We start from the raw sequence: 136,427 nt of genomic DNA, 5'->3' as shown, positions 1-136,427 counted from the left end.
TTTACATGGAATGCCTTAAACCAGTCCTGGAGTCGGCGCCAATAGCCTAGTGGTTAAGTGCGCCGATATATAGCACCATGGTGCTCGCGGTGACCCAAGTTCGATTCCCGGCTCGAGGTCTTTTGCCACCCCTTCCCCTCTCTCTGCTCCCAATACTTTCCTGTCTGCAACCTCTACTGTCCTTTCCAATTAAAGGTGAAATCACCCCAAAAAATAAAAATAAAAACCAAAGTCCTGGAGGTCTGGTGTCCTGTAGATTTTAGCTCTAACTTGCCTGCATGGATGTGTTTAGAAAGCCTAATTAGAGCTTAATTAACTAGCCTAGGTGTGTCTGATTGTGGTTGGAACTAAACTTTGCAGGAAAACGGCTATCCAAGACCGAGGCTGTTTCTCAATATGCGCTCTTCAGCGGTCTTGCATCCTCGTGTTCTCATGCAACGTCATCATCAGCTGCCCAAGTTCAGTTCCAATACGCAAGACCGCAAGTACGGAGGACGCGTGAAACTTCCCGGATGTGATCTTGATATCGAGGACGCAACGATGCAGACTTGAGCACCGAACTCGCTCTGGAAGTCCCAGAAGTCATTGCGACTGGAGGTGGGAAGTTCTGCATTTTATTTAGATTTATTATTAAAGTTCAGAGATATTGTTTATTTACCTCAGGAGTTTCCCTAAATAAAACGGTGAAAGTAAACATTACCATGGACATCTTAATAAAGGAATAAACACATTAAGGGTGTTTGTTTGCTGAAATTCGTATTAAAATCTGTTTTATTCATATTGTGCAACATAGATTTATAATGTTTTTATGCAAAATATAAATTTTGAAAAGGGGAAAAACAGTAAATCGTTGTATGAAGGCTGAAATGTTTAAATAATTTACCATTTAAAAGACTTGAAGGTCATGTGACCATCAGGAAGAACGCAGCATCTCAATTCTCAAAGAACACATTCTCTGCCCTCGCGGTCTCCTGAGTTCGTTCTTCCGAGGACACCTGGCAAGACCGCTCTCCAGAAGAACACAAGTCCATTCTCTGCGTTCTTGGAATTGAGAAGCAACCCGAGTTTGGGCAACCCTGGCCTAGTTAATGCTTGATTGGCTACGTGTGTCTGATTGAGATTAGAGCTAAAATCTGCAGGACACAGGACCTCCAAGACCAAGATTGAGAACCCCTGCCCTAAACCCTTGAGCACTTGGGAAATACACTGTTGTGACGTCACAATCACATTGCATTTTTGGACATATAGGTGTTGGAGTAGACAAATGAATCAGACCTGCTCCTTTTGTCAAAATCTAGGCATCAAGGGTATGTCCATGTGAGCTTACCTTGTTCATTTAATAGAGTGGAATGAACTTCAAAATGGCATTGGAGATTCCCTGAGGAAACAAGGGAAGAGAAGTTTGCGAGTGGGCTGAACACAGACTGGGTATACTTGAAACTTTAGGCAGGTTTGTAATACTGGTGATACACAAGGCAATTTTTTGGGCAATATTGCTTGGCTGTTTTTCTAATAAGAATGGGCGACAGTAATGTATCTGTAGCTAATTTGCCTAAGTAGTCATCTGGTTGCTCATTTATGGCATTATTTTGCAAAGTTTCCCAGCAACATCGTTTAAAAAGTTGCCTTGTGTATTATCAACATTAAGGAGCTAAATGTTGTTGAACTAATCTCTGCAGGGAACCCAGCCATCTAGGACCAAACTTGGTGACCCTTGATTTAGGCATATCATCACTGTTACCAAATTTAAATTGAGTATATTTAACAAGAAAATACTACTTTGGACTTTATCTGCTTCAACCTTCCACAAAGAAGTCAACAGAGAAGTTCACATGCATGTTTAATCAGACATTACAGATACAGTGCATTTGTCACTAGAGGCCGCCAATGGACTGTATTATCAGTCATTGTTGTAGGGCTTGTTTTTGTCAAATCTCGCTGTTTTAGCCTAGTCTTAGCACCAACCTGAACTGATCTGTGGTTTTTAAGGGCGGTGCAGAGTGAAACAGGCATATAATGGCACATGGGGGCTTCAGAGTCAGCACTGGGTATTTTTGATGGAATTGGTTTGATATTTTTGGAGTCTTATGCACACAAACACATTTGAATAGTTTGTTGTGTTGTAAAATAAATGTAAAAGTCCATATAGAACCATAGAAAGTAACAAGTAAATGGGAACTCAATGCATTAACAATGTAAGGAAAGTAGGTAATATCTCATGATCCAGCAGAAAGTGATGTGGAGTGTGTTGAGTGAGGAATACAAAAACGGGTAGTCACAAGAAACACATTGAATCTCATATTAATGTTGAGTAATGCTGCTAAATTGCATCATATGTAGCTGACGCTAGTATTTTACTGAATGTAATACGCTGCTGACTCAAACTGATTTACTGAATTATCCACTGCAGCACTGTCCCCTGTGTAACCTTTTTTTAGAGAAATGAAACCCTTGAGTTCAGTTGGACAAAAACTGCTAAACTAACATAGACTTGTCATAGCATCTCTATATTACTGCTCTCTGGGGATCAGAAGTGCTTATTTTATCCATATTTGTAAGTCGTTTTGGATTAAATTGTCTGCTAAATGAATACAAGTAAACAATTTCAAGATCTTTATATATTATTAGTGGCAACCTGGTGCGTCCAAATTCTAAGGTGGTGTGCTGTGGTCACAGTGGCGTGAGGCCCCCCTGCAGGGATCGCTGACGGGGCCCCCTGATGAGGGGGGGAGGGTAATACGTCATACGTCAATTTGCATATCACTGACGTCATTATGTTCTACCGTTTCTGTTTAACAGCCTATGGTTAATAAAGGGGTATTTATAATTGCACTACACTTTATATAAGCATGTTTATTTAACTAAATTTATTGCTGTTTGAATACAGTATGTCATTATAGATATGTAGTGAATGTGCAGTAATCTCTCATATGAAATAAACTCAGACAAGTTCAGAAACTGTCACTAAAATATCTGTGATTGTGAACAAGAAAAGAAAAAACAGTCCAATTAAAATGTTAAAATAAAGTAGAAGCAGATCGGTTTGACTGTACAAGGGAAATACCTTCACACTGCCTGTGCTAAATCATTTGTCGTCGGTACGCAGAGGGGTGATCTGCTCTCGGGCTGCAGGTGGGAGAGGCTGCTGTACGAGGACTGACTGGGCCGCCTGTCAGTGCTGTGAGGCGGGGGAGGGGCCGGCGGCATCACACGCAGCTCGTTGAGAAGAGTAGGGACGGTACAGTATGGACAAATGACAGTCTAAAAAAAATCTCCAATAACACACAAAAAAGTCGCTAGATTTGTCGCTAGGGGGGTCTGAAAAGTTGCTAAATGTAGTGACAAAGTCGCTAAGTTGGCAACATTGGCGGCAAGCAATCAGAATGAAGTAGTCCACCGCTTGAGAGGTGTTCAGAGAACACAGACCTGTGAACTTTGGTTCCGACCACAGTTGTTCCCTAGAGTTTATTAAAAATCGCGACGACGCGGGGCCCCCTAATCACGCGGGGCCCCGCCCGCGGTGCGTGCCCTGCGGGCCCGTCCGCTACGCCACTGTGTGGTCACAAATTCATAGATTGCGAATTGTGTATTATTTAGATTTTAGAGAATGCATCGTGATTCTCTTTGGAATCAATTTTAATATTTGGAATTTGATATTTTGAATTAGCTAATCAGCAGATAGCGTTCTAGACTGGTTTTAAACAGCAGACTATGCTCTAGGCTAGTTTTAAACAGCAGAGGGCGCTCTTGGCTTGTTTTAGACAGCAGGCAGCTCACTAGGCTAGTTTTAAATAGCAGATGATGCTCTAGGCTAGTCTTAAACAACAGATGTCACTCTAGGCTAGTTTTAAACAGCAGAGGGCGCTCTTGGCTAGTTTCAAACAGCAGCCGTTCCTCTAGGCTAGTTTTAAACCTCAGATGTCACTCTAGGCTAGTTTTAAACAGCAGAGGGCGCTCTTGGCTAGTTTCAAACAGCAGCCGTTCCTCTACGCTAGTTTTAAACAGTAGATGGTGCTCTAGGCTAGTTTTAAATAGCAGACTGCGCTCTAGGCTAGTTTTTAACAGCAAATCGAGCTCTAGGATTGTTTTAACAGCAGAAGACGATCTAGGCTTGTTTTAGCAGCAGATGGCCCTCTAGGCCAGGGGTTCGAAGGGCGTACTCGCACTATGTTTAGTTGCCATAAACTGGACCAAAGCACTCTTGTCCACCCTCCCGTCTTTTGGTTTGCTGAAGGTGCAGCTGTCGTGCAGTAAGGGGTTTGCGTCTTTAATAAACTAACATAGTTTATTTATTTATTGATAAATCCATATTAAACAGTCCCTTAAAAGTCACATATCCCTTTTAGTTTCGGACTCAGGCACGTTTTGCACTTACACACAAGCCTACTGCGCCAAAGCCCAAGTGAAACGCGCTCTGGCACACCTCTTCCAACCGAGCCTGGGCTGGCTAAGTGAACCGTGCCTGAGCCCGAGCACTCGCACTTCTCAAACGATCCGGGAAACAGGCCTGGGCATGGTTTGGATAGCATAGTGTGAGTACGCCCTCAATCTCTGTCCTAGTTTTCTGGTGTCCTGCAGATTTTAAACAGAGAAGTTCATTCACAGGCGCGCGCCCACCCTCTCTGTGGTCAGCTCACAGTCAGCAGCTCACGTCAGAGATATCGCGGCCGCGAAGACATCATTACATAAAGACAGAAATGGCATTTTTGCATGAATTATACCTGATAAATACAGTATGTGACTCTTTCAACACCATTGGTGTTCACGTTGCTAAACAAGACATGTAAAACAATGTGAAGACTTGTGCAGTTGCCTTTTCTTCTCTCCTGAACTTAAAAATTTGATTGGCAGAATCGTAGAAATGCTGGATTAAAATCATCTAGGGTGTCGAATCGAGATCAGTTTTTTTGCAGCTCTAAATGAGAATGCATCTCGACTTTCCAAGATGCGTCTTCTTGAATATTGTATATTATTTGCAGTCACACAGGGAGCCAGTAGCCCCTTTCACACATACAGACCTTTCCGGAAAATTACCGGCAATTTCCGGAAAGGTTGTATGTGTGAAAAGGCCCTTTTTGAAAATACCGGTAAAATCGTTCCGGCTATTTTCCAGAAAGAGAAGTTGTAACATTACCAGTAAATTGCCGGAATGCTGCCCTGTGTGAATGCAGAAAGAAGAAAAGAGCGGAAAGAGCGCGTGCACATCTAGAACTTCCTGACGTGAGACGTCTACTCTAGCCAATCAGAACAGTTAGACGCATTCACGTCCGCGCGGTTTATGAAAATAAAAGTCTTTAAATGTTTTTCCAGACACCTTAAGCTGCTAGACGTTAGTCAGAGGACATTTATATGTTTCTTCTTAATGCCAACTGTGTAAATAATTATTGATAAGATGCTTATGATAAGCCGTTGTTTGTTTACCTTCAAGCTCCGCTTCCTTCAGTGGCTTGACGCAGTGCTTCAGCTGGTGAGCGCCAGCTCAGCACACACACATACCATGCAACTTACATCTCGACGTGCGAAAGTGTTTCTCTATATGTTTTCATCGAAGTTGTTCACAATACTTTTCCATCCACAGAATTTGTAATGTAGTCAAATGTTTACAAATACAAGCGCTGCCGTTCAGAGCTTATTTCTGGTTAATGTTGTCATAATTTACCGGTATTTTGGAATGGATGTGTGAATGGAATTTTCCGGAAAAATTCCGTAACGTCCTCGCCTGTGTGAATAGCTTTTTTTTAAATTACCGCTTAAGTCGTTCTGGAAATTTTCCGGATATTTACCAGTATCACTGTGTGAAAGGGGCTATTGTTAACTTGCAGGAGATTCCTGTGATTATTTTTTTATTTTTATTTTTTCAGGAGAAGTGGGATATTTCTAAAAGTGCCATAGTAGTAACTTATTTATACTCTCTTCCCTGTATAGGTGTGGCAGCCGTCCCTCCCTAATGCCTGTTTCTCCAGGCTATGCTCGCCTTAAACAAAATGAGCCTATGAACTCTCTGCGCATCTCTGTTGGCGGGCTCCCGATGCTGGCCTCCATGACCAACACCACAGACTCCCGCTTCCGGATCAAATGGAAGGCTATTGTGGTGGTGGCGTCAGCGCTATTCCTCGTCCTCCTCATCTACATGCAGCTTCTGCCCTTTCACCCTCAGCCAGGCAGCAGGTACAACTTGAGCTTGAAACATCGGAAGATGAGCGATGAGGAGGGCTACAATTACACTTACCCGCTCAGTCCACCAGAGCGGACGGCCCAAGGCATACGCTACAGAATAGGGGTCATTGCTGACCTGGACACAAACTCGCTCAGTGACAAGAAGCTGACCTGGTTCAGCTACATGCTGAAGGGTCACCTCCTGGTGTCGGAAAGTGGAGATACAGTGGCGGTCGAATGGGATCAGGAAAGAGTGGTCTTGGAAAGCCACCTAGCAGAGAAAGGCCGGGGCATGGAGCTCTCGGAATTAGTAGTGTTTAATGGCAAACTGTACAGCGTGGATGATCGTACAGGTGTAGTATATAACATTAAAGGACTTAATGCGGTGCCCTGGGTCATACTGCCAGATGGTGATGGCTCCGTTTCAAAAGGTGGGTGTTGCTCTATTATCCTCAAGGACCCTGATATACTTCAAACTAAATTGAAGAGTGAACAGATATTATGGAATTACCTTTGAGCTACCATTGATCTATGCGATTGCTTAATTGGTAGATGGATTGGTAGATTTTTTTTGAGCATGATTTACATACAGCAATAAAATTTGGGAGATTGCCAAAAAGGCCATAAGGGTACAGCATGGTTGGGTATGATGCCGTTTTGGGGGCTTTCTACTGCGTTCTATACCTAGTACTTTTTTAGTACCACCTTGAGAGATGTTCCAAGCGAACCATACCATTACCTAAACAGGACGTATACACACTGATTCATCTAAAAGAATCATCTCTACCCATTTATTCTACCATCTGTTATTAGATTACTGAAACAAGACACCAAACCCTCTATATTTAGGTAGTCACTGCTCAAGAACACCATTTCAGCAACGATATCAATAATCTTACCCACTTTAAGCAGTACTTAACTGCAGTGGAAATGGTAATGCTAACTAGGCTAATTTAACATAGTAGTTCTCAATCCTTCCCACCCCCTATGCAAAACATGCAATGTTGGGGGGGCCCAGAAATGTTGTTGAGAACCACTGGTTTATAGGAAATACACTTGCACAAGTGTAGTTTATTTATAAGCTAATTTGGAGAGGATCATATGCTTATGATTGAACACAGCTGGTACCGCATCAACTCTCTATATTGCACTAATCAGACGAATGCAGACACACTATAAATAACCAGAGCTTTCCACTCCAGTCATCTTCGTGTTGAAGAAATTCCCCCTTCCACCCCTTCTCCCCTTCTCTGATAGGGCAGCACGGAGACCAGTGGTTAGCACGGTTGCCTCGCAGCAAGAACGCCACTGGTTCTGCCCTCACCAGGCCAGTTGGCGTTTCTGTGCAGAGTTTGCATGCTCTCCCCGTGTTTGTGTGGGTTTTCCCCGGGTTTCCTGGTTTCCTCCCACCATCCAAAGACATACACCAGAATTAAATTGACTACTCCAAAACAGCATCTTAAGACAACTCTTAGCCAGATTTATCTCAGCACGTTCACAAGCAGGGGAGTTCTCGAGACCCACCTGAGCTCAAACTCCCCTCTTGCCCTTCAAACCAGAGGGAGCCTCGGGCTCAAGTATATTCTGAGCTCAGGGCTCTCTCCTGGGACGGCATGCCAAATACACTTTATTATCAATCATCAGTTAAGTGTGAGCTCTTGAAAACACATATTTACAACGGGTGTCACGATTTAGATTTTAAATCAAAATCGATCGAAATTTATGCTCAATTTCGATTATCGAATCAAAAAATAGAATTGTCGATGCTGCCACGCCCCCATGTCACGTCAGCTTGGCTTGCCAAGCGGGAAAAAAACACGCTTGTTGAAGTGCTGCAGAAGCAGGAGACCCGTCGACAGAGCTTAAACCCTCTCCTCTTTCAATGAAGTCGCCGGTGTGGAAGTATTTTGGATTTCCAGTGAGTTATGTTGACAACGTTCGTGTTGTCGGCAAAAAAACACAGTTTGCAAGATCTGCTATGTACGTATTAGGGTTGGGCCGATAGACAATGGGCGCATTGTGATTCTCCGCCCCGCCCCCGTTGCAAATCCGCTCGCGAAAAATACACACTCAGTCCCTGTTTACGCTAATATGTCTTTGTTTTTAAATGGCATTTTAGAAAGACAACGATCCACATCCACAGTGGCATTTAGCATTTCTGAGCAGTCCTCAGTGCTCTAAAACAGTAAATGTTACTCGACCTTTTTAAATATCTATTTTGCCCCTAACCCAAGAAGGAGAGCTTGGTTTGAAGTATATCAGGACCTTTGTCCACCAAAATGGTAGCCTGTAGCATTGCCTCTCTCTTAACCATCTGGAGGTTTCACTGGTTTAATTCAGTTTTGCTTGTTCACCACTCTCCTACACAGGGTTTAAGGCAGAGTGGCTTGCAGTGAAGGACGAGCATCTATATGTGGGGGGTCTGGGCAAGGAGTGGACCACCACCAGTGGAGAAGTGCTCAACAACAATCCTGAGTGGGTGAAAGTGGTGGGATTTCATGGAGATGTGGAGCACCATAACTGGGTTCCCACGTACAACTCTCTCCGCAGCGCCGCAGGCATCAGTCCACCCGGTAAGCAACATCCTCTGTGTCTGTAGGTAATTGTGAGTGAAAATTTAAGTGAAAGTTTTTGTGATCAGTGGTTTAAAAGTGATACTGATGATGATGATGATGATGATGATAACGTCTAGATATATTTAATGTTCCATGATACACTTTGTAGGCGACGCAGTGGCGCAGTGGGTAGCACGTTCGCCTCCCAGCAAGAAGGTCGCTGGGTCGATCCTCGGCTCAGTTGGCGTTTCTGTGTGGAGTTTGCATGTTCTCCCTGCGTTCGCGTGGGTTTCCTCCGGGTACTCCGGTTTCCCCCACAGTCCAAACACATGCGGTACAGGTGAATTGGGTAGGCTAAATTGTCCGTAGTGTGTATGTGTGGATGTTTCCTAGAGATGGGTTGCAGCTGGAAGGGCATCCGCTGCGTAAAAACTTGCTGGATAAGTTGGCGGTTCATTCCGCTGTGGCGACCCCAGAATAATAAAGGGACTAAGCCGACAAGAGAATGAATGAATGAATGATACACTTTGTCTAGCTTATAAGGCATTGATGTAGAGCACATAAGGCATTAATTCACTCTTTTTTTTTTCAGCTTAGTCCCTTTATTATCGCCAACTTATCCAGCATATGTTCTACGCAGTGGATGCCCTTCCAGCTGCAACCCATCACTGGGAAACATCCATACACACTCATTCATACACATACTCTACGGCCAATTTAGCGTACCCAATTCACCTGTACCCCATGTCTTTGGACTCGTGGAGGAAACCGGAGTACCTGGAGGAAACGCACGCAAACGCAGGGAGAACATGCAAACTCTACACAGAAATGCCAACTGACCCAGCCGAGGCTCGAACCAGCGATCTTCTTGCTGTGAGGCGAAAGCGCTATCATGCATTCAAAGTGGTATTAAGTCAGACTTAACAATTTTGCAGTTCTGTGTTTATATCTCTAATTGTGAGTTTCTATCTCTCAACTTGCGCTTCGCAATACTCGTTTCACTTGTCCGACAAGCTTTCAGTATCAGCAATGGTGGTCCCCTATCAATTAGTGCACTCTCCAGGGAAATAGTAAATAATTTTCCTGGAGTTAAAAGTGTTCAACTACAAACACGGGGGACACACCAGACTAGGGGGTGGTCAGCCCTGTTCCTGGAGATCTACCTTGATACAAAGTTCAGCTCCAACCCTGATCAAACACACCTGAACCCATTAATCAGGAGGACCTGAACAGCACTTGTTAATTATAGACAGGTGTGTTTGATTTAGATTGCAACTGAAATCTGCAGGAAAGGTAGATCTCCAGAAACAGGGTTGATCACCCTGCACTAGACCAACAGATAGGTGATTAAGGGGTTTTGGTAAAGACTGTGGGGCTTTTCTTATTTAACTACATAAGGAGGCATGAGATGCAGTTTGGGAGTCCAGATGCTCAAGATAGTTATGGAGATAATAATACTGGACCACTTTGATGATGGACTTTGGCTGAGGGATTTTTGAAAGACTAACATGTGCAACGTGCTCTATATATATATATTAGCAAAAATTGGTACAATTGAACAGCATTATTGGACAAAACAGCAGACCGACCACGTTGCACAAATTCTTGAATGTTGTTTTGGTCTTTCATAAATCCCTCAGCCAAAGTCCATCATCAAAGTGGTCCAGTATTATTATCTCCATTACAGTCTTGAGCATCTGGACTCCCAAACTGCATCTCATGCCTCTGTATGTAGTTAAATATAGGAGCTGCTCCAACAAAATCACACAACTTTTTTGATGTGCATGATGGGATTTATTCAGTAAATGTGTTTCTATCATAGTTTATGCAAGTTTTTCTTACTGTATTAAAAATTCGTTCTACTCAGTTGCAAGAATTTTCTAAATTTGCGCACTTATAGGTGTTTCTATTAAGCATTGCAAAATGCAAAATGTGTTGGTGGAAATATTGCTAATGGTTATCATAGTTCCCAATATGCTTCAAAATATGAGTTCAACAAAAAAAATAAGAGCATTATAAGTCTGAAACCCTTTTAGGGTGAGTAAACTAGAATTGTTTAGGGTAAACTCGCTTTTAAAGAGTGCTTCTCAACCATGTTCCTGAAGGGCCACCAACACTGCATGTTTTGAATGTCTCCTTTGTCTGTCACAACCATTACGCCCCATTCACATGGGGCTTCAGCATCAACGCTTGACTGAAGGCGTGTCTGAAGTTGGGGCTGAAACGATAGTCATAGAAGCGTCAGCCAATGAAATTAGTCAGCAATAGGCCACTGTCTAGCTGGTGTATTTGCATACAGTGATCTGATTGGCTGGCGCTTCCATCGGCGCTTGAAAAGTTGAGCTAGTCCCAACTTTTACAGCGAGCAACGCCTCTGAAGTGTCGCCAACGGATCCACAATGCAGTTCGGCAACGCCTGACGTCATCCATTCAAAGTGAATGGGAAGCGTTGGGGCTGACGGCCCGTGTGAATGGGGAGTTACAGGTATTTCAGTTTGTGCTAATGGGCTGATAATCTGAATCAGGTGTGTTTGGTTAAGGAGACATAGGCTGCATCCAAAATCGCATTCTTGCATACTATATTGTATGCTATAAACAGCATACGAGCCGAGTAGTATGTCAGAATTCATAGAATTTGACAAATAATATGCGAGAAGTACCCGGATGACTTACTACTTCCGGCGAGATTCTGAAGTGGGCATCCGATGCACTCTACACTATCCCATGATGCCCCACGAGAGAATTTACGGATGGGAGTGAAGCAATGCAAACGATGCGGGTAGGTCACATGATCATGACAAAATGGTTAATGTAGTACTGTCGAGTTCTACTCGTACTACTCACATTCATATTGTAAAGAATGTACTTTTGTACTTTTGTAACAGTCGAGTAGTAAATTTAAATTCAAATGCAGTACCAACTGTTTAGTTGGCGATTTTGAACGCAGCCATAGACAATGGTGGTCCTCAAGGGGCTTTGGTAAAGACTGTGGGGCTTTTCTTATTTAACTACATACGGAGGCATGAGAGGCTGTTTGGGAGTCCAGATGCTCTAAGCAGTTATGGAGATAAAAATACTGGAGCACTTTGATGATGGACTTTGGCTGAGGGATTGTAGTGGTTGAGAAACACTGCTTTAAAAGACATGTGAGATTCATTGATATTCAATTCTCTGTGTGTTCTGCCCAGGATACCTCATCCATGAATCTGCAGCCTGGAGCGACACTCTGCAGCGCTGGTTCTTCCTGCCGCGTCGTGCTAGCAGCGAGCGATACGATGAGACGGCCGACGAGCGACGCGGCACCAACATAATGCTCAGCTGCTCGCCAGACTTCCAAGACATTAAAGTGAGGAACGTCGGGCCCCTAAACCCTACACACGGCTTTTCGTCCTTTAAGTTTGTGCCCAACACAGACGACCAGATTATTGTTGCTCTGAAGTCAGAGGAGGACGCTGGGAAAATCGCCACCTACATTGTGGCGTTTACCCAAGATGGCCGAATTCTGCTACCTGAAACTAAGATCGGGGATGTGAAGTATGAGGGACTTGAGTTCATTTAGTGTCTGGACGTATTTTCATGCCAAGGATTGGTAAATGCCTTCTTCTAGGTGATGTACATCTAGATTTGGGCATTGTAAGGTTAAGAATAATGCCAAGTGTCTGATGGCAGCCAAAATGTGGTTGTAAATATCGACTCTTAAAATTAAAGTTGACTCTTTAATTATTTTAAATCACCTGTCGGAGCCTTCATCAAAAGTTTTTTTTATTGTTTGCTTCTCTGTCTTTTTCGAGGTTTAGCGTTTCACGCCAGCACTGTACTTACAGTGTAATGAATGTAACAGATTGGATGAAGTGACAGACTCGAATAGTTTACCCTACAAACATCACTGCAGTTGCCATGTGGTTTTGACGAATGTCTTTTTTTTTTTTTTACTGTGAATTGTTTTGTTTTTTACTTTATTGACAAGTGTCTTAAACAGATCAGTTACTTTTTAAAAAAAATCTATAAATCTGAACTGTCACAAAATGAACATCATGTTTCATCGATTCACCAGAGCTATTTATTTGTTGTTGCTGTATTTTGTTTCTGAAGATTGAAGGTTCATAAGAACGGCACTTGTGTACTCTGGTTATTTCATCCAGTTGTTTGATTCACTCAGTTTTGTTAAATCAAATATCACATTAAGCTAAATACACAGGACAGACTGCACCCACAGTGTGGATGTACACAGAGTTCATGAATTTATTACTCTTAATCAGTGTCTTTATTGGGTACACCTTACTAGTAGCGAGTTGAACCCCCCTTTGCCTTCAGAACTGCCTTAATTCTCCGTGGCATAAATATTCCTCAGAGACTTTGGTCCATATTGACATTATAGCATCATGCATTTGCTGCAGATTTGTTGGCTGCACATCCATGATGTGAATCTCCCGTTCCACCACATCCCAAAGGTGCTCTATTGGATTGAGCTCTGGTGACTGTGGAGACCATTTGAGTACCGTGAACTCATTGTCATGTTCAAGAAACCAGTCTGAGATGATTCGGAGATGGTTATCCTGCTGGAAGTAGATATCAGAAGATGGGTACACAGTGGTCATAAAGGGATGGACATTGTCGGCAACAATACTCAGGTAGGCTGTGGCGTTGTCATGATGCTCAGTTGGTACTAATGGGCCCAAAGTGTGCCAAGACAATATCCCCATACCATTACACCACCACCACAAGCCTGAACCGTTGATACAAGGCTGGATGGATCCATGCTTTTATGTTGTTGATGCCAAATTCTGACCCTACCATTCGAAAATCGCAGCAGAAGTCGAGACTCATCAGACCAGGCAACGTTTGTCCAATCTTCTATTGTCCAATTTTGCTGAGCCTGTGTGAATTGTAGCCTCAGTTTCCTGTTCTTAGCGGACAGGATTGGCACCCATTGTGGTCTTCTGCTGCTGTAGCCCATCCGCCTCAAGGTTGGATGTGTTGTGTGTTCAGAGATGCTTTTCTGCAGACCTCGGTTGTAGCGAGTGCATATTTGAGTTACTGTTGCCTTTCTGTCAGCTCAACCCAGTCTGGCCATTCTCCTCTGACCTCTTGTATTAACAAGGCATTTGCATCCACAGAACTGCCGCACCAACAACCCTGCCACAATCAAAGTTGCTGCCATGTGATTGGCTGATTAGAAATTTGCATTGAGCATTTTGACAGGTGTGCCTAATAAAGTGGCTAGGGAGTGTATATATAAACACAAACAAAGACAAAATTATTAGCCCTCCTTGGAAATCATAAATCCTTTTTTAAATATGTCCTAAGAGATGTTTAACAGAGCCGTTACATTTTTATGATATTTTCTATTATATGATTATTCTTTAGAAAGTCATATTTCTTTTGGTTTGTCTTAAATAATAGAATAAAAACAAAAAGAGTAAAAAATAAAGGCTGTGTTTGAACACGCCTACTACTCAGTGGGTACTACATTTGAATTTGAATTTACTACCTGACCATTAGAAAAGTAAGATCTATACAGTATAAATGTGAATAGTATGAATGGTACTTGGACGTACAACAGCCGTCATTTTCTGACCTACCCACATCAGTTGGTCGCTTCACTCCCGTTCATGAATTCTCTCACTGTGCATTATGGGATAGCGTAGCGTCCATCTGATGTGCACTTCAAAATCTAGTCAGAAGTAGTAGGTCATCCGGGTACTTCTCGCATACAGTTTTTTATGAATTCTGTGAATGAATTCGGACATACTACTTGACTCGCATACTGTTTTTAACTTACTATAAAGTATGGAAGTATGCGATTTCGGACGCAGCTAAAGTCAATAAAAATTAGCCCCTCTTTTTTCAAATTGGAATAAAAAAATTGATTGCCTACAGAACAATCCACTGTTGTCCAATGACTTACCTAGTTGACCTAATTAACCTAGTTAAGTCTTCAAATTGCACTTTTAGCTGAATATTATTGTCACACAATATTGTGTACATCATGGCAAAGACGAAAGAAATTGGTTATTAGAAATCAGTTATTAAAATCTGTATGTTTAAAAATATGGCCACCACCTGGTTTTTACCCATGCTGTCCTCCAACCCCACAAACATTATTATGGTTTAACAGAAGGGTCCCAGAAACATACTGTCCCTGGTAGAGATGGGTCTTCAAAGTGCCTTGAAGCTGACCAGAGAAGAAAGGAAACAACCCCATGAGTAAATGATGACAGAATTTTCAAGTTTTAAGTAAACTATCCCTGAACTATTGGGTGAAGACAGCTTGTAACTTTTTGAACTCAGTTACCAAAATGTAGATCGGGTTTACTTTAATCTGAAAAGTAAGTAAAAGTTGTAATATGTTGCCAAGTATGGTGACCTATACTAATAATTTCTGCTCTGCTTTTAACCCATCCAAGTACAAACACACAGGAGTAAACACAAACACCTGGGAAACAATTGCCTAAACAGCCACTATGTTAAGAACTAATTACACCAGATCAATCAATGCCTTACTCAAGGGAATCACCTCAGCCATGTCATTGAGGGTGGTAAGTTACCACCTACAACCCTGACAGGACTCAAACCTGCAACCTTCTTATCATAAGTCCAACACTAACCCTTAGATGGTGTAAGTGTTGTAGGTGGTGGGAGAGATCAATCGGTCCCTTGCTCAAGGAACTCACCTCAGCCATGGCATTGAGGGTGGTGAGTTACCACCTACAACCCTGACAGAACTTGAGCCTCTGCCTTTCGATCACAAGTCCAATTCTTTAACCATTAGGCCACAGCTGCCCCTTGTATGGTGTAAGGGTTGTAGCTGGTGGGAGAGATCAATGGGTCCCTTGCTCAAGGAACTCATCTCAGCCATGGTATTGAGGGTGGTGAGTTACCACCTACAACCCTGACAGAACTTGAGCCTCTGCCTTTCGATCACAAGTACAATTCTTTAACCATTAGGCCACAGCTGCCCCTTGGATGGTGTAAGGGTTAAAGGTGGTGGGAGAGATCAATCAGTGCCTAGCTCAAGAAACTCACCTCAGCCAGGGTATTGAGAGTGGTGAGTCCCTTAAGCAAGGCACCGATTGATCTAGTGTAACTAGTACTTCACATAGTGGCTGTTAATGAAACCAGACACAGATGAGACTGACTGGAAACAAATGATCAGGAGCAGCCTCTGGGAAAACAGGCTCTACAGACCCCAGGAAAGCAGACCTAACCCCTATTCTGGCAATTCACTTGCCAGCAAAGAGATTCATAAGTTATTATGGGTTATCAATAGGGCAAGTGACTGGTGATTGTTTTGGGGAACACTGTATTGTGGGATTTTAGTTTGACTAACACCTCATGTGGCTAAACTTAACCCAGACTTTGCTGACAAACAGTTCTTATCGAAACTTCCCAAATTGTACATTTTCATGAAACGAAACTTTTGGTGTCCTAGAAATGTGATTGCGCAGCGTTTCGTTAAAGTTTCACAATTGCAAACTTGATTTGGCCGTTATTTAAAGGAAAGCCAAGATGCTTTGTAAGTCATTCAGTTGTGAATTGCATCCTTGTCGTTGCTGTTTCTGACATCATGTTGCTCCTGTGGCCTCTACTGTTTCTTCAGGTTTCTGCACTGCGCCGGACCTTGTTTGGTATGTAAACCGTTGGATTATAAGTTTAACATACACTGTTGTTTGCATTAATTTAGCAGGATTTCACAGGTTTAACACTATCATTATTTAACCTAAATATTTTAAAATCTGGCTGAAGACCGACCAAAGCAGCTAATGCAGGAGGGAAGAGTGAGACTGGTTGGAGTTATTCCCTCGTCTGGCCGTGTGGAGGTCTACCATGATGGACAGTGGGGTACGGTCTGTGATGACGGATGGGATCTGGCCGAAGCGCAGGTGGTGTGTCGTCAGCTGGGTTTTCCTGGAGCCGTATCAGTTGCTACTGGAGGACAATATGGTGAAGGTACAAACTCCACTGTGCAGTTTGATTGCCACCTTTAAAACTTTAAGACCATATCTAATTCTGGCCAAAATGCTGTTGATGTGTTCAGGATCTGGTCGAGTCTGGCTGGATGATATGAACTGTAAAGGCTCAGAGAGCTTATTGTCTGAATGCAGCTTCAAAGGCTGGGGTGTTTCTGACTGCACGCATAAAGAGGATGCAGGAGTGATCTGCGCGCCTGGTAAGTTCAGAAGAGAGTTACCTTTTTGTCCACTCATGTTTCTTTTATTTATGCTATCCTGATCTGTTTGGTTGCATTTTCTTTCAAGGTAAAAACACAACCAGCATTCGACAGATGTCTGTGGACAACAGTCTGGGATTGTCAGATGATCTCGGTCTTCTGTTTGACAGTGAAGACGGTTGCGATTTCACCATTGCTGTTCGAGATCTCAGTGAAGAGGCTGAATTGACTTTTTGTGTGCACCGTGTGATCCTCATGATCTATCCAGAGCTAAACTTAACACATGACACCAGAAACATCACGGTGGACATCAGCCAGACTTGCCATACTCATGTGCCGAGATTTCTTAGGTATATTTCTTTCACTTCAGAACTCAATGAAACTTTAAGAAGTGCTATTTTGACTGTACAATCAGTGTTAAATACCGATGTTGTCTGAACTGTTTTACCTCAGGTATTTGTACACCCGTCAGATTGATGTCTCTACAACATCCGCTCAGTGTCTCCATCAGCTGGCGTTCATCTTTGGAGTGCAGAAGCTCATGGAGGATGTTGGCAGGGTCTTCACTGCACTCATTCCTGAAGACATCACCTTCCAGACGCAGGTGTCAATGTACGAGTATGGCGTGCGCACGGGTGACCTTGTCCTCCAGGAGAACGTTCTCCAGTATCTTTCCTGGAACTGCGAGTTCCTCATAAGCTCTCCAGTGTGGAGCACCGTCTCCTTTGACATGATGGATGCTCTGCTTCAGCGCTCAGACCTGATTGTGAAGGATGAAGCTGTTCTTCTTGAAGCTCTGGAGAGATGGATCCAAGACAAAGGTGACAAGATTAGTTCAGATAAACAGGTCAGCCTCCTGAATCACATCCGCTTCCTCTTAATCCCGGTAGATAAACTCTATGACATCCAATTCTCCTCAAGTGCTCTCCGGCAGAGTAATGAGAAACTGTATCTGACTGGACTGCTCAGAGGTTTTCAGTTCAATGCTCTTCCCTTCTCTAAGATCAGAGATCAAGTTGTTAAATTGAGCGGTAATTATATCCCCAGAATCTACATTGGAGATGAGTGGAGTCTCGGTTTGAATGTGAGCACTGTCAATAACCCACATTACAACCCTTATCAGTATGGATATGACCAAAGGTATGGCCAAAGTAACAGAATAGAAAAATACTTATCCACTCCTGCACACCCTAGTGCTGTGTACAGAGGGCAAATGATCCAGTGGCAAGCCCAAGTTTTCCGTAGTGTTCAGGACTGCCGAAATAGTGGCATTTCATGCAATTCGGTGCCTCTTGTAAGATTCCTCGCAACTAGCAGTCAGTACAGTTACTCCAGCACCATTCGCTACAACAACCGGTTGGTTCTTACCTGTAAAAATCAGAACAATGTCTTCCATGTGCAAGACTTCAAAAACAACATGGCAGTGATTCCAACTAACAGCAGCATGGGTCTGCCGAACCCCTGTCCAGATGACTACAGCTTCAGATTTGTCGTGCGCCCACAGTACATCTGAATGCTCAGCGATTTGACCTTTGAGTTTCAGTTGAATCAATTCTGCTAAATTAAATCGAGTCTCTTTGTATTAAAAATCGTTTTCATTCTTGAGTGATTTCTGTGATTTGTTTTAGTTGATTTTAAACCTTTCATTACTGTTAATTAAAAATAAATATGCTTAATTTTCATGCTTAGTGTGCGCATCAAAGACAAAATAAAAAGGTTCTTTCATTATCTCTGTGAGTTTGAGTCTTCTTTCTAATATGTCTAATCAGTGTTAATTGTTAAGAAACATTTAGAATTTATTGCATAGCCTTTGACAGCAGTGGTGTTGTCTTGTTTTGAAAAAAAAAAGAAGAAATACTCATTGAACAATTGATATTGGGTGCGTTATATTTGACTAAAAATTCCCAATGCACCTATTTGTTGCAATAAGCCTTCTGTTGGCAGTCATAAGCACCCTCCATTTGTAGACGTTGTCCAATCACAAGGCATTGTGTACACGATTATAATATAACTGTTATGTATGCCCATATTTTGTTCAAGATACCCAGAGTATAAAACCAGGAAACTCCTGATTTACTCAAATAGTAAAACCTGATTGTGGCAACGCAGTGGCGCAGTAGGTAGTGCTGTCGCCTCACAGCAAGAAGGTCGCTGGTTTAAGCCTCGGATGGGTCAGTTGACGTTTCTGTGTGGAGTTTGCATGTTCTCCCCGCATTCGCGTGGGTTTCCCCCGGGTGCTCAGGTTTCCCCCACCGTCCAAAGACATGCGGTACAGGTGAATTAGGTAGGCTAAATTGTCCATAGTGTATGAGTGTGAATGAGTGTGTGGATGTTTCCTAGAGATGAGTTGTGGCTGGAAGGGCATCCGTGCTGGATAAGTTGGTGGTTCATTCCGCTGTGGCGACCCCTGATTAATAAAGGGACTAAGTCTAAAAGAAAATTAATGAATTAATAATTGTTTGATCAGAAACTAAATCCAAAACATACTAAATGTAAAGAAGTAAAAATGATTTAAAACAGAGACAATGGTTTTCAGGCGAGGCAGTGGCGCAGTAGGTAGTGCTGTCGCCTCACAGCAAGAAGGTTGCTGGGTCGCTGGTTCGAACCTCGGCTCAGTTGGTGTTTCTGTGTGGAGTTTGCATGTTCTCCCTGCCTTCGCGTGGGTTTTCTCCGGGTGCTCCGGTTTCCCCCACAGTCCAAAGACATGCGGTACAGGTTAATTGGGTAGGCTAATTTGTCTGTAGTGTATGAGTGTGTGTGTGGATGTTTCCCAGAGATGGGTTGCGGCTGGAAGGGCATGCACTGCATAAAACTTGTTGGATAAGTTGGTGGTTCATTCCGCTGTGGCGACCCCGGATTAATAAAGGGACTAAGCTGACAAGAAAATGAATGAATGAATGAACAATGGTTTTCAAAGACAATACCTTCATACAATTTTTAAAGACAATACCTTCATACAATAAAACATAACTAGTTTACATTTCTTGATTGAACACTTTATGTTCCGTTTGAAAATATTTTTGTATACAAACATGTTTATGACTGTTGTGTTTGGCTGAAAAAACACTGGAAAAAAAAAAAAAAAAAAAGCCAGTAATTTTTCAGTGACTGTTGTTGGTTTATTTAGTTTTATTTTTTTATTGATTCTGAATTCTTAACTTTATTTCTGTTTACAAAAAATTTTTATTCTATTTATTTTTGAGTCAAAGTTTTAGGTTTCGTTTACTAGAATAGCCTTGCTCCACAGTTTCAACTTCATGCCTCCTTTCTGCTTTCTGTTTCCTTTCTTGCATCCCTGACCTGAATGTCCTTAGTTCTAAAACAAAAGTCAACTGCACGATCTTGAGTTACATGTAAACTTTCCATATTTAATTCATCTTCATTTTACTTTTCTTGTTTCCATGTTTAATTCACATTTAATTCCATATTCAGTATTTAGTTTAAGATATTTTGTTAAACATTTTACAATTTAATTTATTATCTGTATGTGTGTTTTTAAATGAAATGCCAATTAGGTTTTGCTTCTTTTTTTTTTTTTTTTTTACAGATTTATCTATTGATTTATTTGGAAATCCATAATAATGTGTGATATTTTAAATAACAGAAACAACACAAACTGGCACAAACGAAGCACAAACGAACAAGACTATTTTGGTTAAATTTGGAGCATGTTGCGGGGATGGTGAAGTCATCGCCCATAATTAAAAGTGTAATATTTTAATAACTGAAACAGCACAAACAGAAATTTCACTGGAACAAACGAACGAGACTATCTTGGTTAAATTTGAAGCATGTTGGGGGGGCTGATGACATCATCGCCCATATTTAAAAATGTAATATTTTAATAACTGAAACAGCACAAACGGAACTTTTACTGGCACGAACAAACGAAACTATCTTGGTTAAATTTGGAGCATGTTGCGGGGCTGTTGATGTCATCGCCCATAATTAAAAGTGTAATATTTTAATAACTGAAACAGCACAAACGAAACTTTTATCAGCACGAACAATACACAAACGAACGAGACTGTTTTGGTTCAATTTGGAGCATGTTGCGGGGATGGTGAAGTCATCGCCCATAATTAAAAGTGTAATATTTTAATAACTGAAACAGCACAAACCAAAGCACAATCGAACGAGATTATTTTGGTTAAATTTGCAGCATGTTGGAGCCTGGTGGCATCATCGCCCATAATTAAATGTGTATTTTAAAAACTGAAACAGCACAAACGGAACTTTCACTGGCACGAACGAAGCACAAACGAACAAGACTATTTTGGGTAAATTTGGAGCATGTTGCGGGGCTGTTGATGTCATCGCCCATAATTAAAAGTGTGATATTTTAATAACTGAAACAGCACAAACAGAAATTTCACTGGAACAAACGAACGAGACTATCTTGGTTAAATTTGAAGCATGTTGGGGGGGCTGATGACATCATCGCCCATATTTAAAAATGTAATATTTTAATAACTGAAACAGCACAAACGGAACTTTTACTGGCACGAACAAACGAAACTATCTTGGTTAAATTTGGAGCATGTTGCGGGGCTGTTGATGTCATCGCCCATAATTAAAAGTGTAATATTTTAATAACTGAAACAGCACAAACGGAACTTTCACTGGCACTAATGAAGCACAAACAAACAAGACTATTTTGGGTAAATTTGGAGCATGTTGCAGGCCGGTTGTTGATGTCATCGCCCATAATTAAAAGTGTGATATTTTAATAACTGAAACAGCACAAACAGAACTTTCACCAGCACGAACGAAGCACAAACGAACGAGACTATTTTGGTTCAATTTGGAGCATGTTGCAGGGATGGTGAAGTCATCGCCCATAATTAAAAGTGTAATATTTTAATAACTGAAACAGCACAAACCAAAGCACAATCGAACGAGATTATTTTGGTTAAATTTGGAGCATGTTGGAGCCTGGTGGCATCATCGCCCATAATTAAATGTGTATTTTAAAAATTGAAACAGCACAAACGGAACTTTCACTGGCACAAACGAAGCACAAACGAACTAGACTATTTTGGTTAAATTTGGAGCATGTTGCGGGGATGGTGACGTCATCGCCCATAATTAAAAGTGTGATATTTTAATAACTGAAACAGCACAAACAGAACTTTCACCAGTACGAACGAAGCACAAACGAACGAGACTATTTTGGGTCAATTTGGAGCATGTTGGGGGTCTGCGTGGCCGATGAATGACTTACAATTATTATTTTAATCTCTCAAAAACCCAAACAGCAAAAAACCAAACATTTTTGCAGCACAAACCATTAAAAATGGAGCCCAAAGGAATGAGACTATTTTGCTGACATTTTGTGTTGTGTGGGGGCCCAAAACCTCACCTTTTAAAAAGTTTGTAGCCCAGTTAGAGACTTTGTATCTTTATTTCTAAACGTTTATGAAGATGTATTATATAAGATTATATATATATATATATATATATATATATATATATATATATATATATATATATATATATATATATATATATATATATATATATATATAATAAAGCAAACAGTCAGGCTTGTTCCAACAGATGTTGGGAATTGAGAACGTCCTCTTTGCTCTTTGTGCATTTTTGTTTCTTTTATAGACTTCAAGCCACTGAAATGGGCTTTGTTTGCACATGTAAGTCAGGTTATCTGATTTTGTTTACACATATTTGATTGGACGGAGCTAGACCATGTGTTCTGTATTGCACAATGCTTGACCCAAATTTCTAGATATTTTCATCAACGAGAATTTGTTGACCTGTTTCGAAGAGTCTCAAGCAAATATGATCAAGTATATTATATGGACTTTTCTGCTTATTCATGTGTCGGCCCAGCGTTGGACTCTGTTTGGTTAGTATACAGAATAAACTTGCAACTGCTTTAAAATTGAATGAATTTCCAATATTGGAACTTTTTGCATGCCTTAAAAGTTGCTAGTCAAACCTTAATTTCACTTGGTTTTGTTTGTTGCTGTTTGAGCACTCTTTCATGAGTCCCTTAAATAAGTTTATGGCATATATGGCAGATGAGCAATCAAAGCCTAAGGGTGTTTTGAGACTGGTTGGAGGTCTTTCCTCGTCTGGCCGTGTGGAGGTCTACCATGATGGACAGTGGGGTACGGTCTGTGATGATGGATGGGATCTGGCCGAAGCGCAGGTGGTGTGTCGTCAGCTGGGTTTTCCTGGAGCCGTATCAGTTGTCTCTGGAGGGCAATATGGTGAAGGTACAAGCACAGCCTGAGGAAGAGAATTTAAATGTTATATGTTGATGTTTCACACTGTTAAACTGCAATGTCATTTTAAATACTGCTTGGACTCTGGGTTAAAAAAAGCATTCAATTTAGAAGTGGGGTTAGTGCTGTTTTTTAAGAAAAACCTGGATATTAAAGGGTCACGAAACACCAAAACACATATTTTGAGCTGTTGACGGTCATATACTGCTGAAGTCAGAATTATTAGCCCCCTTTTGATTTTATTTTATTTTATTTTTTTAATTCCTAAATGATGTTTAACAGAGCAAGGAAATTTTCACAGTATGTCTGATAATATTTTTTTTTTTCTGGAGAAAGTCTTTTTTGCTTTATTTCAGCAAGAATAAAAGCAGTTATTAATTTTTTAAAAAACATTTTTGGGACAAAATTATTTGCCCCTTTAAGCTAATTTTTTTTCGATAATCTACAGAACAAATCATCATTATACATTGACTTGCCTAATTACCCTAACCTGCCTAGTTCACCTTATTAATCTAGTTAAGCCTTTAAATGTCACTCTAAGCTGTATAGAAGTGTCTTGAAAAATACCAAGTAAAATATTATTTACTGTCATCATGTCAAAGATAAAATAAATCTGTTATTAGAAATAAGTTTTTAAAACTATTATGTTTAGAAATGTGCTAAAACAATCTTCCCTCCATTAAACAGAAATTGGTGAAAAAAATAAACATTGGCGTTAATAATTCAGGGGGGCTAATAATTCAACTGTATGTGTCCCACACTGTTAAAAAGACTATTGAGACACATATATATCACCAAAAAGTGAAAGTTGGTTGTTTTTGCGTTATTTAAAGCAAATTTGTTCTTCCGGTTTGAAACGAATTTTTGAAGCTGCGTCACGCCGATTAGATCCTTGTGTGTAATCCAGCGTCTAGACTGGATGTCTGTACTGGCGAGTACAACGTGACATGTTTAGGTCATCAGTGGTCTTTGTTTGTTGATTCAGATGGCAAAGTTAGTTCGTATTATCAGCAGTACTCTTTCAGTTTTTAAAGACAGACCTTAGTCAAAATTATTGAGTTTACAGTACGTTAATATTATAAGATTTTCATTTTGTGACAGGATAGTCTATACACACTAGGTATGGCTCAATAATGTTTTTTTTTTAACGGTTTTACATAATGTATCAACAGGACAACACACAAAGAGGAAGAAATAAGAAGAAAAAAAAATAATAAAATAAATTGGACACCCACCCCCCCACGCCCAAAAAATAAATAAATAAATAAATAAAATAAAAAATTACATAAATAAATGAATAAGTGAGGGACATTTAACATAGTCAACACAATATTATGAATTAACAACAGAGTAAATTCAGTCATTACTATGAGAGTAGTAGTGCACTATTCAGTTTTGAGGAAATCCAGAAAGGGTTGCCAGGCAGTTTGAAATTGCAGATGACATTTGGGCTCCAGGGAACGTATCTTCTCCAGTTGTATGACGTGAGACAATTCATCCAACCAAGCTTTAAAACATGGGGAGTCTAGGGATTTCCAGTTTAATAAAATAGTTTGTTTTTTTTGCAAGAATCCACGATAATCGTTTTTAAGGTATACCGCAGTTTGGAAAAGTCAAGGATTTAAAACCGTCAACATTTTTTGCAATACCGTTCCTAAGGTGTGTGTACGATTTTTTTATTTACATTTTTTTACAGTATCTCCAGCAGAAAAGATATCCAAAGATGCCATTTTTAAATTGTAAAATGTCTGTTTTTTAAACAAATTAAGAGAGCGGAAGTCAATAATTAGTTTAGCTTGACATGTTTACTGTTCCAAAATAATTTAAATGTTTCTCAAAATAAAATCTACTGTGTTTAAAATGAAAAAAGTTTATGTTTTTTACTCAGATATTTTAAAAGAATATATATTAGAGCAGTAATCACAATACCGTGAAACCGTGATATTTTTATCCAAGGTTATCATACCATCAGAATCTTATCCCGGCCCATGTCTAATACACACACATGAGTCTGACGCTACCTACAGAGTGATGAAGTTATCAGGTTTTTTTTCTCCCATACACCGTGTGGTATCAAACATTCCATTAAAACTACACTCTTCCAGCAGTTCCTTGCATTCAATATTTCATTTGTCTCGGGAAGCATGCAGAAATGTTCCTAATTGAAAGTGAAAGTGCCAAACTGCAGTTAAAGTTGACAAACTGATCATTAAGATGGGGCGTTCATGGCCATTTAAGACTTGTAATGGTTTAATATAACATAAATTGAGTCTCACACTGAAATATGTTGTTGAAAATCAATAGAAGATTTATGTTATTTAAAAACATACGCATCTATTGGACAACATATGTTGACATGCAATGCACTCGGTGGTGTCAGTAAGCCACTGCCCGTTTGGCAGTAAATAACAAGTACCAAGTAAGTACAGAAAAAAAAACAATAATACATAAGAATAAATAAAATATTTCTCTGTTTTAATTTGCATTTGAACAAAAAGTGTTCAGTGGCCCACCAGCACAGAGTTTGGGCACCCCTGTAATTGATGATTAGTTGTAAATCTTGGAAAAATAACGAGCAATGTGAAAGAAAACATTATTAAATTGCCTAGGCCTCAGAATTGTGATGATAAGATGTTGTCCTGTTCTATTTTGTTCTGCTCATGCTCTGTTGTACTTTTTAGGCTCCGGTCCAATCTGGCTGGATGATATGATGTGCAAAGGCTCAGAGAGCATATTGTCTGAATGCAGCTTTAAAGGCTGGGGCGTCAATGACTGCACACATAAAGAGGATGCAGGAGTGATCTGCAAGATTGGTAAGACAATGGATCATCAAGAAATAATGTTTGATTGTGTAAATGGATTTGGCCTTTTACTGTTTTCATGTTTTGTGTTGTTAGGATTATTGTATTGCACGATTTATTTAGAGCATATGTAATACTTCTGAATCTCAGAAAAGTGAATATGGGTGCCCTTTAAATGGCTACATCGCATCTCTGCCACTAGATGGGGATGTTTTTGCATGCCCTTTCATAAGTACATTTTTCTAATGATTTATTGTAGTCTCCTGAATTTATTTATAGAAACAGCCATTTTATAATTTTGGTGAAATATTTACATTTATATTTAGTCATTTAGCAGACTCTTTTGTCCATTAAATAAGCTAACAGATGAGGAAAGCATTCAATGATTCAATATGAAGAGGCTATTGGCAAAAAGTGCTACAGAAACAAAGGTTATAATAGTTTTTAGGGTAAAAACAAGAAGTAAGGTAGGTACAAAAACTGGAAAAGGACTTTTTTTTTTTTTAGATGTGCTCAAGTGCCAGCAGAAGTGATAAGTTTTAAGTAGCCAATTGAATGTTACCATTGAATTAGTCATTTAAAGTAAATGAGATGGAACGATTGTGCCACCAGCGAAGAACAGTGACTAAAAAGGTTTCGGAAAGTGACTTAGAGCCTCTCTGTGATAGTGTCACGAGATGGCGCTCACTTAGCAACTGGAGACCCCTGAAGGGAATTTAAGCCTGTTTTATACTTCTGCGTCAAATGATCGGCGTGATCCACGGCGCATGAAACGTGCGTGGCCGTGCATTTATACTTATGCACGCTGTTTCTGTTGCTCTGCAATAACACTTCCGAAACACTAGTTGGCAGTGAGGTGTTTAGTTTCCTCTGTGTCGAGTTTCTTTGCTGCGACGCAGACAGCCACAGCGTAGGGCTGTGCATCAACGTAAAAAAATCAACCTTTAGACTTCAAGAATCAAATAAAGGTAAGAGGGTACAGAGCCAGTGTCTTCTGTAAGCCAGCATCAATGATTTGAACTTGGTGCAAGCTTAAAATGGTAAACAGTGTAAGGAGATGAAGAAAGGCGTGGCATGGGCTCTCTTGGGCATGTTGCAGACCAGAAGAGCTGCAGCCTTCTGGATCATTTGTAAAGCTGTATGGGCACAAGATAGGAGTTTGGCCAGAAAAACATTGCAGTAGTCTCGCTATTTAAACAGAAAAGAAGAAATTTGTGCAGCATGACCATTCAGAAAGGGTCTGATTTTTTGAATGTTGTAAAGTGCAAACCTGCTTGATCATGCTGTGATAATAGTCAATGATCCCAGCTACTATAGGAGTAATAGTCAATGATCCCAGCTACTATAGGAGTAATAGTCAATGATCCCCGCTTCTATAGGAGTAATAGTCAATGATCCCAGCTATTATAGGAGTAATAGTCAATGATCTCAGCTACTATAGGAGTAATAGTCAATGATCCCAGCTACTATAGGAGTAATAGTCAATAGTCAATGATCCCAGCTACTATAGGAGTAATAGTCAATGATCCCAGCTACTATAGGAGTAATAGTCAATGATCCCAGCTACTATAGGAGTGATATTCAATGATCCCAGCTACTATAAGAGTGATAGTCAATGATCCCCGCTACTATAGGAGTGATAGTCAATGATCTCAGCTACTATAGGAGTAATAGTCAATGATCCCAGCTACTATAGGAGTGATAGTCAATGATCCCAGCTACTATAGGAGTGATAGTGAATGATCTCAGGCACTATAGGAGTAATAGTCCATGATCCCAGCTACTATAGGAGTAATAGTCAATGATTCCCGCTTCTATAGGAGTAATAGTCAATGATCCCAGCTATTATAGGAGTAATAGTCAATGATCCCCGCTTCTATAGGAGTAATAGTCAATGATCCCAGCTACTATAGGAGTAATAGTCAATGATCTCAGCTACTATAGGAGTAATAGTCAATGATCTCAGCTACTATAGGAGTAATAGTCAATGATCCCAGCTACTATAGGAGTAATAGTCAATGATCTCAGCTACTATAGGAGTAACAGTCAATGATCTCAGCTATTATAGGAGTAATAGTCAATGATCTCAGCTACTATAGGAGTAATAGTCAATGATCCCAGCTACTATAGGAGTAATAGTCAATGATCCCAGCTACTATAGGAGTAATAGTCAATGATCCCAGCTACTATAGGAGTAATAGTCAATGATCCCAGCTACTATAGGAGTAATAGTCAATGATCCCAGCTACTATAGGAGTAATAGTCAATAATCCCAGCTACTATAGTAGTAACAGTCATGGATCCCAGTTACCATGGGAGTAATAGTCAATGATCCCAGCTACTATAGGAGTAATAGTCAATGATCCCAGCTACTATAGGAGTAATAGTCAATGATCCCAGCTACCATAGGAGTAGTTGTCAATGATCCCAGCTACCATAGGAGTAATAGTCAATGATCCCAGCTGGATGGAGAAATTTGTTGTTTAGCTGAAGTTGCAGGAAAGACCAGAAGGTTTGTTTTGCCAGACTAAGATGATGATCTTTTAAAGATATCAAGCTATCTTCCAGGGAGTGCGAGATTTATGAGAATCCACAGCCACTGAATCTTCTTGTTGAAAGTAGAGTTATGTGTCTATGACATAACAGTGATAAGAAAGACAGTGATTGAATGATGGGTCCCACTGATGTGGTGCAACCAGCTAATCTCTCCTCTCCAGGTTACCCTGTAAGATCTGCAGGTGAGGTAAGACTCAGACCATCATAGTGGGGTTCCTGTGATATCCACTGAGAGAGAGTGGACGGTAGAATCTGAAGATTTACCCCAGGGGTCACCAAACCTGTTCCTGGGGGGCTGGTGTCCTACAGATTTTTGGCCCCAACCCTAATCAAACACACATGAGCAAGCTAATCAAAGTCTTACTAGGTATATTTCATCCAGGCAGGTGTGTTGAAGCAAGTTGAAGTTTAACCCTGCAGGTACACTGGCCCTTCAGGACAGAGATTGGTGACCCCTGATTTACCCTATCAAAAGCAGGAGACAGGTCCAGTAAATCAGAATTGATCATTTGGAACCCATTTCAACAATCTGCAGGGGTTCAGGGGCTGATAGTAGCGCTGTCTCAGGAGAATAGATACTTTTGAAGCATGATTGGTTGGTGTACAGAAGGTTATTCCGAGCAAGAAGTTGTAAACCTGTTCGATAACAAACCTCTTCAAGTGTTTTGGCTATGGAAAGGAGGACAACCAGTCTAAGGTTTCCTAGGCATTGGGGTTACCTGATAAAATTAATTTCTTATATGTGTTTTCCTCAATGGACTATAATCATTCATTTGATGCAGGTGTGCACATTGACTTCACACTATTCAACACTATTATGCTGTGTTAACACCAGACACGGAACGCGTGGATAAATTGCGCTATTCATGCATAGCCGCGTGAACATAGGAATTTACTCACTTCATTCGCGCGTCAAACCCCGCTTCATTCGCAGAACAGACGCGGATTCGTGTGATGAGCAGAGCTTCTGTCTGCCCGGTGACTCTAGCTTCATTGCTAAATGGCTAACATGGATTTTATTAAGAAAATATCAGTGTTTATTTACTTTATAAAGGCTGAAAAACCACGTCGATACATTTAGGGCTGTGTCTGAGTCCACTAGATCCTTTCAGAGGTGCATCCAGCTCTATGAGCTCATAAACTCCTCCAGAAACTTAACTTGGATGATGGAGGCTTTCACCGGTGCTTCTGACTGAGCCGAGCCCAGTTAGATGAACTTTCTGTCGGTGTCGGCTGGAGGATTTCCCCCGGGAAACCAACAACAGGTGTATATCACAATCACGCCCCCACAAGAGCAAGCTCCTGATTGGTAAATGCGGTGCGAATGTCCACAGAAGTTCCGATTTTCAATTTCGAGCGATTCACGCGAAACGTGTGTTAAGCACTTCAAACGTTCAAAACGCTCAATCCGCGCTGCACCATTTGCACGTATCGCACCATTCGCACCGCGTAATTCGCGTCATTCACGCCGCACCATTCACACGTATTCTATTAGCGCCATTCTATTAGCGCGTTTGCATTGACTTAACATGTAAATCACTTGAGGCAGTGGCGCAGTGGGTAGCACATTCGCCTCACAGCAAGAAGGTCGCTGGGCTGCTGGTTCTAACCTCGGCTCAGTTGGTGTTTCTGTGTGGAGTTTGCATGTCTGCAAGTTTCCTCTGAGTGCTCCGGTTTCCCCCACAGTCCAAAGACATGCGGTACAGGTGAATTGGGTAGGCTAAATTGTCTGTAGTGTATGTATGTATGTGCATGTGTGGATGTTTCCCAGAGATGGGTTGCGTCTGGAAGGGCATCCGCTGTGTAAAAACTTGCTGGATAAGTTGGCGGTTCATTCCGCTGTGGCGAACCTGGATTAATAAAGGGACTAAGCTGACAAGAAAATAAATGAATGTAAATCACTTGATGTGTGTTCTGTGAAGTTTGTTATGGACTCCCTGTGTCATGTTTACCTCTAGTTTATTGTAGACATGCAAAAGACTAATTGGTCAGACGCCAAATATAAATATGCACAGAAGTTCCCGTATAACCTGCATTTCTGTTAATTATGTCTATTTGCATTTTCTTTTCAGGTACAAACACAACCAGCAATCGTCAGATCTCTGTGGATAACAGTCTGGGATTGTCAGATGATCTCGGTCTTCTGTTTGACAGTGAAGATGGTTGTGATTTCACCATTACTGTACGAGATCTCAGTGAAGAGGCTGAATTGAATTTTTGTGTACACCGTGTGATCCTCATGATTTATCCAGAGCTAAACATAACAAGCAACTCTAGAAACCTCACAGTGGACATCAACCTGACATGCCACTCTCATGCCTCTGCTTTCGTCAGGTAACTCGAAAGTCTGTTATTAATAGGATGAACTGAAATCTAATGTTATGGATCTAGTTTAAAATTAAACAAAAGACTCTTTCGTTTATTCGAACAAGTTTGCAATGTTAAGAGAAAAGTTTCATTTTGTATTAAATGATCAGTGAGAGCAACCCCTTTGCATATCTTAAAATTGAAGATTCAAACACAAAAACATCCATTGTTTATGGCACAATGACTGAATTTTCTCAATCTTTAAAAATGTATAAAGTTTAGCTGTTAAAATGAGCATGAATTGATTCAAATCATTTCACACACAGATGCAAAAGTGTATATTTCACAAATTATTGGCAACACTGGTTCTCAATCATCCAGCCATATGGCTATAAGATGTTGAGCTACTGGATTATTTGCTAGAGACACCTTTAATTACACCTCAAAGGCCAGTGATGCATGCTGATGTACCCACAGAAACGAAATTATATTGTATGTATATTACCATTACCATTATTCCGCAGCTCTTCACCACTCCTTTGAAACACTACCTTGCTAAATTGACAAAAAAAAAAAATATATTTCAATTCATCTTTATTTCACTTTTACAATGTAGATTGTGTCAAATCAGCTTCACATAGAAGATCATAGTGAATTGAAACAGTATAAGTTCAGTTTTCAGAGTTTAAGTTCAGTTCAGTGTGGTTTAATATTCACTGCTGAGAGTCGAAACACTGAAGAGCAAATCCATCGATGCGCAGCTCTACAAGTCCCGAACCATGCAAGACAGTGGCGACAGCGGCGAGGAAATAACTTCACCAATTGGTGAAAGTGAAGGATAAAAACCTTGAGAGAAACCAGGCTCAGTTGGGTACGACCATTTCTCCTATGGCCTATGGCATCTTGCTCTTGTCTTTTTGTGTGTGGTTGATTATTAACAGAGAAGGACAAATAAGTCTGGTGGTTTTAGGTGGTTAGGGTTGTGGCGAGATGGATGCTTTTTATTGTTTATTTTTCTCAAGTGCCACTAGGGGGCGCTGCTCCGACCGGTCCTTCCTATCGCTTCCAGACAATACTTCCGGGGGTCGGGAGGAAGCGGAAGGGCAGGTAAACAATCGGAGATTATAAAAGAGGAAGAAAAGGCCAGAGAAGGGGCTTCTGGTTGTTTTGGTGTCGGGTATTTGGTGGCAAGAATTGGAGAAAGAGGAGAAGAACGGTGTAAGGTGGAGAGCTTGTTGGTTTCAATGACTGTGTGAGGAAAAAACTGAGGGGTGGAAGCAATTCGTGGACGTGGTGACCAGGCGATCTCTAGTATTGTGTGCGAGGGGTCTGAAATTCTGATGGGAAAAGTGGACCTGTGCAGAACGGATTCGGTGTCCCTGGGTCAGTAACTTTTGTCCATTTGCATCCATTCATACACCCACACATTCCACACACACATTACAACGTTATCACATAGGCTTTCTTTACATTTTTTCCCTCTCTTGTTTCCAGTCGATCAGCCACACATTATTATTGTTTGTTTGTTTGTTTGTTTGTTTGTTTTCTTTTGGGTTATCTAAACATTATTATTGAAGTGTTTGAATTGTTTGTTTGATGTTTCCTTTTGTTACCTAAGAAGTGCTAATTTTGACTATGATCTATGACTGAACAGTGATTAAAAGTATATATTTTGATTTTGAAAACCTTTTTGTTGTACTGCTTGTTAAAAATATACCAGTTAATTTAATTTAAAGTGTGTGTTGGGTAATCTTTATTTTCTTCTCTTTGTGTGTATGGTGGTTAAGTGTTTGCCGCGGCTATCCAGGGTTTTAATTTAATTTTTGGCAAGTTAATCTTGTCTGGCGCCCAAAGATTTATTAATTTTGGTAACTATTTATTTTTTTTTTTTTGTTTGAGGTCCGCTGGCAGTGGGATTAAGGGACGTGTGAAAGTCAGGTAGTGCAGTACCCACGTGGACCAGCGGTTGAGCGTTCGGCTGCGGTGCAGGAAGTCCCGTGTTCGAATCCCGCGGAGTTCAGTTTTTGAGATTTGAATTATTATTTTTTTTTCTTATTATAAACTGTATATAAGATTTATTTATTACAAACAACCACCGTCACATAAGTGGCGCCCGAACAGGGACCCTGAACACTTAAAAAAAAAAAAAAAAAAAAAAAAAAAAAAAAAAAAAACTGAACACTTTAAAAGACATTGAACACCATTGAAACCTTACTTTATTTTGGGAAATTTTGAACTTTGAAACTCATTTGAATTGTTTGACTGATTTCAGTTGACAACAACCTTTTTGACTTTTTGAACTGTTTTGCTTTACTGACAAAGACTTTGGAAAAAAAAAACAATTTTGTTAAAAAAAAAAAAAAAAAAGTTGTTATAGAACATTTGTGTCATTGTACAGGAATTGTACTGATTTTGTATACCTTGTGAATTTGGTACTTGTGGTACTTTTGACATCTCTCTCTCTATATATATATTTTTTGTGACCACATTGCTTAAAAAGTCAACATTTTCTTTTTTGATTTTTATTTTTTCAAAACCCTTAGATTGCACTCATACACACTATAAACATGGCCAACGTCAGTCCTTCCCCTTCAACTTCCGTGGATATTGATCCACCTGATATAGCCACTCCAGTTTGGCCACCAGTGCAGCAAAGACAGTTCTCATCACCTTCCAACATTCCCACATACCACTCCACACCCACTCAGTTAGACCCTTATGGAAGGACTCAAGTGCATTTCCACACCACCACTCCAGGTGTTACTTCTACAGTTCAACCTGACCCAATGCAACTGTGCACAAGTGCATCCATGGTAGAATCACCGCCCTCCACAGCAACCCAGCATGCTCTTCCTGGATACCTCCCTACACCTGGAAGAGAAATTCATCAACTTACTGCTCATGTACAAGGAAACTGGGATCGTGTATTTGACTGTCTGAAACGGCAAGATAAAGCTGTGAAGGAACTCACTGAAAAATCGGCTAAATCTTTTTCCCTGCATGAAGCAAAGCTTGCAAAAATGGAATCCACCTATCAGCAACTCCTGAACACATTAACTGCACAACGAAAAGATGACACAGAGACAGCGGATCAACTCACTAAAGCTGTGAAGGTGATGGTGACACAAGAAATCCAAAGGAGTGAAAGTACCTTAATTTCAGAGATTCGCTTCATGGTGGAACAAGCTCAGTTGGAATTGCAGAAGGATATTCAAGCTACCAAGGAACACTCGGACAAGAATTTTGAACGCCTTTCCAGTGATCTAAATCACTGCAGCACTGAAATTAATGCCATAAAAAACCAACTTGACAATCTTCAAACAGAAATAAGTGATTTCATCCCACCTATAAAGCAAGTGTCTGATCCTCCAAGCAGTGCACCTGTATCCGTTTCAACACAGTCTTCATCTTCAGTGACTGCTCCAATGCCTTTTCAAACACCTATTATAAAAAGTGATCATTTAAAGTTAACTTTTCCAACGTTTGGAAGACCTTCGGATGATGCTGATCCACTGCTATATGTAACACGCTGCAAAGATTTCCTGGCCTTACACCCTCTAGATGATCCAGACATCCTAGCTACCTTCCGCACTGTCCTGTACGGTACAGCCCGGGATTGGTGGGAAGTGGCTCGCTCTGCTATTTCCACATGGAGTGAGTTTGAAACTGCTTTTCTCTCAGCTTTCCTTTCAGAAGACTATGAGGATGAGCTGGCAGAGAGGGTTAGAACTAGAACACAAGCAGAGAAAGAGTCAATTAGAGACTTTGCTTTTACATACAGAGCAATGTGTAAACGATGGAAGCCCACACTAACTGAGAGTGAATTAGTAAAAATGATTCTAAAAAACATAAAACCTCACCTAGCCAGCCAACTTCGAAGCCGTGTCCATACAGTGGATGAGTTGGTTAAACTGGGCCTTCAGCTTGAGAAGGATTATGTTCAGCAGTTACATTATGTAGAACATGTGACTCAACCCTCACCACAAAGAATTGCCCCCAACCGAGTTGAGAAACCTCCAGTTTTGTGTTGGAGATGCAAAGGTCTGCATCCACCAGGTAGTTGTCCTCACTATTCCTCCTCTGTGCAAACCACTCAATCATCTAGTCACCCTCCTCCTACAGGAAATAAACGTCATTTTCAGACCCAAAAGCACGGAGGTAATCCATCAAACAATGCCATGTCTATTACACTTCCTTCAAAGCCATTACCCAAGTCGACTGTTACTAAATCTGTGGTCATACCACAACAGCTGATAGTTCCAATTTACATTGGGGCTTGGAGAGGAAAAGCCATATTGGATACGGGTGCCAGTTACACTTTACTCCATGAGAGTTTGTGGAAGGAGATCGATCCCCAAGCCAGCCTCCATCCCTGGACACTTGGCCCACTCTATCTGGCCAATGGAGAAGCCGAAGTTCCTTTAGGATGGACGAATTTTGAAATCATATTGCATAACAAAGTTTTTCCTACTCAAGCTGCCATTCTCACTCCAAAAGCCTTGGCTTACTCTGTAGTCTTGGGTTTAGATTTCATTTATTCAAGTGGTCTACAGATTAATGTAGTTGACCAGACATACTCTTTTAAGTCCAACCCTAATGAAGAGTACCCTTTTCAACCTGGACATGCTAGTGTTCCTGTGGGAAGATCCCAACATTTGAACAAAAATGCACAAACCCAACATTCAAGTAAGACACTATCTCTGCTCAGCTCTATTCCTCCACCATTACCTTTTCCAGTAGTATCCCAACTTGCACCCAGTAGTGATGATCAAGCTCTGATTGAGATGGCTGTTGCCGAAGCACACTTACCACTAGAACGTAAGCCACAGTTACTTCATCTTCTCCAGTCAAACCCAAAAGTCTGTACTCTTCAGCTTGGAAGAACCACTGTTCTTCAACATTGCATTTACACCACTCACCCAGTACCCGTTAAGCAACGTCCTTATCGGTTGACACCTGGAAAACAAGCCATAGTAGAGGAACAGATTGAAGAGATGCTAAAGGCTGGTGTCATCGAACAGTCTTGTTCTCCATGGGCATCTCCAGTAGTTCTTGTTCCTAAGAAAGACAACAGTCTTAGGTTCTGTGTGGACTACAGAAAATTAAATGCGATGACAGAAAGTGATGCTTATCCAATACCTAACATCACAGAGATTTTAGAGTCTCTTTCTGGAGCATCCACATTCTCATCCTTGGACCTCAACTGTGGATTTTGGCAGGTACCAATGGATGACAAAAGCAAGTTGATGACTGCATTCATCACCTCTAGAGGGTTATATCATTTCAATGTTATGCCCTTTGGACTGAAAAATGCTCCTGCTACCTTCCAACGTTTGATGGAAATCGTCCTGAGAGATTTACTTGGGAAAATTTGCTACGTCTATATTGACGACATTGTCATTTACTCACCCACCTTGACCCAACATCTTCACGACATCCAGACCATCTTGGAGAGACTGGAAAAAGCAGGTCTAACCCTAAACCTAAAAAAATGTTCCTTTTGCCTACCTGAAATTACCTTTCTAGGACACGTAGTGAGTCACCAAGGAGTTGCAGCTGACCCCAAGAAGGTGGAGGTCATTCACGCTTACCCAGTCCCACAAAACCTTAAGGATGTTCAGCGATTCTTAGGACTGGCAGGATGGTATCACCGTTTTGTACCAAATTTTTCACGCATTGCTGAACCACTGAATAATCTGAAAAAGAAAGGACGACAATTCAAGTGGGATTCACTATGCCAGCAAGCATTTGAGAATCTAAAGTTCTGTCTTACCACACCTCCCATCCTGGGCCATCCAGATCTTAACATACCTTTTACTGTGTATACTGATGCCAGTGACTCAGGACTAGGGGCTGTTTTGACCCAGCGTAAAGAGCAGGGTGGCGAAGAAGTGATTGCTTATGCCAGTAGAACCTTGACTAAGGCAGAAGTGAATTACTCCACCACGGAGAAAGAGTGTCTGGCTGTGGTGTGGGCTTTAGACAAGTGGCAACACTACCTGGAACCTAGAATGTTTACAGTGGTTACAGACCATTCCGCTCTGCAATGGGTCATGAATTCCACCAAACCAGCCAGTCGACTCATGAGATGGGCCTTGCGCTTGCAACGCTATGATTTTGTGATCGAGTACAGAAAAGGACGGCTGAATGTTGCTCCTGATGCGTTGTCCCGTATGTATTCCATGCCAGGCTGTAACTTGTACACCACGGAAAAGGATCTGCCTGATTTCCCTGTCACCCCACAAACCATCTGGGAGGAACAACATCAAGACACAGACATTATGAAGATCTTTCAAGCTCTGGCCAAAAATGAGCAACAGGAACAAGCCCAGTACACTGTGTTGGAAGACAAGCTGTATCACATCACCCACCTAGCAGATGAAACTGTTCACTACAAAGTAGTCATTCCATCTACTCTTAGACCAACAGTACTGGAATGGTACCATGATACTCCCTTAAGCGGACACTTGGGAATTTACAAGACGTACAAGCGTATACAAGATGTTGCTTATTGGCCAGGAATGTGGACAGACATAAAAAAATATGTCAAAAATTGTGCCAAATGTCAAGTCACCAAATGGGATAACCGGAAACCTGCTGGCAAGTTACAACAAGTTACAACATCACGACCAAATGAGATGTGGGGAGTGGATATAATGGGTCCAATGCCGAAGTCTGGAAAACAAAATGAGTACTTACTCGTATTTGTCGACTATTTCTCCAAATGGGTTGAACTGTTTCCCATGCGGCATGCCACAGCACAGACCATTGCCACCATACTAAGACAAGAAATGTTGACTCGGTGGGGAGTCCCTGACTTCATATTGTCAGACAGAGGAGCGCAGTTTGTTTCTTCTTTATTCACAGAGCTGTGTGGAAAATGGAACATCACTCCAAAACTTACCACTGCTTATCACCCACAGACCAACATGACAGAAAGAGTGAATCGCACTCTGAAGTCTATGATTGCAGGGTTTGTGGAGGACAACCACAAGACCTGGGATACATATTTACCAGAGTTACGTTTTGCTTTAAATTCTGCAATACAGGAATCCATTGGGATGACGCCTGCCGAACTTCACCTAGGTCGGAAAATCCACAGTCCCATGGATAAACTGCTGCACAGACGTGATCTCTCACCAACCAAGCCTGCATACGACATGGTACACAAAATAATACAGTTACAAAGGCAAGCCAAAGAAAATTACACAAAAGCTCAAAAACGGCAGTTAAGGAGCTATGACAAGAACAGAAGAGACGTGTTCTTCAGAGAAAGAGAGCGTGTATGGGTCCGTAATTTTCCCATCTCTAGTGCACAACATCACTTCAGTGCTAAACTAGCTCCAAAGTGGAAAGGACCATACCGCATTATCCAGCAGCTAGGTCCTGTGAACTACCAGGTATCTCTTGAAGACACTGGTGAGGATGTGAGAAATGTTCATGTGTGTAATCTTAAACCATGTTTTCCCACGGCAGAGGAGCTGGAAGCAAGGGAGAAAAATTGCACAAAGATCCTCCCACAGCAGGATCAAAAAAGATTTTAAAAATGTAAATCCTCGTGAGCATTGAACAACATGGGTTGTTCTCACGAAGGGGGGGAGAGTGTGGCGAGATGGATGCTTTTTATTGTTTATTTTTCTCAAGTGCCACTAGGGGGCGCTGCTCCGACCGGTCCTTCCTATCGCTTCCAGACAATACTTCCGGGGGTCGGGAGGAAGCGGAAGGGCAGGTAAACAATCGGAGATTATAAAAGAGGAAGAAAAGGCCAGAGAAGGGGCTTCTGGTTGTTTTGGTGTCGGGTATTTAGTGGCAAGAATTGGAGAAAGAGGAGAAGAACGGTGTAAGGTGGAGAGCTTGTTGGTTTCAATGACTGTGTGAGGAAAAAACTGAGGGGTGGAAGCAATTCGTGGACGTGGTGACCAGGCGATCTCTAGTATTGTGTGCGAGGGGTCTGAAATTCTGATGGGAAAAGTGGACCTGTGCAGAACGGATTCGGTGTCCCTGGGTCAGTAACTTTTGTCCATTTGCATCCATTCATACACCCACACATTCCACACACACATTACAACGTTATCACATAGGCTTTCTTTACATTTTTTCCCTCTCTTGTTTCCAGTCGATCAGCCACACATTATTATTGTTTGTTTGTTTGTTTGTTTGTTTGTTTGTTTTCTTTTGGGTTATCTAAACATTATTATTGAAGTGTTTGAATTGTTTGTTTGATGTTTCCTTTTGTTACCTAAGAAGTGCTAATTTTGACTATGATCTATGACTGAACAGTGATTAAAAGTATATATTTTGATTTTGAAAACCTTTTTGTTGTACTGCTTGTTAAAAATATACCAGTTAATTTAATTTAAAGTGTGTGTTGGGTAATCTTTATTTTCTTCTCTTTGTGTGTATGGTGGTTAAGTGTTTGCCGCGGCTATCCAGGGTTTTAATTTAATTTTTGGCAAGTTAATCTTGTCTGGCGCCCAAAGATTTATTAATTTTGGTAACTATTTATTTTTTTTTTTTGTTTGAGGTCCGCTGGCAGTGGGATTAAGGGACGTGTGAAAGTCAGGTAGTGCAGTACCCACGTGGACCAGCGGTTGAGCGTTCGGCTGCGGTGCAGGAAGTCCCGTGTTCGAATCCCGCGGAGTTCAGTTTTTGAGATTTGAATTATTATTTTTTTTTCTTATTATAAACTGTATATAAGATTTATTTATTACAAACAACCACCGTCACAGGGTTAGTCACTCATCCCACTTGACTCTGTTACGTAAATGCAAGCAAGTAACTGTTTCTTCAGTACTCTCTGAAGTGGCAGGTAGAAGAAAAGCAATGGAGGATTCTTCATGGATTTGTACCAAAGGGCGGCAAGGAAGTTGTAAGTGGAGTAGCCAACCACTTTTTAAATACAAAATAGCTCTCTCCTCAGCAGGTTCTGTTTCTTCTCAGTGTTAACATGCCTGCTGCTCAATCTGGAATGTGTAATGGATTTTAAGTGTTTGTGACAAAAAGTCTCTTTACCAAGCAAATTAAACAGAACCGTACGGTTCTCCAGGGGTTAATGAGGATCCATGTTGTGTGCCTTAAATGAATGCAGCTCTATCAGATTTTTGTTGTTTGTGTTCTGCTGACGGAAGGAGGAGCCAGACAGGAACCCAGAGATCATCCATGACAAAGCCCATTGTGTAGTTGAGGGAATAGGAGATGAACAGCCAGGGTGACAGCCAAGGCAGAGGCTGAGGGCCGATGTGGAGCCAAGGGGAAGGAATAGCCCAATGGTACCAGGAAGCAAGAAGGGGACAAGCCACGGCTAGAGAAGTCCAGAGGTGGATGCAGGTGCACAACTGACCAAGGTGGAGCCGAAGAGAAGAGGAAGCCTGATGGAGCTGGTGAGCCACAAATAAAGACAAGGGAGTATGGAGCCAATAGGTTGAAGGGCCAAGATGCAGACAGGGGGAGTGCACTGGTGACTAGAAGTCCCAAGAATAATCATTACCAGAAGGTGAAGTTGGCTGAGGCTGAGATGAGGGGGTTATAGGGGCCAGTAGAGACAGGGCTGGATGACGGTGGTGATGAAGGTGGTGAAATCACCAGAAAAATGAAGTTCTTAGTGTGGCCTTTGAGGGACTGATCTCCATGCTACATGCAAAAAAAATCTAATGGAGGATATCCAAAATAAAAGCAGCAAATCCTTTTTTTCTGTCTGGTCTTTGTCACAGAAGGTGATTGGGAACAAACATCATGCCACACATCACCACCACAATCATGACAAAGTGTTGTCACACTATGTTTAATGCCAATGAGTATACGTTACTCTTGAACTCTTTGGGGGGAAACTTATTATCCCCTACCCTACTCAAAACCCTGCTCTACTTATCGAGAAAGCGGGAAGCCAGTGAAGTAAGGGCAGTAATTACACATTGATGTAATATGTTCTCACTCTATCATGTAAATAACAAACATACAAACTAACAATGACAAGAAACAGAACAAATGGGGACGCAAAACAGGAACAACACATGGCAGGGGTCTGTGGAAGCATAAGAATTATTCTGACTGTTGTATATAATGTAACACTCATTGTCAGAGTACACAGACACTAATATTATCTTCTTTTTTTGCTTAGATATTTATACACTCGTCAGATTGATGTATCCACAACATCCGCTCAGTGTCTCCATCAGCTGGCGTTCATCTTTGGAGTGAAGAAGCTCATGGAGGATGTTGGCAGGGTCTTAACTGCACTCATTCCTGAAGACAACACCTTCCAGACGCAGGTGTCAATGTACGAGTATGGCGTGCGCACAGGTGACCTTGTCCTCCAGGAGAACGTTCTCCAGTATCTTTCCTGGAACTGCGAGTTCCTCATAAGCTCTCCAGTGTGGAGCACCGTCTCCTTTGACATGATGGATGCTCTGCTGCAGCGCTCAGACCTGATTGTGGAGGACGAAGCTTTACTTCTTGAAGCTCTGGAAAGATGGATCCAAGACATGGGTGACAAGATTAGTTCAGAAAAGCAGGTCAGCCTCCTGAATCACATCCGCTTCCTCTTAATCCCAGTAGATAAACTCTATGACATGCAATTTTCCTCAAGTGCTCTCCGTCAGAGTAATGAGACACTGTATCTGACTGGACTGCTCAGAGGATTTCAGTTCAACGCTCTTCCCTTCTCTAAGATCAGGAAGCAAATAGATAACACAAGTAGTGAGTTTCTACCTAGAATCTACACAGGAGATGAGTGGAGTGTATGCATCAATGACACAACTGTCAGTAACCCGTATTATAATTACAGAAACAATAGAATCAAGTCTTTTTCCACTCCTGCACATCCTAGTGTTCTATACAAAGATCAGAAGGTCCAGTGGCAAGCCCAAGTTTTTCTTACTGGCCAGGAATGCTCTAACTCTGGTATTTTGTGTAATACTTTGCCTGTTGCAAAGTTTTTTGGATATGGCAATCTGTACAGTTACTCCAGCACCATTCGCTACAACAGCAGGTTGGTTCTTACCTGTAAAAATCAGAATAATGTCTTCCATGTGCAAGAATTTAAAAACGACATGGCAGTGATTCCAACTAACAGCAGTATGGGTCTGCCGAACCCCTGTCCAGATGACTACAGCTTCAGATTTGTTGTCCGTCCACAGTATATATGAATGCTCTGAGATTTGCTTTCCTACCATCATTTTAATATTCATTTAAATTTAGTTCAATCAAATCCACTAAATTCAATGAAGTCTCCTTTTTTAAAAGTTGTTGTTATTCATTATCGAGTGGCATTTGTCATTTGTTTCAGATGGTTTTAAACCTTTCCTTTCAATATATCAGAAATAAAATGGCTTAACTTTAAACAGCTACATCAATGATAAAATAAAAATACAGTTTTGATTCGAGTGTGAGATCTTTTACTGTTTGATGTTAAGAAATGTAATTTTCAAAACTAATAAAATGATTAGGGTGTCACGGTGGCACAGTGGGTAGCACGATCGCCTCACAGCAAGAAGATCGCTGATTTAAGCCCCAGCTGGGTCAGTTGGCATTTCAATGTAGAGTTTGCATGTTCCTCCCATGTTCACGTGGGTTTCCTCCGGGTGCTCTGGTTTCCCCACAGTCCAAAGACATGTACTATAGGTGAATTGAATAAGTTAAATTGGCCATAGTGTATGTGTGTGAATGCGAGAGTGTATGGGTGTTTCCCAGTTTTGGGTTGTGACTGGAGAGGCATCAGATGCGTAAAACATTTGCTGGATAAGTTGAGTGGCGTTTTAATTTATTAAAATTTCATGCACTTCATTATCGCATTAGGCTCTCTGTTGGTAATCATGTGCACTCTCCACTTAGTTGAAGCACAAGGCATTGTGTTTATATTCAAATAAGCTGTAGGAATAATTCTCTCATTATTTTTGAGACAATAGCTGCGTCCAAAACTTAAGTTAATTGACTTAAGTTAAAAAACATTTTTCTTAAGTCTTCAGTAAAGCCACTAGAGCAGGATGGCCAACCCTGTTCCTGGAGATCAACCTTGCTGCAGATTTCAGTTGCTACCCATATCAAACACACCTGAACCAATTAATTAGGACCTGAACACCATGTCATAATTACAGGCAGGTGTGTTTGATATGGGTTGCAACTGAAATCTGCAGGAAGGTGGCTCTCCGGGAACAGGGTTGGCCACCCCTGCACTAGAGCACTCTACACCTCCGATCAATTCTTTCATATTCGCCAAAGAACATCCACCATCTCTGCATACACTCTTCAGTTCCTGACTTGGCAGAAACTGGCTGATGGAATGAAAAATCCCTACACAATCCCTACCATCAAGGTTTGAATCTAGAATTCCAATCTTCAGTATTCCGTAAACTTTATGTATCATACAGCTTATATCAGATAGTCTTCATCTCACACTAATATATGTCTGTCTTCTCTCATTATCTGAGGTTCATCTGGTAACTTCATCAACCAAGAAAACCTAAATCAACTCCAACTCAAAGCCATGAATACAAACTCCCTGCGAAAATAATTCAATTATCGGACACAAGATGGTAAATTATTGCTCGCAGCTAGTCGAAATAAGGTTTCTGATACTGGAGAGCTCCACCATTGATGACATCTTGGGAAGTCCTTGGTTGTCAAAAAATTCCCCAGTGTTCAGATGGCACCCTTCCTAATGTTGCTTCTACATTAATTGTAGGCCCTTAGTTCGCAAAATCCCCAGAAGTCCCATCTGGATACATGGAGTTCCAGAATGTATTCAGGCAGCAAACCAGCTTACCCCTTATCTGCCATAGGATCTCTTGCCTGGAACCAAATCCCCAAAGGACCATGTATCCCTTGTCCTTCCCTGAGGCAAGATGATAGTAGAATGCATGGAGCTTAATGCTTCATTGTAATATCAACCTTATTGGCTGCTTTGACCTTCTTTCTTGAGGGAAAAAAGGGATGGGGATCACGTCTGTGTATTGAATACTGAACCCTAAACTCTCAGAATTTCCTACTACTTTATCCTTTTACCGTGGTCACAGTTGCCTTAAAGGGCCATGAAACCCCCTCGTTTCAGCAGGGTGTTTTCACACCTCTACTTTGGAAAAAGTCAGAAAAGTGGGCGTGTCCAGCTCTGTTTAGGGGGGAGTGTCGGAGGAACTAAAGTGGGAGGGTGTGAGAGTGTCTATTTGGGCACGCGCGAGTTTCAGTCAAAATACTCACACACAGGAGAAAGTGATGGTGTTTATCCTACATGGACATCTGTAGTCGAATTATTTGCCAAATTATTAAATAGGGGACTTTAACTGCAGTTTGGCTCTTTCATTCAGGGAATTCATTCATGCCCCTCGTGACAAACGAGATATTTGATTCGAGGATCTGCTGTAAGCGTGTATTTTTCATGCAATTTTTGATACCGCACGGCGAATGAGAGAAAAAAAAACCTCAGCATTTTCCGGAAACTTAGATGCTCACGGCAGGTAGTGTCAGAAAGCCGCATGTGTTATTCCGGTCACAAAATGCGGTTAAAAACCCTACACGAGGTTAAAGTTTGGTTTGGGTCCTAACATGTTACGGTGCAATAGTTAACTTAGTTCCATACGAACAAACTGTATAAACAAAGAGCACTAGTCTCTCACTTACCAAATCTGTAGAGACAGGACAATCCCCAGCAACTAGAGCCGCGTCTTTATGAAGAGAATACTACAAGCGAATCCGATCTCAGCGTTTACAGATGAGAACAGCTCTCAGGTAAACAATGTTCCTCCTTAGACACGTAAGTTATTGTTGTCGAGCGTCGCGTACACTGTTAATCCACACGTGAGTCTGAGCTCTCACAGAGAGAAAAAGAAAACGAAACTTAACGGCAGCAAACTATAAAAGCAACACTTCACGCTTGTTTTGCTAACACAACGTGGCGTCTATGTTGTGTAAACACAGTAATGAATATTAATGAAGTTGCACAATAAAGCGCGCTGATTGGTTTGAACCAAGCCTTACTCATGCATTAATGCATCACACTGTAAGACGTAATAAGACTCACTCTGGCACAGACGCCCAGTCTGCACGCTGGAATACACGCTATTATCTCATAGCCGTGACGCAGCTTCAAAAATTCGTTTCAAACAGGAAGTACGAATTTGCTTGAAATAACGCAAAAACAACCAATTTACACTTTTTAGTGAAATATAGGTGTCCTAATAGTGTTTTTAGCAGTGTGGGACACATATACGACTGTCAACAGCTCAAAAAATGTGTTTTGGTGTTTCGTGACCCTTTAAACAAGTTCTTCAGCAGCTAAGAGGCTCAAATTGAGCATCTATGCCCACAAGGCTTTCAGTATGGCTATTATGCTCCATCATCCAGATTCTCAGCTCCCTCATAGTCGAGGTTGATGCTTTCACCACAGGATCAGGGTCAGGGTTGTGCTGTCTCAGTACCCCAACAAACTGTCCCCCAATGGAACAAAGTTGCAACATCTGTAATCGAGAACAGGACACCCATTCACTGTCATTGACAGTCACAATAATTGCAATATCGCATTGAGGTCAAGTTCTTGAAACCCCAACAGGCTGTTTGTGTCCTATTCTTTACCACGTTTTATTATGTCATCACTAACTGATTAGGATCCAAGAATTGCAATGCTGGTGCACTTTCCAGACTGTTGTCCAAAGATGATCCCAAAGAACCTGAATCCATTATCCAATGTACCCTTATTGCAAGTCCCATTCAACGGAGTATGCAGAAAGACATCTGTGCCACCACCCTCTTGGAACACTGCTCTGCCGGGATGCAGGAAAGGTACAACTTTTGTACCATCATCATAATGGCCAAACCTTCTGAGCTCAGTACACAGCAATCCAGGCTCTAGACATCAAGACATCAGACAGACCCTCTTGCTCCTTCAAGCACTGTACTGCTGGCCCAGAAATAGCCAGGATCAGGTACATCTGAAGTTACTAAACCTGCACCATGTCAAAACACCTTTATATTTGACTGTAAACTCATTCCCCTCCCTGTCCCACATTTGGTATTGACTTTGCAACTGACCTACACATTCGTCCAGTTTCGTGTTTCTCTCTTTAAAACCTCTCTCTCCGCCACACAAATCCCCAGAGCTAATACAAATGCCAGTACAAAAGAAACAAATTACTTTCATTTTTCTAGAAATGATGGCTTTAAAATGGGTGAATCCTACTGACTGATGTATAATATTTAACAAATATAGAGTTAATTTAATGCATGCATATAATTGAAAACTATAACATGCTTTGATGATTATTTTTTCAGTATATGAAAATGAACTCTGCAACATATATCTAGACATTTTTAGCCTACTGTACTTTTTGTTTGTTTGTTTTGTTTTTTACTCTACAGTTTCAACTTCATGGCTAACTTTGCTTTCTGTTTCCTTTCTTGCAATTCTGACTTCAATCCCCTGACTAAATCTCCTGACAATGATTATAACTCTGAGTTCGCTTGATGTCAGAATGTTTTTCATTTTAAAATGTATATAAGCAACACTAAGTCTCATTGGAAAGTGACTACAAGATATTGAACTTTTGTTTGCAGATTTCATTCTACAGTGATAATTTGGGATACTTAACCCAAAAATGAAAATTCTGCCAAAATTGATGCACTCTCCACTTGTTGCAAACCTTATTTGAGTTCCTTTCTTCTGCTGAACACAAAAGAATATACACAAATGGCTTGTCGTTGATCCCAGTTCAAAGAGCAACAAATAAAAACTTGACTTCTAGTTGATTATCTGAAAATGTTGCAGAAGGTTTCCCCCATGAATCATCCGTTGAACTGCATCCTAATCATCACAAATACTGCAGAAGACCTATAGAACCGACATGGACCCAAGATTCTCACAGAAATCAGTCAAGTTTGGTGAAGGAAAAATCATGGTTTGGGGTTATGTTCATCATGGGGCTTGCAAGAGATCTGAGGAGTAGATGGCACATCAACAGCCTGAGGTATCAAGACATTTGTGCTGCCCATTACATTACAAACCACACAAGAGCAAATTCTCCAGCAGGATAGCGCTCCTTCTTATACTTCAGCCTCCACATCAAAGCTCCTGAAAGCTAAGAAGGTCAAGGTGCTCCAGGATTGGCCAGCCCAGTCACTAGACATGAAGATTATTGAGCATGTCTGGGGTAAGATGAAGGAGGATTCCAAAGAATCTTGATGGAGCTCTGGGAGTCCTGCAAGAATGCTTTCTTTGCCATATCAGAACTTCATTAAGTTATTGGAGTCATTGCAGAGATGTATGGATGCAGTCCTCCAAGCTCATGGGAGTTATACACAATATTAATTATTTTCCCACTGCGCCATGACTTTATATTCCATACCAGGGATCACCAAACTTGTTCCTGGAAGGCCGGTGTCCTGCAGATTTTAGCTCCAACCCTAATCAAACACATTTGAACAAGCTAATGAAGGTCTTACTAGGTATACTTGAAACACCCAGGCAGGCATGTGTGTTGAGGCAAGTTGGAGCTAAACCCCGCAGGGCACCGGAGCTCAAGGAACGAGATTGTTGACCCCTGTTCTATACTGTACACTATTTCTGTTAAGTGAAAAGACTTTTGTCTAAGCAAAGTCGGACCTTACTGTCCTAATTAATTAAAATTCATTCATGATCATCTTTTATTTTGTTGAAATAAGCGTAATCTAGAGGCCTTTGCCTTTCATATAAACCACTTCTGATACCAAATGATCAACTAGAAGTCAAGTTATTATTTATTGTTCCCAAAACTTGGATAGGTGACTTTTGTCAGGTGGTGTATTTTGAAGAATGTTGGAAACTGGCAATCATTGACTTCAATAGTGTGTAAAACAATTACCATGGCTTGACAAATATTAAGCCAATGGTTACACACTGAAAAAAGTGTTGTATGCAGAACTGTTGCAATCATTTTTTTACTTGTGTGAATTTAAACAAACTAATTAAGTTTAATAATGTTCAACTTAATTAGTTTGTTTAAATTCAGCCTGGCGAGGCAGTGGCGCAGTAGGTAGTGCTGTTGCCTCACAGCAAGAAGGTCGCTGGGTCGCTGGTTCGAACCTTGGCTTAGTTGGTGTTTCTGTGTGGAGTTTGCATGTTCTCCCTGCCTTTGCGTGGGTTTCCTCTGGGTACTCTGGTTTCCCCCACAGTCCAAAGACATGTGGTACAGGTGAATTGGGTAGGCTAAATTGTTCGTAGTGTGTGTGTGTGGATGTTTCCTAGAGATGGGTTGCGGCTGGAAGGGCATCTGCTGCGTAAAAACTTGCTGGATAAGTTGGTGGTTCATTCCGCTGTGGCGACTGTGGATTAATAAAGGGACCAAGCTGACAAGAGAATGAATGAATGAATAAATTCAGCCCAAATAAATTGTTTACCACCACTTAACATAAAAAAATTTAGTAAACTCAAGGAATTTTCTTTGAATATTATTTTTCAGTGCAGGTTTCCAACATTCTTTAATAAATCATCTTTTGTGTTCAACGAAACTACAAAATAACTCAAACTGGATTGAAACAAGGGTGATGAATGATGACAGAATTTACATTTTTGTATAAACAATTCCTTTAACTTTACATTTTATAAATATTTATTTACAGATTACCTTCTCATCTGTGTGATATGGGTTCATTCAATGCCAACAATTTTGGAATACAGATTTATTTTTTGGCTTACGCAATACTCTAACTCTTATATAAATCATATACGACAGAAGTAAGCTGAAGTCCAACACCCAGGATTTACAGGGACTTACATATGAAGAAAGCAGTGAAGGTAAACAGCCAGGTTTGTTTAAATAAAGACTTGAGAACCTCCTTTCTTGCATAGCATAAAACTGTATTGTCTTTCGTAGAATTTAAGTCACTCAAACATTCTTTGTTTGAACCTGTAATTCAAGTTATCAAATATTTTCGCATGAAATGAAACGTAAGGTAGTCCTCAAATTTGATTGGACGGTGCTAGATCATGCATTGTGATGTTGCACACAATGCTTGACCTGATTCGGCGGATATTTAATAGAAAGGCAAGAGGTTTCGTGAGTCTTTCAGTGGGAACGTTCTTCTGTTGAGTCTCAAGCTAGAATGATCATGTATATTATATGGGCATTGCTGTTTATTCCTGTGTCGGCTCAGCAATGGACTCTGTTTGGTTAGTATATAAATGTTCATGAATGACTTGCATTACTGTATGCATGTGAACTTTTTATAGGCTATGCATATGGCATCTATTGTATTTAAATACATGCATAGTACAAAAGTGCTAATCTAGACTTCGTTTCACAAGTTTCTGTTTTGTTTACTGTGAGTTGAGCACATTTTGATCACCTGATTGAAGGAGTTTTTGGTTTGTGGCAGATGAGCAGGCAAAGCCTAAGCGGGAGGGCAGAGTAAGACTGGTTGGAGGTCTTTCCTCATCTGGCCGTGTGGAGGTCTACCATGATGGACAGTGGGGTACAGTCTGTGATGATGGATGGGATCTGGCTGAAGGGCAGGTGGTGTGTCGTCAGCTGGGTTTTCCTGGAGCCGTATCAGTTGCTTCTGGAGGGCAATATGGTGAAGGTACATGTACAGCCTGAGGAAGAGAATTTGAATCTTATATGTTGATGTTTCACACTGTGTTAAACTGCAATGCCATTTGGGTTGAAGTTCTCTGGGTTAAAGAAAGTGTTCAGTTTAGAAGTGGGGTTAGTGCTGGGGTTTTTAAGAAAACCCTGGGTATTAAGACGTGTGTTGACAGCCATTTTAACCCCTATTTTTAACCCTGGGTAAAGAAATGAGGATTAGTCCTGCTTTTTTACCCTGCGATATGAAACCATCAACATTGCACTGCCAAAGTTGTAGCCTACAGTGTGAAATGACACTGTGCTTAAAAAAAAAAAATTACAGTAAGACGCCTACAGATGATTGCATACATACAGCTGAAGTCAAAGTTATTAGCCCCCCTTTGAATTCTGAATTTTTCTTTTTTTAAATATTTCCCAAATGATTTTTAACAGATTTAGGAAATTTTCACAGTATGACTGATAATATTTTTTCTTCTGGAGAACGTCTTATTTGTTTTATTTGGACTAGAATAAAAGCAGTTTTTAATTTTTTAAACACCATTTTAAGGACAAAATTATTAGCCCCTTTAAGCTATGTTTTTGTTTGATAGTTTACAGAACAAGCCATCGTTATACTATAACTTGCCTAATTACCCTAACCTGCCTAGTTAACCTAGTTAAGCCTTTAAATGTCACTTTAGGCTTTATAGAAGTGTCTTGAAAAATATCTAGTCAAATATTATTTACTGTCATCATGGCATATCCACCTTAGATTTATTGGATTCAATGTGCGAAAAAATATATTGACCCAAAAATTTGTACCTCAATACATAAAATAAAACATACCACAGTAGGTTTCGTAAGGCTATTCAATGTACATAATAATTTTAAAGTTATTATATGTGACATTATCCATAAGTGAGGTTTATTTATAAACTAATTTCGAGAGGTCACATGCTTACGTACCCTTGGGGCTGGTCCCGCATCATCTAATTTATGATTCACCAATCAGACGATTCTTAAGTCACTATAAATGCGCCAAGTTCCATAACACAGCCATCTTCGTTCTGATGAATCCCCCCTTCCACCCCTACTCCTCCTCCTCCTTTCCTAGATGGGTGGCACGGTGGCCCAGTGGTTAGCTTTGTTGCCTCACAGCAAGAATGTCACTGATTCTAGTCCTTACCAAGCCAGTCGACATTTCTGTGTGGAGTTTATACATTCACCCTGTGCTCACGTGGGTTTCCCCTGGTTTCCTGCCACCATCCAAAAACATGCAACTTTCCTTAATTGATGATTAATTAATGCAAATCGCACCATAGACATGCTCCTAGTAAGTAGTTATCTCTTAAGAGCAATCACTATCTGTCCATTACCTAGGCAAGGCAAGGCAAGGCAAGTTTATTTATATAGCACATTTCATACACAGTGGCAATTCAAAGTGCTTTACATAAACAGGAATAAAAAAGACAAGTTTAGGAACATAAAATGCAGACAATAAAAATTATTAAAAACAGATAAAAACAAATTAAAATGAGTTAAAATAGGTTATAAAACCTACTACCTACTACAGCAGGAGAGTTCTCGAGATCTACCTGCTCTACGAGCTCGAACTCCCCTCTCGCCTTGCAAACAGGAGGGAGCCCCAGGCTCGAGGATCTTATGACCTCAGGGCTCTCTTCCGAGACAGCAAAAAAAAAAAAATGAGAGAAACCAGGCTCAGTTGTTCATGACCATTTCTCCTCTGGCCAAACTTCTTGTGAAGAGCTGCAGTCTAGGCGCTGGAGGCTGGAGAAACGCTGGATGTCCATCATGGAGAAGCTGCAGGTCTGAGTTGTTCACCGGCGGGTCTGGCTGGCCCATAAACTATAACAAAAAATGTTACAGGCTTCTCTTATAAAAACATAATTTAAAAAATTTATTTTCTGATCTTGTACAGCAGCGTTAGCATTAGCTATTAGCTGTAGCTCTGCCTTTAAGTATTTAAAGTTTTGTTTTAGACTGAAGACCTTGATGAACTGGTTAAGGTGTGTTGAAGCTCTGCAGGGCAATTAGCAAACCTCCAAGGAAAGGTTTGGACGCCTTGGGCTAAAGAGACACAGAATGTTAGACTTTATTTAAACCTGTTGCTTGCTACTTTTGTCAAATCAATGCCAAATACATTCATATGCAAATATGATATTGTTATTGAAGCATTTAAATTTTTGTTTTAGATGAAAGACCTTGATGAACTGGTTTAGGTGTGTTGGAGCTCTGCAGGGGAATGTGCAAACCTCTAAGAACTGGTTTGGACTTCTTTCGCTAACGAGACACACAATGTTAGAGCCTTTATTTAAACATGTTGCTTGCTGCTTTCGCCAAATCAAGGCCAAATACATTCATATGCAAATACCGTAAGATATTGTTATTCCAGGGTTTAGCAACTATACAGTGTTTCAACCATCACCAAGTTGTAAGAAAAATGAGAAGACAACAACAACAACAACAAACATAGTGAAAGTCAGTAGTGAAAGTATGCATGGACTTTAATTGTGGAATTGAAACTAACCTCAAACCAATGTAAAGGCAAGCAGCACAACTAGATATGATGGTATACTTGCACCTCTCACGCCAAATCTTTATACAGAATCTTCCTTGATAATCCTCGGGTGAAACAAAGCACCAACAACCATTTAAAACACATCCCACCTGTAAATGAAAAACAAATCAAACAAAAAACAAACACAGGCCCAGCATTCAATAGGACCTAACATTTTCAGCATGGATCAATGTGTCCCAACATTGGTCCCAACCCTGTTCCTGGAGACACCAACAGTACAAATTTGTATGACGGAATCAGATCCAATACGTAGTAGACATTGTTACGCTCTATTGGACCTGATTCCATCATACAAATTTTTACTGTTGGTGTCTCCAGGAACAGGGTTGGGACATAACTGTGATGGTTGGATTTAAGTTTGGGGAAGGTGTAGCAGTTAATAACTATGATGGTTGGGTTTAGGGTTGGGGTAGGTGTAGACGTCAATAACTAATGGTTAGATTTAGGTTTAGGGAAGGTTTTGTCATTATTAACTATGGTGGTTGGGTTTAGGGTTGGGGACAGTGTAGATGTGTAGTGTATATGTCCCCTTCTAGGAGTCTGTGGGGTGTGGGGGCTGTGGCGGAGTGACCTGAAGGGGTGCCTGGTCTGTCCTATGCACCGGGCAGATTGTTTAAAACACCTGAGGACTGGGGGAAGGGGGTGAAATTCTGGGAGTTTTCCGGGAGAAATGACAAAACAGGAAATGGGTCTGAAATACGGGAGACTCCCAGGAAAAATGGAAGTGTTGGCAGGTATGGTTGGGTGACATCAATAACTATGTTGGTTGGGTTTTAGGGTTGGGGTAGGTGTAGACATTAATAACTGTGATGGTTGCGTTTTTCGTTGGGGTTGGTGTAGACATTAATATATGATGGTTGGGATTAGGGTTGGGGAAGGTGTAGACGTTAATAACTGTGATGGTTGGGTTTAGGGTTGGGGAAGGTGTAGACGTTAATAACTGTGATGGTTGGGTTTAGGGTTGGGAAAGGTGTAGACATTAATAACTGTGATGGTTGGGTTTAGGGTTGGGGAAGGTGTAGACGTTAATAACTGTGATGGTTGGGTTTTGGGTTGGGGAAGGTGTAGACGTTAATAACTGTGATGGTTGGGATTAGGGTTGGGGAAGGTGTAGACGTTAATAACTGTGATGGTTGGGTTTAGGGTTGGGGTAGGTGTAGACATTAATAACTGTGATGGTTGGGTTTAGGGTTGGGGAAGGTGTAGACGTTAATAACTGTGATGGTTGGGTTTAGGGTTGGGGAAGGTGTAGACATTTATAACTGTGATGGTTGGGTTTTGGGTTGGGGAAGGTGTAGACGTTAATAACTGTGATGGTTGGGATTAGGGTTGGGGAAGGTGTAAACGTTAATAACTGTGATGGTTGGGATTAGGGTTGGGGAAGGTGTAGACGTTAATAACTGTGATGGTTGGGTTTAGGGTTGGGGAAGGTGTAGACGTTAATAACTGTGATGGTTGGGATTAGGGTTGGGGAAGGTGTAGACATTAATAACTGATGGTTGGGTTTAGGGTTGGGGAAGGTGTAGACATTTATAACTGTGATGGTTGTGTTTAGGGTTGGGGAAGGTGTAGACATTAATAACTGTGATGGTTAGGTTTAGGGTTGGGGAAGGTGTAGACATTAATAACTGTGATGGTTGGGTTTAGGGTTGGGGAAGGTGTAGACGTTAATAACTGTGATGGTTGGGTTTAGGGTTGGGGAAGGTGTAGACGTTAATAACTGTGATGGTTGGGTTTAGGGTTGGGGAAGGTGTAGACGTTAATAACTGTGATGGTTGGGTTTAGGGTTGGGGAAGGTGTAGACGTTAATAACTGTGATGGTTGGGTTTAGGGTTGGGGAAGGTGTAGACATTAATAACTGTGATGGTTGGGTTTAGGGTTGAGGAAGGTGTAGACGTTAATAACTGTGATGGTTGGGTTTAGGGTTGGGGAAGGTGTAGACAATAATAACTGTGATGGTTGGGTTTAGGGTTGGGGTAGGTGTAGACATTAATAACTGTGATGGTTGGGTTTAGGGTTGGGGTAGGTGTAGACATTAATAACTGTGATGGTTGGGTTTAGGGTTGGGGAAGGTGTAGACGTTAATAACTGTGATGGTTGGGTTTAGGGTTGGGGAAGGTGTAGACGTTAATAACTGTGATGGTTGGGTTTAGGGTTGGGGAAGGTGTAGACGTTAATAACTGTGATGGTTGGGTTTAGGGTTGGGGAAGGTGTAGACGTTAATAACTGTGATGGTTGGGTTTAGGGTTGGGGTAGGTGTAAACGTTAATAACTGTGATGGTTGGGTTTAGGGTTGGGGAAGGTGTAGACGTTAATAACTGTGATGGTTGGGTTTAGGGTTGGGGAAGGTGTAGACGTTAATAACTATGATGGTTGGGTTTAAGTTTGGGGAAGGTGTAGACGTTAATAACTATGATGGTTGGGTTAAGGTTTGGGGAAGGTGTAGACGTTAATAACTATGTTGGTTGGGTTTTAGGGTTGGGGTAGGTGTAGACATTAATAACTGTTATGGTTGCGTTTATGGTTGGGGTAGGTGTAGATGTTAACACCGCACAATGTAATTGGTCATTTAATCATTTATAATAATAATTCTCATTTCTAGAAACAACTGCTTGCACATGCATGTTCACTATGTATTGGACCTGATGTGTTACATCATCGTGCTAAAGGCTGCAGTGAGGACATACTCCAAGGAACAGGGTTGGGAAACAGTGGCATAGATTTTCAGTTGCTAACCTTGAATAAGTTTTGTGCTGGCCAAGTTAAGACAACATACAAATGACTGTGGCTCAGCTAACTATTGTGAATACAGCATGTTTATGTTTTATTGTATTTTTAGGGTCTGGTCCAATCTGGCTGGATGATATGAACTGTAAAGGCTCAGAGAGCATATTGTCTGAATGCTGCTTTAAAGGCTGGGGTGTCAATGACTGCACACATCAAGAGGACGCTGGAGTGGTTTGTGACACTGGTAAGACACCTACTGGATCATAAAGAAATCGCATGCTTTTTTTGTAAGAAAGGGTTAAGCCTAGTGGTACTGTTTTCTGGCTGTATTTGTTAGTAATTTGCAATATTTATTTAAGCACTAGCCTATGCCATATTTCTCAGTTAAAGAAAATTGAATAAGTGTGCCCCATCCATGGCTAAATCATATCTGTCTTCCACTAGTGGGCGCTGTTACATGCAAATTTATAAGAATTCACAATAATGAATCTTCATGAAATCCATGTTCATCTATAGACACATCAACGTTTCAAATCTTCTGAGAAGTCTAATATTTCATAGCATTAACAGATTCCCTTTTATCCAATGTCACATATTTCTTCCCACAGAATTATTCCAGCATATTTGTTATTAAAATACCACTTTCTGTAGCCATTACCTTTTTCTAATCTTTCATCCCAGGCACAGTCTCAATTATTAAATGTATAGCATCAGCAATGTGGCTGCTCTCTGGTTTGTCCGCCTATTGGATACCTACAGCACAATGCACCTCCATCTGCCCTGCTACTGCACACCTGACATACACTAGCTCCTCTTTCAAAACAGCAATCTGTTGAATCGGCAGTCATTACTCTCGGTTTTTCTCTTTCTGCCTCATCAATGTAATAAACAAACTGATTAGCTCTATTGGAGTTTCTATAAGTACTTCCAACTTTCAGGCCCTTTTTTCTCGTCCATAGAGCAAATGCAAACTGACTAATGTTAGCGTAACCTAGGTTTTACACAACTAAACAAAAATTCTTCAATAATTTCTCTCACATCCACATGTTTTTTGATCCATTTTGTTTACTTTTCAGGTACAAACGCAACCAACATCCGTCAGATCTCTGTGGATAACAGTCTGGGATTGTCAGATGATCTCGGTTTCCTGTTTGACAGTGAAGACGGTTGTGATTTCATCATTGCTGTACAAGATCTTAGTGAAGAAGCTGAATTGACTCTTTGTGTGCACCGTGTGATCCTCATGATGTATCCCGAGCTAAACATAACAAATGACACCAGAAACCTTACAGTTGATGTCAGCCAGACTTGTCAGTCCCATGTCTCTGCTTTGATCAGGTAAGTCTCTAAAATCGGTTATGCACATACAATAATGGGATAAACTAGAAAGTCTGATGTGTCTCTAGTCAAAAATAAAACAAAACACATTGGTATATTCAAATGTTACAGAGAAATGTCTTATTCATGATTGCATTCATATTATATGACCAGTGAGAGCAAGAAGACTTTAAATTGGAAGCTGATTCAAAGTTCTCTTGAAGAATTATAGAAATGTAGCAGTCTGAATAAGTGTGAAGTGATACAGACAAAATAACTAATAATTTACAAATGATTGGTATTTTTATTCACTCAGTGCAACACATGGCTATGGTGCTGCACCACCACCTCTGCACCACCAGAGGGAACTGTCACACATTTAGATTCCATAAACCTGCACAGCCTTATATGTACCTTCACTATTAGAATGTTCCATTCAGAAGAGATCATCCCTATGCCTTACTCCCTTCTAAGGGTTTTCCCTTTAGAGTAACAGCTTTAAATGGATTAGAGCAGGGGTGGCCAACCCTGTTCCTGGAGAGCCACCATCCTGAAGATTTCAGTTGCAACCCATATCAAACACACCTGAACCAATTAATTAGGACCTGAACACCACGTGGTAATTACAGGCAGGTGTGTTTGATATGGGTTGCAACTGAAATCTGCAGGAAGGTGGCTCTCCAGGAACAGGGTTGGCCACCCCTGAATTAAAGCATATCAATGAGCCCTTCTAAATGGAACATGCTGTTCAACATCCCTGCATAAGGGATCATGGAGGCCTGAAGTGTCCAATTGTACCCTTTCGAAATCTTTCATTTGCAATAACTTTTCCTAGTTGCCCATTTTGAGCACTTTGGTTTGAATTGACACTTTAATATGGTTGTCACTTCCAAGTGCCCTTCGGCAGGCAATATATCACATTTGGAAAGCACTGCATATTGCTGCACTCACTTTGCTTGTTACCTTTGCGTTGTTTGAAACCCATGATTGAGTATGTACTGTACTTCCGTGTTGCATGCTACCTGTTCCAATCTCTAGATTGTTTCCCCTCAACACTGCACTTGCACTGCAAGTCTCTACAGTCAGTCACCTGCTTCAACACATTAGCTTATTAGCAAAGACTCAGGACTCGAGAAATAGTTGTGTGAGATGGAAACATGCTAAATGTGCACTGTTGGAGGGGGGCTCCAGAAATGCAGTAAGGAACCACTGGTTTACCTTAGCCATGATTGCTTTCTGCCCACCTTATCTCTTAAGTCTCCTTAAGTTTCCTGTTTACCATCCCCGCTGAAAAATCCAGCTTAAACCAGCCTTGGCTGGTTGGCTGGTTTTAGCTTGTCGACCAGGCTGGTTTTAGAGTGGTTTTGGCCATTTTCAGGCTGGTTTCCAGCCATTTCCAACCTGGTCTTAGCTATAGTCAGGCTGGACAATGACTAGCTAAATCCAGCTAAAACCTGCTTGACTAGCCTGGTTTAAGCTGGACATAGCTGGTTTTGGCTGGGCTCCCAGCCTGGCTACGTTGGCCAAGCTGGTTTTAGCTGGTCATCTCCCAGCCTAACTAGCTAAGACCAGGCTGGAAATGACTGGAAACCCCTCTAAAACCAGCCTGGTTTGCCAGCTAAAACCAGCCTAGGCTGGTTAAAGCTGTTTTTTTCAGTAGGGTTATCACAACCAACTGTCCTGACCATGTCTCCATTTGCGCCTGTGTTTTGTCTTTGCAAGCCGTTGTACTTGTTATTGACCCTGTACTGCCTAGTGGTTCTAAAATAAATGTAGGGGCTGTCTAATGGAAATGGAGCCAGTAGTGGTGAAGAGCTGCAATCTGTAGGCTAAAGAGACTGAGGCAGAGGCAGGAAGCTGGAGTGACTAAGGACCACGGTGGAGCCGAGGAGGAGACCAAAGAAGCCAGAATGATGAAGTGACAAGCCACAGCTGGAAAAGCCCAGAGGAGGAGTCATGTGGACAACTGACCAAATGTTAAGCTGGAGGGAAGCCTGTTGGGGCTGATGGCCACCTTTTCCACAAGAGAGAATAGAGCCCATTTAAAGCTGATGGCCAGAGGTGCAGTCTTACAATCTGGAAAATCTGGAATATACTTTCCTAGAATATTCCTTACCACCAGGTGCAGTCGGCTGAGGGTGAGATGAGGGTCTTGCAGGGCAAGTGGAAACCTAGCTGGAAGATGTCTAGAGAGAAGGCAGGAGAAGGAGGAAGGACAAGTCCCTGATTTAACTGGATGAACAGCTGAGCAGGATCTATGATTCCCCTGAAGACAAAAGAGAGCTGGGCAGGATCTGGGCGTGGATGAGAGATTTTAAAAATCCTCTCCATTAGCACAGTCAAAGTTTAGCAGTAGCTCACCCTTGGTATATAGGAGTACTTGCAGGGCTTACCTTCCTACACATGAACTTTATGATCACTGCCTCTATGATACACAATGTTGCTTCTCACCCACCAGGTCAGACATCAACTGAGATTCTATCTCTGGGTTGTTGGCATAGTTAGTTTCTTCAATGCACACTGGTGTGATCCTCAAGGTGGCCTTTGGCAGTTGCTTCATGCACAATTTTGGCTGGCTGGGCTCTGGGTCTGAAGAAAGACAGGAGAGTTGGACAGTTCTTCAGCACCTACTCTTCAAACTTGGTGAAGCTGCCTTGAGAAATAGATGCAGACAAGCTTGCCAAATGTTCAGGAAGATGGTGAGATCACCCGATGCAGAAATTTCTGACAAAGGAGTTGAACATTGTGGATATCTATAGGGAAGAGAAGTTGAAATCAAAACTAAGACAAATAAAAATGGATCTTTTCAGCGTGGGCTTCTGTTACAGAATGTGTTCAGGAACTATAGTGTCAGGGTTTTGTCATTTAATGATTTTTTTTGCCATGTAATGGTTTTGTGTTGCCACTAGAGGTCCTCATTAAGTTCAATAACTTGTCATTGTTTTGTTTAGGTGTGTATATCTAGGTAGACCAATTTACTTTGCCTCTTTGCTTGGTTATTGCTGATCCTAGCCAGTGGTTGCTGTAAGTTTGCCTTGAATTATAACAAGGATTCCCTTCTGATGTTTTTGATGTTTATCATCTTGTGATTGTTTTGCTTTTTAAATATTTTCTGCCTGAGATTTTTCACCTGTTGTCATTTTGTACATTTTGGAAATTTGGATATTTTTTGTTTTTCTAATCCATCTTTTGACAATGTTTTGAGCTTTTTTTTTAATAAACACTGAAGAACCAAGTAGGTTCTCACTGTTGAGTTCATAGACCTCCTGTAACTCAGTGGTGGAATATTAAGACTATTACGGGAAACCGGGTTCTAATCCTGGCTCTGACACACAGATGATGAGGATAATACAATAAGGTGTTTATTGTAGCAAACAGGTAATCCTAAGACTAAAGCCTGGTTTATATTTCTGCCTCAAGTGACCTGAGAAATGTGCATTTATACTTCTGCACTGTCTTTGTTGGTCTGCATTAACACTTCCGAAACGCTAGTTGGCAGTGAGGTGTTAATGTTCCTCTGTGTCGAGTTTCTTCACTGGTGTTTTGTTCTTTCTGAACGCTTCCTGAATGTACAAGTGGCTCAAACTCGCTCATTTTGAGGCAGGAACCGGCAGACGTGGAACAACTATGAGGTAAACACAAAACAAAACTTTCCATTCGGAGCTCCTCCACGGGACTCCATACTTGTAAACAATTGCTCCATTGGGCTCGCGCCCCTCGAACAGCTCTCGGTCCAGCCCAGACTCGTCAGCCCTACCAAGCCGACCAATCACAGAGCTTGCGCTTTGCGTCGTTGTGGTGTGTAGTTAAATTTTTTGAGAGATGCACGTCAGCGACGCCGATGGCAATGGCGTAGGGTTATGCGTCACCGAATAGGCTGCGCCGTAGCATACGTGTGCGCTTGACGCAGAAGTATAAATCAACCCTAAGCAGGGAAACATACACAACACTGAAATGAAACAGAATAGAAACAGAGGAAACGGAAGAAATCAAATACAGAAAAAAAATGATTGACTAAACCAAGACAAGCGTGGATCTAATTGATTAACCAATTAAATAACGATGGTGGTAAACAGATCAAAAAGAAACTAATCCGGCCAGACATGTGACCTGATGAGGTTGAAACATCCTTAAAGAAGTTTTGTTTTGCATATTATTCCACTGATTGTCAGAATGATATCATGACACATTACGCAGAAGCTAATTATATCTTTTTTACCTCAGGTATTTGTACACCCATCAGATTGATGTCTCCGCAACATCCGCTCAGTGTCTCCATCAGCTGGCGTTCATCTTTGGAGTGAAGAAGCTCATGGAGGATGTTGGCAGGGTCTTCACTGCACTCATTCCTGAAGACAACACCTTCCAGACGCAGGTGTCAATGTACGAGTATGGCGTGCGCACAGGTGACCTTGTCCTCCAGGAGAACGTTCTCCAGTATCTTTCCTGGAACTGCGAGTTCCTCATAAGCTCTCCAGTGTGGAGCACCGTCTCGTTTGAGATGATGGATGCTCTGCTGCAGCGCTCAGACCTGATTGTGAAGGACGAAGCTGTTCTTCTTGAAGCTCTGGAGAGATGGATCCAAGACAAAGGTGACCAGATTAGTTCAGATAAACAGGTCAGCCTCCTGAGTCACATCCGCTTCCTCTTAATCCCAGTGGATAAACTCTATGACATGCAATTTTCCTCAAGTGCTCTCTATCAGAATAACGAGAAACTGTATCTGACTGGACTGCTCAGAGGATTTGAGTTCAATGCTCTACCCTTCTCTAAGATCAGGAATCAAATAGATAACGCAAGCAGTGAGTATCTACCCAGAATCTACACTGGAGATGAGTGGAGTGTATTTATCAATGACACAACTGTCAGTAGCCCGTATTATAATTATAATTACTATGGCCAAAGCAACAGAATCCAGACCTTTTTCACTTCTGCACACCCTAGTGCTCTTTACAAAGATCAGAAGGTCCAGTGGCAAGCCCAAGTTTTTCTTACTCTCCAGGAATGCTCTAACTATGGTGTTTCATGTAATACTTTGCCTGTTGCACGTTTTTATGGATATAGCAATCAGTACAGTTACTCCAACATCATTAGCTACAACAACAGGTTAATTCTTACCTGTAAAAATCAGAACAATGTCTTCCATGTGCAAGAATTCAAAAACGACGTGGTAGTGGTTCCAACTAACAGCAGCATGGTTCTGCCGAACCCCTGTCCAGATGACTACAACTTCAGATTTGTCGTGCGTCCACAGTACATCTGACTACTGTCAACTTCATATAATTTTTTTCTGGTGTTTTAATTAATTTTTTATTTTTGTTTTTTCAAATTAAAATCATGATTAATCTTCATACCGTGCACTGTAAGATAATGATCATTTTACTAATATGAGAAGGGTTAATATGTAATCATTTAGATTATGTCATGTAATAATTCAATATTTAGCCATAAATAATGTTTGGTTGTTTAATGATGCACTTAAAAGTAATAAAAATGATAATAGAAAATATGTGGTATATCCTGCTATTCTGTTGTCTGTTTGATAAGTGTTAGATCTGATACAACCCAGTCACCTTTATCCCTTTTGCTCGCTGCAAAAGTTAGGACTTACTCAACTTTTCAAGCTCTGACGGAAGCGTCAGCCAATCCGATCGCTGTATGCAAATACACCAGCTCAGACAGTGGCCTATTGCTAACTATTTTCATTGGCTGACGCTGCTGTGACGATTGCGTCAGCCCCAACTTCAGACAGGCCATCTGTCAAGCCTTGATGCTGAAGCTTCATGTGAATGGGCGGTTAGAAATGTAACAGCTACGCCCCATTCACATATTGCTTCAACGTCAACCCTTGACAGCGTCAACCGTTGTTACCAGTTTGCCCAGTGGCTCACTACATACGTTGCTGGCAGTGCTTAATTTGTAAATTACGAGGTCCCAGAACAGATCGGGGTAACAGATCCAACATGTAACCAGACAAGGGAGATGTGTAATAAACCAGGGGGGTCACAAAAGTGAAGAGCAAGGGGGACGAAAGTGAAGAGTGGGGGTGAGGGGAAAGGGGAAAGGGGGTTGTTAGGGACGAAACTGAAGAGGGGGGGGTTGTCGCAGATGTAAGTTAAGAGCGGGGCAGGGCAGGTTTGGGGGTGCGAGGAGGATCAGTAACGGATCAGATTTCAAAGTTGCCGGATCCGGCTTGTCCCAGCACAAGTTAAGCCCTGGTTGGCATACATGAGAAGCAGAGAGGAGTTGACCGTGACAATGGGGCTCAAGTATGGTGAAGAATGGTTCCAGAAAGCAGGTAAAACAAAAGGCAAAAAATAAAATAAACAATTAAAAAACAGCGTGAGAACGTAGGAAGAACAGAAAATGTGGTAAAAATCAGGCGGCTGCGAGAGCTTTTTTATTTCTGGATTGATTTTGAAAACACTGTCGGTTGGGTTTAGGGTATGTGGAGGATGGGTTAATCTGTGCTTTTGAAAATACTATAGGTTGAGTTTAGGGAAGTGGGTGGGTGGGGGCAAAGGTTGGTTAGTCAGTCGATAAAAAAAGAAAAGGTGTACACATACGCCATTGCCGGATTTATAAAAATAAAAACTGAAAAAAAAAAAAAAAACCTCCTGGGATGTATTTCGCAATTTCCAAAAAATGTATATAGGGGTACGTATCAATAATGAGCCTAGATTGAATAAAGTCGTCTCAGTTTTTTTTTTAAATATATATTAAGATTGTGTTGTTTCAGGTCAAATAAGTTGGAACAAACAATAAATGTTTTTTTTTTTTTTGGAGTGTACAATAATAGCTTTTGGATATTATCTGTAGGTTTGTGTTAACTCAATAAAGGAAAGCCCCTGTGAACATGTTTCCTTTGATCATAAAACAACCCAACAACTGTTGTAAACAAGTCTTCAAATCTGGACTGGTTTACTCTGGTATACAGATGAGAAGCATCCCATGTGTTTTACCAGTCCTGTGACTAAGCAAGTACATTTCCAGCAGAAGGCACAATGTAATATTGTAGGATGTAGATAATGCTGCTGTACACAATGACACATTTCAGAGAAAATATGAATGCATGCTTAGATTAGATAGAGCTTTTGTTGAAGGTTTAAAAACAAAAGTGTTGCCATTATAATGAGTCATGATGCTCATGTTGATGAGGTTGGTCTGAGAAATAGATTAAGTAACTGATTGTTGTGTTAGATCTTGTAATGTGTCTCGCCAGGCTCTTGAAACACTGTGAGATGTCTCACATCAAAGACATGATAAAACCACACTCACATTGCTGTTGCACAACTCTGGTCTTTCCCTGGTGAGGGCACTTTTTGTGGTCTGGAGAAGACATTATTTGAGTTATTTGTAAAATGAAATAACATGCCAACAGCTATACGCCACCGGTTCTTTATGTGCAGCAGGCAAAGACTTTTTTTAGTAGCACTTTAGTTTAAGTAATGATTCACACTATTAGCCACTGGCTTATATCCTGCCTGTTATTGAGATATTAACTGTTTATTAGCACTTAAAATGTAGGATCTTATTTTCAACCCAAGCTCATTCAGATGACGTACCCTTATTTACATTTCTGGAGAGCGGCAAATAGGTCACAGGATCTACTGTTTTTGCAGATTTTGTTTTCACGAATCCACCAGAGGCCACTGTGTATGCTTTTTCAGATCTCAAATTACTATAACGAGTGCTATTTGCACCTGCTGTTCTCACATAAATCAAGTCGACTGACTGAATTGACTGACCCACCCTCCTCCTTCCCTAAACCCAACCAATAATGCTTTAAAAAAAACATTGATCAGCGTCTATCCACTTCCCTTAACCCAACCGAATGTGTTTTCAAAAGCAATCCAGAAAAAGAAAAGCCCTCATGGCCACCTTATTTTATAACGTTTTCAGAGCTTAACACATTCTCACCCTGTTATTTACTTGTTTATTTTATTTTTGGATTTTGTTTCTGTCTTACCAGCTTTCTAGAACCGTTCTTCACCGGAATCGAACCTCATCATCACAGTCAACTCTGCTTTGCATCTCAAATCCTCTGACATAGGCAGCGAGCCACTAGACACTAGACATCATGTCGCCTCATAGCATTCGTTTTTAAAGACCAAATGCAGTCATACGTTCCTCTGGCTACATTATTCGCAATCTCAGGAAATGTATACAGGGCTATTTTCAGAATGAACCTATGTTGCTTTATACATCCATAATCCTACCTAAAACTAAACTACTAACTTAATAACTATTAATAAGCATACCTGTCAACATTGGGATGTGAAAATAAGGCATATGCCCACCGTAATAATCCGTTAAAACAGCTAAACGGTCATTAATATGTTTTATTATTATTATTTACAAACGAAAGAATAAATATATACATTAGCAGCAAATAAATTAACTTAATAAATAATTAACAGTTCAGCGTATTAAATTTAATAGCTATTACAATGAAATAGAATCAAGTTATTAAATCTCATCAACCATTTCTTCACTTTATAACTTTCACATTCTGATTAAAGAGCAACGAATGATTCTATGATCCTATTTATTTATTTAGATAGTTTTTTTTTCATTTGATTAGATTAAATAACAGAGGTGTCACTTTAAAAATGCTTTTAATTGCTTTCCTAATTTTTTATGCTCATTTAGGACAAAATTTGTTGTGTTTGAAAAAAAAAAAAACACCAAGATCGACGTCTTTAAATGTTATTATTATTAAATATGTGTATGTGTCTGTTTAAACACTCACCCAAAACCCAGACTTTCGCTCTGCTTCAAATCGTGTGTACAGAATCTGTTTAAGAAACAGTGTCTATTTATCACTATGGAGCACGTCAGCTGACAGTCACGCACTGCTATATGACTGTTTTGAGGATTGCATATAAAGGGGCGACGGCACCTGTAATGAAAAGGAAGGGAATCCTGCCATTTTTATTATTAATTTCAGTGTTTTCATGCCTAAACAAAGCGAAAGCACAGAACAGACTTACATTTAAGAGCAAGGGGTGTTCCCTGGGAGAAGTACGGGAAAATACCTTTAAGGTATATTAGCGTGACAGACCTGTAAAATAAGAAAGAATCCCATGAAAACAGGAGGGTTGACAGGTATGTTAATAAGTAGCAAATAAGTCTTAGTTACAAGTTTGTTAATGGTTTGTTAGTGTCGTTAACACTACATAAAAATAAAGTATGTCTTTTTTCTAATAAAAAAAATTGATTTTGAATCTTTTTACCTTTAAAAGTTTTTTAAAGTGCATTAGTAAAATCCAAATTCATGCTTGTTAGCATTAATGCACCATGAGTAAACATGAACTAACAATGAACAACTTTATTTCTATTAAATAAATTAAAAAATCTTTATTTCTATAGCGTTTTTACAATGTAGATTGTGTCAAAGTAGCTTGATATGGAAGGTCTAGTAAATTGAAATGGTGTCAGTCCAGTTTTCAGAGTTGAGGTTCAGTTTAGTTCAGTTCAGTGTGGTTTAAATTTCACTGCTGAAAGCCCAAACGCTGAAGAGCAAATCTGGCGCAGCTCCTCAAGTCCCAAACCAAGCAAGCCATTGGAGACGGTGACAAGGAACAAACTTCACCATTTGACAAAAGTGAAAGAAAAAACCTTAAGAGAAACCAGGCTCAGTTGGGCATGACCATTTCTCTACTGCCCAAACTTCTTGTGCAGAGCTGCAGTCTAGCTGTCGGATGCTGGAGAACGCTGGATGTTCATCGTGGAGAACTGCAGGTGTGAGTAGGTCACTGGCTGGTGTTCAGGCTGGCCTACGGGATCAATACAAAGACAGTGAGTCTGTCACTGGGGTCTTTCATGAATCAGTCTCATGCTCTTCACTCTTCCATGAGTGACAAGTATGAATGCATACTGTCATCATTTTATTATTACAAATACACAAAATACATTTATTGTCACATTGACTAATACAACTTTATAGTAAAGTGTCACTATGGATATGTTTCAGATTTTATTCTTATCCCAAATAAATAATTTCGATCATTAAAAAGTTCACCTCAAGCTGAATTATTAGTCCTCCAATTTGAAAAGTTTTTGTGAATTCTGTGGTATATTTAAAATTCCCCCTTCTGTTGCCTTGGAGTACTGGTTGAAAGGATATTTGTTCATGATTGTGTAAGCAAGCAGTAATGTGAAAGTTCTAGAATGTGGTTTTAGGCTTTAGTTACTCATAGTTGTCCAAGGCAAGACGGAATGCAGACTTGCAATATTGATTTTAGCTTGAGATATACTGTAAGTACCACCCCTGTAAGATATGCCTTGCATAGTTTTGCCTGTAAACATACCAATGTTGTACAGCAGAAATCTATTGCAAATACAACCCCAAATCAGAAAAAGGTGGGACAGTAAGAAAAACACAAATAATAAAAATAAATAAATAAGTGATTTCTAAATATACTTCGACTTATATTTCATTGCGGACAATATGAACACAAAATATTGAATGTTTTGTCTAGTAAACTTTATTTCATTTGTAAATATACATCATTTACCCTCATTCAGACCTGCAACACATGCCAAAAAAAAAGATGGGACAGGAGCAGTTTAGGGCTTGTAATCAGATAAATGGGTTAAATAATGAGATGGTTTGAAACAGGTGATGTCAACAGGTGATTATAATTATGATTTGGTACTAGGGTTGTAACGGTATGAATTTTTTACGGTATGATAATCGTCTAAAACAATACCACGGTTTGACGGTTTCGCGGTATACGATATGTTACAAATGTTACAAAATAATAGAACAGTGAAGCAAATTTAACTTTTTCCAAATAATATATTTTCAGTTACTATAAACAACACCACTTACAATGAACAAATAAAAAAATAAGAAAATAAGAAATAATGTGTCAAAGTCCAAATAAAGTCCAAATAAAGATGGTGCAAATCCTCAGTAAAAAAATAGTTATAAATATTTACTATACTATAAATAGTTACATAACGAAACTAGATTTAATATGGACCATCCTTAGGTTTTATGTGCCAGCATGGATATGGTTGTCTGTGGATATGGATTTTAGCTGCACCTTCATTTGCGTCTTTTGAAAACAGCAAGAGCAGCAGTTCCTCTTTGCTGTGTCACTGTTTTGTCATGTTTCTGTGCTGCTGTGCATGCAAAAGTACTTAGTATGAGAATTATTTCATGCAAAACTTTTTTTTTGCGTTTTATTTAGCCGTTTTATTTATTTATCTCTCATTCAGTGTTGTTCAAAAAGCTCATGTTGGTCCACAAACAAAAGTGAAACCTATGCTTATTGGTTGTGATATAGCGAGTTTGAACCAATCTGGGCATGGAGGAGGGACAATGCATCAATGTATCATGTCTGGTTTGTCCGGAGACACAGTGACGAGCGTTTCTTTGTCAAATCAGCGTTGTCAAATTTTGATGACGTAACTGCACTGATTCCGGAGCCTCTGAAAGTCCGCGAATGTTATGTGATACAGCACTGGAAAGCTGAGACTCTCTTCTTTATGCCAATCTTTGAATTGTATGAATCGGATCAGCGGATCAAAAGTTATTAAACATTTAAGAGCAATACTTATTTTTAGCCGCGGGCGGCTGTCTCGGTCTTTAAGGGTTAAAACCGTTGATATGCAATTGTTCATGGTATGATAATCGTTCAAATCGTGGTAGACCGTCATACCGGTATATTGTGACAACCCTATTTGGTACTAAAGCAGCATCCAAGAAAGTTCTAGTCCTTTAGGAGCAAAGATGGGCTGATGATCACCAGTTTGCCATCATATATGTGAGAAAATGATTGAAATGTTTAAAAATAATGTTCCTTAAAGAATGATGGGAAGACATTTGGATATTTCACCTTCAACAGTGCAGAAAATCATTAAAAGATTCAAGGAATCTGGTGGAACTTCAGTGTGTAAAGGACAAGAGTACAAGACTAAACTGAACAACCCTGATCTCGATCCCTTAGGGGGTACTCCATCAAGTATCATCATTCATCTATCAGCGACATCACCACATGCGCTCATGACTACTTTGGCAAGTACCACAATACATAGTTACATCCACATATGGCAGTTAAAACTGTACAGTGCCAAAAAGAAGCCCTATGTTAACAGTGTCCAGAAGCACAGTCGACTTATCTGTAGGCATCTGGCACGTGTACAGTGGTCAGAAGAATCAATGTTTCAGGTAGTTTATGAAAGAAATTGATGGCGTGTGCTTCGGACTAAACAAAGAAAAAGATCATCCAGACTGTTATCAGCAACAAGTCCAAAAGTGATGTTATGGGATTGTGTCAATGCTCTTGTCAAAGGTAACTTTCACTTCTGTGATGCAAAATTAGAGCAGAAAAGTACTAAGAGATTCTGGAGCACAATATGCTGCCTTCTTTTACAGGGACGCCCATGTATATTTCAACAAGACAATGCAAAACCGCACTCTGCATACATTACATAAGTCCTGGCTGTGGAGGAAAATGATACAGGTACTTGACTGGCCTGCCTGCCGTCTCGACCTGTCTCCAATAGAGAATGTGTGGCGCATTTTAAAGCACAAAATGTAACAACAAAGACTCTGCACTGTTGCCCACCTTAAGACTTGTTTTCAGGAAGAATGGGATAAAATGACACCTGAAACACTTCATCACTTGGTGTCTAAACATCTTTTTAGTGAAAAGGAATGGCGACATTACAAAATGATAAATGCGATACTGTTCCAGCTTTTTTTGAAATGCGTTGCAAGAACCAAAATTGGAATATGAGTTTACTTAAAAACAAAAATAATAAAATGAAATAAAAATCATGAGGAACATATTAAATAATATTTGTTGTATTTTCTGCAATGAAATGCAAATTAATTAATTTAGAAATCACTACATCCTTTTTTATTTGCGTTTTCCATACTGTTCCAATGCAATTTCACGGCAGTTTGTAACTTTTTGATTGAGTGGCCAATTTGCATGAATTCGTATGATCTAATTCATACAATTTAGTATTATTTGCTCATCACCCAATGATAGTTGGTGTTAGGGGTGGGGTTGGGTGCCACGCCTCCTTTTTAAAATCCTACATTTTTGTAGGACTGAACTTGTATGAATTTGTGCGCATTACCCACTAAACTGACAAAACGGAAAATACTTGTTTCCTCGTGAGATCAGGGTGTTCCTACTTTTTCTGATTTGGGTAGCAGTAAAGTCATTTTTTTAAGGCTATGCTATCACACTATCCTATCCAAACCGTGCCCAGGCACATTTACCTGTTCGTTTGAGAAGTGTGATTCTCAAATGAACTGATTTTCTCAAACGAATGGGTTTGGGATTAGGGAAAACAAAACAAAAACTGCAAAAAATCGCATCTCCTGGAACATATTTTGCGCTGTCCAGAAATGTATGAGGGGGTACGTATCAATAATGAGCCTGGGTTGAAAGTGATACCTAAAACTGAGTGCACTGAAAAAAGTGCTGCATGCAAAACTGTTGCAAACAATTTATTTGTGTTGAATTTAAGCAAACAAATTAAATTTAATAATGTTCAACTTAACTTGTTTGTTTAAATTCAGCCTAAATAAAGTGTTTAAAACCACTTAACGTAAAAAAATAGAGTAAATCAAAGGAATTATCTTTGAATAATTTTTTTCAGTGTGGATGAGTGAGGCTTATAAAGTTTGGATGCAAAGCAATCCAGGCAATAGTCCAAGAAATGTGCTACAGCTGTGATAGGGTGATGCAATACATTGTGGGATGTGTAGTCCATGTGAATGGCAGAGATGCAGAATGAAGTGCTTTTCACTTCTGCTATTAACCATAACAACATTATTCTGAGCCAAAAAAAATCAAACAAGGTGCTTTGGCAATACATTTTGGTTTTAATATTTTGGACTATAGAAGATATTTTGACATTTACAAGATGCAAAATTGGCTCATTCTGACAACAAAGCCCTATATACATTTCTAGAGATTGCGATTTATGTAGCCAGAAGTACGTATGACAGCATTTCATCATGACGCCGTCCAGCTTTCCCGCTGTTACCAGTTTGCACTTGCTCTTCTCACGCAAATCCACCAGATGCCGCTATTGACTAACTCAATGACTAACTGACCAACCAATCCCCCTACCCACCGCCATCCCTAAACCAAACCACAGTGCTTTGAAAAGCAATCCAGAAAAAGAAAAGCCCCATTGATTTTTACCACGTGTTCAGATTTTACCACATTCTCACCCTTTTACTAACTTTTTAATTTACTTTTTTGGCTTCTGTTTTTGTCTTTCCTGCTTTCTAGAACCGTTCTTCACCAGACTCAAACTCCGTTATCGCGGTCAACTCTGCTCTGCGTCTCAAGTCTACCAGCGTACATGTTAAGATACCGGACAAACTGGTAACAGCGGCAAGTTTGTCCATATGAAGATTTGTGGTTATCTTTGGTAAACGAGAAAAGGAACAGCATCATACCGCCCCATAGCATTTGTTTAAAAATTACATGCAGCCACACATAGCTCTAGCTACATAATTCACGATCTCCAGAAATGTATATAGGACTACGTTTTCAGAATGAGCCTGTGTTGAGAATTTAGCACAAAAAGCAGGCGTGAATGGCACTCGCGTGAGCAATTTGAGATCTTAAAAAGCATACACAGCGGCCTCTGGTGGATTTGTGAAAACAAAAACTGCAAAAAAAAAAACCTCCTGGGACGTATTTGGCGCTCTCCAGAAATGTGTATATGGGTAAGTTTTCAGAATGAGCCACGGTTGACAAGACGTGTTGCAATAAAATGACCACTTACCAGTCAAACTATATAGAAAACCTATTTATATAGGTATATTTAATATAAATTTGTCATGTTTCAATAAAAGTTCATCCCCAATAATGATCACTTCTCTCAGGGCTCACGTATGAATATTTGCTTTTTCTCTAACATCGTCAAGCATCAAAATTTAAAATAATAATTTTTATAATAGAAAACAAAGTGAGGATTCATACAGCTTAAATAGTTGGAAACCAAAAGACTTTTGGAAACGTTGACTTCCATTATTACTCAATAATGCCTTCAGAATGTCTTCATTTGAGTTCAACAGAAAAAGCTAAAGAATTTGTCTGGAACATTTCCCTTTAAGTAAATTATTACCAAAACACAGTCTGCTTCAAATAACACCGGGTATATGTGTCCTTAATTCATTTTAAACAGTTTCCCTTTAAGTTTGGACAGTTCTCGTAATGGAGCAACACGAACAAGAATTCCTGGAATGGTTTGATCCTGGAACTCCTGCAGGTGGGAAACCCAGTTCTGTCCCGTAACAATGACGAAATCTCTGCTATTCTCCTCAGGCTCTGCGTGCCGTGAGGATTTCTGCTCGTTGCATTTTGCGTGTGTCATTTCCCCTCCATTCGTATAATAGCCACGTCCAGCTCCACACCCCTCATTTCTTTCAAGCCCACTCCTTTCTCAGTGGTCTGAGGCAAGGAACAATGAAATCTTCTGTAAAAAGAGCTTCTTCAGCAGAGGCCTCTGTTTACTCTGCCATTTCACTGTTTATTCACTCACGCACGTAAATCTTACGTCAGACTGTGAGCAGAACTTTTTTCGGCATTCCTTTTAAAGGAAACACCCACTCTGTCTATATTAGCGCCACTTCCCACATTTAAGAAAACTATGGGAATTACATTGTAACTCAAATAGCATGTGGTATATTGTAACCCAAAGCCATAACTATATTATATCTATACTATATCATTTGTCTAAGGAAAAGAGTCAAACATCTTCAATTCCAGTATATTTAAACACATTTTCTGAAGTGTGATGATCACTAAATGTGAATGTTTATACACTCTCAAATCAAAATACACTGTAAAAAATTGGGTTACACACAACTCCTTCATGTTGCCTTAACGCAAATCTATTGAGTTACATTTTAAATGGATTAAAACAATTAAGTTGTCCCCCCCAAAAAACACAAAAAATTGTGTTGATTTAGCTGATTTTGAATAAGTACACTGTAAAAAATGGCCGTGATTTCAACGGTAAAAAACTGTAAAAATGCTACAGTACAAATCCGTAACCTGGTTAACGGTATGTTTCCTTAATATATACGGCGAATAACCGTAAATTGACTTTCCCAGAATTCCCTGCATGGCACATCACTTTTTATGCATTTGGTTGACATTATTATGGATCTTTTTAGTTGTTTCCCCATCAGTTATGTACATTAGAGATTTATGTTACATCTAATGTTGATAAACAATGTTTATTTCATGACTTTAATTTTATGCGTGTTACCATACTGGTGTTTAGTAGCTGTGTGAATGACACTGAGCACTTTCTATGTGCTGATTCTCTTTTCTGCTTATGGGAAAAGTTGATTGTGATGCGCATTGGCTCATTATGTAACTTCCTCATCACCACCTGCATGTGGGTGTGCTAACGTGTCTAGCTGTGTAACAAACGATGTGTAGATGTTGATCATTCAAAATACAGACATATTACCTCTATAAATTAATAAAATACGGTAATTTACTGTAAAAATTAAGAATTACTTTTACGGTTTATACCGTGTTTTTAACGGTAAAGTACTTGCAACCACAGCTGCCGTTTTTTTTCCCGTAAATTTTACGGATTTATTTTTTACAGTGTAGTTTGAACAACCAGCAAAACGTATTTTTTAAATTTATTTAACTTTTGACATTAACTCTAGACATTTTAACTTAATAAAATTGTAAAAAAAAAAATAAAAAATAAAGAGTGTACAATATTTAATCTTTAATATTTTTTAATGTTTTACACTTATATTGAGTTAAAATGTATGCTCTATCAGATTAGGTAAATCGCCAGCAGTTACATAAAAAAACTAAACATAAAAAATAAAAAATGTTTAATAATACTAGTTCATTAGTAATTCACACCAAAATAAGAAACAATCAGCCAGCCAATTACAGTTAACATTGTTTTAAAAGCAACCCTACAATTAAACATCATCATGTGCATTTGTGTTCAATTTATCTTTGAATTCAGGTTTTACAAAGTTCTCTTGCGACAAAATTTTAATTGATATAAACTGATAATCTTAAAGTTAACCTGTAGCTCCAACAATTTAAATACTTAGCATAATACATATAATAATGCAAGTATGAAAATAACTCTCAAGAAAATATTTGAACCCTTTGAGCAGTACAGCGCCAGAAATGGATTTAGACAACCCAGGCTCGTTATGATTACGTACCCCTATATCCTTTTATGGAGAGCACCAAATGCATCCCAGGAGCTATGCTTTTTTGCAGTTTTTGTTTTCGCAAATCCACCAGAGGGCGCTGTGTGCACTTTTTAAGATCTTAAATTTCCCTCACGAGGGCCAGTCGCGCCTGCTGTTCTTGTGTAAATCCACTAGAGGTCGCTGTCGACTGACTGCTTGACTGACGGACTGACTGACCGACCAAACAATTGACATTCCTGCTTTCCAAAACCAAGCCGATAGTCTTTTCAAAAACACTGATTGACCAGCACCCAAACACTTCACTAAACCCAACTGACTAGAAAACTAAAAACCTTCACGCCAGCCTGATTTTTACCACAATTTCAGATTTTACCAAATTCACACACTGTTATTTACTTCTTTTTTTTTTTTTTGGATTTTACTATTTTTTGGCTTTGTCTTACCTGCTTTCTTGAACCATTCTTCGCATCATTCTTCGTCCTCAATCTCCATCATCACGGTCAACTCCTCTCTGCGTCTCAAATACTCCAATGTATGTGACGAGCCACAGGACAAACTAGTAACAGCGGAAAAGCCATCCACTACGGAGGTAAGCAGTCAGCTGGTAAGTGCAAAAAAGATCGATGTCATACCGCCCCATATTGTTTGTTTTAAAAATGAAATGCAGTCATACGTTCGTCTGGATACATAATTTGTCATCTCCAGAAATGTATTTGGGGTACGTTTTCAGAATGAGTCTATGTTGGATTTGAAATGTAACCAATACAGAACTTTCAGAATATTAGATCAAAATTTTCCCCAAAAAGTAACCACTTTTCTTAATAGACGCTTGATGCCTTTCTGTGGGAATTAAATTGGAATATAGTATAAAGTTCTGAGGGGTCAGTCACATAGAATTCATTGAAGAATTCAGAATATGTTACTTTTCCATAGTTTTTTTTATATAAACATGCCCTTGACAGATTCACATGTTTTGCAGCGCCTCACACATTTTGCACACAGCAACATTATTAATGTCAGATCCATAGCAGTGGACCAATCAGCAAAACTCGGAGACGAGGCAAGCATTGCGAGCTTCTGTTTACAGTAGCAAGTTGGCTTGACAACAGGTAGTAACACGGTAGTAACACAAAAATTTTCTTAGTGCTGTGTCTCCGGGATGTTTTTAGATGTAAAGATGTGTAAATATGTGGGAAAAGCTAAATAATGCATAAATTATCATAACTAATGTAAATAAAGTAATCTACAGTAGTGTTTTAGACTGGAAAAAAAATAAAGATTTTTTTTTTAAACTAATAAAATAAAGTCAAGCTCATTCAAGGACCAGTACTGATGTATGTTCTTTTTCTAAATCTTTCCAGGTCCTTGCTTTGTTTCCCCACAAACTTTCAACGATTTAAACGGGATAGTTCACCCAAAAATGAAGATTTTGTCATGAATGAAGATTTACTCACCCTTTACTTGTTCAAAACCTGTTTGACTGAACAAGATAGAAGTTAAACTAAAAAATGCTGGTAGCTGGCACCCATTGACTTTGACAGTATTTTGTTTTATCATAAGAGTCGATGAGTAGTCTTCACGCTGGTTCGAGCCTCAGCTGGGTCAGTTAGTGTTTCTGTTTATATTTCACCAGTTTTAGCATCCCTTCATTGGCTTCCTGTTAATTTTAGAATTCAGTTCAAGATTTTACTTATTGTTTTTAAAGCACTGAATGGGCAAGCACCTTCTTATATATCAGAACGTATTAACTTACAGTCAACTCCTCGGTCTCTTAGGTCCTCAAATAAAATTTTACAGCAAATTCCTCGGTCACAACTTAAATTGAAAGGAGATAGAGCCTTTGCAGTCGCTGCTCCTCGTTAGTGGAACCAGCTGCCACCGGATATTACGAGTGCTTCTTCTCTCTCTGTTTTTAAGTCTAGACCTAAGACACATTTTTATTCTATTGCATTCCCAGACTTTTAATCTTTATTGTGGTTGTTGCTGTAATACTTTTATTCCTATTATTACTTTTATTGTTATTTTTACTCTTTTAGAGTGTGTGCTATGGTTTTGTCCAGCTCTTTGGTCAGTGCCAAACTAAAGTAAATGTGCTTTATAAATAAACTTTACTTACTTACTTCAAAATACATTTATTTGTGTTCAACGAGAAACTCAACAAAGTAACACAAGAGTTGCTTATGGCAATGAAATCAAAATAATCTTCGTATTTTTATATGCATGCAGTAGTAGTTTTTCTAAACAATGTATCAGTGCATTTCATTATTTTGTTAAAAAAAAGTATTATTAGTTCTCAGAATCACATATAAAAACCTTTCTTCCGCCTTGAAATGACTTATCTTCACTTCTGGTCACATGGAATGCCTCTAGGGCGGGGCTATTAGAGTGCGTCTCATTTCTCCTCAGCCTTCATCAACCCAGGCTCATTCTGATTACGTACCCCTATATACATTTCTGGAGAGACCAAAATACGTCCCTGGAGCTATTTATTTATTATTATTTATTTATTTAAAAAAATTTTTTTTGCAGTTTTTGGTTTTGCGAATTCGCCAGAGGTGGCTGTGTACGATTTCTGAGATCTCAGATTTCTCTAGTGAGTGCCATTCACACCTGCTCTTCTCATGTAAACCCACCAGAGGCAACAGTCAACTAAGTGTCGATTGAATGACGATTGTCAACTCTGCTTTGCGTCTCAAGTCATCAACGTACATGTCGAGCCACTGGGCGAGCTGGTGACAGCAGAAAAGCCGTCCATACACTCTCAGAAATAAAGGTACAGAGGCTGGTTCTGGAGTCACTGGAGCAGTACCTTTTTAAAAGCTACATATTTGTCCCTGAAGGGTCCATAATGGTACCTCAAAGGTACTTTTTAGTTACAAATATGTACATTTTAGGTACCACTGTGGATTTGGGTACAAATACGTATGTTATAAAAAGGTACTTCAACAGTGACAGCTCCTGTACCTTGATTTCTGAGAGTGTATGAAGGTAATCGGTCTGCTAAACGAGAAAAGGAATGGTGTAATTCCCGCCCCGTCGCCGTTCATTTAAAAGACGAAAAGCAGCCATATGTTCCTTTGGCTATATGATTCGCAATCTCCAGAAATGTGTATAAGGGAAATGAGCACACCTTCATCTCTTCGTCAATCTTTTTTTATCTTGTTAGCAGCACCAACAATCCAACAGTCCAAGTGGTTTCCAACTGAGGAAATCATGCACCGCCCTACATTTTTTTTCTAATTTCAGAACCGTTTCAAGTGGATGTACATCATGATAGAGGAAATCTTCTGCTTCATGATGACTTTAAAACCACATAAGTGAGAGTAAACGTTGAGGTAACATACATTTTCGGGTGTATCCTTTAAGGATCTGTGGGACCTAAAGAAATAATGGAAAGATTACAGAAAGTGGTGGGATTGAGCCAGACAGTGACATAAGGCATGTTGATCATGACGCATAAAGTGAACCTGCTCGTGTTCAACACGTTACTCATTCCCGTCCCAATGACTGTACAGCGCTTTCACTGATTTCCTTTCCTGTGACTCATGACGAAACTCTCCCTATCTACAGATCGCCATTTATTCAAGCATGTCACCAGCCAAGCCTTCTGCAGCCGATGTGGGAAGGAAACCAGATGTGGGCAGCTTGAAAGGAAGGAGAAGTGGTCAGCTTGAAGCCATTATGCTTTACACCCCCACATGCCACGGTCTATAGGCATTAACCCTGAAACCTTTGGGAAAGATTGCCCTTAGAAGTCTCCGCATGGTGGTTTACGTAGGTTTACTCCAAATGAGCCATTGAGATTATCATTGGTGGTATTTACTAAAACCGACTGCACTATCACTATTACCAATGCTGTTTTTTTTATAGACTAAGGACCTGAATTAATTCTAAGCATTTAATGTATTCTACATTTGAGCAACGGAGATGTATGGTGGAGGGCAGGTCAGTTAAAAAAAAAAATCCATCTTGAGCCTCGTCAGGAGACGAGATTTGAAAGGTTTGTAGTGGGCATCATGTAGTGGTTCCTGCCTGATAACATCCTGGAAACAAACCACAACTAGCGGAGGCGAATTTGGTTTGTTTAAATGTCACTCACATTTAAGGAGAAATTCGGTTTCATAGTCTCGGATAAGACTTTAGCGATCATAGAGTAGATGTCAGGAAGTTTACCGTCACTTTTATCATTAATGGTATTACTTTTACATTTGTTATCATTATAATTTTTATTACTGTTTTGACTTTTCCTCCTGTTATTTCCTCATTATCATTATCATAAGTATTTATACCATTGTCGTTATTAAGATTGCTGTAGTTGTTGTAGTACAAGTAGTAGTGGTAGTAGTCATAGTAGCAGTATCAATTGTAGTTGTGATTATTGAAGTAGTAGTTCCTGTAGTAGTTGATGTCGTTGGTATAGTGGTATCAGAAGTAGTGAAGGTGTTGTTGTAGTAGTAGTATCAGTAGTAGATGTTGTCGATGTTGATGTTATAGTAGCAGTAATTGCAGTAGTCGTTGTTGGTGTAGTAGTATCAGTAGTAGATGTTGTTGATGTAGATGTTGTAGTAGCACTAATTGCAGTAGCAGCAGTAGTAGTCGTTGGTGTAGTAGTATCAGTAGTAGATGTTGTAGATGTAGATGTTGTAGTAGCAGTGATTGCAGTAGCAGCAGTAGTAGTCGTTGGTGTAGTAGAATCAGTAGTAGATGTCGATGTAGATGTTGTAGTAGCAGTAATTGGAGAAGCAGTAGTAGTAATCGTTGTTAGTGTAGTAGAATCAGTAGTAGATGTTGTTGATGTAGATGTTGTAGTATCAGTGATTGCAGTAGCAGCAGTAGTAGTCGTTGTTGGTGTAGTAGTATTAGTAGTAGATGTTGTCGATGTAGATGTTGTAGTAGCAGTAATTGCAGTAGCAGTAGTAGTAGTTGTTGTTGGTGTAGTATTATCAGTAGTAGATGTTGTCGATGTAGATGTTGTAGTAGCAGTAATTGGAGAAGCAGTAGTAGTAATCGTTGTTGGTGTAGTAGAATCAGTAGTAGATGTTGTCGATGTAGATGTTGTAGTAGCAGTAATTGGAGAAGCAGTAGTAGTAATCGTTGTTAGTGTAGTAGAATCAGTAGTAGATGTTGTTGATGTAGATGTTGTAGTATCAGTGATTGCAGTAGCAGCAGTAGTAGTCGTTGTTGGTGTAGTAGTATTAGTAGTAGATGTTGTCGATGTAGATGTTGTAGTAGCAGTAATTGCAGTAGCAGTAGTAGTAGTTGTTGGTGTAGTATTATCAGTAGTAGATGTTGTCGATGTAGATGTTGTAGTAGCAGTAATTGGAGAAGCAGTAGTAGTAGTCGTTGTTGGTGTAGTAGTATCAGTAGTAGATGTTGTCAATGTAGATGTTTTAGTAGCTGTAATTGCAGTAGCAGCCGTAGTAGTCGTTGTTGGTGTAGTAGTATCAGTGGTAGATGTTGTCGATGTAGATGTTGTAGTAGCAATAATTGCAGTAGCAGCAGTAGTAGTCGTTGTTGGTGTAGTACTATCAGTAGTAGATGTTGTTGATGTAGATGTTGTAGTAGCAGTAATTGCAGTAGCAGTAGTAGTAGTCGTTGTTGGTGTAGTACTATCAGTAGTAGATGTTGTTGATGTAAATGTTGTAGTAGCAGTAGTAGTAGTCGTTGTTGGTGTAGTAGTATCAGTAGTAGATGTTGCTGATGTAGATGTTGTAGTAGCAGTAATTGCAGTAGCAGTAGTAGTAGTCGTTGTTGGTGTCGTAGTATCAGTAGTAGATGTTGTTGATGTAAATGTCAGTAGCAGTGATTGCGGTAGTAATGTCAATTGTAGTAGTAGATATTGTTGTAGTAGTAGTAGTTGTAGCAGATGCTGTAGTAGTATCAGTAGTAGTAGTTGTCGTAGTAGTATCAGTATTAGTAGAAATTGTAGTAGCAGAAGCTGTGGTGGTGGCCGTAGTAGCAGAAGTAGTAGTTGTAATATTTGTAACTTTCAGTAGTAATAGTTGTAGCCAACCCGGGCTCATTGTGAAAACGTAGCCCTGCAGACGTTTCATACATATTTGAGCGGTTTTTGTTTTCGCGGATCCGCACGAGGCCGCTGTGCGCGCTTTTTCGCATCTCGGGCACCTCTCGGGAGCGTGCGCCGTTCGTGCCCGCGCTGTTCTCGCGTGAAAAACCGCCGGAGGCCGCTGTGGAGCGACCGTCCGTCCGACTGGCTGGCTGGCTGAACGACCGAACGACCCTCCTCTTCCTCCTCCTCCTTTGGATTCTGTTTTTTATCTTACCTGATTTCTGGAACCGCTGTTCCCCGGACTCAATCCCGGTCATCCCCGCGGCCGGCTCCTTCTCCTATGGGCCTCCGCTCCGCCGATGTAATGCTGCGAGCTAAGCGGACAAACTGGTTGCATCGGGAAAGCCCTCCACTCGGAGCGGAGCGGAGCGGCGCCACACCGCCCTGCAGCGTTTGCTCGAGAAAAACTACACGCGGCTGTATGTACCTCCGGCCAAGTAAATCGCGGTCTCCAGAAACGTCGGCGGGGCTACGTTTCCAGAATGAGCTTGGGTTGGGTGTAGCACTTGTGATTTATTATTGTTGTTGTCAGTTATTATTACTATTGTTTTTTCTTTCCTTTTACGGTCATTATTATCATCATACATTCCTCGCATCATTGTTACTTCTTACCACTGACTGGTTTCTTTCTGTCTGTTTTATTTATATCTGTGATATTTGCTTCATTTATTGACTGTTATTGTCCCTTATGTATGATCTAACCTGTCCACCAAGTTGCCTTCACACACACATGCACAAACACAGACACACAGACACACACACACACGCGCACACACCTACCAGTACCTGATTGTTGTTGTTTTGTTTTGTTTTTTGTATGATCACAATTTGTGTACCTTTTTGCATATTCTAATTAAAAAAAAGAAAGTTTACCGGTGTATAGTCTTGTTTACATGCAGAATGATAGCTAAGAAAATAGTTTGATTGCCGTGTTAAAGGGACAATTCACCAGAAAAATGAAAATTCTGTCATCATTTATTCACCCCTTAACTTGTTTCAAACCTGTTTGACTTTCTTTCTTCTGTTGAACACCAATTTATATATTTTTACTATGGAAATCATTGGTAACAGGTTTTCAGCTTTCTTCAAACTAATTTTAAATTAACGTCTAGAGCAGTGGGCCTCAAACTTTTTTCATCAAGTACCACCTCAGAGAAAAATTGTCTCTCCAAGTACCGCCATAATGAGCAGTGTTAAAAATACAGTAGAGTAATAAGCCAAATAAAGCAGCTACAGCTCTGCAGTTCTAAAACGTGGCAGATTAATTTCTATTATTAAGAACATTTATTATTGTCAGCCATTTTAAACATTGTAAACAGTCCGAACGTTAACACTGTACTGTGCTTATATGTAAAAAAAAGAAACAAACAAAAAACTAAAAACGTCAACATTTAAATCAATGCTTTTAAAAGTTAAAAATGGTAGGTTAATGTTCTTAAAAAGTAAAAACAAATGTGCTGTACTTAAATGTAAAGTGTTAACATACAGTAGCCAATTCATCAACACCTGGAAATGTTGCCTGGACCTCAGAAATATAGGCTCTGTGTCATATAATAAATGATATTATATGTCATATTCATACATAAATCATTTTTTGATAAGATTTGAAATATACGTAGCGTGTACATATGACACATTTGATATCTCTGCATACCACTAGAAGGAAACCCACGTACCACAGTTTGAGAACCACTGGTCTAGAGTTATGCTAAGATACTTAAATTCATTTCATTTTTTAATAAAATTATTTTTAATCAGCACCTCAAATGTATCCCGTACAGGTCTATTTCTTAAAGAGAAGCACATAGAAACTGTTTTCTTGACATTCAACGTTAAATTAGACAGCTCAGGCCATCTTGAAATGTGTTGTAAAGCCTTCTAATTCTCCTTTCCTAAAAAAACATAAGCTGTTGGGGTTTTGACACATAGTTATTGGTTTAAGCTGGTTCTGGCCATATGACAGTCATGAACAGCAAAGAAGCAGCTTGAACCAGCTCATAACCAGCTACAACCAGCACATCACCAGCAAAGACTTAACTGTTACAAAAGACCTCATCACTACCTAGACTACCTTTATTTATTGTTTATAGCAAGGCTGTTAGAGCTTATTGAGTTTATATTCCATTGTTTTTAGTTTTGTGACCTGCTGCTTTTAATGTTGAATACACGGCTAAATGTTGAGGGACTCCTCACGTCCTCAAAAGGGAAGCTAAAATCGTTTGATCGCCCCCTGGTGGCGGACTGCAGCATAGGTCATAAACCAAACTATTGGTTCCTGTGATTTTACTGCAGCTAGTTCTTGTCATGCTGATGTATATTTTTACGAGTCTTTTCTTTTTATGAAATTTAGCTTTTTATTAATTCATTGTGTTCAGCCACAATCCAAAGTGTTGAAGTGAGCTTGCAAACAATTATAGAACACTTATAAATTGAGTTTCTTCTCACCTGCAGGCCTGTGGCTAGGGGTGGTTAGAAAGACACACCCCCACTGATAAAAGGTCCAGATTTTGCCCCATACATTAGCTCATTTGTCTTATTTTGACTGATTTGCCATCATAAATTGTAAAAAGAACCCATCAAAGAAAGCCAATGAATGCAAGCAATTATTGTTCATGAGTCCAACATGCAGCTTTGCAAGAAAACATACAATATGACAAAAGTGAAGGCATCTTTCACTACAAGTAGCCCAACTTTTATTCTAAATTTGGACCATATTCAAAAAATACCAATAAAAAGGTTTGCAGCCCATATTAAAGCAAATGTAAAAGTAAATAAAAGTAAAACAAAAAGAAGAAGAAAAAAAAACAGGCCATATTAAAGTAAATTTTAATACTAGGTTATTTTTGTTATACATTTACTTTCAAAATGTATTTTTTACAAAAGAGACTAGAAAAGTCACCAAGCTCTACATTATTAAAATTATGTTTTATTTTTTATTATTCAGATGGCCAAATTCTGACTGAGGAAAGTTAAATGTGCGGGTCAGTTTGTTATTTGCCAAAATACTCCTTTTTTCTAATAATATATGATGTAAATCAATATATTTATGTTGATAAATATAAATGTAAATTTATGTTCCATAATATATCATAATATATGATGAATAAATTTGTATTTAAAGGTAAGTAATTATTTTCATATTTCTTTATTCTATATATTTAGCAAATGTTTTTGGTACCTCAAAAGTGTGGTTATGATGACCATCCGACAAGCTAATCCATCTAAAAGATAATGCTTAAAATATCACTAAAATGCAGTATTTAAACCTCATCATTAAATAGAACATAAGGCGAATAACTGCAAAAAGGTCCACTTTTTGAGAAAAAAAGAACCACCTTTTCACCAGGGTGGCTACAGGCCTGACCTGAGTCAGAATCTGGTCATAACACAAGAAGACATAAACCTGCAAGTATGAGGATTTGGACAGGCCTTTGGTTTCACTCTTGTATAGAGAAGGAAAGTGGAGAAACATCTTTTAAGTCTGTCATAAAATCAGAGGTTGGTAATCAACACATCTGTGGCTGAGTATTCCCTTGTAGAAATCAGATACAAGGCAATATATGCAAATTACAGGAAATAAAAGTGATCAAAAAAGATTTTACATAAATATATGCAACGTATATTTCAAAATATTGCTAAAATGCTTGTTTACATATTTTTGTTCAACAATTGAAATTACAAGTATTTACATGTGATTAAATTACTGTTGAAGTCAGAATTATTAGCCCTCCTTTGAATTGTTTTTTTTTTTTTCTTTTTTTAAATATGTCTCTAATGATTTTTGACAGAGCAAGGAAATTTTTACTGTATGTCTAATAACATTTTATCTTCTGGAGAAAGTCTTAATTGTTTTATTTCGGCTAGAATAAAAGCAGTTTTTAATTTTTTAGAACCATTTTAAGGTCAACATTATTAGCATTATTGACTTGTTTAAAATAGTCGACTGTCAAATGTGTGTTTTGTTTAATGAGTGTTAAACTCAAAAAGTGACTTCTGGGTTTTTTTTGGGACAACTTAATTGTTCTATGTTCAATCCACTTAAATTTGTAAAATAAAAACAAAACAAAAAACGATTTACTTAATTGATTTGTGTTGGGACAGCATTTAGGAATTGTGTGGAACCCAGCATTTATACAGTGTATGTTTTCAACATTTGTATTCCTGTTATTCTGTTGTCACAGTTAAAATATTGCTCACCTTATCAGTCAACAGATCTTCCTATCTTTTGAAATCAGCATGTCAGAGAACGCAGAAGTGCAGTTAGCCACTGTAATTACAACAGCAGTGCATTTATGACAGTGAATCAACAATGGTTTGTCGAAATCTGCTGACTAACAGTCCCACCTACAGGCTGGAACAGGTAGACCTCATGTTCAGAGGCAGACTAAACAGATAACATCCACATTCAACATCATATTCTGCTTTACAGGGGACATCTGTAAAATCACAAACATGTTCCTTTCCTCTGTTGAACACAAAACAAGATATTTTGAATAATGTTGGAAATAAAAACAACCATTGACTTCCACAGTATTAGATTTTTTTTTTACTATGGATGTCAATGATCACAGGTTTTCAGCTTTTCTCAAAAGATAATCTTTATATATATAAAAAAAAAAAAAACTCATAATGATTTGAAAACACTTAAATAGAAGTAAATAGCATGTACATTTTCATGTTTGGGTAAACTATCCCTTTAAATTCATTTTCTAAGCGTCTGATACCAATATTAAAAAATACCGATACCGATATTAGAAAAAACAACAACTTTCAATTGATTCTTATAAGAAAATTGACAAAAAAAAATTACCGATTATGTTTCAGATTCCAATATTAGCAAATAAAACTTTCAACCAATAGTGAAACAATTCAATATTAGCAAAAAATAAATAAATAATAATAAAAAAAATGGTGAATTCCCCAATCAATACTGATACCGACATTAACAAAAAACCTTTTGTTAAATTCTGATACCAACTTTAAAAACCTTTGTTGATACTGATACTGATGTTAGCAAAAAAAAAAAAAAAAACTTTAATTGATTCTGGTACCAATCTTAACAAAAAACTTGACCGATTATGTTACTGATTTCGATATTAGCAAATAAAACTTTTAACTGATTGTGATACAATTCCGATATTAACAAAAACAATTTGGTATATTCCCAAATCAGTACTAAAATGATATTACCAATAAAAATCAAACTTTTGCTCAGTTCTGATAATAACATTAAAGAACCTTTGTTTCATACCAACACCGATATTAGCAAAAAAAAAAAAAAAAAAACTTTTGTTCAGTTCTGATACTAAGAACCTTTGTTTCATACCAACACTGATATTAGCAAAAAAAAAAAAAAAAAAACTTTCAATCGATTCCGATACCAATATTAACAAAAATTACAGTGATTACACTACCAATTCCAATATTAAAATTAATTTTCTAGGTTTCTGATACCAATATTAAAAAATACCGATACCGATATTAGAAAAAACAACAACTTTCAATTGATTCGGATAAGAATATTGACAAAAAATTTACCGATTATGTTATAGATTCCAATATTAGCAAATAAAACTTTCAACCAATTGTGAAATAATCCAATATTAGCAAAAAAAAAATAAAATTAAAATAAAAAAATATATAAAATTGGTGAATTCCCCAATCAATACTGATACCGACATTAACAAAAAACCTTTTGTTAAATTCTGATACCAACTTTAACAAGCCTTTGTTCATACTGATACTGATGTTAGCAAAAAAATAATAATAATAAAAAATTGAATTGATTCTGGTACCAATCTTAACAAAAAACTTGACCGATTATGTTACTGATTTCGATATTAGCAAATAAAACTTTTAACTAATTGTGATACAATTCCGATATTAACAAAAACAATTTGGTATATTCCCAAATCAATGCTAATACGATATTACCAATAAAAAACAACCTTTTGTTCAGTTCTGATACTAATATTAAAGAACCTTTGTTTCATACCAACACTGATATTAGCAAAAAAAAAACAAAAAAAAACTTTCAATCGATTCCGATACCAATATTAACAAAAATTACAGTGATTACACTACCAATTCCAATATTTAAATAAATTTTCTAGGTTTCTGATACCAATATTAAAAAATACTGATACCGATATTAAAAAAAACAACTTTCAATTGATTCGGATAAGAATATTGACAAAAAATTACTGATTATGTTATAGATTCCAATATTAGCAAATAAAACTTTCAACCAATTGTGAAATAATCCAATATTAGCAAAAAATAAATAAATAAAAAATTTTAAAAATTTAAAATAATTGGTGAATTCCCCAATCAATACTGATACCGACATTAACAAAAAAACTTTTGTTAAATTCTGATACCAACTTTAACAAACCTTTGTTGATACTGATACTGATGTTAGCAAAAAAAAAAAAAAAAAAAAAACTTTAATTGATTCTGGTACCAATCTTAATGAAAAACTTGACCGATTATGTTACTGATTTCGATATTAGCATATAAAACTTTTAACCAATTGTGATACAATTCCGATATTAACAAAAACAATTTGGTAAATAGATTCCCAAATCAATACTAATACGATGTTGCCAATAAAAAACAAACTTTTGTTCAGTTCGGACACTAATATTAAAGAACCTTTGGTTCATACCAACACTGATATTAGCAAAAAAATAATAATAATTATTACAGTGATTACACTACCAATTCCAATATTAGCAATGACAGTGAATCAACAATGGTTTGTTGAAATCTGCTGACAAACAGTCCAACCTACAGGCTGGAACAGGTAGACCTCATGTTCAGAGGCAGACTAAACAGATAGCATCCACATTCAACATCATATTCTGCTTCACAGGGGAAAGAGAATTCAGTCATCCTGCACTTATCACAAACCTGATCCTTTCCTCTGTTGAACACAAAGCAGGATATTTTGAAGAATGTTGGAAATAAAAACACCCATTGACCTCCACAGAATCAGATTTTTTATGTCAATGATTGCAGGTTTTCAGCTTTCCTCAAAAAATGTTCTTTACATTCAACATATAAACTCATAATGAAGTCAAAACACTTAAATGTGCATTATGTGACACCCAGTGGTTAAAGTAGGTATTGCACTCCTGGATCAAAACAAAGGCCAGCGAAGGTTGCCAGATTGAGGACAGGAGCGAGTGATTTAAACCGTGTTCTGAATAAAAGCAAAGGCACCTTATAGAAAGAATATTTTTTGCCCTAACCAACATTTCGAATTGATATGTTAGAAACGGCTTCGATTTCTCTCAGGGGAACAACAAAAAACTGACAATGATCACCTCAGGTAAACCTCATGTGCTTTATTCAGTGTTAAATGCTAACATTTGGTTTGAACACCATTTTACAAGACAGTTATTGTTATACTAGTGAAAGCAGCAGCAGATAGTTCACCTCAGATCTTGAAAATAAAATAAACCCTTTGAAATTGAACTTTAGAACTGTAAAATAATGCAAACTAACACATATCGGTGATTTAGCACGTACATTTGATAATGTTAAAAATGGTTAATATGCATTAATTTGATTATAAACCTTACCATTTCATGAGTAAGTGCATATGCTGTGCTTCTGAATGGCTGTATTTAAATTTCTGTCATGTTTCGTCTGGTGCAAGCAGTCAAATTGCTTATCACCATGTAGCTCGTCACATAGCGTGTTGTTAGGACACGCGGTTACAATGTAACCTGCTCACCTAACCTATTGCTCACCTATTTACATTCGTAATATTTATATCATTTGCTAATTAATAACCACCTCATGTGGAACTGAATCTGTGTTTCATTTCGGAGTCTGCTACTGTCCACCAGAGGTCGCATTTCAGTCATGGACGCGTGCTTTCAGAGCCTTTCTGAATGAATGAATGAAATACGGTTTTCCAGCAAGGCAGCCTGTGATGCTGAAATATAATTGGTTGAACTAGCAGTGGGCAGGTTAAAATTATTAAAACAAAGACAGCGTTCCGGCACAGAAAACACATTTTCAGAGCAGAATATCTGACTTCAGCATTGTTTTTCAGATAAACAAGAATGTTCACTTAGCGTGTTTCTTAAATATCTGCAAACTTATTCTGGTATTTTTAAGCTTTAGAAGAGTCAAAAACCTGCAGACAGCACCTTTAAATAGGAGTAAATAGTAGGCTTGAGCGGTTATATGGTATACCGTGGAATCTAAAAATAGCAACGGTATCAGTTTCAATACTGTTATACTGTCATAAAAAAAACAATGCACTTATATAAGAGACAAGTATTAAATATTATTTATTTAATGCCTAAAAATACGTATGCGTGATTGTCATCACGGGACTGTCACGTTTGCGTGATCAAAACAGGAACAAAAACAAAAAGGTGCGGATCCAAGTGCAGATATTTATTTACAGTGAAACAACGAGGTGATCAAAATACAAACGACAAAACCAGAAACTAAAACAGAGACAAGGCTCAGAAACAATAACACTAGACTTAGGCAAAATACAAAAACACGATCAGGAACAACGACTCAGAATATCAGACTTACTGCGGCACTGGGAACAAGACAGACAAGGTAGACAATGTAGACAAACGACGCGATAACAAACTGTGGTGAAATGGTAGTATAAATAGTCCAGATAATCAACAGTAACACAAAACAGATGTGATGACAGGTCAGTGTAGGTGTTCCGGTGTGTGCGCGGGGCATGTATGAGAATGTAGTTCTTTCCTGGGACGCTGCAGTGCCTACAAGTCCTAGTGCACTACAGCGCCCTCAGGCGGTCACAGACGGATGTGACAGGGACAGTGTGGAGGAGAGAGAAAGAGGAGAGGTAAGATGTCAAGTCGCGCACCAAATGACCTGGTCTCGAAAAAGAACACAACCTCTGCAGTTTGGCAGTATTTCGGTCTTCGACGAACAAGAAGGGAGACGAGGTAAATATGAACTAGAGGTCTGCATTCCCGCTGCTGTACCGCGGGAGCCACGGGACCCTATCAGATTTCTTGCGCTGCGGGAATAAATTTCCGAATAAAGCAAGTGAGCGAGTGAGCACGCGTGGATGCTGTTTATGTGTATGTGTGTGTGTATGTGTGTGTGTGTAAATGAGAGAGAGATTGATGTGTGTGTGTGTGTGTGTGTGTGTGTGTGTGTGTGTATGTGTGTGAATGAGAGAGAGCGTGGTGCCGTTTGTTGTGTGTCTATATATGTGTGTTTATTATTTGATATATTATGACAATTTGCAAACTGTAGAACAAACAGGTGACCGCGAACCTAAGGTCGCATATACAGTGTTGTAAAATGTGCGGGTCCTTTAAGGGGGGGGGGCTGCAGTTTTGTGTGTGTGTGTGTGTGTGTATGTGTGTAAGGTGGAGAGGGAGAGACAGAAAAGAGGAGCGTTTTTTTGCATTGGGACTGTTTTCAGTGATGTTCCCTCTTTGGTGACTGATTTTGTTGAACCACACAGAAAGTAATAAATAATTGGACCAAGTCTGAGCCTTACATCATATTTTTTTTATTATGCACGGTAATACCGTATACCGAGGTAAAATAGGGAGGAGGTTCGATGGTATCAAAATTTGGATACAACCCAAGCCTAGTAAACAGCATGTAAATTTTCAGTTTTGGGTGAACTATCCCTTTACATTTATTTTAAATACTCTCCAAGATGTGTTTGACCAGCCTGTCACAATAGAAAACGTAACTATTTTGAGTTTTGCTAGTTTACACTGTAAAAAGTCATTCTGTGGCCTTGTATAGTTCATTAAATTTAATATGTACACTTGATTTAATACAATTAATTTCCTGTTTTTAGGCCATTTTTTTGCTTTGAAATTACTTAAAAATGTATAAAATAAAATCTAATCAATTTTATTATAAGAATTTAGCTATTATTTATAATAATTTAAAGAAGAGAAAATATTGATTGAATCCAACTTGATTAAAATGAGCATTTTAAAATTCACAATCAGTTTCTGTTTCACAGAACAATAATTAAACCAATAATTTTGGTTAAAATTTGCTTATTATTTTAAGTACTGTTCGGAGTTACTTATTTTAAATGACTAATTTTAAATAAGCCAATTTGATTAATTAAAACTCAATCCATATTTTTTTTTATTAAATAATAATATTGCTTGTAATCTGTTACTTCAATTTTATTAAGTAGATATAGGGTATTATTTTTTACAGTGTAGTGGCTAATTCGTATGAATTGGAACGAGTTCAGTCGTAAATTAAGAGAAGCTTGGCATCAAACCCCACCTGTACACCCAATCGTCATTGAGGGATAAGCAAATTGGGTCACACTTTACAATAAGGTTCATTAGTTAATGTTAATTAATCCATTTACTAACATGAACAAACAATGAACAATACATTTACTACTGTAATTGTCCATGTTAGTTAACGTTAGTTAATGAAAATACAGTAGTTCATTGTAAGTTCATGTTAACTCATGGTGCATTAACTAATGTTAACAAGCATGGACTTGGATGTTAATAATGCATTAGTAAATGTTCAATTATGATTAATAAATGCTGTACAAGAGTTGTTCATGATTAGTTCATGTTGGTAAATGCATTAACTAATGAACCTTATTATAAAGTGTTACCGCAAATTGTACTAATCATACTGTACGAATAAGATCATACGAATACATACAAATAAAAGGTCACTAATTGCCTTGAGATTGTGTTGGTTTGACCACTAAACTGCATTTCACTCCTTTGTCGCATCATGTGTCTTTAAAACAGTAGCTCAGCTTTTACAAATGTGTCTCAGCTCCTTTATAGTTACTTTTACTGGCGTGAACAAGCCTTAAATGTATCACACCAGCCAAAATTCTCACTTACAACAAAGAGCAACAACAATTTAGTTTCACAAAAGTGAAACTGAATATACCGCCCAGCCAAAACATCTACAGTCCTGTTCACTGGAAGTCTTTTCAGACTTTAATTACAATGTACAAGCAATACAAGTCTTTAAAACCATGACACAATGGCTTCTCGTACTAATAAATGAACCACAAGAACACATGCTGGGGCACTCTAGGTTTTAATTAGCTTTAAGGGAAAACGGCAGGGAATTACACTTCGAAAATTCCCCTCAAATGGCCTGGAAGGGTTTCCTTCGTCTGTACAGAGGAAGGCCAGACGTTGAAGTAGTAAAACGTGCGATGATACGTCAGATTTCGTAAGATGCGTAAATTACCCTATTTAGCCTGGTGTGCAAAGACATGCATCACTGCTATTCAATTCAGCTTTATTTGTATAGCGCTTTTACAATGTAGATTGTGTCAAAGTAGCTTCACATAAATGGTCATAGTAACTGGATCAGGGTAGTTCAGTTTTAAGTGTTTAAGTTCAGTTCAGTTTAGCTCAGTTCAGTGTGGTTTAAAATCATTACCGAGAGTCCAAACACTGAAGAGCAAATTCATCGATGGGTAGCTCTACCGATCCTAAACCATGTTAGGTAGAGGCGACAGCGAAGAGGGAAAAAAAAACTTCACCGAGAGAAACCAGACTCAGTTTAGCACGACCATTTTAATTTCTCCGCTGGCCAAAAGTCTTGAGCAGAGCTGCAGTCTCAGCGGTGGAGGCTTGAAGCTGGCCTCAGCGAAGACTCGTCTGTCCCGGGACAGACTGGAGAGGGTCTTTCTTCAGACTATTACTACTGAAGAAAGTCCAGAGTAAACAGAGAGAGAGAGGAAATATGGGGGAAAGGTTTAGAGGTCACCAGAGGACGCAGAAGTGTTTCCCTGAATGTCAAGAAGTGCTGGTGCTTATTTCAACAGAGTAAAGCAACAGGGACTTCCTTCATCTTCTTAAAATCTGATTGAGTTCCTTATTTCTCTCAACACAAAGACAAATCAACTTCTTCTTGCGTCATAGTTATTCAAAGACATGGCAGAATATTACTACGCAAGCAACGGTAAACGAGGTTGACCCTGATAAGGGAAGTTTGGGAATTACTGATGGACACAAAATCCGTAATACTGCTTTGCAACATGATCAAATGCACTGTGACCCATAGTTTACCTCACATGCCAACGTCAAGCATGCACACAAAGGTCAACCAGGGGTGAGATGTTCTAAATCTAAAGTGTGTATTGCTGAAATTTTAATACTAATGAATGTGTAAAATCGCATTGTGCGTGCTGTGAAAAGCAGGGATGTGGTAGCTTTAAATCATGCTCTCATTTTTATGAGAGATTAAAGTTCTAGTTTAACCCAAAATGAAAGTCCTGTAATCGTTCATCAACTTTCAAGTTGTTCCAAATCTATAAGAAATGTGTTCATCTTCAGAACACAAATAATATTAGAAGGGATGCACCTATGCAATTTTTGGTGATACGGATATTAACAAAAACTTTGGCCGATTACGTTACCAATTTCAATATTAGCTAATACATTTTTAAAACAATTGTGGTTAAAAAAATTTATATAAAAAAAATACTAAAACATTATCCATTACCAAATCAATACTGATACAGATATCAACATTAAAAAACAACAACTTTTGGTTGGTTCCAATACAAAAACTTCGGCTGATACTGATATTCACAAAAAACTTTCAATCAATTCCGACACCATTATTAACAAGAAACTTAATGATTACATTACAGATTATGGTATTAGCAAATAAACTAATTATTCGAAAAATACTTTTAACCAATTGTGATACAATTTGGATATTAACAAAAAAAATTGATTCCCAAATAAATTCTGATACCTATATTAGCCAAAAGGAAAACTTTTGGTTGATTGCCATAATAACAAAAAACTTGACAGACTGCATTACAGATTCTGATATTAGTAAATAAAACTTTCAACCAATTGCTTTACAATTCCAATATTAACAAAAAAATGTAAAAAATTAAATAAAATTGTTCCATTCCACTACCGATATAAAAGAACTTTCGACTGATACTGATACCAATATTAGCCAAAAAAAAAAAAAAAAAAACTTTCAAATGATTCCGATATCAATATTAACAAAAAATTATTAACAACAACAAAAAACTTGTTTCAACAAAAATATAGATTCACAAAACCCATACTAATACTGATATTAAAAAAAGAAAAACCATTTGTTCAATTCTAATACCAATATCAAAAACCTTCGTGTGAGCCCAATATTAGTAAGAAAACAATATTAAAGATCCTTCGGTTGATACCAATGTAAGCAAAAAATACATTTCAATTGATTGCGATACCAATATTTAAAAAAAAAAAAAAAATTAGCAAATAAAATTTTTAGTCAATTGGAAAACAATTCTATAATAATAAAAAAGGTTGATTTATATTTTTTCTTATTAAATTTAGTTTGATTCTGATACCAATATTAAAGAACCTACAGCTGATAACAATACGGATATTAACAAAAAAATTTGACTGGATACGTCACGGATTCCGAAATAAGCAAACAAAACTTCAACCAATTGCGATACAATTCTGACATTAACAAAAAAATGTGGTCAGTTCTCAAATCAATACTGATACTGATTTTAACAACAACAACAACAACAAAAAATAACATTTGGGCTATTCTAACAATTTTAACCAAAGATTCATTCAGTCTTATAATGATATTGGTCAACTGCACACAATATACAATACTAGCTATTTTTCCTCCATTAAATAACTTTTACTTAACATGGATCACCATTCAACTTTCCAACATTTCACAGATTTATTTCTATTCTAACACTCAAACAATACCATTAGCTGTTTGTTCAAACATTTTAAATGAGTTGAATTTTTTTTTTGGGGACAACTTAATTGTTTCTTCATGTTGTCACAACACAAATCTATCGTGTGGAAAGCAGCATTTTACAGTGAATATTGTTTTGACCAAAAAGGCTTTTTGACATAATATAACATACTAATTTAATAAACTTAACAAGCCAGTGCTTTTGCTATCTGTACTTTATAAGACATACAGCACATTTTCTCCATTACCATCAGTATTTTTATATCAGTACTAATAGGTTGACAGCTTTAAATGAATCTATATTGGCCAATAAATAACGGTGGCTGACACATTAGTGCATCCCTAGACTTTAATAACCAAATAGTAGCATTCTGTCTCTCCATTTAAAGTCTGTTTACTGAAAACCCTGCTGAAAAATCCAGCTTAAACCAGCCTAGGCTGGTTGGCTGGTTTTAGCTGGTCGACCAGGCTGGTTTTAGAGGGGTTTTGGCCATTTCCAGGCTGGTTTCCAGTCATTTCCAGCCATTTCCAGCCTGGTCTTAGCTGGTCAGGCTGGAAAATGACCAGCTAAAACCAGCTTGACCTGCCATGTTTAAGCTGGACACAGCTGGTTTTAGCTGGGCTTCCAGCCTGGCTAGGCTGGTCAAGCTGGTTTTAGCTGGTCAACTCCCAGCCTGACCAGCTAAGACCAGGCTGGACATGGCTGGAAACCAGCCTGGAAATGGCCAAAACCCCTCTAAAACCACCCTGGTCGACCAGCTAAAACCAGCCAACCAGCCTAGGCTGGTTTAAGCTGTTTTTTTCAGTAGGGAACATTTGTAAAAGACACTAAAAATAAAATACAAAAGAACTGAGCAAATTAAAGCATTATAAAGATAAAAGAGCCTATGCTCTTTTTTTTTTAGATTTCTTTATGAATGTTTTGAAGCGTCAGCTGAATTTTACTGACAATAAATAAATCAAGAATCACAAAATAAACAGGAAAAAATATTCATTGTATTTACTAAAAAAATAATTTAGGTTAAGTGGATGCAAACAATTTATATGGGGTAAATTTAAACAAATTAAGTTGACAACTACTAAAATTAAGTCGTTTGTTTAAATTTAGCCCATATAAATTGCTTGCAACCACTTAGCTACCTCAAAATTGTAGTAACTACAATGAATATTTTTTTAGTGTAGCCTACGGAAAACTGCTAATTTAATGAGATTGTTTTACAGTGTATGATATACTTAAAATTTCACAACTCAAGCCAGTTTAATATATGAAATACACATTGCTCAAAAATGAACATTTATGCTTGGGCACAGAAACATCTTTAATATGGAAGTGAGTGGCGGTCATCGTGCGGTCAAGAGCCAAGGAAACGTCAGAGGCTCTCTCCATTGCCCAATACAGTACTGTTATTAAATTTCATTACATGTTTTATTTCTATATCGGCCAACGTAAAAAAGACTAAATACCAACAAAACAGATGATGGACATGATGACTAAGAGCGGCCAAGAAGTCATGCCGGCTCCGGGTAGGCGGAGCTCAGATGCGGATAAAAGCAGGGCGGGTCACCGAGAACGCAACTGTCTGTCCACTCCGAGCTTCTGACACCAGTCTGCTTTCATCAGCTCCTCGCCGTCAGCTTTTCAACTATCGCTCTCCGAAGTTTGCCTTGCGCAGCAAGCCAGTCTTTTACTGTATTTGTGCCAGTGTTGGTCGTGAAGAGTGTCCGCTGAAGATGAGTATGTCTCGGTCAGTTCCTCTGCTGCTGCTCGTGCTGTGTGGAGCCACGGACTTTGCCGGAGCCTGCAGCTGCTCTCCTGAACATCCACAGCAGGCGTATTGCAATGCGGATGTCGGTAAGATTCCATGCATTTAACTATTTCACATCCATGTCTGCATTATGCACCCATGACTGTGTCACATTAATGTGTGTGTATAAACCATAGACAGGATCCTTTATTATGAAAATAATGCCTGCAGAAACAACATTTAAAAAAAAACTTCTTAGATGGTTGCATTTTTAGAGTATGGTACTTAATTAATACAAATGACAAAGTAAACCTCACTGTAAAAAATTTAAGGTTCCACACAATTCATTTGTGTTGTCTCAACACAAACCAATTAAGTTAACTTAACAAATGTAAGTGGTTTGAACATAAAACAAATAAGTTGTCCAAACAAATCTCAAAAATTGTGTTTTTTCAACTTATAAAAAAAAAAGTGGAGCTGTAAGTCATTTTAAAAAGTTTCTCATACTCAAAAAATATGTTCGCTGTTTGTTCAAACTACTTATTTAAAATAAGTTAAAACAATTCTTGTTTTTAGAGCAACTTAATTGTTTTGTGTTCAATTTACTTAAATTGATCAAATCTAATAAGTTAATTTCCTTCATGTTGACTAAACACATATCAACACTTTAAAAAATTCAGGATTCCACACAATTCATTCTCGTCCCAACATAAATTGATTAGGTTAACTTAACAAATTTAAGTGGTTTGAACGTAAAACAATTTTGTTAAGAAATGTGTTGTTTCAACTCATTTTATACAAGCCAATAAGTTATTGTAACTGTAGTTGTACTTTTGCTGTACTCAAACAATGACGGTTCCAGTTTGTTCAAACTACTTATTTAAAATAGGCTGAAATGACAACTTTTTGGGGGACAACTTAATTGTTTTATGTTCAATCCACTTAAATTTGTAAAAACTAATAAGTTATTTTTTAATTCCTTCATGTTGACATTACAGAAATCGATTGTGTGGAATCCAGCATTTCTACAGCTGAACATGTTGTGGTTTCTTACCCTAACATTAATATGTTATTTACACATATTAAATCCATTTATCTGTATCACAATACTTTTTAGAGTTAGATTATGCTATTAATAATGATAATGTCAATGTATTTTATCATAACAAAACAATTCAAAACTTTATTGTCAGACTTGCATCTGAATTTTTTCTTGCATAACAGCATAATAAATACTGCTTACAAGGAATCAAAGAGTAATACAAAAAATATTCATTTTACAAGGACCTCATTCAGCTCCAGGACAGCCTGATGTAAAAATGACTCTTTAAATTTCACTTTATTAAAACCTGGGACTCTAAATCGAGGATTAGACTTGATGGTACACATTCATGATTCAACACATGACTAGGGTTCGAAATCATCTTCCTTGCCAGCCTTGTGAGGTTCTTGTAATACAAACGATCATATAATTTTTCAAGAGGCTTTCCTACTATCTTTGATCAGATTTTAATCTTGTTCATCAACTTTGTTTTGATATTCCCAAATAGACACCATAGGGTCTGTCATGTTTTACCAAAGTTTACAATTTTAGCTGTGATTTCTTTTCTTTATTATTTTATTCACATTATTTTTACATATCTTGCTTTTTACAGTGTGTAACACTTACATTAACACTTTAGTTTGAGTACCAATTCTCACGTCTAACTATTGGCTTACTGCCTGCATATTTTTAAGATATTGGGTCTGTATTAGTTCTTATAAATATCCTACATCCTCAAACTCAATCGCTAACCCTTACAATTTCCTTAAAAAATATTAATAAGCAGAAAATTAGGAGTTTATTGAGTTAAGATTCATAGCTAATGGCAAGAATTGCCTCAAAGTGTGACCAGTTTCATTTTCATTTTTCAGAGCAGTAATTTGTTTACATGTTATAAATAACTAAGCAATGTGCATAATTATTTTCTCTCTAATTAGAACTATATGGGCAAAAGAAAATTAAAGGATGAGATTATTCAAATGAAATGAAAGAAGAGTCTTAAATAATAGCTGGTTGTACACTCTCAGAAATAAAGGTATGTGAGCTGTCACTAGGGTGGCTTTTCAAAAGGCGCACATTTGTATTTGAAGGGTCCATATTGGTACCTCAAAAGTATTTATTAGTACCTACAAATTTTAAGAGGAACACTTTTGTACATTTTAGGTACCAATATGTAGCCTTGAGGTATTAATATAGCCCTTTTAGGTACACATTTGTAAAGGTGCCACTCTAGTGACAGCTTGCCTACCTTAATTTCTGAGAGTGTGAAAACATGTGCAAAACAATGACTTCAAAGCGAGCTGTGATTGGATGAGCCAGGCTTAACATATCAAAGAAGTTTGTCAAGTGTTTTATTATTAAAGTAGTCAAAATGTCATTTGATTGTTTTCTTTTTAGGGAGCTTCATGGCAAAACAACTGAATGCTAAAAAAAAATGCAAGGTTGTTTTAACTAAAAGTTGGATCAAATATAAAGAATTTAACCACTGGGTTAAAAATTGTAGTTTAAATTCAGTTGGAAAACATGTAGATTTAATATTTAACACTGGGTTAAAACAACCGAGTATTTTTTTAGAGTGACTGATGAGATGATTCATAAATGTATGATGAGTCTAACATGATATAAAATCAAGATAACACAACAATCCCCATAAAAATCCTCTGAGTCACATTTCACAAGTCATTATAAAACAATTTAACACACCCGTTCAGTCATATAATAATGCATAAAGGTGTGATGTTACTTGGCAGTAATAAATAACTGCAAAAATCAGCTTCACATTGTGAACGTATCCGGCTAAATCTCATCTCAGACACAGCCCACCTTTTATTTTCGCATAAATTCATTATGAATTCAATCCCCATGTGTATAAATAGAGCAATGTAAGCTTATTCTCCACTGATATCTACTGTATGAAAGCACATAATGTCCCACATCTGTGCAGTGTATATCATCCTCCTTGAAATATGATAAAGCTGAAATTATAAAGGCCTGATTTGATCCTCTGACCTTCAGCAGCCGGCCATTACATGACCTGTGCATTTTCCATTGAGTGTAGTAGCCCTGTAATTAAGCCCTCCTTCAACAGGCTGATTGCAGCTCCAGAAAATGAGAAAGCATTGCCACATGCTAGCGACATACCGTGGTTTGTGTTTGACATTAGATAGATGGTCATTACATGACTTGGGATGGCGAGACCCCACTGACCGCACACCCACCTATACTTAACAGAGATTCGCTGAACAACAACATCTGGCGCCCACCGCAGGAATCGGCCATCTCATTCTGGAGTATTCTGGCTGTTTGAAACTCCCACATGACTTGCTCATGATGGCTGAAAGATTCAACACAGTCGAATCATATTAATAAAGCACTTTACACAGTTACAGATAGTCTCAGCCATATAGTAGCACTGCTCTCAGACCTGTGGCTAAATGCCTGATGTAATCTTATGTAGATTTGAAGTGAAGACACCTCTTATTGGTTTGAATATACAGTTGGATGTGCAGCAATCTTAATCAGTCCACACAGCAAAATCCTCTGATTCAAATGTACTCAGTTTAGATAGTGGGCTCTATTTTTACAGTCCATGCGCAGAGCGCAAAACGCAGGGCGCAAACGCTTTCAGGGCGTGTCAGGATGCATTTTTGCTAATTTAAGGACCGCTTTGCACCATGGCGCATGGTCTAAAAGGGTTGAGTTTATTTTCTTAATGAGTTATAGGTGTGTTTTGAGAGTAAAACAATCAGAGTCTCATCTCCCATTCCCTTTAAGAGCCAGCTGCGTCGCGCCATTTGCGTATTTTGACGTAAAGTAAGTTCGCTTTTGCTCTCGTGGATAGGGAAACCTTACCGCACAGACATCAATTAGCCTATAAATAATTAATTTAGTTTGTTAAGCGCAAATATTTGTTTCAAAACTATTTCTAAATTCAGTTCTAATTTCCAGCAAACGAATAAATGAACAATAATAACAAAGTGTGGTCAAAATACTGAGTTATTTCCAAATACACCTGCCATGCCCCATATGGTCTAAAACCTGACAGTTGGACAAATCTAAGCTTGTTTTTAATAAAACAAATATAAATATAAATATAATAAATAATACTGCTAATAATAATAACATTATACAAAAGCAAATTGAATGAACTGAAAAAGCCTCCCGAGATGAAGAAAGTACGGCTGTGGTTTTTAAATCTTCATGTAGGCTAGAAATTAATATATTTTGTAATATTTTAATCATTTATATTTATATCCTACATATCTTTATTATATATATCCTTAATATATGATATCTTTTTCATATATAAAGATATTTGCGTGTTGCAATGCATCTAGTGTGTATGGTGTAAGCCAGGCGCACTTTGCGCTAGACAATAGACCAACTTTGTTCTGGTCTAAAGAACAGACTATTTACAGTTTCTCAAAATAGCAACGTGCCAAAACACGCCTGACCAGAACGCCTATGGGCGCACATATGAGCGCAAATGCATTTGCTATTTAAACAGTGTGGCGCAACACCTCAAAATGACCCTTGCGCCGAGCTGAAAGTAGCAAAAGACCATTGCGCCGCACCTTGCGCCACACTGCGCCAGGTGTATGATAGGGCCCAGTATTTGGTCCCTCTCTAAATCACGTTGAAGTTACTCAAGTTAAAGAGACAATGAAAGGATTAATAAGGAGATGATTGAGCACTAATAATGAACACCTGCTGGTGATAAACCAACGCAATCTCACGGCAATTCGTAACTTTTTGATTTAGTGGCTAATTCATTTGAATTTGTACGATCTAATTTGTACAATTTGGTACGATTTGCTCATCACCCAATAACGGTTGGGGTTAGGGGCCACGCCTCCTTTTTAAAATCGTACATTTTCGTATGATTGAACTCGTGCGGATTCGTACGAATTAGCCACTAAACTGGCAAAACCTAAAATACTTGCGTTTCCTCGTGAGATCAGACTGGATACCCAGGAGAAAAAATATATAATTATATGCAATTAAAATACACTTAAATACCCGCAAATACATTTTTAGTACATTTTTATTTTTTTTTTGTGTTAAATAAAAGTTTGATGGTTTTACTAATTTGATTGGATACTAATTAAAAGTATGTTTATACTTCAGTTGGACTTTAGTACACTTGACAAAAGTATACCAAATACCAGTAATACTTAAATAGTTTTTTTGTGTACTACAATAAAGTACACTACAGAAAAAACATCCAGAAGAGTTTTATTAGTGTGTTTTTCAAAAGTGTGCTTTAAATGCTTTAAACATTAGTTGATTTTTAGTACACTGTTTACATACTAATCCTAAGTTTAAAATAAGTTAATATATAAAAAAGCTATTAGTAATGTACTGTAGTAGAAGAACATTTTCCCAAAAGTTGTACTTTAGTACACTTAATGTGAATGCAATATTATCACATAATATAACACTTAAATTGATTTTGAGTGTGGTAATTTTAAGTTTACATTAAATTGACTTTATTAAAAATCTATTAGTAATGTATTGTAGTAGAAGTACATTTTCCCAAAATACTTTTAATACAGTATTTAGGACTTTTTTTTTTACAATTTACAATCTGTATATTCTTTTAATATATTAACTATTATTAACTATTATACTTTAAATTATTTATAAATATATTTTATGAATAATTTAATATATACTTTAAAAGTGTATTTCTAGTTGTAACTAAATATATATTTATTAAAATACAGATCTAGTATGTTAAAAGCACATTTTAGTTCAATTTCAGGGTGTCTCAAAATAGCACAGTTGAGTACACTTAGATGGTATTAAGTTTATCTTAACATATACTTAATACTATCTTTTAGTACATTAAGTACAAAATTAGTATGCAAAAATAGAGCCCTTTTAGTACATTACTGAAAAGTGTACTAAGTATACTTAAATAAAGTGCATTTTAGTGTACTTTTTTCTACCTTGGTAAACAGAAACATAGAAAATAAACAACTTACAGAAGAAAAAATTACAACTTACTTCAGTCACAGCCTTAGACGAAATCAGCTGAAATACAATACGTTGAATCTCTCAAAATCTCAGCAGAGGATCATTAAGCAACTCCACAAACAGCAGCTTTACTTACTACCAACCTGTTTGCCCTCATTTAAAGAGGGGCCAAATACTCTCTGGATTTATTCAGAGGATTTTGCTGTATATAGAAACAAGCCTGATCGAATTAAAACCTGTATTGTTTACATCGATGACAATGCTCATTAACAAGGCTATATTAAAGGCAGGTTTCTTAAAGTCTGCATGAAGTCAGCGTTTACAAAGTTTATTTTGCTAGTTCACATTCTTATTTTTAAGGTGAATAATTAATCCATGCAAGTTAATCCATAATAAAATAAATATATTATAAAATAAAAAATAAAAAGTTTTAAAATAAGTTTATTTTGGTAATCTTTAATGAAAGTCTGACCATTTGACCGTTTGGAGTGGAGGTTCTTTTGTTAACATCAACCTGAGGGGATTCTATTGACCATTTCGAATGTGGTGATGTCACTGGCCTAGCAACTAAAACATTTATAGACATTGCTTTCTGCATGACAGGTTATTTGTTGAAAGTGTGTTGTCATGATACTGGAATTTTCAATTTCAATACGATAAATACGATACCATTTTTCGATACCAGGAAAAAATTCTGCAACAAAATATGCAAATGAGACAAAAAATAAAAAACAATACTGCATAATACTTAAATCGGGATTGTCAGCAGTCCTTAAGTCCAAAAGGTTGCTGGTTTAAGTCCCGTCTGGGCCAGTTGGCATTTCTGTGTGGAGTTTGCATGTTCTCCCCGTGTTCATGTGGGTTTCCTCCGCGTGCTCCAGTTTCCCTCAAGGTCCAATGACTTGCAGGATAGGTGATTTGGATGAACTAACTTGGCCGTAGTTTATGTGTGTGAATGTGAGAGTGTTTGGGTGTTTCCCAGTACTGGGTTGCAGCTGGAAGGGCATCCACTGCTAAAAACATATGCTGATTTAGTTGGCGGTTCATTCCGTATTGGTCATTCCTCATAAATAAGGGACTAAACTGAAGGAAAATTAAAGAATGAAAGTTAAAATCTTAAAATTATTATTATTTATTCATCTCCCAGCTGTAAGAACAGAGTGCGAGAGAGCAAAGCCATACTAGCCAAAAGCAAGATTGTATCATTTTTAAAACATTTAACAATATTTATCAATAAATAAATAAATAAATAAATTATATATATATATATATATATATATATATATATATATATATATATATATATATATATATTTTTTTTTTTTTTTTTTTTTTTTTTTTTGGACAACACAGTCTGTTATAAAACTGTTAGAAATAAACTAAAAGTTGCACTACATACTAAACTTTAAGTACTAAAATGTACATTTCGGGTACAAATATGAACTCAAACGAAACTATCACAAACATATAGCTTTTGAAAACTTATTTTTATGCCCAATAAACCAATTGTCATGTAAACGAAAAGATTCCATTGTAATGAATATAGTGTGTTGTAAATACCCCCTGAAAACTACAAGATGGTATGATTGACATTGGTTAGGTCGGTTGCCATCATAGTTTATTATACAAAAATCATACCATATTATACAAAAACAATATGCATCTCAGTCATTTTTTTTATAGCATTTTAAGTTTGTATATGCATCTTGCAGTTTTCATTCAGCAATGTTTTTTTAAATGACATCCCAAAATGTGCATAAAATTGGTCTTTGCAAACTAGCTAAGACACTAAAGCATTGATTAATCTTACATAATAATAACTTTCGTGCCATCAAACAATTAATCTCATCCTAAATAAAATATTGTGTTTACATAATATCCAGTATGTGTGTGTGTGTAAAGTGCATTATTGTGAGTGAATGCATTGTGAAATTACACTGCTCATCATTAGCATCAGCATGAATTATTAATATAATTATTAATATTAATAATGTGAGCAGAGAGGATCATATTGTAAAGTAATGCATATTGTAAAGTAATGCTGTTAAAATTACTGTATCTCTACAGAATAATATGCCATTATGCATGTAAAGTCAGCATTGATTCATTTCAGGTGTTCAATGAACAATGACGCCTCAGGAATAAGCTGTCTAAATGTTCAATAGTTCAAGCTGAATATCCAATCAAATCTGTACAGCACTACATGTGACCTGCAGAACTTATAAATGAATGAACAATATGGAGGGCTCCCTTTCCCCCTCTCACATACCTGAAAACAGCAGCGCTCTGTGTGTGCGTGTTTGTCATCCGCCTCAGAGGCTGTGATTAAACCAGCATAAACCCTGAGTGTGTGTTTCTGATGAGAGAGGCATGCCTGACTTCAGACTGGGATCCTGTGGGTGTTTTTGGCTTTCTGAATGTGTGGCCAATAGAAAAGACGCTCTGTGTTTGGGACTGAGCAGGGTATGTATGGGCCCTCTGATAACTCAGATAAAGTTTGGAGTCTGTACCATTTTATTTATGTTTGTGAAGCATGTCTTTTATGCTCAGCAATAAACTCAATTTATTTGATACAGTAAAATAGTAATATTATTAAATAAAAAGAACCGGGTTCTACATTGAATTTATATTATTCCTGTGATTCAAAGGTGAATTTTTTTCTCTATCATTATTATTATTATTATTATTATTATTATTATTATTATTAATTCATTAATTCGTTCATTCATTTTTATTTCGGCTTAGTCCCTTATTTTTTAGGGGTCGACACAGCGGAATGAACCGCCAACTATTCCAGCATTTTTTTTTACGCAGCGGATGCCCTTCCACTCATTCACACACATTGTCATTACGCCCATTGCTGAGTGCTAAACACTGAGCCACCATGCCTCCCGCCATTATTTATTTATTTTTATTTATTTATTTTATTTATTTATTTATTTTCTTCTTCAATATAAGAAGAAGAAAAAAAGGGGAAAAAAAAACAAAAAACAATAACAATTATTCAAAAAGCAAAATTTAAGACTTTAAAATAATTAACAGTTCTTTTTGCTTTGGTATTTTTTGTTTCTTTTATCTTGCATAGGTAATGACTTATTTCTATTTTAAAGTGAGTAAAATTAGTTTTTTACAGCCCTTTTACATTTATGAATAAAAAATGTTCCATATATAATGAGCAAATTAACAATATGCCAGATTTTGAAGTCAACTGTGTTCTCATAAAAAAATAAAACATCTTTTTCTTTGAATCCCAATGCAATATTCGTATTCTGCTTAACAAAAAAGAAAAGATCACACCAAAACAACTGTGTATAAATACAATCATAAATAAATGAACAATACTCTCTTCTTTATCATTACAGAAAGTACATTTTAAATCAACATCTTTACAAAATCTTGCAATTAGCCTCCCGCCATTATTATTATTATCAATGTTGTAAACGGGTATAATACTTCACATTTTCAAATAATGTTGGCAAAATGATGTCCTTTATTTAAAATAGAAGCCTTTAATAACCAAATGGTTCTGGCAACAATGTTGAGGATTCAAATGCAGCATCTTTATCAACAAGAGTAGTCGGGTCACAGGTGAAGAGATCAGTACAGTCGGCTAACGGCATAAACAATACACAAGGGGAGGGTCAGAAACCACGACAAGGAAAAACAAGACACGGAAACGCTTTGTAAAGTTACAACAACAAGACTCAGCAAAGAGTGTGTGTGTGTGTGTGTGTGTAAGTGGTGCATATAAAGTCATATTACATATTAACATATTAAACATCCTTTGTTTTAGACAATGTATTAACATTGGCTTTTGGTTATAATAACATTATTCAAAAACATTTTAGTTTATGTTTAGTTATTGTTATATAACTAAACTTACTTTTTGCAAAACTTACTTTTATAGGGGTTTAAACACCGTTGTGTGATGATAGTCTGTGAATATAACCAGCTTCTAATGGTAAAAAAATGTATTAATTATATTTTTAATAATAAAAACTGAAACAAAGCAGAAAGACTTTGATTGACATTCTCCCTTTGTACGTGTTATCAGAGGGCGAAAAGCCCTGCCTATTCGTGATGATCTCTCCCTCATTAGCATGAGATGTTAGTCTTGTTTTTGAATATGCTACTATGTTGACACACAGGCATTTGTAGCTCCACCCACTTCTTAAAAAATCTCATTTAAAAGGGCCATGACACCCCCCACTTTCGGTTAAAGTCTACTGCACAGGGCAGGCGTGGGCGTGGCCAGCAGGGGAGAAGGGGAGCGAACAACTGTTGTTGACAGTTAGCTCACAAAATGAGACACAAACCCTGAGGAGACACATGAGTTTATAGTTCACAACGTTAAAATGCAAAGAAATAAACAGTAATTTAATGTCCTGCTACATTTGTTATTTGTAATTTCATATACACCTAACCACAATTTATATCATAAGTGATATAAATAAGGGATTCTCCCTCGATCCCCGGGTCTATTATAGATCTGAATGCAGACTCAGTGCAGCAGGTCTCCTGACCTGTCTATTTTAACCATTAGCCCTGCTGGTAAAATAGAGGATTTAGGCAAACACAGCAGCACGGCGATGTGTCTGAATGTGAACGAACTCCTGATAAACGTCCGCCATTCTCCAATTCTCGCACTGCTCTCCCGACAAAAATGCTAGCAGCACACACACAGCTTTGCTGTATGATCGGCCCTGACTAGATCGCGGGGATAAAACATGCAACAAACCCCGTGGATCATGGAAACAAACACATACGAGCCTTCATGAACGGCTACGTGCCGTCAGTCTGTGTCTCACAGCTTGCTTGAAAATGGCAGGTCTGCCTTCGGAATGCACGTGCTCTCATGAATAATTAAGCAGCCGGCTCTTCTCATAGGATAAGAAAACTCCGCTATGAATAATAATGAGAAACCGACGCGTGATCATTGCACTTGCAGTACTGCGCTACGTCGCAGATTTTGATCCCTCCCCAAAAATCATTTTAAACCTGGAAGTTGAAATTAGCTGACAAAATTATCCAGTTTTCCCCACAATTATAGCTGACAGGTGCTAACATTGTCTTAACTGATGCTCAACACACACAAATCTGTTAAAATAAAAAAAAAAGTTCTCCAGGGTGTCCTGAACCTTTAAAGCAAAAGACACCAAAATGACACAATTATGATCAAAACCTAAAAGGGGCATTATTTGTGTGAAATTTGAGTTAAAACTTTATATACACACTCTAGGGACATCAGAGACTTATTTTATTGTAAAAGCGGTCCCCTTAAAGGAATGTTCTGAGAGCGTTCTCTGGGTGCCCACTGAATCTGCTGCTTCTAGAGAGATGCGTTTGAACTAGCATTTGGTATTTGTATGTCAGCAGCTCTATGGGAAGCGGGGTGGGGGGCAAACTGCCTGCTCCAGTCAGACTGCTGACTGGCTTCCTGAACACATTCCTCACGCTGCCCTCGGCTAATCAAACACTCACGTGTGTCCATACACACTCTCAGCACCTGTAGCACAAAGCAGGACAACAGCAGCACGATACGGGTCATCTCAATGCTTGATAACAGCACATCTATACTGTAAAAAATATCTGTTCATTACTGTTTTCTAATGATTCACGGTTGTGATTTGCATTATGGGATCTCAATCTCTGCTCTGTCGACTTTTGATGTCGGAAATTCAACTCTACAATTTGACAGTGACTTTTATTTATTAGACTTTTTACTTAGTAGTTTGAGATAATATAATGTAAAATAGATGATATCTAGAGAAATAAGTCTGTAATATAACAGAAAATCTACTGCCAGCTTGTTAAAAGGATTTTGTAGCATGATATACAACACCAACCCAGACAATATATCACTTCAAACTATTAAAAACGTTAATAAAAGTCTCTTTTTGAACTTTTCAAGGTTAAAAGTTGTTGGAAGAAAGATTGAGGTCCCATAATGCAATTCAAAGGCATAAATAAACAGGGAAAAACAAAAACATGAGTCTTAAAATACAGAAAACTGCTAATTTACAGATATTTTTACAGGGTGGACGCCACACACACAAACTACAGTGGAGCAGGCTATAAAATGTGCCAGAAAGTGAATGCTTTAAATATTTTCCTTTTCTTGTGTTTACAGTCATCAGAGCAAAAGTCGTCGGAAGAAAGGAGGTGGTCACCGGCAATGACGCTTATGGCTATCCAATCAAAATGATCCGATACGATGTCAAACAGTTGAAGGTCAGTGGAGAATTTTGCTCTTGTCATCCACTGATTTCAGTTAAAGATTTTTGCACTTTGGAAACACCAGTCAAGTGAACATTAGAACATTTATTCTATCGATAATAAATGTTTGCGTAGTTTTTCACACAATACAATAGCCCCTTTCACACATAGTGACCTTTCCGGAAAATTGCCGGCAATTTTCCGGAAAGGTTGTATGTGTGAACAGGTCCTTTTTGAAAATACCGGTAAATTCGTTCTGGCTATTTTCCGGAAAGAGAAGTTGTAACATTACCGGCAATTTGCCGGAATGCTGCGCTGTGTGAATGCAGAAGGAAGATTCCCGTAATAAGCGCGTGCACGTCTAGAAAGTGCTGACGTGAGACGTCTGCTTTAGCCAATCACAACAGTCAAACCCATTTACGTCCGCGCGATTTGTGAGAATAAAAACCTTTAAATATTTTTCCAGACACATTTAGCTGCTAGAAGTTAGTCAGATCACGTTTATATGTTCTTCTTTATGCCAACTGTGTAAATAATCATCGATGAGATGCTTATGTTTGTTTACCTTCAAGCTTCAGCCTGTGAGCGCCTGCACACGCACATATTATGAACATCTCGACATGCGAAAGTGATCCTGCGAAAGTTGTTCACAATATTGATCTTCCACAGAGTTTGTAATTTAGTCAAATGTTTACAAATACAAGCGCAGCCGTTTAAAGCTCATATGTGGTAAATGATGTCAGAATTTACCGGTATTTTGGAATGGATGTGTGAATGCTCTTTTCCGGAAAATTTCCGTAATGTCCTCGCCTGAACAGCGCTTTTTTGAACATACCGGTAAAGTTGTTCCGGAAATTTTCCAGATATTTACCGGTATCACTGTGTGAAAGGGGCTATTGTTTTAGCCCCAAAACGTGTTTATCATAGTGCGTAACTTTCAATCAATTTGACTGTCTGCATCACGTAACCAGATCCAAATATATGGTTTTTCTGATGCAGTAAGCTTGCTTATTAGCTCACCTGGTAAAATGTCACACCATAGTTTCAAACTCAATTCCTGGAGGGCCACAGCTCTGCACAGTTTTGTCACACAAGAGTTTGAAGTTGTGAAATTCTGTAGAACGGCGCTGCGAAAAGAGGCGGGATTAAACAAGATGACTAGTCATTTTAAAAAGCGAGCGATTGGCCCATATTTTAAATTTCTAATTTTTAATTAATTTTCTATTTCAATGTTTTGATCCTCAATTGGTCTCACGCAGTCAAGTGATAGGATTTCGCAAGTCAGAGTTTACCAAAATTACTTCCCAACACAGCAAGCTGTGAAACTTGTCAAACGAGCTTGCGTTTCAGGTTTGACGCATTCGTGTGCGTATGAATGGACGTCTATGGGGAGAAAAGCCCTGTGTGACCGCAGCTTTAAGCTGGTTTGAGTTGAAGGTGGTTGAAGCTAAACTGCAGCCCTCTAGGGATTGAGTTTGAGACCATTGTGTTCTTCAAAATCTTTTTTTTTTTGCATTAATAGTTTTTTAAAAAGCCTAATGACCCATCCACACAGCAATAGACTTAGGCCAACCTGCAAAAGTTTAATATAATTTCGGCCCTTCGCCCACACAACAATATCATTGTCTGTGCCCTAAAATGAACTTTTTGGAGAACGGGTTATAGAGTGGATCTATAATCTCAAACCGTTGCCCCTATTGTAGTCGTGTGGGTAAGCAAAATGGCACTGTTTGGAAAGGATGATGTCACTGTATCACATGATCAGAAGAATGAGGAAGAATCCCACACACTCAACAACAGTGAATACAGAGCTGCGTTAGTGCTAATAAACCTAGCTGTGCCAGCAGCACAATTACAACACAACCTGATAATGTTGTTTCAACTAGATGAGATGCATTGCACACATCATTACACAAGTCAGATATTTCTAAAGCTACCACAGCTTCCTGTTTTTCTATAATCAACCCTGAAGGACTCACTGCATTCCTTTTTTGATTTTAGTGCATACAACGAGGAAAATAAGTATTGAACTTGTCACCATTTTTCTCAGACAACATATTTCTAAAACTTCTGTTGACTTGAAATTTTTGTCAAATTTGAAATTTAAAAACAACCAAAGAAATCCATATATGCAAAAAAAAAATTATATATATATATGTATATATATATTAATTAGTTTACAAATGAAGTAATGTGTAATAAAATGAAATGACACAGGGAAAAAGTATTGAACACATGAAGAAAGGGAGGTGTAGAAAGGCAGTGAAAGCCCAGACAGCAGCTGAAATCTCTCAGTAGTTATTCAACAACCCTCTTCCCTTCATCAACGTAAATGAATATTAGCTGCATCAGTCCAGGATCTACATTAGCAGGAGGATGAAGATGAAACCAGGGTGGACATTTCAGCAAGACAATGATCCAAAACACAGCCAAGGAGACTCTTAAATGCTTTCAGAGAAAGAAATTCAGGCTGTAGAATGGCATAGCCAATCACCTGACTCGAATCCAATAGAAAACACAAAATAGAGATAAAGGTTGATAGACGAGATCCAAAGAACCATCAAGATTTTTACACTCTTTTAAAATCTGTGGAAAACTCACACCTCATTCTCCATATGAGAGGCGTCTTTAAGCTGCCACCCCAAAAAAAATTAAATTATTAAAAAAATAAGTATTAAATACGATTTAGTAGTTCAGTACGTTCTCCTTGTGTCATTATATTGTTATTACACATCACTCATTTTTTTAATTTTTTTGTGTTGTTTGAGTTTTTACCAAAATCTAATTACAATTCCATGTTAATTGCTCCTTTGGATATATTATTTCCAGGAGAAAACATGACGTGTTCAGTATTTTTTTCTCCAGCTGTTTACAGTGGCAAATATACAATATCCGTCTGGACGCAGACATTTCTTGAAATTATATTTTTATGGATGTAAAGATTTTGGAAAAAAAAAAAAAAAAACGATCAGTGCTACAGTATGTGGACGTAGCTTTAACTTTAACTGCACCAATTCCATTGCACAAAAGGTTCAGGAAACTCGAAAAGAGTTCTTTAGATTATCAAAATGTTTTTTACCAAACTCTTTTATTTCAGATCAACACTGTAAACAATATCTGTTAACTAATCATTCCGTATTTTGCAATTTCACAAGTGTTTTCCGTTTATTTACGGTTGTGAACTGCATTATAATATGTTGATCTCTGTTCTGTTGACTTTTGTTGTTAAAAATTCAACTCTGCAGTTTAACAAAGTGACTTTTATTGACATTTTAGTAGTTTGAAATAATATTAAAAATACTAGATAGAGAAATAAGTCTGCATAATAACAGAAAATGTCCTGGCAGCTTATTACAAGGCTTTTGTACCGTAATAAACAACTCCAACCCAGACATTGCATCACTTTAAACTATTAAAAACATTCAAGGTTAAACGTTGTAAAAAATCAACATCCAGTAATGCAATTCAAAAGCATAGAAAACTGGGAAAAATAAAAACATGAATCACAAAATATTCACAACCGCTCATTTACAGATATTTTGGTCCCACTTTATATTAAGTGTCCCTAACTACTATGTACTTACATCAAAAATAAATACAATGTACTTACTGTGTTTATAATGTATTTGAGAACACTTGTGGTGCTTTTGAGTTGGAATAGAGGTTGGGTTATGGACAGGTTTGGTGGCATGGGTAGGTTTAAGGGTGGGTTAAGGTGTAAGGGATGGTCAACAGTGTATTTACAAATGTAATTTCAAAAGTTAATTACAGATGTAATTACATACATGTATTTAATCAAGCATAAGTACACAGTAAATACATCTATTTACACTATAAGTGCATTGTAACAAACTATTAATTCCTGTGTAAGTACATATTAGTTAAGGCCACTTAATATAAAGTGGGACCAATATTTTTACAGTGTAGCTGTAACTGTTGGTACACTGAACAACGGAGTTGAGGATACACGTGCAGTTTTATCAGTCAAGAAGTAGGCAATAGATCAGGCAGGCAATGGTCAAAGCGGGAGCAAATGGGAACATACAGGTTATCCAAAAGGCGAAGTCAGGTAACAGGCAAATGGTCAGTACAGGCGGCAAAGAATCAATATCGAGAAAACAATGCAAGAATCAAACACAGAAAGACCACACAGAATAACTCTTCATGATGTTACATGGTACAAACCAGCAAGACTCAGCAAAGTGTGTGACAAAGTGAGCAGTCTCTATAGCATGAGTAATCAATCCTTGAGCTGCTCCTAGCTGTGTGTGTGTGTAATCAAAGGTAAACCAGAACAGGTGTGAGTAAGGTGCATGGCAGGATTTGTAGTTCATAAGGTGACAGAATTGTAGTCTGAGTGAAAGTGAATGATTACAGCGATCTACAAGCCTGGATCGCTGGTGATCGTGACCGTAGCGGATCGTCATCATTTTCCTATGTGACATTTTCCGTGTAGAGTGCAGTTATTTGTCATGGCCATTGACTTTATTCTGCCAAGTAATTCATGTAAGAGAGTTTAAAAAAATAATTAAGGCCTTTTTACCCTCATTGTCAGGGGCTAGATCCCACTGCCATCTTGTTCTCACCCAAACCGGAAGTCTGCACGTTCTTCAATCTATAACACAGATATTCATTTGAAGAACTGAATCAGTCAAAGCTGCATGTTTGCAATGATAAACACCAAGAGAATGCCAACAATTTCTTTCTTGACGTCTTTACGCCATCTTCTTTCTCTAGATGTTCAAGGGCCCCAATGGAGAGATTGACACTATCTTCACGGGCCCCTCCTCAGCGTTATGTGGAGTCAATCTTGAGAGCAATGGCAAGCAGGAATACCTGATCACAGGTGAGAGTATACTGTGGACTTATACTGTGAAGACTAGTGTTCAAGAAACTCCTGTATTTCCCTGTGTGAAGTACAGCAATCATAGCAGCACCATTAAGCTAACAGCATCTTGTTCATCTGCAGGTAATTTGAATTCAAATGGCACACTGCGCATAAACCTGTGTGACTACATCGAGTCCTGGGAGTCTCTGAGTCTGACACAGAAAAAGAGCCTGGGTCCACGCTACCAGATGGGCTGTGACTGCAAGGTATCTGTCTATCTGTCTGTCTGTATAGCCATCCATTCATCGGTTCATCCGTCTATCTATCTATCTATCTATCTATCTATCTATCTATCTATCTATCTATCTATCTATCTATCTATCTATCTATCTATCTATCTATCTATCTATCTATCTATCTATCTATCTATCTATCTATCTATACATCCATCCATCCATCCATCCATCCATCTATTTATTAATCCATCCATCCATCCGTCCGTCCGTCCGTCATCTATCTGTCATTCTTTCCATCTATAGTTCTATCGTCCTTTCCATCTATTTTTCTTTCATTCTTTCCATCCATCCATCCATCCATCCATCCATCCATCCATCCATCCATCCATCCATCATCTATCTATCTATCTATCTATCTATCTATCTATCTATCTATCTATCTATCTATCTATCTATCTATCTATCTATCTATCTATCTATCTATCTATCATCCATCCATCCATCTATCTATTTATTTATTAATCCATCCATCCATCCATCCGTCTGTCTGTCTGTCTGTTTGTCTGTTTGTCTGTCTATCTTTCTTTCCATCTATCGTTTTATTGCTCTATCTTTCTTTCCATTTTATTGTTTTTCCATCTATCGTTCTTTCCATCTATAGTTCTATCTTCCTTTCCATCTATTTTTCTATCATTCTTTCCATCCATCCATCCATCCATCCATCCATCCATCCATCCATCCATCCATCCATCCATCCATCCATCCATCCATCCATCCATCTATCTATCTATCTATCTATCTATCTATCTATCTATCTATCTATCTATCTATCTATCTATCTATCTATCTATCTATCTATCTAATAATCCATCCATCCATCCATCCATCCATCCATCCATCCATCCATCCATCCATCCATCCATCCATCCATCCATCCATCCATCCATCCATCTATCTATCTATCTATCTATCTATCTATCTATCTATCTATCTATCTATCTATCTATCTATCTATCTATCTATCATCCATCCATCCATCTATCTATTTATTTATTAATCCATCCATCCATCCATCCGTCTGTCTGTCTGTCTGTTTGTCTGTTTGTCTGTCTATCTTTCTTTCCATCTATCGTTTTATTGCTCTATCTTTCTTTCCATTTTATTGTTTTTCCATCTATCGTTCTTTCCATCTATAGTTCTATCTTCCTTTCCATCTATTTTTCTATCATTCTTTCCATCCATCCATCCATCCATCCATCCATCCATCCATCCATCCATCCATCCATCCATCCATCCATCCATCTATCTATCTATCTATCTATCTATCTATCTATCTATCTATCTATCTATCTATCTATCTATCTATCTAATAATCCATCCATCCATCCATCCATCCATCCATCCATCCATCCATCCATCCATCCATCCATCCATCCATCCATCCATCCATCCATCCATCCATCCATCCATCCATCCATCCATCCATCTATCTATCTATCTATCTATCTATCTATCTATCTATCTATCTATCTATCTATCTATCTATCTATCTATCTATCTATCTATCTATCTATCTATCTATCTATCTATGTGTCTATCTGTTTGTCTGTCTGTTTGTCTGTCTGTTTGTCTGTCTATTTATCTATTAGGCATTGGAAAAATGCCAGTGGTTTGATTCAGTTTGCATTGTAAAAAAATTCACTATAGTAATACTTAAATGCCATTTAGAAATACCATACATTAGCGTAAAATACATAGCCTTATATTCAACTGTTTACAAAAAAAAGTTATTCTCAAGGCCATGTGTTCTAATTTCGGTCTTGAAGTTTTAATTGAGTCTTGGTTGCTGTCATTAAAAAAAAAATCTTTCACAAATGCTTACTTTCACTTAAGACTTAGCTGACTGTTAAAGATGGGTATTCTGACGTTATGTTATATGCATTATGCCAATCTGTTTCAGTGTAAGATCTTAAAAAATTACATTAAAAAAAACATTTGTGAGCTGAGAAAGAAATGCACATGAATATCAAGTTTCTGTCACGTGTTGCGTTGAAATTTTTAAACTACAATATACTTGAAGCATGTGAGTTAGCACGATTAATAGACTCTGTAAACTGAAAACTGGAATTAACAAAGTTAAGCTGAGATGAGACAGAATAGGCTTTGGTGGTCCATATAACCATTGTAACACACTAACAAACAGCTTCAGTCGGCAGAAATAGGGGTGCTACATGAGAGAAAGATAAATAAAGAGAGAGAGAGAGAGAGAGAGAGAGAGAGAGAGAGAGTACCGCAGCCGGCAGTTATCAGTACTGTAAGATCCCATATTCCAGTCACATACCAAACCTTTCCAAACACTCGCTTCCCCGTCAAATGATTAAACACACTTGCTGTGTCCGAAATCACACTATGTACTGTGTTAAAAACAGTATGCGAGTCGAGTAGTATGTCTGAATTCATAGCATTCGAAAAACAGTATGCAAAGAAGTACCCGGATGACCTACTACTTCCGGTAAGATTCTGAAGTGTGCATCTAATAGACCCTACTCTATCCCATAATGCATCGCAAGAAAATTCCTGAATGGGAGAAAAGCGATTCAACTGATGTGCGTAGGTCAGATTATAATGACAAATGGCGGATGTAGTTCGTCCAAGTTCCCTTAATTCTATATAGAACATACTTTTCTAACGGTCGTGTAGTAAGTTTAGATTCAAATGTAGTACCTACTCGAGTCTTTCGGACGCATGTCTTGTCGTTGTCTTCATCTCATCATCCGTCTTCTTGTCTTGTCTATGCACAGATTGTCCAGTGTCCCATCATCCCCTGCTCCATCAGTGAGCCTGTGGAGTGTCTGTGGACGGACTGGGTGTTGGAGGGAACCGTTCAGGGCACTCAGGCTCAGCACTACACCTGCGTCAAGAGGAGCGACAGCAGCTGCGCCTGGTACCGTGGATCCACACCGCCTAAAAAAGAGTTCATGGACATCGAGGAACCATGAGAATACATCCTTCATTTAAGAACCCCAATCCCAAACGCAGCTACCAACTCACACTTTATTCTGAAGATGCATCCTAGATCTTATATAACTCATCAAACACATGTTTGGGCCACGAAGGGCTCGTCCCAAATTCGCAAGAAAAGAAAAGGATTATAGATAGTCATATTTTTGTAAAAGCTAATGATCGAGTGAGTGAGAAATCTTATTTTGTATAAAGAAAATTAAACCTAAACTGATTTTTTTATTATTATTATTGCAGTTTAAATTTTAAATATGTATCCTTACAAAATCATTCCCATTAATATAGTACATTACAATTTAAAGGGGACCTATTACGCCCTGTTTTATAACATGTAAAATAAGTCTCTGATGTCCCTAGAGTGTCTATATGAAGTTTCAGCTCAACATACCGCACGAATAATGTTTTATATCTCTTTAAAACTGCCCCCTTTTAGGCTTTTAATACAAATGATGCCTTTTTGGTGACTATCGCTTTAAATTCAAATGAGATTTCAAAAGAGGCCGGAGCTACAAACACCTTTGTGTCAAAAAGCATGAAAACTCTTATGAGTAATGGATGGCTGCTTCTCACTCAGGGCTGCACTGTAAAAAATAACGGGTGAAATATACGGTAAAATACCGGCAGCTGTGGTTGCCAGAAGTTCACCGTAAAATATAAGGTTGCAACGTGCAATGCTTTACAGAATACTTTTTGATGATCTGTAAATTTTACAGTTGAAAACTGCTGTATGTTTACAGTAAATTTCTGTTAAATAAAACAAATGTATTGTAAACATGTTTACAGTAAATTACTTTAAAAATAGCAGTCGTAAGTGTAAATTCCTTTACAGTAAACTACTGTGTATAATAAATATACTGTAAAACTAACTACATTCTATTTCCGTAATAAACATAAAACAACTGTATTAAATATAATAGTATTTTATTGTAAAGTTCAGTTTTACAGAAAATTACCGGCAGCTGTGGTTGCCAGAACTTTACCGTAAAAAACACGGTAAAACACAAAAGACATTACAGTTGTTTGCCACAGATTTTACAACAATCAATCAGGTTTTTGAATTGCAAAATGAACTAGTAAATACAGTCTATAGCAACTGAAGGCACAAACTATAATTATTAGATTTTAATGAAACTACATACAGGGACTGTGTTAAAACAGTTTGAGCTGATCCAATAACTTGACCAGTGTACTCACAAAGGCGTGTTGATGTTGGAAATAAAATGTGTCCATATATAAAAGTAAGGATAATCAATGAAGACATATACTGTACATCCATCAGGGCTGCTTGCTCTGGTTGAACAATAGTATTGAGCCCACACTTGACGGAAGACACAGGACTGTGTATGTTCCAAACTTGAAATGTAGTACTGCTTGAAGTCTTGCATGTAGTCACTATTTCAATATGGACTGGCATGATCTCTCTGCAGAAAACAGACACAAAGACAAGTTAGTTCAAGAGAAATATGCTTGAACTGAAATAAACTCAGTCTTCTTTTCTTTAATTGATTACCAATGAACTGCACACAAGCAACACCATAGAATTTTGTAGGCCACTTTAATAATAAATACAATAATTAATAATCAATATTAGGGCAAAAGATTGAAATAGACACATCTCAGCACTGAGCTATCATAAGTATTTGCTTCACTCTGTCAGCTTGGAGCCTAAATTCAACAATTCACACAATTTGTACTAAATCATCAGATAGGAGTCATCAGATACAATCCTAGTCATTCTTACAAAAAAATACAATAAAGTTTTCTAGGTTGAGTAATTGCTATAACTATAATAAAATAATTGTTTTTAAAAATATATATTTGTAGAAAAACTAGTTTAAATATAAAGTTGATAAAATATTTACATTGTGTGCCATTTTTGCTTTAAACTGCAATTAAAGATCTGTGTTGACAGTACATTTTTCAAAAGAGTATACAAACATCATTGTCTGCTATAAAGAGTCTTTTACTTTATCTTTTATCCCAAACCATTATTTTTAGTGTGTGGTCATAATTAAAGGGACAGTTGAACAAACAATGAAAATTTTGTCAATAATTACTCACCTTCATGTTGTTCTAAAACCTTAAGACTTCTGTCCATGTTCAGAACACAAATTATTATTATTTTTATTTAATCTAAGAGCTCTTTCTGATCCTCCCACAGATAGCAATGCTCCTTGTGTGAAGCAATGATAATACTTTTGGGAAACATTTTCAACAACACTTCTGATGTATAACATGGTACACTGGGAGCATTACCCAGTGTATATCATAACACCAGTTACATCATCATAACATTTTTATTTAACTACTGATTACATGTACTTATTAAGGGAGGATAAGAAAGTTCTTGGACTAAATATAAAATATATTTTAGTGTGTTTAAAAGATGAACAAAGGTCTTTCGTTTTTAGAACTACATGAACATAATAACAGAATTTTCTTTTTTAGATGAACCATTCCTTTAATGCATTATGCTAATATATTATTATAATCACAGTGTTGCAGGTATTGTTAATGCTGTTCTGTTGTCAACTATTGTTGTTTATTGATATAAAATTTGATGGTAAACACTATAATCTAAAGTTGTAAAATGATGTTAATAGACAAAAAAATCGATTAACTCGAGGAAATCATGTGGCAAAGTAAAAGTATTTATTAATATACTTTTTAGGGCGACATGGTAGCGCAGTGGGTAGCACGATCGCCTCACTGCAAGAAAGTCGCTGGTTTGAGTCCCGGCTGGGTCAGTTGGCATTTCTGTGTGGAGTTTGCATGTTCTCCCTACGTTCGCATGGGTTTCCTCCGGGTGCTCCGGTTTCCCCCACAGTCCAAACACATGCGGTATAGGTGAATTGGGTAAGCTAAATTGTCCGTAGTGTATGAGTGTGTATGGGTGTTTCCCAGTGACGGGTTGCAGCTGGAAGGGCATCCGCTGCGTAAAACATATGCTGGATAAGTTGGCGGTTCATTCCGCTGTGGCGACCCACAATAAAGGGATTAATATAGGGACTAAGTTAAAAAGAAAATGAATGAATAAATATACTTTTTACGCTTTGATTAATTCACATTTTAAAACATGAATTAAATAAATAGTTTTACAATTGTCTATTTATTTGTCCATTTAAATGGTAATTTATGTAAATTTTTATGCTTCAATTATTAAATTGATAATTTGCTTCTTCATTTTATTTCTGACCAGCACTCCTGCTCCTCTATATAAATACACCTACTGTAGCTAAAACATAAATGCACCATTTATTTAATTTGTGTATTTATACTGTGTATCTTTTTTTAATTACAAAAATGAAATGATGAAATAACAATTTTTATCACCCACGACTGCTTGAGTCTACCTAGCATTTGTTACACCATACTATAACACTGCTTACCATCAATTATCCTTAAGACTGGCATCTGACTGGGTCCAGACTTGACTGAAGAGAGGTCTCTTACACACAGGATACAATGTTCAGAAAACCGGAACTTTTAGAAGGTCCTCTCTGTGAACAGGGGAAAAGAAACAAAAAAGGAACAATTCTAACATTAATAGTTATTAAATAAATATAACTAATTTTAGCATTTACACAATAGCTACAGTAAATATTGCTGCAGTTTCGAAATATTGAGCAGTTTGTGTTATTTCCAACTCAAAAGAATAATAATAATAATGTAAACAATGTACATAAATATAATACAATTTAGCTGAGATTTTCTTTACTCTTTTTTTTTTTTTTAAACACAAACTTTACTAAGATGACAATGTGATGAATGTGTGGTAATATTGTTCTGTAAATGTGCAAGACAACTTTAGCAATATAATTTTTTATTATTTTTTAAAAGCTAGCATAAAATTAAGTTAAATATAAACTAAAATAAAATTACACTTCAGTTGAGATCAAGCATAAAAATCTGTTTTGAGATTGTAAATTAGGACAATCCACTGCTATACAAGGAAAGATTGGAAACACGTTTGGGTTGTAATAAAATACTCTTTTAATGAAAGGTAATTTTAGTTCTACAATTTTGTGATACCAACAGAGTAAGGTTAGTTGAGCAACTGACCAAACAGTAGCATGTATGATCTGACAAATTGATGCATGGCAGTTAATTTAAAAGCTTATAATTTATATGTACTCACTGAAGCTTAGAGCCTGGCCACACCCCGTTTCTGCAAAGTTGGAAGCACCGAATTGCTCATCTGTGTAAGGTAAAGCAAGAGTTAAATAGGTAATTAGTACTTTTAAATTGATGTTTAATAATCAACAAAACTTACCCAAATTTATACTTGAAAGGTCTCTTATCCAAATAGAGACTTGTCAGGAAAAGAGAGTCCTTGTGTTCAAACTCTGGCAGACATAAGAAAATATATTGTCCTAAATAAGACAAAAATGTTTCAAGCATATCTTTCACTCTTTTAAAAGCAGTATGCACACTACATGTACTAAATAAATGGCTACATTTAGGGAAAAACAACAGCTGTGCTTCACAAGCCGCTCAACAAGTTCAACACAACACATACCGTTATTGCAGCAACCAAAGTTGCAATCCTGATCTCTTTCCATTGTTTCCTGATGAACTTTAGTGTTGCTGTTCAATAAAGTGGATACAACAAAAATGTCTCATTAAAAGTGAAATTTTTAAAAAAATAAACATTATTAAAAAAAAAGTATTAATTAACACTTTTTGTCCAGAAATGTGTTTCCTTGAAGTCATCATCTAGTGAAGGTTGAATGCAGTGCCTGAAATGTGTTAGAAGATAAAAGCTTTAATTTTACACAATATGCAATATTTAGCTTATAGAATGTGTTTACACATGCTGTTTTGTGTAAAAATAATTACATAAATATTCTCAAGTGTTTAGTTTACTTACTTTTACGTAGATTCTTAGATTTTAGCAATCCCACCAGTCATTAACTTAATCTGAAGTGTCACAATAATCACTGAAAAAAAGGTGTCTGGAAAGCATTTTCCAAAAGGTTTATTAAACTCCGCATGTAATCAGCCAAACACTCTGAACTCCTTGCTAGTACCAGAATATTTTGAAACAAAAAAAATAAATTAATAATAATTATAAATGCCAAAATCATAAGCATATAACACTATGTGCAGGGAGTATAATGAATTTGTTTTGTAACATCTTTAGAAAAATAAATTTAGTATATAAATTTGCTCTTTCCCTCAATGAAAACTAGAAAAAAAATGGAACAAATGCAGCCTTTAACAAAAATGTCTGTTACATTGTACTTTTAACAAAATCTGGAATAAGCCAGTTTACCAATTAAACAAAAACAATGCTCAATAAAACATTATCATTAACCCAAATACTAAAAGCGTACTTTCTTTGTTGGTGGTTAACAGATAAGGTAAACTGAAAACTCAATTAGTGGTGTATACGTGTTGTGTTAACACTTCAAATGATGTGAACTGAAAGTCCATATTTAACATGCCTCTCTCCACTCATGATCTGAGAGATCTGCAATGAGTGTGAGGACTCTTGGATTCACTGTTAGCTGTTTCTTGTTTTTCTTAGTTTCCACTTTTGTGCCCTTCTCAGGATTGATGTTGAAGAAACACCTTTATGAATGCAAGAATTCAAAATTAACCACTAGATTAAGTGATTTGTTTAAAATAAATAAATAAATAAAATTATTTACCTCTGAATAAACTCAAGTGTGGAGCCCAGACCCACAGGATAGTGAATGTTGAGGCAGTAGTAGGTTGCAAACATCATGCAAACAGCCGAGATGAAGGTGGAGATGTATTCGTTGACAATTTTCTGGTCAACACTCAGCATGAAATGCTTTGCAGCATAACATGATGTTCCTGCAAGAAAACATAGTTAGAAAATAACTATTACACATGTATTACACATGAGCTCTGACTCCTTCAAAAAAACAGATCAACTTACCGCATACAATGATGCATGGAGTCACAGGTAAGCCTTCCACTTGTACTTCTTTTGCCATACAAGTTTCTTCCACATAGAAGAACAAGTCCTCCTCTTTTTCATTAAAGTAGGAGAGGATGAGGAGCACCAGATCTTTTACATCTTCTGAGCAGCCCTCCAGCTGTCCTCTCAGAATTTTCAGCTTTGTGGCCGCTTGCAAAACATGTTTGCTTTTTTCTGCACAAACACTTCTCATGAAATCTAAAACACGTTTTCCTTTTTTTTCAACATTACTGAGGAAAGTCTCTTTCAGGGAAACACCAGTTAATTCATGAAAGTGAACTGCCATGCCAACTTCCTTGAATAAGAAAGGCCACTCTTGCATGAGGAATTGCAGATCGGTTCCACTGTTCACTGATTTACGCTGGGAGAAGTATGTGCACTTCATGAGATGTTTTACCTCCTCTGTGTTGAAGGTTGCCTGTTCAAATATCACTTTCATTTTCTCTTTTTTCTCTTCTTGGCTTTCCAGTGTCTCACTCACTGGCATAAACTTCATTTCCCACTTTATGCAGCCATATGTGTCCTGAACAGCTGCCCTCTGTTCAGCTGTGATTTCATCTGTGTCAAATTCATCTGACCCCCGTCTGCGCTTTAATATTCTTGGTACTGAAGACCGCTTTACATTTTCAATTCGTGCTTGCAGCTGCTTGACGAGTGAGTGATATCCTGTTCCTACCACATCACCTTCTATAACATCTTGCAGTGACAGTGGATACTTTGCTACCATTTTCTTCGCAACCTCTGTGGAGGATTGTTTACCAGGAGAAGAAGAGGCATGCATCATTTCAGCAACTACAATTCGGATCATTTCTCTGCGTAACTTTGAGCTTGGCCTTTTCCCTCTCTCCAAACTCTGCATTAAGGCTTCTGGGAGCTTCTCCCATGGAATCTGGAAGCTGTCGACCCAATCTGCAGTAGCAATCATGTGTCTGGGTGATGGTGAGGGTGAGGGTGAGGAAGACAGTGAGACTGAGGAGCACGCTGAGGACACTGGAGAGGTCAATGTTGACTGACTATGGAATTCAGTTGTCTCTGCTGTAAAATAAATTGAAATTTAAATGTACAGAATGAAATTTGTTTTTTTTATCTTAACTTACAAGTAAATGTAACTTTCTGCATAATGTACTTACTGGATTGTTTCCATGCAGCCAACAGTTTTCTAGCTTGAACTGGTCTCAGTACTGTGAGCAGATCAGCTTCCTTAATATACTGTAAATCTTCAGTGGCTCCCACACCTAAAGATTGTAATGTCTCCAATACAATATTTAGATTTGAGGTTGGTAGGTCTGGTAACACATTAGTAATGGCACTGCTTATGTTGCTTGGCTCTACGTCATCCATTCTGAGTAAAAAAATGTAAAAAGACAAAAAGAAAAAAAAAACTTTCAATTTTGACAGCACAAGACATAATTAGTGTGACAAAACACTGTGTTTCAATGGAACCAGTCGTTGTCCATCTTTCATGTAAGCAGCCAATGGATAGAAATCAATCATGTCACAGATGTTAAAACACTGGATCGTTTCATTGTCTTTCCTCACTGAGTACACATGGTACTGAGGAAGGAATTCTGCTGTGTACATTGACACCAAAAGATAAACGGTGTTGTTTTTTACCAAAATGAGCACAAGTTCACCAAATTCCACCAAGTCAGTATACCCTGTGACAAGGAACTGTCCTTTCTTGTAGGCTGTTCCTTTATAAACCATTTCTACTGTGACAGCTGTGTTGGTATCAGTGAAACCATATTGTCTGACTGCATCCTGAATGCCTTTACTGTACAGTGTTGAGTAGAATGGAGAACCACCTTTAATTTGCAAAACAGCCTGTCTATTGGAGCCTGCTGATAAATAAGCCTGCAACATCTGATGTCTGTTAGACAAAGTGAGACCAAGGTTTTTGAAATTCCTCAAATTTCTTGCACATCTTTTGAAATAGCTATGCTTGCTTTCGAAACGCATTGTCCACAATCTAATCAAGGGGCCAAATTTCAGAGTCAGTGCTGGATAATGGCGTAAGTAATGATGCTTAGGTCTCAGCTTAGTTTCGGGGAATATAGATGTTCTGGATTCTAAATACTCTTCAATAAGGACTTCAAGATATGCAATTTGAGGAACAGAGATTTTCTGAGCACATACCATGTCCACAATGTCTTTCAGCTGCAGAGTCAGCTGCCACACATCATCTGCTGCATCTTTCACTTGATCACCAATTATGAGAGGCATCAGTCTTAAAAAATTCCAGTTCTGTATTGCATTTCCAGTGAGCTTACCTGCTTGAGGGTTGACCTCACATGGCTTAGCAGCAGCATCTGAGGCACAGTATTTGAACTGTTTAATACGCCTGTTCAATGTAGAGTATGTGAACCATTTTTTTTTTTTTATGAAGTATTTCAGATACAGTGCCACATCATATGACAAAACACCCTCAAATATGTCGTGTCCCACACAAGGTGGCAGACCAGGCTGACACACATTAAAGTATTTCAAAGTATTGAATTCTGACCTGAATTTTACTCCTTCCACGTCTTGTGCTCCTTCTGCTTGGATGCGGTCAATTGCTGAGTTATAGTTTTGAATTGTCCGGGCTGGTCCACACAGATTTGGATCACCCTGAAATTCAGATCGAGTAATTAGACAATATCTACAGAAATGTTCTGCACGGCTGAAATTTTCAGAGAACCCACCAATGCAGTGGGATCCTAAATTATCGCCGGCAATGCAATAGACCGTTCCTTTTACTACGGTTTCATCTGAAACAGGAATTCCATTCTCCTCCAAATACTTTAAGTCTGCTAGTAAATTAGAGAACACCTTAGCATGCCCAAATTCTTTAAAATCTTTTTCTCTGCACAATAAAACAAGTGACATGTGGTTTGTGTCTGACCTTACATGAAGTGGCAAATTAGCTACAGATAAATAAACAGCTAATATTTTATGTCTTGTCTTTGCAGAGCCTAAAGGATTAACAACTTCAAATGCATCCTGATACAGTACTAGTTTTAGGCCTGATGGATTCTGAACAAAAAATTCATTTGATTTGAACATCTGGCCATCAGTAACATCAGTTAAAACATCTGTGGGTGTGTCAGTGGGGTGCTCCTCAGACATACAATCCTGCCACATATCAGACTGCAATAAGCATTTTAAAGTCTCTTTGACTGGCACATAATAGGCAAACCTATCTTTTCTGTTCTCATCCCTTCCTAACAAAACAGTCTTAGGCTCCACATAATTGAAATTTTTTTTGAAACACTGAGCTCTTGTGTGTGCAGTCCTCATTGGCCCTGTATGACATGCAGAAAACAGATCAGATTCCTTGACAGACTGACAAATTTTGGTGATCTCATCTTCTGTTAAGGATGTTTCATTCTTTAGCTGTGAAGCAAGTTTACTTAAAGTATATGTCTGACCCAACTCGTGTATATTTTGAATCTCCTCAACAATGTTCTGTGTGGTTGAATCAGGCACTAAGAGCTGCCCTTGCAGTTTTAAGTAAAATAAACAAATATTTTTAAGAAAAAGATCGTTGAAATCGTCGGATGTATCTACATCACATTCAAATTCATGGCCACAGTCATGTGACGTTAATTCGGTTGTTACAGATTGTGAAGATGACTGATAAGCCGACGAGTCTCTGTACAAGTCACTAATTGTGCTTTCTGTGAAATGTTTGTGTTTCCGTGACATGTGGGAGGTAAAGGAAGATTTAACTTTAAAAGCATCTGTGCATCCTCTTACTGGACAACTCACAACACGTCCTTCTACAATGTGGTCTTTCAAGTGTGCTATTAGAGATTTAGCATCTTCACACTGTCGATCACATAACGCCATTGCACATTTAATAGGCATAACATCTGTCCCGACAGCAACGTTAACAGGCGCATTTACGTTATGTTTTCTGTAAAAATGAGCCTTAAGCGATGCATATGTACAGAAAGTCTGTTTGCATTCGGCTGCAAAGCACTTAAATAAACGCGGTTCATTTCGGTGAAGTTTGCAATGTATTACATAAGCCCTCAATGATTTGACTGACTTGCCACAGAAATTGCAACTCAACATCGCTAATACTGATTCTGTAAAAATGTACTTTTAGTGTAGAACCGTGTTGTCAAACAGACTTACCTCGTTAGCAGGGAGTTAGCAGGTGCCAAAGGTTTGCACTAAGCATCACAAGTTGAAGAGCGGGCGCGCTAAATCGGCGGCTGAAATATAAAATGTCGACAGTTCACGTTAGCTCATTGGGCGGTGCTATTCCGCCATTTTAAACGGTGAGCGCGCTCATTTTTCGCCAACTGAAATATAAAATAACGTTGACAGTTCACCTTCGTTTACTGAGTGGTGCTATTACTACATTTAAATATGCACTTTGAATAGTATAAATGTTCGTAATTTATACTCAAGTTAACAAGTAATTGTTAAATAAATACACTTTGCGTCAGACAAAAAGTCTTCCCCCAACTTCACAATTTGCAAGTTACCCTATGAAAAAATTTAAAATAGGCATTGGACTCACCACTTGCATTGCATGCAGATCGTGATTTTTTTTTTCTCTGCATGTGTGTTCATGTTTTTTACAGAATTTTTAAAACATGCTGTTTAATAATAAATAATCAATAATAAAACACATTTCATAATTAAAAACACTTAATTGTCTTCATAATTCATCTTTTATTTTTGCTCATTCTAGCATCTTTTATTTCAACCTTTTATTTCAGCCTTTAACCTATATAGTTGTGATTAAATACAAAGTAATATGAAAAATCTAATATTTTTACAACATGATTACATAGTGGGCAACACGGTGACGCAGTGGGTAGTGCTCACAGCAAGAAGGTCACTGGTTCGAGCCCCGACTGGGCCAGTTGGCGTTTCTGTGTGTAGTTTGCATGTTCTCCCCGTGTTCACGTGGGTTTCCTCCGGGTGCTCCAGTTTCCCCCACAGTCCAAAGACAAGCAGTAGTGTATGTGTGTGAATGAGTGTGTATGGATGGACCCAGTAATGGGTTGCAGTTGGAAGGGCATCCGCTGTGTAAAACATATGTTGGATAAATTGGCGGTTCATTCGGCTGTGGTGACCCCTGATGAATAAGGGACTAAGCCGAAAAGAAAATGAACGAATGAATGATTACATAAAGGTCGATATATTTGTATTTTTACAATTATATCTTGAATTTGTTTTTCATTGCCTTTAGCAATTAAATCTCAGATTTGATCCATAGGGCTTATTTAATGAACAATACACAAAAGTACAGTAAATGACAGAATATTATAACATTTTACATTAAAGACTCAAATAAAACAGCATATGCTGGTGATGTAGCCTATGTTTTGATGCCCGTATTCTGGTTTCAATGTAATATCTTGGCCCTGACCACCATTGAGACCAGCAAGACCAGCATTGAAACCAGCATACCTTACCAGCATATGCTGTTTTTTGTTTTTGTTTTTCAACAAAGTGGATGGTTTGACCAAAAAAAAAAATAAATATGTCATTAATCATTTTCGGAACAGAAATTAAAATACTTTGGATTTTAACATTGTAATTTGTGGCGTAAGAACCCTTGCTGTCTATGGGAGGAACTACGATTAAATCCAAAATATATTAATTTGTGTTCTGAAAATGAACAAAGGTCTTACGGGTTTGGATTTTTTTCTTTTTGAGTGAACTATCCCTTTTATTTGACTAACATATACCATTCTTTTAACCTCTTGTTACTGTAGAATTTAAAGTAAGTTTCTGTTGAATTTTTGAAGGTTTTATATTGTAAATTTTATAGTACACATCAACAAAATGTGTTTTTACACAGAATTATACTGTTGATTTTAGGGTAATTACTTGCTTGAGAAGTTACGGTATTTTTTTATTTATTTCACCAAAAAAATATATTTTTACTGTAAAAAGTTGTATTTATTACATATTAAAAGAGTAAAAATTAAAGTTATGTACTCTTTCTTAAATTACGGTGATTTAATGTATGTAATACAGTCATATACTATTTTGGTTTAAATAGTCTTTTACTGTTGCTGCTTTACAGTTTTTTACTGTAGTTTTCACTGACATTTTTTACAGTGTGTTTATGCTAATGAGGGACAGATGGTCGCTAGTGGGCGGGGCTTTCTCCCTCTGATGACACGTACAACGAGAGAATGTCAATCAAAGTGTTTCTCCAGACTGATTTTATCAAGTGTGATTATAAAATTTAGATTTAATTCATTTTTACTATTACAGGCTTGCTATATTCACGCAATGTTGCCTCACAACTGCGTTCTAACCCCTTATAAAAGTGATTTTTGCATAATAGGTCTCCTTTAAATCAATATTAGGTATTAAAAACAAACCCAAAAGCAAAACATCTGCAAACACAACAAAGGAAAATTATTTAAAAATATATATATATTTTAGGGGTAATTGCGATGCAAAAGTATTTACCCAGGCATGACAGGATGCATACAGTACGTTTGATTTGCATGTTAATATATCTGATGGATCTTATTGTGAAGTATTTTATATGACAGGCAGAAAGTTTCTCTAAAGCACTTTGAAAACCCAAGTGTTTCGTCTTGTATTTTTGTATTTTCTCCAATAAAGAGGAAATTGATTTCAACATTGTTTTTTTTTTTTTAGTTCCTCAAGAAGAGCTTGAGATTTTGACTCTTTATGTTGTCGTGTTCATGATTTCAACATCGTTCAGAAAGACTGCGTTGGTAAAAATGCTTTTCCTACTTAGAGTTTTTGTCTTGTTTTAGTTCAAATATCTAAACACTCTGAAATCAAGAAGTGTTTACTATATAGGTAAATAATATTGTCTTTTAACAAATAATATGTTAAAATTAAGCGAGTTTTGCCTTAAAAGAAGACAAATAATCTGCTAATGGTGTAAGTAAAATGTTCTTATTTTAAAGTGAAAACCAAGATTATTTTGCTTGTCCCATTAGCAGATTTTATTAGCTTTTTTTTAAGGAAAAACTCACCTAATTTTGACTTATTATTTTCAAATAGCATTTTTTCTAGTAAACACTTCTTAATGTAAGAATTTTTAGATATTTGGACAAGAAACAACCTTTTTTGGGAGGGATTAAAATCAGTTTTTTTGCATTGTGGAGTGAAAGTCTGCTAGTAAGCTACAAACAAGCTGTTAAAATCCAATACATTTCCATAATGAAAACTTTTTTATATATATATGAACAATTCAAGATACTCTTCCAGTCCAAATATAGACATTCTTCACTAAAATTGTGGGTTTTTATTATGCTCCTCTGTTCAAATGCTTAAAATTAGATCTCAAGACAAATGTAAATCTGTTTCTCCACATGGTTTTATTTGTAAAATTATTTGTTTTTGTGCAAAAACTAAAAAATGTTCAGTTTTATAATTCAGATGTGAGTTTATTAAGATGAAAGTCTAGACTTATGCTTGCTAGTTTGCATGATAATTTGGACTAAGTGTTAATTGAGGAATGTATATTGTCAGTAAGATGTAAATTCTATACTGTACTGTGCATATAGCAGCATACATAATTCTGTCAGTTGTAATATATACAGTTTTTTTTTATTTATATAAAGTTTTTTATGCTCTAAATTTGTCCAGAATAAATAAGCAGTGCTCTTTCAATTAGTTCAATTGGTGAATGTTTTTATTTTACATCTGTTCACCCCAAAATGTATTTATTGTGGGATTATGTCTGATTGTTTCATGCAGTGTTTTTTTCTCCATTATGCTTTTGAAAGCTGTAAAAAAAATCTGTATATTTTAAGGTGAAAAATGGCAACTGTGGTTTCCAGAACCTAACCGTAAAATAATTTTCTACAATTTTACAGTAAATTCCTGTATTTAATTCATTTATACACTGTAAAAAATCAGTATATATCAGTATCAAATTTAAGGTGAAAAAATGGCAGCTGTGGTTGCCAGAACTTTACCGGTAAAAATACAGTAGAAACCGTAAAACGGTTTTCTATAATTTTACAGTAAACTCCCGTATTTCATTAATTAATACACTTTAAAAACATCTGTAAAACTTAATGTGAACAAATGGCAGCTGCAGAACTTCACCGTAAAAATATAGTAGAAAGGGTAAAAGAATTTCCTAAATTTTACAGTAAACTCCCATAGTTCATTTATTTATACACTGTAAAAATAACTAAAATTTACAGTGAAAGATGCCAGCTCTGGTTGCCAGAACTTTATTGTTAAAAACACAGAAGCAATCGTAAAATACTTTTCTATAATTTTACATTAAACTCCTGTATTTCATTCATTTGCGTGCTGTAAAAAATCAATTTACGGTGAAACATTGGTTAAAAATAGGGAAGAAATCATTAAAATGGTTTTAAATGGTACAGTAAACTCTATTTAAAAATAAACCCACAGTAAAAATACAGTCGAAACCATAACATAATTTATTAATAAATGAAAAACTGTAGTTTATCGTAAGTTTTAAACATTATTTTGGTTTCAATCTTATTTTTAATGGTAAAATTCTGGCAAAAACAGCTGCTGATTTGACACTGTAAATTTTATGGATTCATTTTTTTTGTAATGACATACAGTAATTTACCGTGATATTTAGGAAAGTTTGTTATAGTTTCTTCTTCTGTATTTTAACAGTAAAGTTCTTGCAACCACAGGTACCATTTTTTTTTTCAATGTAATTTTCAGATTTTTTTTTACAATTAACTCATTATATCCATTGCAATTATATATATATATATATATATATATATATATATATATATATATATATATATATATATATATATATATATATATATATATATATATATATATATATATATATATATATATATATATATATATATATACACACACACACACACACCTTATTTTGAGATGTCCAGTGCTGGAACCACTTGGTAAGATTTGTGGAGAGCCTCCGCATGCTTATTAAAGTTCATTAATTTTCATTGTTATTACTGTTACAGTAAATAAAAAAGCAAAGATGTCCACTCAAATTTTTTAGCATCTGTTTAGTTTCTTATACAGCAGCTGTGTTTCTTCACATGTTCTGAGAATGTGCTATACCGACACAATGATAATCATTTGAATATTTGATAATGAATTATAAGGTATATTATAAGTTATAAGGTTATAAGGTTAAAGTTATATTATAATTATAAGGTTTCAACAAGCTAATCCAGCAAAAATAGTGCTTAAAATGTCACTAAAATTAAAACTATTTAAACCTCATGAATAGAAAATTAGGCAAATAACTGCAAAAAGCCCCCCTCCTTTTTTTTTTTTAGAAAAAAAAAAGACCAAAGGCTGGTTACGGGCCTGAAGTACATTTCATTTACAGAAGATATTGTGAGGGAAAAACATGATGGCTTAATGACTACACAGTTTACACAAAAAATATACCAGTTAGTTAATGTCACGGTCATATTGTTTGTCATTTACCTTTATAGTGTCATGCAGAATCCTGTTTCTCTTTACATAAATACAAACTATATATTTATGTTTTTTCCCAGAGATTGGTTGCGTCTGAAAGAGCATCCGCTGCGTAAAAACTTGCTAGATAAGTTGGCGGTTCATTCCGCTGTGGTGGTCCAGGATTATTAAAGGGATTAAGCCGACAAGAAAATGAATGAATGAATTTGTCTGTTTCTTTCGCCCCCTTGTGGGCTTTAGTGTCTCCACGGGTCCTTCGAGTCTCCATACTGCAAACTCCTCGAGTAAACAACGCAGAGACAGAAATCATCCGTGTTAAAAGTTACACGCCAATCGATTTATGATTGGACACTGTCGCCATGAATGAAGCTTGTCGTCACCGGCGTGCTCAACCCTGATTGGCCGCTCCGTCACGTCAATCACCCAGGCACACGCCCTTTCATAATGCAGCATGGGGCAGAGAACGTAACAAAATGAAGGCTTCGTAGCGGAATACAGTCTTAACATCAAAACACACCCGTCGATTCGCGATCATTCACGGATGGGTACGTATGGAATGCTATTTCCGTGTGTTCACCGTGAAAATAACGTGCGAATCTGCGGTGTTTCTTCAGTAAATGCCTGTGTGAGGGTTAAGAGCACATTGCAGCAGTCTGAACGCCACGTTCGCTTTGTGAGGCGGTTCGGGTCAGGAAGTGGAGCTGATTTTACATGCTTTAAACGTAAACTCGATGGAGATTAATAATGCTATGTTTCACTAGGGTTGATTATTAAATAGCGAAGTGACTGTCGGTGAAAACGGCTCTGTTTACGCTGAAGCAGATGCTAAAGTATCTTGCTAGCTTGCGACTAGCTAACTCTATCTAGACACTGCGACGCTAAACATGCTCTTTAATCTGACATCATACTGTAGTGAAGATGTAAACAATGTGGCCTGGTGATAGAGTTGACATATTAATGATGTCCTTGATCATCATAGCTCTCTGAATATACTGAATCGATAACATCTGCATCACTGTAACGTTATGTCAAACGAAATCTGAAATGCGGTTTGTTGTCGCTTATGTAATAGTATAATGGTAGAGAATACATTTTGCGGGTTGTGTCTCAAATGTTAGCTGTCTACCCAGGGCGTTCGGAGGCTTCAGTAGCGCGTGCTGCATTCATGTACAGTCAGCTCTGCAGCACGTGTCTGTAATGGACAGAACTGCTGTCTGGTCCGAAGGTTCAATAGCTGTACACTGTTCGAGGATTGGTCAGCTGGATACACAGAGACAGTTGAGTGGATTTAATACGTTTACTGAGTGAAAGAAGCTGGGAATGAAGGAGTTGGGGTGGAGAAATGATTGAACACGTGGTTTAGTCCGGAAACACTTTATATTATTACCTCAGCAAGAGATTGTACCCTGATGTGTATGTAGAACTGTAAAATGAGTATTCTTTATGTTTAACATGTACTGGTTTGTGTAAGGAGTCACTTTGCCATATTTTTAATCATTAGGGAAGTATACATGAAGAGTTCAGATGCAAAACCCTCTAAATCCATCAGACCTCTTGTAAATGAGCATTTTCTATCAGGCTCTTGATTATGTTCAGAAGTTTCATTTCATATGTAATAATAAGGTTATTAGCTAGTAAATAAAATACTTTTTTTTTTTTTTTTTTAAATGTTACTAGACAATTCGTTGTTTTTAACAAGGTGGATTTTCTTTTGTGTCAAAACCAGCTAAATCCACTTGTACTTTTTTTTTTTTTTGGCAAAACCCTCTAAATCAGGGGTGTCCAAACTTGGTTCTGGAGGGCCGGTGTCCTGCAGATTTTAGTTCCAACCCCAATGAAACACACCTGAACCAGCTAATCAAGCTCTTTCTAGGTATGCTAGAAACTTCCAGGCAGGTGTGTTGAAGGAAGTTGGAGTGAAACTGTGCAAGACACCGGCCCTCCAGGAACGAATTTGGACACCACTGCTCTAAATCCGTCTATTGAGACAATACATTGTAATTAGTTGAAAAATCACTAAATATGCAATTACAAATAAATTGATCAAACATAAAACGCATACACAAACCACCTAAAGTGCACAAATCTGTCAAGTAAGTGGCGGTTCATTCCACTGTGGTAAACCAAGGAAAAAGCAGATGGAAAATAAATAAATGAGTGAAATCTGTCAAGACAGTGTATTTATCAATAACATTAAAACTGGCGTTAATTAAATCTTAACAATCTGTTGTCATTTCTGATGTTTGGGATTTAGATGTTATGCAAGTAGAACAATGTAAACATTGTAAGCTAAGCTTGGTGGATTCAAATAATGTAGTGTAAAACATTATGAGATATCAATATCTGTGCCTTGTCCATTAATATAAAAAGCTTATCAGACTTGGGTATTATAAATTAATTTAAAGTATAGTTTTATATATTATATATATCTTTTAAAAAATAACTTAAATTAGCAAACAAAACACAATGTTGGTACTGGGCAACAATGGGTTGTCTCTCATACAATTTTAGGAGCTGTCATTCAATCATTCCCATCATACGTTCATCTTGGTCCCTTGTATATCCTCATAGCATCCACGTGGGATACGTGAAAGGCATCTTAACTCTGTCTTGCATGAAACACAGTTGCTGTTTAGGGCGTACTCACACTATGCTATCCGAATCGTGCCCTGGCCCGTTTCCCGGATCGTTTGAAAAGTGTGATTGCTCTGAATCAGGCTTAGGCATGGTTCACTTGGCCGGCCCTGGTCCGATTGGAAGAGGTGTGCCAGAGCGCGGTTAACTTGGGTTTTGGCGTGGTACGCTTGTGTGTGGGTGCAAAACACGCCTAAGCCCGATACTGAAAGCGGGATGTGAATATTAAGGGTCTGTTTTATATGTTTATTAATCATTTTTACTGTTCAGTGAATGCAAACTGTCGTAGTTTATTAAAGACGCAAACCCCTCACTGCACGACAGCTGCACCTTCAGCAAACCTCCTAATTCCTGCAGCATGAGGACTTTATGATTGTTTATGAGCGTCAAAAGGGGCTAATTTGTTCGGCGAAATATATGACTACGTGTCACCACAAGGTCTGAAGCGATATAACTAGAAAAATCTCCTCAGTGCTGAGCGAGAGTGCTTACTGAAAAGCGCAGCATCAATGACATAAGCGTGACCAGGCCTGATTGTAATGTGAGTGCGGGTCGTCGGGGGAGATGGGAGTGGGGACAAGTGTACTTTGGCCCAGTTCGAGGCAACTGTATATAGCGTGAGTACGCCCTAATATACACCATGTGTTGATGTCATTTGTCTCATGAACGTTTCCCTCTTGTTGTAAAGCTGTTTCCTAACTAACAAGAGGCAATTCAATTATAACTTGACGTTCAAAACAGCTGTCATAACATTATTTATCAATATGTGAAAATTTTTGGGTTCTCAGAAGTATGGCTGTGCGATGAATCAAAATCCAATCGCAATTTACAATGTGCGATTAGTTAATCGCAAAAGGCTGCCATATAAAATATATATGTATATATGTAAACAAAAATAACGAATAACATCTGAGGTGAAGTGCTTCAAAACCAGTCTGCTATGCTTTAGAAAATTAAACATGCTAGACTTGATGGTGTCATGCGGCATCACAGACATGGTATCGGTTGTCGTGAACTATGCCACATTACATGACAGGGTTCGAAATTGCGACCATTTTGGTGGCATATGCGCCTGAAATTTTATTTATGCAACCTTAAAATATATTTGGGAGCATTTCTGCGAGTGGTTAAAATTGTTGTGTGCGACCAGTTTTTACTGCAAAATGTTCACCACATGCGCGGATTTGGGAGACATTCACGCAGAATGCATTTCTAAGCTCTTTGTCTGCACTTGAATCGTGAAACGCAGCGCTCGGGAATGGTTTAAAACAGTTGTCATGTCAACTTGCTACAGTAAACAAATCCAAGTCCGTAATGCTTGCCCCACCTTTGCGCTCTTCTTATTGGCCCACCACTGCTCTAGCACTGAACGCGAATGATTGGTTAATATCAGCTGTCAATCACTCAGTGCCTTCTGGCTTCGGATGACAGAGAGCTACTACCGCGAAAAATTGTAAAGTGCTGAAGATGAGAATGAAGATAACACTGGCAGATTTAGTTTTAGAAACCATGGCATCTACAGTAACAAATAATGACACATCTTACTAGTGATCGTGTGCTGAATGTTAATCCACCATCTACACTTTTCCAAGAGTAGAAAACTTCCGTTGGCTTCAAGTCTGCGGTGAAAAGTCTGTGGGATGGAATTTTCAGGTAACTGTTTGCCACATCTAGCATGAGAGCTTCTGTTTAATCCTTCATATAATCGCCAGATGCTGTCCGCCGTGCAAGGGGCAGATATATGTAAAATTTAACAGTACGAACACCATTGCAAACGGGCTTACATTGACTAAACTAATATCGCTACTCCTAAAAAGACCGGTATTGCTATTATATTGTATATATTATATTATAAATATAACATATGCATCTAATAAGGTACAGTACGTGTCAAAAGCATCAGCGCAATATCAGACAGCACTTGTGAGAACAGCAGAGTTATACCGTTAACAGAATCATTCAAGCAGTGCGTGCAGGGCCGGTGAGCGCTCCATGTATGCTTTGGTCACTCAGTTCTGTTATAAAAATAAATTTTCTTGTGATAACGGGATTTCATTGAGACATATTTTCCTCACGCTTGCATATAACGTTATATATTTGATTTTTTTTTTGCTTGTTAGTTTGATTAGTGTTAATTTCAAATACAATAAATATGCTTGTATAAAACTTGTAGTAACGGTGCTCATAATTGGTGGTGTGACTAAATTTTGGTTGATGCGCCTAAATTTTTAAAGTTAGGAGCACCGGTGCTACCAAGCAAAAAGGTTAATTTCGAGCCCTGCACGAGAAGAAACAATCGTTTGTGACGACGTCCATTTGTCGTTTACCACTCCCCAGGAAACCCCATGTCAAGGAAATCGTACCGAAATCATGTGAACTGACCGGGGCTTTGTAACCATACAATAACTATACAAACACTTTTGCGCATCTGCATGCTATTGGTTTACAGACAAACGTCACTAGTGCGTGTACAAGCTAGGAGAATGAAAACAAAGGAACCACCGTTTTTAAATACACAACCAAGACATTACATCATTATAATATACTTATAATGACAAGCCGTGGTTGACCCGAGCTCAAACAAACACACGTAGCCAAGAAGATAAACCTGTTGTTGTTGATGAGACTGTCTAAAGCACTAGCGGTTTCACTTTCTCCAGAGAGCTCGCTGCACGTCTCTATTTTTGAAATAACGAACTTCTTGAGCTCATGATAATAAGGTGCGCATGACTATTGAATGAATCGCTTCTGACGTCTGATACTTTCAGAAATGTACAAATACGAGAGTGAAGCGCGAAAAACAGGAGAAGCCGGAAAAAAGAAAGGAGCAAATTATTTTTTTCAGCAACCTAAAACATGAACTGATTGCCATGTTTTACTATTATCGTCAGCTTTTGGACTGTTATGAACTTCAAATGACGAAATTACTTTCTAACTGAGGTTACATGTGCTGCTGAAGATTAAAGATGCAGATGATAGGTTTTCACTGACTGTGGGTGTTGCGTGTTGTTTTCGAACTCAAATAATAACTAAATGTATGCAGTGTGTAGCTTATCTATTGGTAACATATCAGTGACTGTAAAGCCTGGTTTACACTTCTGCGTCAAGTTACCGGCGTGACCCACGTCGCTTTCATCGTGTAGCTGTGCATTTATACTTCTGCGCTGTTGCTGTTGCTAACACTTCTGAAATGCTAGTTGGCACGGAGGTGTTTATGTTCCTCTGTGTTGAGTTTCTTCGCTGTTGTTTTATTTTTTCCGAATGCTTTCTCAATGTACAATGTTCAAATGTGCTAATTTTGAGGCAGAAAACTTTAACCATGAGGTAAACGCAAAACAAAACTTTCCATCCGGAGCTCCTTCACGGGACTCTGCACTTGTAAACCGTTGTTTCATTGGCTCATGCTGTTCTCGGT

General features: G+C 38.0%; 7 protein-coding genes and 1 long non-coding RNA gene across 21 annotated transcripts in view; 6 read left to right on the top strand and 2 right to left on the bottom strand.

Annotated features, from left to right (window-relative positions):
* Positions 1-12,826, top strand: part of cant1a (calcium activated nucleotidase 1a) — a 17,458-nt gene extending 4,632 nt beyond the window's left edge. For 2 of the 3 annotated variants that reach the window (NM_214743.1, XM_005171642.4), the window contains exons 2-4: positions 5,926-6,587; positions 8,526-8,729; positions 11,900-12,826. In NM_214743.1, coding sequence (NP_999908.1) covers positions 5,948-6,587; positions 8,526-8,729; positions 11,900-12,270 — 1,215 coding nt within the window. In that variant the 5' untranslated portion in view covers positions 5,926-5,947 and the 3' untranslated portion in view covers positions 12,271-12,826. Of the gene's footprint in view, positions 1-325; positions 598-5,925; positions 6,588-8,525; positions 8,730-11,899 lie in introns of those variants that run through there. The other variant, XM_073938354.1, reaches the window with a different exon arrangement.
* Positions 12,827-16,252: 3,426 nt separating this feature from the next.
* lgals3bp.1 (galectin 3 binding protein, tandem duplicate 1) lies at positions 16,253-18,609 on the top strand. The gene is given in 5 exon segments (NM_212873.1): positions 16,253-16,339; positions 16,458-16,661; positions 16,750-16,881; positions 16,970-17,231; positions 17,335-18,609. Coding segments are annotated over 5 exon segments (1,719 nt in total). The 5' UTR covers positions 16,253-16,278; the 3' UTR covers positions 18,395-18,609.
* A 4,017-nt stretch (positions 18,610-22,626) lies between these two features.
* lgals3bp.2 (galectin 3 binding protein, tandem duplicate 2) lies at positions 22,627-42,174 on the top strand. Its single transcript, NM_001017658.1, is given in 5 exon segments — positions 22,627-22,747; positions 22,923-23,120; positions 25,811-25,942; positions 30,559-30,820; positions 40,911-42,174. Coding segments are annotated over 5 exon segments (1,686 nt in total). The 5' UTR covers positions 22,627-22,680; the 3' UTR covers positions 41,938-42,174.
* A 1,362-nt stretch (positions 42,175-43,536) lies between these two features.
* Positions 43,537-61,469, top strand: lgals3bp.3 (galectin 3 binding protein, tandem duplicate 3). Of its 5 annotated transcripts, none has more exons than XM_073943514.1 (6): positions 43,915-45,705; positions 48,487-48,560; positions 49,130-49,333; positions 54,756-54,887; positions 55,720-55,981; positions 60,185-61,469. In XM_073943514.1, the coding sequence occupies exons 4-6, from the start codon at positions 54,782-54,784 to the stop codon at positions 61,221-61,223; spliced, it is 1,407 nt and encodes a 468-aa protein (XP_073799615.1). In that variant the 5' UTR covers positions 43,915-45,705; positions 48,487-48,560; positions 49,130-49,333; positions 54,756-54,781; the 3' UTR covers positions 61,224-61,469.
* A 1,273-nt stretch (positions 61,470-62,742) lies between these two features.
* On the bottom strand, positions 62,743-74,166 carry LOC141381324 (uncharacterized). The gene is made up of 3 exons (XR_012401296.1): positions 73,598-74,166; positions 64,954-65,739; positions 62,743-64,862 (listed from the first exon to the last, which is right to left on the bottom strand). It is a non-coding gene; the product is annotated as an uncharacterized lncRNA (long non-coding RNA).
* A 19,689-nt stretch (positions 74,167-93,855) lies between these two features.
* On the top strand, positions 93,856-128,584 carry timp2b (TIMP metallopeptidase inhibitor 2b). Of its 2 annotated transcripts, NM_213296.1 has the most exon segments (6): positions 94,542-94,804; positions 106,850-106,950; positions 111,673-111,781; positions 111,905-112,029; positions 114,801-115,597; positions 127,042-128,584. In NM_213296.1, coding segments are annotated over 5 exon segments (654 nt in total). In that variant the 5' UTR covers positions 94,542-94,683; the 3' UTR covers positions 114,999-115,597; positions 127,042-128,584.
* LOC101883359 (uncharacterized) lies at positions 115,928-130,671 on the bottom strand. Of its 3 annotated transcripts, XR_002458076.3 has the most exons (9): positions 123,474-125,085; positions 122,101-122,312; positions 120,929-122,005; positions 120,675-120,843; positions 119,540-120,594; positions 119,294-119,366; positions 119,159-119,218; positions 118,410-118,520; positions 115,928-116,441 (listed from the first exon to the last, which is right to left on the bottom strand). XR_002458076.3 is itself a non-coding variant. In XM_021474758.3 (7 exons), the coding sequence occupies exons 4-7, from the start codon at positions 122,309-122,311 to the stop codon at positions 120,459-120,461; spliced, it is 1,593 nt and encodes a 530-aa protein (XP_021330433.1). In that variant the 5' UTR covers position 122,312; positions 123,474-123,580; positions 125,093-125,172; positions 130,388-130,671; the 3' UTR covers positions 119,984-120,458. The 3 variants fall into 3 exon arrangements, 2 of the variants coding, with proteins under 2 accessions (XP_021330433.1, XP_073801259.1); XM_021474758.3 differs by lacking the exons at positions 115,928-116,441; positions 118,410-118,520; positions 119,159-119,218; positions 119,294-119,366 and adding exons at positions 125,093-125,172; positions 130,388-130,671 and having other exon boundaries at positions 119,984-120,594; positions 123,474-123,580; XM_073945158.1 differs by lacking the exons at positions 115,928-116,441; positions 118,410-118,520; positions 119,159-119,218; positions 119,294-119,366 and having other exon boundaries at positions 119,984-120,594; positions 123,474-123,580; positions 123,655-126,180.
* Positions 130,672-130,809: 138 nt separating this feature from the next.
* The window catches only part of usp36 (ubiquitin specific peptidase 36), a 47,151-nt gene continuing 41,533 nt past the window's right edge, over positions 130,810-136,427 (top strand). For 4 of the 5 annotated variants that reach the window (XR_012397473.1, XR_012397475.1, XR_012397478.1 and 1 more), the window contains exon 1: positions 130,815-130,923. The gene's annotated coding sequence lies outside the window, so the exon portion shown is untranslated. Of the gene's footprint in view, positions 130,924-136,427 lie in introns of all 5 variants that reach the window. The other variant, NM_001305580.1, reaches the window with a different exon arrangement.

This window comes from Danio rerio, chromosome 3 (assembly GCF_049306965.1).
Source record: "Danio rerio strain Tuebingen ecotype United States chromosome 3, GRCz12tu, whole genome shotgun sequence".
Taxonomy (NCBI): Eukaryota; Metazoa; Chordata; class Actinopteri; order Cypriniformes; family Danionidae; genus Danio; species Danio rerio.
Note: the sequence above shows the minus strand (reverse complement) of the source record. Positions and strands in the feature narration are given on the sequence as shown.

Excerpts from the sequence above, each read along its gene's own strand:
- lgals3bp.3 (XM_073943513.1), top strand. The coding sequence starts at position 54,782 with ATGAACTGTAAAGGCTCAGAGAGCATATTGTCTGAATGCTGCTTTAAA. Across the intron at positions 54,888-55,719 it reads TGGAGTGGTTTGTGACACTG|GTACAAACGCAACCAACATC; the intron begins GTAAGACACCTA and ends TTTACTTTTCAG. Across the intron at positions 55,982-60,184 it reads CATGTCTCTGCTTTGATCAG|GTATTTGTACACCCATCAGA; the intron begins GTAAGTCTCTAA and ends TTTTTACCTCAG.
- timp2b (XM_073938461.1), top strand. The coding sequence starts at position 94,492 with ATGCGGATAAAAGCAGGGCGGGTCACCGAGAACGCAACTGTCTGTCCA. Across the intron at positions 106,951-111,672 it reads ACGATGTCAAACAGTTGAAG|ATGTTCAAGGGCCCCAATGG; the intron begins GTCAGTGGAGAA and ends TTCTTTCTCTAG. Across the intron at positions 112,030-114,800 it reads AGATGGGCTGTGACTGCAAG|ATTGTCCAGTGTCCCATCAT; the intron begins GTATCTGTCTAT and ends GTCTATGCACAG.
- LOC101883359 (XM_021474758.3), bottom strand. The coding sequence starts at position 122,311 with ATGGATGACGTAGAGCCAAGCAACATAAGCAGTGCCATTACTAATGTG. Across the intron at positions 122,006-122,100 it reads GGCTGCATGGAAACAATCCA|CAGAGACAACTGAATTCCAT; the intron begins GTAAGTACATTA and ends TTTATTTTACAG. Across the intron at positions 120,844-120,928 it reads TCCATGCATCATTGTATGCG|GAACATCATGTTATGCTGCA; the intron begins GTAAGTTGATCT and ends GTTTTCTTGCAG.